The 144,179-nt window shown below is 39.0% G+C and overlaps 1 protein-coding gene across 3 annotated transcripts; it reads left to right on the top strand.

Moving 5' to 3' along the window:
* The first annotated feature begins 31,313 nt into the window (after window positions 1–31,313).
* PLPP4 (phospholipid phosphatase 4) lies at window positions 31,314–104,029 on the top strand. Of its 3 annotated transcripts, none has more exons than XM_061364202.1 (8): window positions 31,314–31,399; window positions 33,948–34,109; window positions 64,381–64,489; window positions 68,525–68,615; window positions 72,670–72,733; window positions 73,965–74,089; window positions 98,336–98,506; window positions 100,951–104,029. In XM_061364202.1, the coding sequence occupies exons 3-8, from the start codon at window positions 64,484–64,486 to the stop codon at window positions 101,148–101,150; spliced, it is 657 nt and encodes a 218-aa protein (XP_061220186.1). In that variant the 5' UTR covers window positions 31,314–31,399; window positions 33,948–34,109; window positions 64,381–64,483; the 3' UTR covers window positions 101,151–104,029. The 3 variants fall into 3 exon arrangements, 2 of the variants coding, with proteins under 2 accessions (XP_061220186.1, XP_061220185.1); XR_009727048.1 differs by lacking the exons at window positions 31,314–31,399; window positions 33,948–34,109 and adding an exon at window positions 43,392–43,647 and having other exon boundaries at window positions 100,951–101,229; window positions 102,508–104,029; XM_061364201.1 differs by lacking the exons at window positions 31,314–31,399; window positions 33,948–34,109 and adding an exon at window positions 43,392–43,647 and having other exon boundaries at window positions 100,951–101,139; window positions 102,508–104,029.
* Window positions 104,030–144,179: the final 40,150 nt, after the last annotated feature.

The raw sequence follows: 144,179 nt of genomic DNA, 5'->3' as shown, positions 1-144,179 counted from the left end.
AGCAAACCTGTCAAAATTTCTTCCACGTTTCCAGCTGAAGAAGTAAGCCACATTAGACCTATTGTCCTGTGTAGAAGTGAAGAGAATCCACTGTTTTGAAGAGTGGTTTTGAAAAGCAGTACCTGCAGGTAAATAAAGCTGTAGAGCTCTGTATGTATGAAAGGAAAGAGGATAACAAAATATGGCCTTTGGGTTGGCATTCAACAGCATAAGTTCCCTAATGCAAGCGATAATACAGGTTAATATTAACGCTGTTTAAAGAAACTCTCAGTATGATGGAATATTCACCTCGTTTGTGATTTTCAATGGAGTTTCCCAGTACAACTTCATATTCTAGTTCAATTGGGTTTGTCAACTTGAGAAGTTTAATTGACAAATAGTAGATGAGAATTTAAAAGACTTGCAGTTAAATAAACTGTGATTCTGATAACTCAGCTCATTTTAGATGCAAGGAACAGAATTAATGATATTTCAGACGTCTCTGGAAAATTGCATTTGCTAAGGCCTTTGACCCCTTGATGGAAAACCCATCATTGCCATTAAGTTTTGAAAAGGCAACGTCTGGAGATGATATGCTAAAAATTCAGAAATTTTATTACCTCTATTAAAATGTCCTTAAACAATTAAAGCTCAAATATTATATGTCTGTTAATGAACTTCGTAAATATTTATAAGGTGCTGTTAAAGTGTACTGTCTAAAATGGGTAAGGAAAGACTTCATTTGCTTTCTGCTTAATTTGAAAGGATTGTGTCATAACTTGGAAATTACCTAGCTGTCTGTTCCTTACAATTCTGTATGCTTTTACCATAGTACATCAGAGCTAATTGCATTAATGTCAAGGAAATAATACCAGTGTGAAAGTAGTAAATATGAAATATCTTACTGTTGCAAAATGCTTTTATTGGCTCCACTCAGTCTGTGCTTTGGTACCAGAATTGCTGGTGTAGACACAAGGATAGAGAGAAAGAAATTAAGAAAGAAATTCTTTACTGTGAGACATGAGGCGCTGGCACAGGGTGCCCAGAGAAGCTGTGGCTGCCCCATCCCTGTCAGTGTTCAAGTTCAGGTTGGACACAGGGGCTTGGAGCAAGCTGCTCTAGTGGAAGGTGTCCCTTCCAACCTAAACCGTTCAGTGATGCTATGATACAACAGGAGCAGAGAATGAGCAGACTGTAATGGCAAGTTTAAATCACTACTTTTTCATGGGCAGGAGGGTACTAGGATTTTGAAATGTTTATAGTTGTGGTGCTGCATTTACGAGATGCACAGTGAAATCTTTTCAGTGCAGTGTGTCTTCTATTTAAATGCCAAGAAACCCTTGTTCCACTTAAATCAGGGCCAGTAATTTTAATGAAGCTTTACTCATGTAAAACTGATATACCTGGGGGAAGTGATATGGCACAGTGGTTGTAGCTTGGGTTATGGCTTTAGACTCTATTAAATGTTCTATTTGTTAAAAAGCCTTATTGTAATAACCCTCTCTCTGCAGTTGGGTAGCCATAAATACCTAGATTGGATAGCTGGGATACATGCCTGGGTAGCTGGAATGTGGATGGTGGCTGGGTGTTTCATTTCTCCTCTGTTAAACCAATGAACCCAATTATATTGGGCATTTCTGACTATTTATGACCATTGAGGCATTCCTGTTTTTAGGAGGCTGTGGAAGTTGCTGACTAAGATGATTTGAAAAAATACTCTTGTAAACAAGTTAGTTTAGCCATGGGATCACTGCACACAAAGGTGAGTTTTGAAACACTGTCTTTATTCTGTTTATTCCCTTTTGTCTCCATCTTAGTATTTTCCTACAGGCTTTAATAAATTCCCTTCAAAACAGTTCATTCCAGCTCTTAGATTAAGACTGGAAGACAGAAAACAACTGCAGTGTATGTGTGTCTGTAGGAGACTCATCTCCAGGCATTGCCAGCGTGATGGCCCATCTCAATCCACTGCCTCAAGTTATTTGTTCTCCTTTTGATATCTCTCTTGGAAAACTTGGTTGGGATCACACAACTGCAATCTCACATTAAGGAGTTTTCATATCTTTAAATACTTTTGATATTCACTCAAAACCTGTTTTTTTAGTTCTGCTTTTTTATTTCCCACTAAAAGCAGCAGATCTTAATTGCTTTGTCTTATAGTTTTGTGTTTCCTTACCATAGCTGCTGGGTAGCAGATGACTTGATAGATAAGTCTCTGTTTTTTGCTGTCGATAACTAGCTGCATCACTGCTGTTAAAGAGTGGATCACATCCCCTTAGTAATTTCTTCCCAAATGAAAGTGAAATGTCTATAATAATTGCTCAGAAACACGTAGGAAATGAGCATAAGCAGTCCCCTTTCTGACAGCACTCTGGTGTTATTCACAAATTACAAGTCCTCTTCTAGACTGACAACAGATGGAGTTTTTTGAGAAGTGTGTTTCCTATTCAATTCTTTAGGCCTTGCTCTGGCTGCCACAGTTTCATCTTTGGAACTGATAGGGTTTTAGATAATGCAGAAAATACTCCCTTTACTAGAGAAAGCAGAACAGATTTGCTGACATGAGAAAGGTTCCACTTTAATTACATGAGAGATCAATAATGAGACAATTTTGTTTGTTTAATCAAAGTTACTGCTGTAGCTTCCTGGCATATTTACACAAGGAGAAAAGTCCACTGCATGGTTTTGGACACAGTGCCAATGAGCACTGCATCTGTAAGAAAACTCATATAAAAGTTTCACATGCTGTACTATAATTAAAACTTTACAGATGCTGAGGTTTAAATCAGAGCTGACCGATGATGTTTAACTTAAATGTCTTAATGGCTGTGTTTTGACTAGAACAAGGGTACATTATCTAACCCAGGTTTATTTCATGCACAGAGATGTCAAAATTTCTAAGACTTTGCTCCAAAAAAAGCACATAAACTCACAGATCAATTCGGGCAGCTAACAATTCCACTGAAGTCAGTGATAATGCTACTTGCTTGAAGTTCTGTTTGTATTGAAAGGGTTGATATATCAAGAGCTTAATCTTGCAATATCTTTTCTTTTGCACCAGAAGAAATACATTTTGATGGAACATGAATATTCCCCTTTAGCCTCTGATTCTTAGGGGACCCAATAACAATCTGCCTTTTACTTTTGAATCTGGCACAGTATATTCAAAGATCACTTCCCAGGATGTGTAGTTCTGTTCAGAGCGAAGTAGGACATTAATTGCACCAGTGGGGATAATGAAACGACTGATGTATTTAAATCATAGTAAACAGGGGTAATTTTTGGCATGAATTTTGGATTTCATCTAAGAGAGTTTGCTTCCTTAGTCCCCAGAATACAAAAGTACCCAGACTTTAACAAGGTCTTTTTTTAACAAGGCACGCAATAAGCACCAAGCAGTTTGTGGGATAATTTTAAGGCAAGAATAATCACAAAGTACTTTGAATTGTGAAATTATTCATCTTCTCTCTGCTTTGCCAAATCACCATTTTTGAGAAGGAAAAGAAATATGTTGAAAAATCGTGAAAGTGCTTTAGTTTGAAGCCTCTTGCCAAGTTGGTTCTCTTTCCTATAATTCCCCAGTGAATGGAAAACTGGGATGAAGCTTGTGAAATTGTAGGTGTGTAAAAATACATTTAAAGTTTGATACTCTATCTACTTTTTAAATCATTCTTAGATTTAACAGTTTCTCTTCAAAGATGTTAGTCCAGAGCTGTTATTGAAAAAGATAATGACTGCGTAGCCATCCTTACAGGGCACATACATATTTATGGCACCTCATTTAGCTCAGTTATGATATACTGGTTCAAAACTCACTGCATTTTATGGCTAGTTTTTAAATTCCTGAGCAAACAAGATTTTTAATTGAGGTTTTTGGGTTTTGTGGGGGTTTTTTATAATCACTACCAAACAGCAGTGGAATGAGTCTCATCTATATAATGATCAGGGCTGTTAAACCCTAACTTATGTTGCTTTTCTGACTGGACTATACTGAAAGATCATGGGCTTCCATCATTTGGAAATGTAACACCACTGAAATATAGACAGAAAAATAGGTAAAGAATCACTATTAAATATATAGAGGGAGGAAAGCATGAAACCCAATTTGCTTTTATAACCTCTAAGTCATATCTTTGGCTCCAGACCTCCCAAATAATAAGGTAATAAATCCATATGAAAAGTGTGCTTGCTTTGTCTGTGCTGTCCTCCAGCTAGGCTCTTTTCCTGTACTTAAGGCAACTGCTGCTCTCAGCTTCTTCTTCATGAAAACATTTGGCAGTATCCATTTGCAATCACAGGGAAAAGTCGATCTATCCAAATTTCTGTTTCCTATGACTTCACAGATCTCTAAATACAGAAAGAGAAATAACTGCACTTAATTCCTCTCATCTATCTGCAAATGTTGACTATATTAATAAGATTAATTAGTCATTTAGAGGTTAAACAGATTAATTAGGTGTTATTTTAATTTTATGTATGTGAATAAATATTTATATTCTACATTAATATGCAGTTATTATGATTTTATGCATGCTCTCTTCTTGATGCTTCTGTTTAAAATAATATTAAAAGCTCACACACTCCAGGCAATATTTCCTGAATTCAGTTCCTTATCATGTTATGAATGTCTTTTAATCAACTGTTTTGCATGGAGCCCTTTTCTCCTCCTCCATCTGCTAAATCATATTCAGACAAACTTCTTCCAGACATCAAGAAATATTATGGGGCTCTATCTATAACTTTGCTTCAGTAAACTCAGTTTTATTTGGAGAAGCACTGCATTTGTTTGGTTCTAATCCCTGCTCACAGGGGCCACAGACTCCTGCCCTGTTTTCTCATATGAGCTTTGTTAGATCTTTGTTTTGAAGATGTCCTTCCTCTTCAAAATGTTTAGTACCTCTGACTTAAAGTTGCATTCAAGCACAGCAAACATTCAAGCATGTATTACTAGCTGAAAACATAGTTAAAGGTGTTAACCTCCCCGCAAAACAATAGGAACTGCATAGGGTCTGTAGAATGTGAGTAACCTCTGAAATATTTAGATGATCTGAGAAACATGGCAAAAGCATGGTTGTGAAGGGAGAGTTTAAAAGTTAATGTTCCCTTTTCTTACTGTTAGGACACAAATTACTGAGCTGTCACTGCTTTTATATTGAGAGAAGCCTAGAGCCTTTATCTGCAATATAGTAAATTTTACCAAGTCAGCCCATTTCCAGCAATGCACAACACTCATTACCTGAGTCCTGCCACTCTATTTTTATTATTAATAAAGCACATTTACAAAATAGCTTAATTACTTGTTTGACAGATATATAAAATATTGAAGAGAATGCTAGCTGTTCTCCAAATGTCAGCATTTCCTTCCCTTGTGTTCCCCAAAGCAAGGCGTGCTGATGAATGTGTTTCATTATTCAGTGTGGCAGCGTGACAGAAGCACCTCCAGCACCTTGTCCTTACATTACTCACAACCAGATCCTATTCTTTACTTCACAGGTACAAAGTCAAATCCAGTGGCACACTTTTACTTTTCTTTATATCTGATGCCTTTGTTTCTAAGTTCTGCATCATGGGTAATAACCATGATACTCAGGATCATAATGATTTTCCAAAGAGAGGAGTATCCATAGTGAGAGGTGTGAAATTAGATGGAAGTCCTGGTGAGGATCTCCAGCTGTAGGGTTCTCCCTGCTCAGACCCTCAAGCTTTGTATTTATATGAAGAATCCACTGAGTCTTTGTGTCAGATTCAAGAGAACCCAGGGCAGAGATATTGCATTGATCTGAATGTACTATTTATTGACAAGTAAAGCCTCATTTCAGGACCCTGCCCTATTGCAATAATATGTGTTTGGACAGGTTTTTATAGGAACAGGTCATCAGAGTTTATGTTCTTGCTAGAGCCACTCCTGCTTGTTGAGGAAGAATAAAGTCAGAAGCAGTTCCATTGAATTCTAGTACCTAGAATTACCTGCAGTATTTAGTGATGCCCAGCTCGTGTAAAATCCTAGCCCTTTTTTTGTTGTGTTAAGCATGGGAAAGTCATCACAATTTCACATAGTGGTTGTGGACCTCTTCCTTCCAGCTGACAGTCCTGTCTGAGGAAATCTCAGTACCTCACATTCTTGTATGACACCTGACAGGCTCAGGCTGTGCACCAGCAGCCCCGATGCCTGCAGCATTGCCTATAGTCACACTGAAAGAACTTGCCTGGAAGCTTATTTCATTTAAATTCTGGGTGCACCTTGTAGACAGTGATGTTACTGTACATAGCAAACTGGGGACTAGTCCTAGCACTGTGGCTTTGGCAGCTGGGAGATGGTCCAGTCTCTCTCTTTCCACTGGTACTGGTTAAACCACAAAAGATTCCAGATGAGGATGATACTTCTGGATCTTTTTTTTGTTGTTGTTTTATTATTAGGTGTTTTCTAGCCATATAGCAACCTATTTGAACAAGTGCTACAGCAAGGTAGCTGCAGTGCACATGTAAGTTATGTCTGCCAGCAAGAACTTAGTATAATTCAGTTCTATCTTGTGACCCGATGTATGTGCAGCCCCAGGCAGTAGTAACAGTGAATGACCTTTGATGCCCTGATTTTAAGTAAATCCTTCCCTGGACAAGGATGCATGTGTCACACTCATGTTTGGATTTCACTTAGAGCTTCACTGGCTTTTGTGGGGAAAAGCATGCAGAAAGTGGGTATTGAATTCTTTCACTTTACTTAGAGGCTGCTGGAGGCAGAGAAACAAATGTGGAGATAAATCTGAAAGGAAATCTGAAGTTGTCTCTATTTGGGAAAGGTCAAAATTACTCCATTTTGTTTTCCATTAAATCTTTTGTAGAATCTAATTAACATTTTAATAAAAAAGTTATTTGTAATTAATGTAATCAAATGTAATTATTAATAGATTTTATCACCAAATTATCAAAATTGTCACTGGACTGGTTTTTGCTTTTTTATTTTTAACTAAAAAACCCATAAGATTTTCAGTGCATGATGTATTTCTACTGAAAACTGCTTTAATTTACACTTTAGTATCAAGAAAATATTTGTTTTTGACATAAAAATACTCTGTTTTTTCTAGTAAGAAAGTGAAAATTTTCCCCGTCAGCAAGTACATTTCAACCTTTTCAATTGTACTTTTTTATAATTATGATGAAACATCTCTGATTTATTAGGAAACACCATTGAAGTTCACAGTTGGGTTCAAACTTAAACAGGGGAAGTTTAGGTTGGATATAAGGAAGAAGTTCCTTCCTGTGAGGGTGGTGAGGCACTGGAATGGGTTGCCCAGGGAAGCTGTGAATGCTCCATCCCTGGCGGTGTCTAAGGCCTGGCTGGACCAGCCTTAGGTGAGATGGTTTAGTGTGAGGTGTCCCTGCCCATGGCAGGGCGGTTGGAACTGGATGATCTTAAGGTCCTTTCCAACCCAAACCATTCTGGTATTCTATGTAATTCTTTAAAAGGCTGTATATGTGTGCCACCTATTTCCAGTAACTTTTACCGTCTTTTTTGAGCTGATAATAGATATGTCTACCTAAATGCAATTTTTCTGGAAAGGTTTTCTGTTTAACGAACTCTTCCTGAATTCAAAAATGGGTCTAAAAGATTCATCTTTAAATGCATCAGGGCAGAGTTTTTAAGCCAGACTGCAGTGGGAGTATTTTGTAGAAATCCCTAGAAATCCGTTGCACGTACCCAATTAAATGAATGCTTTCGAATGTCATGGTTGCTGAGAAGCTGCAGGTTTTGGGGACATTTCTAACTCAAACTATTGGTTTAGATTCTGAAAAAAAATAAATATATATGTTCTATTCTGGTAATGGTATTTTCACTAAAGATGGAAACTGTGCTTTTTGACCAGCTTAAGCTCCTAACCTTGAACTGATGCTCCAGCAGAATTCCTTCCAATTAGTTTAGATTAAATTAATAAGCAAGCAAAACCCCAAGAGAGTAATGAGGTTTGCAGTTTTCCTGGCTGTGAAACAGCAATACACAAACATTAGAAGCAGACAGATACAGAAAAACTGTGCTGTGTAAGGTGAAAAATGAGATCAGATAGGTAACAGAAAAGGAAATCAAACCCATGTATTTTATGTTTTCTAACATTTGCAATTGATTTGGTACTTTCTTCTATGTAATTGCAATGAATTTGTTCGGGATTAAAAGCAATACCATATCATATTGTCTCATTGTAGAGCTCTTGGCATTCAATTCTAACATATTAACATCAGGATAAAATCATGAGTATAGCTTTTGCCAAGAACGGGAAAGTAAAGACTGTCCCTAGGGAAAACAGAGATGAGGTATAGCTGCAGGCAAAAGGAGCTCGATGGACTGAACAGGGTATTTGCATTATTTCTGTTTCTGTTGCTCCATCCTAGTCTTTTGCTCTTTGCCTTTAATCATGTTTTGCTTTTACTTAATTGGTGTCTGTGATGAATATGAGTTCAATCACCTCTTAACAGAGGCTTGCTGGTCCAAAGCCAGAGATGTCTGTAAATGCGGGCAAGTTGTGCATCGCTAAGTAAAAGCTGAAAAAGCAGAGGTGACCCAAAAGATGATAATCACAGTCAGACTGAACTGTACTTCTCAGTCTTTTCAGAGCAAGGAAGACATCCAGATTTGTCTCTAGTTATTGAACTGGGATTTTTTGCATGTTCCAGATACCTGTATTCAACACTGGATTTTGAAATGTCAGAGCACAGTCAGGAGAGCTTGCTGTGAAACCTCTCTTTCCACAGTCATTTTTGAATGTCAGAAGATATTTATGACCCGGTGTGTCATGGATTTTCACATTGTGATGAGTAAATAAACAGGAAACTAGGGGGGCATCTACTGATAACCAGACAGACGGGAACATTCTTTCTGAAGGTTTCCACCCAGCCTTGAACGCAGCAGGTAGAACAGCATTTCAGCAGGATTCCTGCTGCAGGATGTGCACATGGTAAAACAAATAGGTCCATGTGATAGGAATCAGCACAGGAGCTTGAGACTTGGCTAAAAGATTTAACAGGCTCCAGTGGAAGATGAAGAAAAGACCAGGATGGAGGGGAGGAATTAATCACAGATATCTCATTTGAGATTAAAGTGTACTCCTTTTGTGTTACAAACCACATGGTAGCACCTTTTTGGCTATAATCAGGTCAGGTTGTCTCACTCATTTGCCTTGTGGAATAAAAAAAGGCATTTTGAAATACATACTTGATTTCCTGAGTCTCATATTCGCTCATAGATACTATATGCAGCTAAATCACCAGCTAGAGCACATGGGCTGATCATGTCTCTCTCTATGTGTGATTGTAATGGGTAGAAAGTCATCATCGATACTTGATGGAAATGGTATAATTGGAGAGGAGGTATGTCACAAGGAGGATAGGTAGGGGATATAAAAATGTATTACTGGATCCTGTTGCACTTAGGAAAGGCAGTAAGATCCTCCTTGAAGATGGGAAAATATGAGTTAAAGACAGATGGCAAGTTCAGATGTGTCAAAGAAGAGCTGAGGATTGATTCCTGAGTTAGGTTGATTTACAGGTTTAATGTGAGCCTATCTGTAAGATGTAAATTGCAGTAATTTCCTGAATTCAAACCGTGAACACTTAGGTAATTTTTTTTTGTAGTTTACTCATTAAGTATTGTAAAAGGGCATCAGACCCTTTGCCTTTTCTTATGTGGCATACTTGTTAAAACACCTCTTTGAGGTGTGACAGAAGGTCTTCCTTCTGTCATGTGAAAATAAGCTCTAAAGCACGTTCCTTGCCTCCCAAGAAAGTGCTCTCAGAGGGCTATAGGTAGTCTTTGCAGGTGACTAAATCTGACATAGCTCTGGGGTTTTGTAAAATTAATTGAGTACTCACTGTTTTGGAATGAAATAAAGTTATCCACAATTGAGTTTACAGCCTATGGGTTGGAGTGCTCTCAGAGCATGGCAGAGATTCAAGTCTGATGCAGGGAATATTGAATTAGATAAGCTATGGAATAGCCCCTGTAGAAAACACTGGGATATACTTAGATTAATCTACTCTTAACCCACAGTTTCCTGATCTCAGAGAGTTTGGGACAGGTGAGGTAAAAGAGATGAGCCAAAGAGTTCTACCCATTTATGGCCAGGTTGGACAGAGACTAGGGCGACATGGTCTAGTGTGAGGTGCCCCTGCCCATGGCAGGAGTTTGGAACTGGATGATCATAAGGTCCTTTCCAACCCAAACCATTCTATGATTCTGTGATTGCTGAAGCAGTTGCAAAGACACAGTCATAGAAAATCCTCGCAGATACTACCTGTATACTCACAGCTGTACCGTGCATTTGTTATATGCCATTATCCACCAACATTCAGGTTTGTTTGTGGAGCTGGATTTTGTGCAAAGCCTGAAGTTAGTAGGCTAATTTTTGTCGCTGCTATTAGTCTGATGAATTAATCTTAAAGCAAAATACAATAATATTCTCAGTCCAGTTCTGATGGCAGATTTGTCATTACAGAAAGGAACATAAATAAATGGCAGTTTTGACGCCTGCTTCAAAAGAAATGTGAAGGCTGATCATCCCCTGCCTCCTTCCTCATTTTTGGAGTCAAATCAGACTCTATAGGTCTAGAGAGCAAAGACCATCCATTTCAGAATAGAAATATTTACAGCGATCCAATCCATATCATGGCCAAATGGAGACTTGAAGCATGCCAGACTTACTGTGTTCCTCAGGACTCCCATGGCACTGACCAAGAGGACTCTCCATCAGTCCAGGAGAAAGAAGTTCAACAGGTCAGATTTGCTTTCTGTTATGTGTTTCTTTCTTACCTTGTTTCCATAGTTTGAATTCCTCTGGGAGGCAATGAACTCTTCCATAAAGCAAAGAGGTTTTGCTGCTAATGCTTGTTTTCTCCCGATACAGCCATATATTTTTTGGGAGTTTCTACCCATATATACTCAGGATCGTAAGTTGTAGTTGCTCACCAAGGTGGAAAAAACCTTTTCCAAGGTTTCTTTTTTAAAGGGAAAACCCCCAAAAGAAAAATAAAGAAGTCCATGTACTGGAAACTTGTGCCAACTTAAGAAAAATACTAAGGTCTCCTTCACCCACCATAAAAATAGTCAGCTAAAGTGGCATATTAGCTATGTTTTATGTATAGTATATGTATTTATATACTAGAAAATTGATAAACTGACTGCCTGTGTAAACAGGTATATACTGTCCCTATGATGGATGCAAAGGAGTTAAACATTGTTATTATAAGTGGTTGAATCTCTCTGGACTATTATCCATTAGCAGTAATATCACAAAGTTCAAAAAAACCAAGCCTGTCTTCAAACTGATGCACCACTGAATACATATCCTCACACCTTCTGCTACTTAAGATGACTGGACACACACACTAAATAGTGTTCAAGTTAAGGTAGTTCATCTGTTTCAGCAGTTTTAGGAACATGTCAGATAATGAGACACTGATCATATTCAAAATAGTCCCAGCATCTAAAAGATGTTTTAGAAAGCAGAGTTAGAACCTAATTACAAGAGACACTAATGAAGGCACCTCCTCAATTTCCCAGTGGTCCTTACTAAGAAGTTAAATCAAGTTTGCACTGGACAAGCATGACTGAACAGTTAGAAATGAGGAGAAGGAAAGGTTAAAGTGTTATCTTCTAAACAATAAATACATAATGAGCAGAAAATAAAAAAGAAAGCCACTACAATGACAAGAAAAGAGAAATTCAATGGATTGTGTAAGACTCAGCAGTTAGAATTGGTACTAGAAAGGCTCAGTCAAGAGTTTATTCTGCAGGAATAACTCCCATATTTTGGAACTTATTTCCCTGATGTTTCAAGAGACTGTTTGTTGAGCCACCATCTGCCAGAAGAGAAATATGAGATGTCTCTATGCATAGGTAAGAGATGCAATATAATACCTGTCAAAATCAAATTAAACCTTTTCATTAGTGCCATTAGGATCTGCATGAGACCTTAGCAAAACAGGTCCCCTCTGATTTTGGGATGAATTTCATGTGAAATCTCAGCTCAGATTTCTGGAAGCCACAGGAGAACAGAACTGTAAAGCCAAATGTAGCTGGTGGAATAGCAATAATATGTTTTGCACAGCTGGGAGATCCGCAGTGATTCAAAAAGCTGAACACCAACAACCTTTGCGCTCCAAAATTGTCCTGCTTGTACAGGGACTGAGGAGAAGGCAGAGAGCTAAAAATATAATGCAGAAATTCTGCCCATAAAGAAAAAAATATATGTTTCAATGAAGAAAGGACAGAATCTAATTTTCAGAGTGAACAACTGAGATGATGTCAGTTGTTTTAGCTTACCACAGCTGCTTGGAATGATACCAGTGCGTGAGTGCATTGAGTGCAGACAGCTTCTGCCATCATGACATGGGTTAGCATCATGATTGAGTGACATGGTTTACTGTGAGGTGTTCCTGCCCATGGCAGGGGAGTTAGAACTGGATGATCTTAAGGTCCTTTCCAACCCAAACTATTCTATGATTCTATGATTCTGTCATCAGGTTATCTCTATGACCTTGTTGACTTAGCAGAGCAGGACATGAGCCAAATTTAAGGGTGTCGATGAAGGCTTTACAAGTACTAGCTAGTCAACTTTTCCTGTATATAGTTCAGTGAGGGTTTGCATACTATCTGTAATTTCTGCTAAAGATCAATCCCATGGCAGGAGGTTGGAACTAGATGACCTTTAAAGATCCTTCCAACCCAAACTGTTCTGATTCTATAAATTTTATTGCACAAAATGTTCATATTTGCTCTGTCTTGCAAGATTTTTGTTGCATTTATTTTATTTACTCATTAAAAAAAAAAAATAATATCAAAACCAAAACCAGTTCAGAACTTCGAAAATGCCTTCATTTTCCAAGAAGCAAAAGCTGAACAGCACAGACAAGGAGTTTTTATCCTGAGGAATATTTATTCCCTGTTTTTTCTGAGTAATTGATCACCAGAATAACATGTTATTCTTTCTGATTCTTTCTTTCTTGGGTAACAGAAACCTTTTAAGTTATGAACTTGAGAATTGAAAACAATAAGCAGTTAATTCTTCTGTCTGCTTCTGAAATTGTAATTCACATTAAAATAAGGATGTTTGTATCGATATTTATTCCCTGTTTTCTACTGAAAACACGAAGCAGCATACAGATGTTTGAGCAAAGGAATGGAAAGTAAGTCTTGCTGACACTTTTTTAGCATCATTTCAGGTCCCAAGAGCTTGTTTTCCTGCAATCTCAGTCTCCCTCACTCTGTTTACCTAAATCAATTCACTTTCCAAATACAATGATTTTCAGCACTCAGGTTACCTCTATTTCTGCAATAAAAAGAGAAATCAGCACTCAATTTGTGGAACTTTTGCAAGTATGCTTAGAGGGCCCTCTTTAAAAGAGTATGAATCTTTGGCAAGCAACTTGTTGTTGCATTAATTAATGCTACAGACACTTGCTACACAAAATCAGAGGGAAGGAATGTCATAGTTGTAGCAGATATCTTTTTTTAACAGATTGGGTCCCTATTTATATTGTGGGCTGCTGGAACTCCACAAACTTAACTAGTAAAGCCATTTTCCTCTTACATCCTTTGCTTAATTTAGTAGTCTGAGAATGTGTTTCCTTTTTCCTACACAACTTTTACAACCCTCTTATAACAGCAGAGCTACATCTCTTTTTTTTCTTTTTCCTTGCGGGCACTTTTTGATGTATTTTTTTTCCTGAAAGCTTAAAATTTTCTCTCTATAACTACTGTCCAATTCCTGTTTTGGAATGTTCTCTGCCTTTGATAACAAGTTATGAATATTAATATTCCAACATTTATCACAAGTTACGGAAGAAAAGCCTTTAATCAAAGACACTTGGGCATGTATGTGAAGGTTACCCAGTACATTATGATAGATGACCCTCCACAGATTTCACAGCTCACCTATTTTACTAATTTCACATCATGAGAAGCCTGCCCATCTTATAAAGATATGAATAAATTAACCTGCCTCATTACAGTTAATATCTCTCTGCGACATGTGCCTGTTGGGGAAAAATGATACACTTGTGAACTTGCTGAAACAATAAAATTGATCCATCTTTGAGCCAGCTTTTCCTGTGAAACTAATCCCCGAGTAATTTATTTTCACTGATTAAATCTCCTGTCAGAAAGTAGGAGTTATCAGATCTACGCAGGAAAACACAATCAGCCTCATTTGCAGATGGTGCCCAAACTCTTTGTAGAATCTAATATAATTTGTATTGAATGAGTTAAATAGTATATATGTTAGTATTTGCTAGAGGAAAACAGGGTATCAGTCTAATATGTAAGGAGTTCTTTGCGTTAATAACCATATTCTTCTGATGCATCACAGAAAACAGCCTTTCATAATCACAAGAATATGATAATCAGTGAAATTATGATTGTAATGATTTTCCTGGTTCAGCTGGAGAAGGAAAGATACTGCTCTTTCTGGGATGAAAAGAGAAAGCATTTCCACTATGAAAAACAAGTACACTAGACATAAGCTTAGACTCAATCTGTACCTAGCATTTGTCCAGTGCTCTGTAGCTAACTCATTCAGACCTTATAAGTTAAACATCTTAGATTCTACTGAACAGGAAAGGTAGATGAAAGAAATAGCCGCAGCAGTATACAGACATGAAAATAGCATGCCTATAGTTAGAAACACCACTTCTGAAGTGGTTTCTGAATATGATCACAAAGGATGGGCGATCCTTTTGGACAAGATGAAAAGACACAGACATGGAAATCACTGAATAATTAGTGACAGTAAAGGAAGATTATCCTGACATACTTTGGGTGGAAGGGAATCTTCTCAGGACAGTAGCACCTATGGCATTGCTCTGTGCAGATACACTCCAACTGCATTCTGCCAGTCCCTGGTTGTCAATGCAACCCCTCAGAAATGGCAGATGTCTTTTAGAGTTAGGGCAAATTTTTAAACTTATTTTAACTTGTAATTATGGTACAAACTCCACAGTGGTTCCTGACAAGATCTAGGGATGGAAAATAGATATGATTTAAAGCTATTTTTGCTTTATCTTGCTTGCTTGTATGAAGATGAACTGTAAATCATGACAGAATAGGACAGCGCCTTGATTTCTACTAATGAAGTTCTGTTTTACTGCCATAACCCTGAATAAATCATTGAGGAAGCAGAAGTCTTTAAGCTGATAACATTTATGCATGCAGCGATATGCACATCCATGGTGCACAGCCGTGCTTTATCTCATTTACAGTGCCCTTGGTGGGCTGAGTGTTGAGAAGCGGTAATGTGCATTTCAGGAGGTGCTCTGCAGGCAACAGTCTCATAATTACAGGGTAGAAACATCAAATCTTACCCTGCAACATTTATATGCTGTTTTAAGGAGGGCTATTTGCTTCCAGGCCCCTTTCCTCTTTTCAGAAACAGAGCAGATTTGCCTTGATTTGACTTCAAGCAGGACCTTAGGATGACACTCCCTGTATTTACAAGCTATTTCTCTGTTTCTTCTTGTTACCCTAACAAAATGTTATGGAATAGAAACCAAGAGCTAAAATAACATTCAGCCTATATGCCTCATTTTCACACTGAAGATTTATATGTGAGGTTAACTACACTATTATCCTGCATAAAGGTATTGCTGGCTTTCTAAATTAAGATTGATGGCATAGATGAACAAGTTAAGGTCATTCCTCGGTGCATTAGTCCTTTGTTGATGGACAATTTAACACAAAACCACCTTGTATTTAGACGGAAACCTCTTTCATGAAAATCACATCCTACTGCCCGTCTTCATAAATATTAATTCACAAAATACATGTACTTTGTGTAGATCCTGACAGTTTCTGTGATGGAACTGACAAACTAGTTGAAAAGATAGAAGTGCTGAAGAAAAAAAAGGCTGTAAAATATACTCCAAGGTGTCAGAGGGCATAAAGATACATATTTTAATATAGCATTCTACTGAGTTGCAGAGCACAATGATCAAGTTGAAGACACTGAGACAGATGCAAATGGAACAGTCAGCACTATAGTCAGATCTTATTCACACTGATCCTCCCAAAAGGGCTATGCGAAAACAAAACTGCATACAAGGAATGAAAGTCAGAATCATCAAATCAAAGCAAACAAAATCCTCAAGCCCAAAAGCAAACAATGGTTAGACAGTTTCTGAAGAAGAACAGGGGCTACATGTCAAACAATGCTCTGCCTTTGAAATGAGAAAGTGCAGGGACTGGCAAAGGGGTATACCCAGAGGTATTAACAGAGTAATGGAAACTGAGATAGGAAGAAGGCATGTGTACCTAAGCACGCAATCAAGAGATATTTTTGAGCAGTTGACCTAATTATTGATTATTAACTTACTAATTGTTCTAAATCAATAATTATGGACTTACTGAGTGTTCTAAATCGATACTGTGTCAGATGGAATTCAAAGGGGTGAAGGTGCTAGGAAGAACAAACTGCAGAGCTGCAGGAACTGCCAGGGAAGCCTGAGGAAACAACTGAACTGATAAAGAGAACCAGCTCTGCTTTCAGGTATAGCCCATAGCGAAGCTGTGGTTCCTGCAGACAGGAGGTGAGAGGTTATGAGTACACAGGAATTCACAGGTTGTGCTGGTGAAGATTCAGCACAAGGATGTCTTGAGCCTTGATAAAATATTGTCTTTAAGGGAAAATATTCCTCTAAATCCCATGAAAAAGAACAAGAATTTGCATTTACCCTGCTAGCACCATGCTGAAAAGCTGGTGTGTGTTTATCAGTATACTGGCCCCTTCTTTCCTACCTGCACTGCTCATTCTATTACCCTTTCTATATGTAGATCTGAAACTGCGTATGTTGTGAAGAGGCAGGGGTTTGGTTTCTTCTGCCCATGAAGATAATCTATCACTGTCTGTCCATTGGAGTCCAGCACAGCTGATCTTGAATTCCAGCATCCAGTTAGTCCAAGCAGTAAATAATTCAAATGAGTAATCTTTACCAAAATACTCTTTGTATGACTCCTTGTTGAATGAGGTGACTTACGGTGTATCACAGTGATAGCAGCATCTCTTGAATTGCTAACTTAGGGGTTTTGCCTTTATACTGGAAAGAGAGAAACATGCAGATCTCATTTCAGTGATTATTTGCCCTCTCAGCTTAGCTAAAGTCTAGATTCCTGCCACCTCTCAAAAGAATCTGCACCTTGGAAACAGATGCTATAAGACATTCATCCTGATTCAAGGAGATAGATCTACATCTACTCTACTAGTGCATGTTACAAGAAAATCTTTACAGAGCTGGATCATTAATTTCAGCAGAAGAGAAAATTTATCAGAAGGTATAGAAGGATTTTTCATAATGGAAGCGGGCAAATATCCACACCACTACCAGAGGGCACATATTTTACAAGGACTTAGTTAAACTCTTAAACATAATGTTGGGATTCTTTTGCTACCACTGTTAAAACAATACGATGAGTTCCCATTTGAAACATCTAAAACGTTTTGTTTAATTTACCTTTTAAAACCCCTTTTCTGCTAGTGCTATCACATTGCTGTGTGGCAATACAGAAAAGCTATGGCCAGATTTGTTGCAGTCTGCTTTTGATTTGATCTCATTAATAAGAAATTTCTTATTTTGGGTCTAAGCTCTTACTTTTTACAGTTTGACCACTTGACAAGGCTTACAAGAGACTAAAGGGGTAATGGGTTAAAACTTAAACAGGAGAAGTTTAGACTGGATATAAGGAGGAAATTCTTTCCTGTGGGGGTGGTGAGGCACTGAAATAGGTGACCCAGGGAGGTTGTGAATGCTCCATCCCTGGCAGTGTTCAAGGCCAGGTTGGACAGAGCCTTGGGTGATATGGTTTAGAGTGAGGTGTCCCTGCCCACAGCAGGGGTGTTGGAACTAGATGATCTTAAGGTCCTTTCCAACCCTAACTATTCTATGATTCTATAAATCTGCATTCTAAAAGTGTATTAGTCTGTGTGTAAAATAATAAGGTTTTGCATGTATGTTAAATTATAATAGTTTATGAAACTATATATATAGTTTGCTAAGAAATAAATTTCCAGTTAATTTACTTGTATTCTTATATGTGGTTCTACTCTTACCTGTTATATAAGCTCTCCATACAGAATATAGAATATTCTCCTGGAATCTAAGCAGTGAACTTTAGCTATGGGATTCACTTTCCATTTCAGCATTACTACAAACCAACTTCCCTATCTCAGTGTCAAAATGGTGTATATACACTGTCATCTTTTCTTCACAATACTCAGTCCACATTACTTGTGTTTATTGTAGAGGTAACTGCTTAGATTTAGAGAGCATTGATGTCCAATAGCTCAAACAGTAATGTCATTTTATATATATTGAGGGCTAAGTTGGCCACATAAATTTAACCAGTTTCATCTGAGCAACAGAAAAGTGGACCAGCCTACAACACCATGGTGTTGAATTTATTGATTATTTTTAGGTTCACCATTACACCACAGGAAGCAAGTGAGTAACTTTAGCATTTTATAATTTAGATACTTAAGAAAAAACAAGAGACAAACCCAAAGTTAGCTTGCTACTAAGAAGGGGTGGGGGGAGCGGCAAGGGAAGGAGCATTTTGTGATTACATTAAGTTACCATTACATTAACTTACCATTAAATTGCAAGAAAAGGTTACTTTAAGCATCTTTGATAGTAGAAAAGTGATATTTCAAAGCCGCTTTCAGCCTACAGAAACCTTGGGGATGCTGAAGCATTTATTCACAGCACAGTTAGGGCTCTGAGAAAAAGATTTTACTTGAAATATTATGTGTATTTTTTCACTGCACTTTCACTGTATTTATTTATTTTGATCATCCTACAGGGACTCTGCACAGTCATTATGCAAGCAAATCAGCCAGTATATCCATCAAGCATTACCCGTTTTCAGTGTTTTTTAACACCAGTCATGCTGCATGAAGGTTGAAATTGGAATATGCGGTATGTGGTATGTGTTATGGCTGGCTCTGCTGTGAGGTGATACAGGGCAGACTCTCTTACCACTTCCTTAATGAAAGATGCAATGATTTAATCTCTGTGTTAAAGTCTCATTCTTTAGCAATTGTTTAGTTGAATTTTTCTGTGGACATGAAATAGTTACGTATTATCCACGGTATTTCAAAACCTTATTATTCAGAAAAAGGGCTTTTTGAGAATGTCAGGGTACAGTTTCATAACTGGGTTCATTGTCTCAAGGGGTTATCGAGCTTGACCTCTTCCAGCTGCGAGTTCCCTCCTGATCCTTTGAGCAAGCATTAGTATTCATAGAGTTCTGTGTGAACCATCAGACCGAAAATGTAACCTCCAAAAATGAAATGGTTCGTTTTCATTTGAATAGCGGAATGACTGAATTTACCCTGTAGGTAAACTTAAAGGTAATTATGTGGAAGCAGGATCAAGAGGAAGGGTGAAATGGTTCCTTTTGGTAACAGAGAGGCTTAAATTGGCTTCTTGTTGTTTTCTGAGACAATTTTGGGACAGACTTTGCATGCTGATTACTTTAGAAAAGTGGATTTGTGTTTCACAGATCTGTGGTGGTCACAGTTTATGAGAATATCTAGATATCAGAAGGTAGAATAAACATTTTATTGCACTAAATCCAGTCATGAAATTGTAAAACTATAGAATGATTTGGGTTTGAAGAGACCTTTAAAGATTATCTAATCCAGCCCCCAGCTCTGGGCATGGATCTCTTTCACTAGATCAGGTTGCTCAAAGTCCCATGTAACCTAACTTTGACAACCTGTGTCCCAAGTACCTTTCAAATCTCTATCCTTGAGAAACCTTGTCAGCTAGAATCACAGAATAGTTAGGGTTGGAAAGGACATTGAGATCATCCAGTTCCAACCCCCTGCCATGGACAGGGACACCTCACACTAAACCATCTCACCCAAGGCTTCGTCCAACCTGGCCTTGAACACTGCCAGGGATGGAGCATTCACAACTTCCCTGGGCAACCCATTCCAGTGCCTCACCACCCTAACAGGAAAGAATTTTTTCATTCCTTAAAATAAAAATGTTTAAATTTCTATTTTTGATGAAAACATAGCTCTTTCCTGTTTTTAGTTTACTACACTCCAGAAACACCCACCATAACTAGATTTGGCCTCTGTTATGTTCCAACCTGAAGTACCTGAGAAGTTTCACATCCAAAATGAAAAATACCTTGCACCACCTCTGCCCTTTCTGTAACCATGCTGCTGTTCTATGGAGTGACAATCACAGATTCTAGGTTGATGTGCATGTAATAATTTGATCATTTTTGGTTTGTCGTCTTCTAGACAACTACAGCTGCGCTACAAAATGTAGTCCAGTTCTTGAAAATAGATGCTCTAACGTCATGTGAAGGAAAAAGACTAATACAAGTGTATATTCTTATGTGACAACTTCTTCCCTGCCCTGCCCTACCAGCACATACAGTTCTAAAAATGTGCTTTCTTATCTGCTGATTCAATACCTACATAATTTAGTCACTTAGCAAAATTTCTTTCCTGGAATCCTTGCCAAAAGTTTAAATCCAGAATGATGATAGTTTTTAGGAGAGGATTATATCTCCATGAAGAGCCAAAAAGACTGCACTGGGAAGCTGTCATGTAGTCATGCTTCTAGAGCTGATTATGACAAAGCAAAAAGCTTTAATGTCACTATTAATAAATGTACTATCACTCAGCCTTATAATCTCCTGACATCCTGTGACTGCCTCTTTCTATCTTCTCTTTATCCTCAGGTATGTATCACCACAATAGCATTTGCTGCACACCAAAAAAGAATTTAGATTGACTATTATAGCTAATCTTCCATTGCTTTTTATGTTCCAAATATAATGTTTTTCAAATCATAGAATCATAGAATGGTTTGGGTTAGAAGGGACCTTAAAGCTCATCCAGTTCAGAGCTGAACACAGTACTCTGTGTATGGTCTCACCAGAGCAGAGCAGAGGGGGGAAATCCCATCTCTCTACCTGCTGCTCACGTTCTGGGGATGCAGCCCAGCACACGGATGGGTTCTGGGTTCAAGTGCACCCTGATGGGTTATTTTGATCTTGTCACCCAAAACTCCCAAATTCCTCTCCTCAGGGCTGCTCTCAATCCAGTCTCTTCCCAACCTGTACTTGTACTTGCAATTACCCCAACCCAGGTGCAGTACCTTGCAGTTGGCCTCACTGAACTTCATGAGGTTCTCATAGACCCACCCCTCAAGGTCCTTCTGGATGGCATCCCTCTGTCTAAAACTTCAGGAATGTCCAAAACCCATCTGTAGTCCACCAGGAAAAATAATATCTCCTCCTACAGTGATTCCATGGAGCTAATTTGAAGTATCAAAACAGAGTAAACATTTAGATTTGGGAAAATACTCTTTAGTTGATGGTAATGTAGATTGCATTTAGATTTGGGAAAGTACTCTTTAGCTGATGGTAATGTAGATTGCACGAGTGTAATTTCACATGCAAAGAGCAATCAGTCAAGTTACAAAATAGGTTTGAAAGCTAATGAGTCTTTGCCTCAACATGTATTATTAATTCTGTAGATATTAATATTTGTCTTCAATAATTCGTGACTTGCATTAATTTTCATGGGATCCCAATGTTTTCTGACACAATCTTGCTCCCTAACAAGGGAGGGATGAGCAAAACAGCAGGTCACATATGGAAAATTACTGATTTTTGTAACCCTGCAGACCTGAGCTGCTCCTGGTGAAACCATTATGTGAGGAGCAAGTGTTTCTCAGGAAAAAGCCATTTGGAGCCTCTAGACAGTTCAATATGTAATTCTGGGAATAGTATAGAGTTTTTTAACAACAGTTTCTGTAATGATTTATCAGAGCAAAGAGATAATAGTAATAGGTCTAGTATGACTATTTTTCTTCACAGCTATGTCCTTAATTGCATTTTACACAGTATATTCTTGTCTTTTGTAAGCAAAGCTGGCTTTTACTATGTGAATACAGTTTGTCAGGGTGCTGAGAGGGCTGTTGCGGTGCAGCACGAGCTGTAGATCAAGCCTGGTCTCAGCATCAAGCAGCTGTCTAGAGGAGGGGCTGGCTCCAGGAGAGTCTGGGAGCTCTCCCATTGGGAAGAGGCATCCCTCTGCTGTGCTGTCCTGGAGCTGGCCCCAGGTGTCCTCCCCATTGGAGGGGAAGGGATACGCTTGGGACCCTCTCCCATTTCACCAGAAAAAGTTTTATTTTAATTAGAAGTCAAATATTGAGCATTAGGGCTCAAGAATTAATATTTTAGTATCAAGATAACTTTCTTTCCTCTTTCCTTGTTCATATCCCTCCCTACCCCCTCAGTGCACCATGCTGGACTATTCCATTCTAGGGCAGAATCTATAACCTCTGCTTGTAACTAAGAATGCCTGTGGTGTGAATACAAAAAGGATCCAAGCTTCTATGTTAAAAGTTGCATTATTTTTAAAACAGTGGCATCATTTTTAGTAGCTGTGGGACAGGGTAGTGAATTTCAGCGTTACTCTTGTGAAAGATGGATACGGTTCATTCTACCCATTCATATTTTTGAATGTTGCTCCATTGGCTCATTTTACCCATTTGCTTTGATGCTGTCAGGATTAAGGGAAAAATTTCTATTCTAGAAAAGTAGAATTGAAGGGAATTAGATAACTTGTAGGCACTGCCAGGTTGGAATGAAGGGCTTTTCAAGGTCCATCATCATATGAATAGGATTACCTTGGATGCACTGATGACCAGACATATTTTTAGCATTTGGCAGACAAGAACGGAACCTCTGAAAACAGCATGACTGCCATTCAGAATGTAAGAATTAATATGTCAGGAAACTAGGGAAACCTTTTCAAAATTACAGAAGGGGAGTTGAAACTTTTGGAGAAGGGGACAAGGAGATGGGTAGTGTCAAAAGCAAAGACGTTTTTTTTCCCCTTCTGATTTAAAGGATCTTAACATGTTCCCAATGAGTAATAAAAGTGAGGCTGGTTGCATAAGTCTGCCTGGTTCCACTGCACATTTATGCTGTAGTGATCTTGAAAGAAAGAGTTCCTAAATAGAGGCTTGCTTTCATTTGAAGCAAGCTGGGGGTCCTGGTGAGAAACAGGGGCTGTGAACTTAGCAACAAGTTATGAGAAGCAGTGATTGCCTAAGGTTTAAAACTGCAGTTGTGCCCCTGCCAGAGGAGGGATTGGTTGATGTCAAAAAGCACAATCCTCAAAGAGAATTTTAGCTGTCTTAAAATTCTACCTCCTTTTACAGCAACATTTAACCACCACTGTTGACTTGTGAGCTAGCATTTGTACTCTTGTAGCTAGTAACGTCTGGGATCTGCTGAAATCTGTGATAAAGCAGAAGTCTCTAGGCTTGATAGCATTCTCTCTCAAGAGGTTATAAGTTAGTTTGAAATAACTCTTCCAAATACTCTGTCACTCTTAGTGTCAAGCTCACGAGACTTGGTAGCATATAATAGCTTGTACATGTAAATAGGTGATTAGAGTTTGATGATCTTATGGTTTAGATGACTTCATTGAATAAAATCCACGTTTTAAATGTTGTTCGTAGTGATATTATTTTTAAGCTTGACTAACAAGTGCTGTCACACTGGCTTGAAGCAAAAGTGAAAACACAAAAAATTACAGTAGAAAGCATTTTAACCCCTGTGAGAACTAAACTCTTAAAATATTTTAATTAGTTTCTGTTCATCTGCCTTTATTTTTATATTCCTGAAGAGCATTATACTCGACTGTATCACCAGATACAGATATCTCATAAAGAAATTAATCCCGTCATCTAATCTGTAACAAAAATAGACAAGATAACCTCCTTTCTGAAGATGCTACTTTCTCTATGTTGACTGCAAAGGGAGTGTAAATAAGTATCTTAAATTACACAACCTATGAGATGACAGATTGAGGTGGCACGATATCTATGCCATGTTGAATTCAGATTCTTGGATAAACATTCAGAGTTAGGTGTTTTTTAGGAGCCAGATTCCTAGAAAGGTCAACAGATTGTTTCTTATCATATTAACACCATATAAGACAACAACACTGATTTGATTTTATTCTCTAAAAGCTGTTTTTAATAGGATTGATAATGCTAACAATAGAATATATCACATATTTTCATGTTATATTTATTGGCTTATTGGGTGCTGTAAAATCCCCAGTCTAACGCAGTATGGAAATGCCGAAAGCTGAATGAGGACTTTAGGGTTGGTTTTACTCTGGAATTGTGTATCGTAGAAATGGAATAGGTACATACAAAGATTATTTATAAAGTAGCAAAATATGCCAAGGGATGCCAAGGGATGAGTCTCCACAGAATTTCCTGTGAAATTCACCTTGTAAAATAGCACAAAAAGAACATAATTTTCTGTTACATGGGTGCTGGCTTTTCCACAAAGACCATTAAAATATGTGTGGGTTAGTGCAGGAGGAGACAAAAGAAACAATTCAGTAACTGTTAAAGCATTTGAGGTAGGTTGCTTTATTTACTAGTGAATTTTCAAACATGTTAAACGTTAGAAACGCCACAGAGAAAGACGCCTACAAAACTTCTTCCTTGCATTCTCACCAAGTCCTATGAACATGAAATGAAAGCATTCGTCAGTGGTTTTAAATAATATGTTCTTATTTGAAAAGTTAAAGACCTTTTTCAAAACAGTAACACCTTAAGAAACCATTCACTGACACAGACCTGAGTGGTCTCAGGAAGTAAGTTATGAGTAGAGGCAAGAGGCTTTACTCTGACAGCCCTGAACCAAGATGCACAGAGCAGATATTAAAAATGTGTTTACTATAATCTATAACTTCTATTATCACAAGAAAGAGGCATTTCCAAGTTTAGTCTTGCAGCCACACTAGGTATGAATCAGCTGAGTAACAGGGCTTGTTTGTGCTCCTTTTGGTAGCAGTGACTGATGTTTTATATCGTGCTGATGATTAAGCATAAGGTACCAGAGGGGGATCTCATAAAAAGAAGTAATAAGGATGCATTTTTTCTGTGTGGAAAAAATCAAGGTAATTTTAAAACCCCACAGGTTGCTTGCAGCCGTCATGCATAGTTTCATGACGGAGTACAAGATGCAATTAATAATTGGCATTATAACTCACTAGAGCACCATTTGCTCCAAATCTTATTTCAGGGATTTAGGCTCTGAATCCCAGGACTTTAGATAAAACTCTCAGAGAGATTCCCATTTGTCTCCCAAGACATTTTTGACCTTTCACTTTAACCTCTCTGTAATCAAATGCGTTTTCTCTTTCGCTAAAGAGATATTTTTAGCGGTTGCTGCATATTTCATTCTCTACAGGTGTCTGACCATCACAAAAGAAAGATACCTGAGATTATTTTGTTTTATTAATTACTAGATTATATAAAAAAAAAAGTAGTTTTCTGTTGCAAGCCACTTTTAAATTGCGTTTGTTGTCTCTTTGTGATCTTACACCCTTCTTGTGAGACCAGCTTGGGCCTGGATGCTGCCAATAGAAGACACAAAAGTAGATAGGAGATGAGGCCCTTATTTAGTTATGTTTCTGCGCTTAGAGATTTGTGTTGTGTTCTATTTCTAACTAAGCTTTTGTGCTGGTCCATGTAAACAGTTGCACATGGTGTATTTGCTTCCCTGCTGGACTCCAGAACTGACGGTTTACAGCTGATTTGACAGTAATGCACTGCAGGATCTTCCAGGTTGGTTCCCTCTCAACCAGTGAATTCTTGCCAGCTTATGCTACAGAAGTTTCTATCAGGCAGAGGTATTTTGTTCAATAGACCTGGGTGTCTTTTTCTTTTCTTAGATTGTATAGGTCCTGCTCATCTGTAGGTTCTAAATTCTAAATAGAATTGACCAACACATTGATCAACAGGATATCTAAATAAATCCTTATGAACTTCTTTCTTTTTTGTTATTTAGCTCAGCTTTTGGTGCAGTTACAAGGCTACACACTAACCAGGTTGTCTGCATAAAGTCAGATGGAAAATAGGAATTGTCTCACATATAGCACTGGAACTTATTTGCCGTTTCCTGGTCTATTTCTAGGCTCTTCTTCACCTCCTTTCAGAAGTGAACCACTACAGAAACAGAGCATAGGATGCACAAATGTAAATGAGCAGAAATATTTAGTTTATACACTCTTCAAATAGTCACTCCAGCTGTATCAGACATCTGTTTTAGCATTCACATTCTCATTTGGTCCATTTGTCCATAGATAAATGCAGGAATAGGGATTCAGGGAAGTAGAACGAATGGTAGCCATTAGCCTGGTAACTGGACAAACAGCTCTGTTGGACTGTCTGTGATATCCCTGTCTAGTACCTTGCACGGTTTTTGTGGAAGAGTGGATAGACTCAGCAAAAGATTGTGTCATAGCAAAAGGGTCTGAAATGTATCCAAGCCAGCTGCAGTGAATCACCTACTAGAAACTCCAGTGGAGTGATGAATCATTTCTGAAGTTTGGGAAACTGGAAGCCTGAATTGATACATAAGCATTTACTGGTCTCATTATTGGTGTCTGAAGTTGAGTCTTTATTATTAGCACCAGGAGTGTGCTCTTTGAGAGAATCTCCAGATCATTTACATTTATTACATTGTGGTTAATGCCTTTGCGTCTCAGGGCACAGAAACTGGATTTATTTGGATGACACTAATGAGGAAGATCCATCTAATCTGGAAACTGGAAACTCATCTAATGAGTTCTTTAATATAAACTCATCTAATGAATTTGTCCTCAGAGGCATTCAGTTCAGGGCACCAGCCTAGATACAGTCTGGAACAACCTCCTAAACACACAAAACAGACACCAAATGCTCATCAGCATTTCACAGTACAATCCCATTCCTAACAGGCTGTGTTACGTGTTAACATACATACATATGCAACGCATACTAGTAAGGATTAGGATACTGCCCTGTTTACAAAACATTCCCCCAGGCATTCCTCATGAAAAGAACTCCAGAACATCTAAAAGGTAAACACAGATGCTACAGTAAGATTTTGCTCACATAACTTAGTTTTCTTTTTCAGAGGCTCCATTGGTGTAATCACATCTGAAAGCTCAACACCTTAGTGCTAATTCTTTCCAGTTCTGACCAGTCCAGAAATAAATACTTTAGGAGTTTTTAAACTTCTCTTTTTTTGCTCAAGAAATGTTATAGGAACTATAAAATTGTTTCAGCGTCCCCTAAAGTTCTCATGCCCCTTTCGTTTCTGAAGTGATCCCTACATTTAGCTGCACAGTCTCTAAGGTAAAATGTGGCTTGTGCAACTTCCTTGCTCTGTGGGACATTATTCTACTCCTTTGATGACAGCCTTCAGTGTTTTTAGCACTATGCTATGACTTCAAATCTGCTTGTTGTAGGGGCAGTCTCCCATCAACTTTGCTATTGGCACGCAAATTCAACTTACTACAGAACCAACGGCTGGGGATGCTCGAAAAGGAAAGGAGAACTGAATGTTTCACTGCAATCCCCCTTTCATTAGGTGTGAGTGCATTTGCTCAAGCAGCAAAGCTGTCTCTATTCTCCATGTGTTTGCCAAGATCTGCCAACTTGGTAAGAAGCTGGTAGTTATACAGAAATCACCATTTCAATAAAGCTGATTGGACACTCTATGGCTCGATGTAAAATAATGTCATTTTTTTTTTTTTCTGAGAATAAAAAGGTTTCTGCTCTTTGGCCTTGCAGGAAAAATAAAAATAGATTTCCTAAAAATTCAATCCTTTCAAAGAAGAAATTCATTGAATCTGAACCCTGCATTTTCCAGTTTTGATAAGAGATGTTTGGGACTTCTGAGAGAGAACGAAGTACCCAGGATTTTAATCATAAGTTCCAATAACACTGACTGTCATTGCTGTGTTTGTCCTAATAATGTCAAGTCAAAATGCAAGCTTTTAGGAGTAGGCATCGCAGTGTTCATTATGGCAGATATTTTTTTTACATATATATTGCAGGAAATAGATTTAAAATGATGCAGTAAATAACAGCAAATGAATTCATAGATAGCTTTTCCATGTGGCGTGGCATGGCAAGGTTTGATTCATTCAAAAATTTGAGCTATTGCTTTCATAGTAAGTATATATGCAGAGTATATTCTCTAATATCACGTAAAGTATGTTATTTAATAGTTACATATTTAAGAATTGCATATTGAATGTAATTCTTTTATGGATTACAAGTATTTCTTACAAGACTAAGAACTCCAGAGGCTATGGTGCTTTAGTTAGGAACTGGCAGCTTCATCTCAATTTAGGCTGTGATGGCTTTTTGTGCCTTTGGAATTGATATTCTCTACAAAGAAAGAAAGAGTTTTAAATGGTTTTGGGTTGGGTTTTTTTTGTCTCTCAGCTTGGAGCTGTTTTGAAACAAACTCGATTTTGAGTAGAGTGTGCTAAATTTTACAATGTTAATAGAAACATTGCAGAGTGTTGGTGTAAAGTAGGTACCCACCATGCACAGGACTGTGGTTTTGTTTCTGTCTGATCCCTTGAACATCAAAAGTTTCAGATTGTTGTGGAAGTTGCTTTGTAAAAGGGAGCTGGATGACTCAATTAAAATTGCAAAGCATAATGGCAATGTACGATTCCATTTCAGGAGCTGAACTTGAGTCTTTTTTCTCTCTCACTCTCATTTTGATCTGCATGTATCATTATCATCTGTACAGAGCTACAATTTTTTACAGAAATGCCTGATTTTTGATGCCTCTATTTCTTTTTATTTCTTTGTTCAAGGCACTTTACATTTCAGAGAGTGAATCAGGCACTTGAAACACCCAGACCGGCTGCTCATATGTTTTCAGAGCCTTATTTTCTGTCTCTGGATACAAAATAAGTTACCGTAATGGCTTTATTGGCAAGAAGGAAAATTCACAAAGCTTTAACCTCACTTTTCTATTCTCTTTACAAGAATTTAGTGTTGCTCTGATTTTGTGAAGAGCATGAAAGATGTGGAAAATTCCAAAGAACTGCAACTCTGCCACAATTAAGAAACATGGATTTCTGCCTTGCAGAAACTTATGCTGTGGACTCTTTTCCATCATGTGTCTGAGGCAAAGACTTATGCCTGTCTTGTGACCTACTGTTGTAGGACAAAAGGAAGACTGATGCCTTTAGAGCTGAAAGCAGTGAACACTTTATTTCTTTCCTGCTCTGTGTGACTTTTTCAAAGGGCGTTGGATACACACTGAAATTGGGCTAACTTGGATTATTGTTACTGCAGTGTCCGCCTAGAGAGCAGGTAGCACAGTTTCAGTTTTTTCAAGGACTAAATGCTCCAGCACAGCATTTTCTCCTCAAATTATCCCTGGTAAAACAAAGTTGCAAATTTATCCTTCTGCCAGGTCTATAAAGCTCAAAGAGCTGCCGAAACCTATTGTGCCCTCATTCACTGAAAGGAAAATCATGAGCAAACATCCAGTGTTCATGACCTTCAAGTACTTGCAGATGACAAAGTCATAGAATCATAGAATAGTTAGGGTTGGAAAGGACCTTAAGATCATCCAGTTCCAACCCCCCTGACATGGGCAGGGACATCTCACACTAAACCATGTCACCCAAGGCTCTGTCCAACCTGGCCTTAAACACCGCCAGGGATGGAGCATTCACAACCTCCTCGGCAACCCATTCCAGTGCCTCACCACCCTAACAGTAAAGAACTTCTTCCTTATATCCAATCTAAACTTCCCCTGTTTCAGTTTTAACCCGTTACCCCTTGTCCTGTCACTAGAGTCCCTAATGAAGAGTCCCTCCTCAGCATCCCTATAGCCCACCTTCAGATACTGGAAGGCTGCTATGAGGTCTCCACACAGCCTTCTCTTCTCCAGGCTAAACAGCCCCAACTTTCTCAGCCTAGCTCCATACAGGAGGTGCTCCAGCCCCTGATCATCCTTGTGGCCTCCTCTGGACTTGTTCCAACAGTTCCATGTCCTTTTTATGTTAAGGACACCAGAACTGTACACGATACTTTAAGTGAGGTATCAAAACTCCAAATGAGGTCTCCAGGTGAGGTGGCGATTACACATTTTAATGCTCTTCACACCCACAGCTAAGATTTGAGGTATTTGTCTTTAATACCACTTTATCAATGACATTAATTGAAGCTGGTATAGAAAGTCTCCTCAGAAACGCATAACGTTCAAGATTTTTGTGAACTCAAACATTCTCCATGACAAGTAGTGTAATACATTACTTCTTTACCTGTAAGTGGTTGTATTTGTTCTATAATATTTGTGGTTGTATTTGTTCTATAATATTTGATACACCAATGCCCTTCTCAAAAAGTCACTAATCAGATTACCACAATGTGGGAACTGCAAGCACTCCTGTTCCCGCTATGTGGGTAATTAAAGGAGAAGAATTGCTGATAGCACCTGGGTCTTGATTAAGCCAGGGAATATTTGGGTCCAAGGTTGGGCTGGGAAGCAGCCTTGGAAGTGATTGTTTATAGAATGGAATTTATAGTGACTGAAAACAGTCACTGGGAATGACGTAGTTGCCGCTTGGCTTCATAGCTCGGACGCGTATCTATATGCTGTATATTGCTACGCTTGAATGAATGAACTGGAACTAGTTGTGAAAGCAGTGTGTGTGTGTGTGTGTTTAGCCTCTTTCTTTACAGACACCACATCACAATAATTGCACAGTTATGTCTTAAAAGCACAAGTGGGAACATTGACAGCGCTTCAGAGACCACTGAAGAGTCAGTGGCTTTCCAATGAATAGCTTGTCAAATTGCAGCTAATGTCTTCTCATTAAAAATAAGTGTCTATACCCTTACACCACATCAAATAAACCATGAAATATTAACTTCATGGTATACACGAGTGCTTCCTTTAAAAGCAAGGAAATAATAAACCCAATGTTTTCTGGAGTAGGATCGATAGGACCTAGTCCTGAAAGAAGTGATGGGAATTTTCAGCCCAAATCTGTGGAGTGAAAACAGCACTGAAACAAAAAACCACAACCTGAATGCCTTGTTAAAAGCAGCCTTCTCCACTACACTGCTAAACCCTTTGCTTGCTACTGTAAATCTAAAGAACTTCTTTTTTCACTGCCTCCAGCAGGAATTAAAGACCTACCTTTTCAACTGCTCTTTACACTTGAGAAAGTTACAAAGGAGGGCAAGTCATAGTCACATCAGAAGTAATGAGAATTTGAGGTTATTTTTGGATTACATTGATGTAAGAAGGCTTTGATATTTTTGTACCACTGTAGACCTAAGCTTCTCTTAGTTCCAGTTCTTAAGTATGTTGATTTCAGCACTAAAACAGCAGCTGGTAACTTATCCCCTTTCTCCATCAAGACCTGTGCTGCAGTCCAGTAAATATGTTTGGATTATCTGGAGCAAGAAAATGGGGCTGGGAGGAAAAGAAACTGAAAGGATTGGGGAAGAATAAGAAAAGGGAAGAATCAGAAGAAACATGGAAAAAGAGCATCAGAAAATCACAAATGACTGAAAAGTAAGCGTAAGTGAACTCATTTGGCTCCAAGAATTGATTTCCACCCAAGGGTAGGAAACTTGGATAGAATGCCAGTATCCAAAAAAACTGTGTCCAAATTTCAGGAATGATGGGAAAAATGGGGTTTTGGAATCACCTAAAAAAAAAAAAAAGAAGTACTTTTTCATTATTATTACTAAAGTTAGCTTTCTATTTTGGTACATACAAATAATGTACATACATACAATGCCAGGTTGGACGAGGCCTTGGGTGATATGGTTTAGAGCGAGATGTCCCTGCCCATGGCAGGGGGGTTGGAACTTGATCTTAAGGTCCTTTCCAACCCTAACTATTCTATGATTCTATGATTATTTCATGTCCAGTATTTAGAAAATACTCTGTATTTTTTACTAGCAAAAAACAAGACAAGGTGATATGAGTTCTAATTATCAGCTAGTAAGAGAATTACAAGGTCTGAAGACAAAATAAGATTGAGAATCCCGAGAAAAGGAAATTCTGTAAAGAATTTTAATGATTAGTAAGCAGTCTGATGTATTTGTTCTGTGTTGCCATATTCAACACAAATCTAGCATAACTAATTACTTACCACATTCATATGTTACCTTTAACAAATGTGGGGGAAGAGATTTGAATTATTCAAGTAAAAATTGCATAAACAGACACTTGAAGACACTGTTTTTTCATCTCTTTCTCTAGAAGTAACAATTCTCTTTTATTCTACTCTTAAATAAATATTCAGTAGGAAAAGGAAAAAACTATCAGAATAATCAGTGAAGTCAACCTAGTGGAAGGAAAAAGAAGAGCTTTATTGCTTACACAGGAATTTTCCAGTGTACTTTGTTAAATGCACTCCGAAAGATTTTAAAGCATTTTAGCTAATGTGTATATTTGCAATTTTAAAGTGCCAGCCTGGTGAAAGAGCCTCTAACTTAACTCCAGTAAGTACCTACTGCTTTCTTGTACCCATTTCCAATGAAGTTAAATGCTCCCTCTAGAACAAATCAGAGCACAGAACATGTCAAGACTTCCACTGAAAGCCTTGGAAACCTTAACAGAAAGCCTGTTATATTAGAGGGCTGTGTTGCTAACAAAGATGCTCTGTTCTTTTTTGTTCACAGACTAAAGATTCAGAGGAATATTAGGTTATTTCCTAAAACCCACAGTAAGTAGCTAGTCATTATTACTCCCGCTGTACAACACTGATTATGATAAATACAGAGAACTAAATTCAATGGATATGGAAGTTGGTAGGAATCCCACAATTTCATTTAGTTCAAATGTATATCCTTTTCAAAGCCATGTGATTTGTGGTTGAATCTACAATAGGATCCTTTTGTGTGTACTTGCACAGCAGAAAGAGATCCTTCTGCCAGAAACAGTTCTGCAGTTCAATATTTACACACAGCAGTATTGGTATAATGTAATGTTAACAGATTTCTACCATCAAACAGTATAAAAACTTATTCTTTAAAACTAGTGGATTAAAATCTGTCTGCAATTGTAGTAAGTAAAGAGGTATGAACTGATCATTACAAATCAATACACAAAATTTCATCATATGTTTTAGAAGTCAAATAAATATTTAATATTTGCCTTTGGCTGTCACAGGGAAAAATTCCCAGCAAGATAATATCTTATTTCTACTTCTAAAAGGAGACACAGTTGCCTCATAAATGAAAGCTAAATATTGCTTAAGTACCTAGAGTGGCCAGCATCCACATTGCTGTAGCTTGGGATGGCGCTAAGCTTGCTGGAGCTAATTTAAATCATCTGCTTATCACTTATCACTTAGAATCATAGAATCACAGAATGGTTTGGGTTGGAAGGGACCTTAAAGCTCATCCAGCTCCAGCCCCCTGCCATGAGGGGGTAGTCTTACACTATAACCATAGGATTATTACATAAATGGTGTATACTTTCCCTGATAGTCAACATTAGTGGCTGTTGATTGAACTTGCTTGGAACACAGGCTGCTTTATGTCGTAAGCTGGGGTTCTGTCACTGTGTTTAAGCAATTATCAATCTTTACTTTGAGGAAGTGCAGCGAGACATGCAATATTAGCAGTAACACACACATACATGCCCAATTCGCTCCTTAGCCTGCAGAGCTGATGGGTTTTTAAATATAGATAACATAGATGAGAAAGAAAATGAAAGACAGTACTGAGACTGTCATAGTGCAGCTTAGGTGAAAAGAAGCTTTCTCAGCCTACCTTGCAGAAAACAGTGAAGTTAGGAATACATTTTCTAGGCATCTAAAAGGTAGCAGTCCTTGACACTTGCTCTATCCTTCCTCTTCCTGACTACTGGCAAAATGTATCTTTTACTATAGATTGGAAAAGACACAGATTAAACCTCGTATCTTCATTTGGCAGAAATCTATATCATGTTAGGCCAGACAGCAGTAACTTCTTTATTTAAATAAGCACAGAAATTATAACTAAGTACGATGAAGCATGAATTCCAGGGTTCAAGTTAGGAAACAAAGTTTTGCCACCGTGATCACAAGTACATGAAGTGTTCAAATCTAATTTAACTCTGCCCTCAGTGCTATTCATGGAAGCTGGTCCTAAATCAGGATGTTTCTGCTCTCCTCTGGCCTGTGTTATGTGTCTGACAAAACATCATTCATGTATCATGATTAGCCATGGAATTAGAGCGCTGCTTCTACTTCTGCAGCTATTGACTGGACAGTTCAGCAACCAGTAAGGTAAGATGTTGATGTGAGGATAAAGTAAATTGCTCCTTCTGCTGCAATGTGGGTGAATACATCCAATTTCACAACATCAAGGAATTTAAAGAGGAATGAAGTCCCTGGTGTTGTTTCCTAGTCCCAGGTTTAGAAATTGCTTTTGCAGTAGCTCACAGCTACAGTTTAGAAAATGGTTTCATTCTCATCTAGCAGAAAAACACGTTTCTCCTCCTACTTATCACTGACATGATTGGTGGCTGAGGTAGCCCACAGAACAGCAATAAAACGTGATTCCTGCTGGGAAACCCCTGGCACATTGCTCTTGAAACTCTCTGGTATCACTGCAGTGAACACAGCCACCAGAACACACTGTTTGCACGGTGCTGGGAATGCAGATCCCTATGCACTCAAGTGTGCCATTACCGAATCCAGTTCCTAAGGCTATGCAACACATGGCATGCTTAAAGGGAAGTCTAGTCTGAAGCCTTATTAATAAACTCGTCCAACTTTGCTGCTCCCAGGGCTATTTCTAATAGAATTGGGCTAGAACAAAATCATGCTGAGCAGCTTCAATATTCTGACTTATTACACAAAATCCAGATGAAATGGCTAGTAGTTTCAAAAAATCCACGCAAAACATGAACAAACAGTCCATCAGTGTTCCTGAGTACTAAACCATTAGGCCACATTTGAACTTCAGAGTGTTTCTTTTGCAACTTCTGTCCAAGTGGTCATTTTGTTCTGCACTACTCATGTTGTTTGTGCTTGTTCTTCCATTTACCTCGTATATTTAATTGTCCCACTTTATTATGTTCCCTTTTGGGTCAAGAGTAATTTGAAATGTGGCAAGTGTTGGCAAGTTTCTACTACACTGACAAACAAAATAAAAGGAGAAAAGTAATTACACAGACATTTCACTGAATGCAATAAGGCCGTTCTTGGCATGAAGTGTTACTTAGGATTATAGATAGTAGATGCCTGCTTTAAGTCACAGTCTCCTACTAAATACTAAACAAGAATACTAATTATTGTAAATTTAGGCTTGAATTTATCACAGGTTTATTATGGGAACATGAATACTTTCACAACTGTAAACACACAACAGTATACAAGGTATATTAAGTACTAGAGCTAACAATGTTGCACGTCAATTGGTTCTTAGATAATACACATTGACGTTATATACATGAATTTCATTATTTAGACTTACCAAAGTTCACTGAGCTGCTGATTACAGAAGTAACAGTGTAGTTCTGGACCACAAGATGGCTCTAAGCACATACATTCAAGCCTAATAAATTTTCAGACTCTATACTTGACATAATTTCATTAAATGGCAACTACTGAAATCTGCTGATAGTGATGTTTCAAAGAACTGTTTAATTAGACACAATCATGAGCCAGTTGTAGGCACTTGTATAGTAACGAAACACAGACAACAATTTCCTTTTATAAGAGTTAAAATATGATATCTAAGACAATTAAGATGCGCTTGGTTACATCAAGCTGATTGAGGTTTGTAATTCCTTTGAGCTTTGTTCTCTGATGTTACTTTTGTCCATTTGAGTACCAAGTTACTTAGGAAAGAAACCATCAGCAGTATGTATGGAACAGCAGACAAATCCACTGATGATGGGGAATTCCCAGCTGCTGTATGCATCTGTGCAGACATGTACAGAATAAGTAAAATGTTCTCAGTCTTTAGCAAAATACTCCACCTCTTTGGAGATACTTAAATGCTAAATCTACTACAGCCAAGGGCTGTGTGCTGCATCTGGGTGTGCAATATGGACCAAACTATCCAGTAAGACCAGCAGCGCTACTTATGCTATGATCAGGACACTTCTTTCCCTAGTCAATCCTTGTGAAGTTGTTGAAGGTTAGGACTACAACAAAGTCTGTCTTTTCATTGACATGTACTGATGTCTGAACCTTTGGCCCTTGAAAACATTTGTCCTATGAAGACAAAGGCAAAGATTGCTGCTACATCCAGGAAACAGGTTTTGTTGGTGCACATTAAATTTTGACAGGTCATACAAGATTAACTTCCCAGAATTAGAAAGCTAACCTGTAATAGATTAATACTGTGTAATAGGCAAAATCGCCTCAATTAAACTACTCTGTGCTGGCACTTTTCCATGACTCCAAGTCTAACCAATACAGAAAGCTAAAATTGACTGACATAAACTGGCAAAAGATAGTTTAAAGTTCAAGCTCTTGGCTGCTGCTCCCCTAGAAGAGAGCTCTGCCTGTACTTCAGTCTTGATTGCTCCATACGTCAATCACAGCACACAGCAGTTACATCAGGGTAACTTTGTGAGTACGCATAGGGAATCTGGGTACGTGGGATGCAGAAGAAGAAGAGAAAATGCGGGATTCTCCCCACTGTGACCTAGATTTAATTAGTCAAGCAGACATGAAGAAGAATAAGAGAAGCAGTAAAAGGTAAAAGAAAAAAAATACTGACAAATACAGATGATATAAGAGCATAAATAGCCTTCCATTTCTATCATTAAAGGAATAAGTCGATTTTTAAAATATATTTTCATCTTTGGAGAATTCAAATGTACTCAACTGTCATACCAGCTTGGATTTTAGTGATTGTTTTCCCAGCTATTTTTGCTAAGTCATAGAATCATGGAAAGGTTTGGGTTGGAAGGGACCTTAATATTATCCTGTTCCAACCCCCTGCCATGAGCGGGGACACCTTCCACTAGAGGAGGTTGCTCCAAGTCCTGTCCAACCTGGCCTTGAACACTGCCAGGGATGGGGCAGCCACAGCTTCTCTGGTTGTCTACAGATCTAATGAATGGGAACTCTTGTTCATGCAGACATGACTTACTGTACGATCTGAATGGATGTGAACCCATGTCAGTTTTATGTCCTGTGACAAATCTGAGTGTAAATAACTCCAGAAATTAAAGCTGGCTTCTAAGCTGAACCTGATTTTCCATCAGAAATATGACAAAATTGCCAAGCTTAGTCAAAACCACTTGAATAATTCTTAAAACTTACAACATTATTTCACATATATCTGTTAGGATGAGACTTTTGCCTCCTTTCAGGGCTCATTCCAAACTTCGTACAGTTGGATTTACAAAGAATCAATGCTTTGCCTTCTCTGTCTTCTGAAAAATCTGTTTCACTTTGAGGTAGAACTAAATTTGAGCTGCATAGTAAATCCTATTTAATATTTGCACAAGATATTATTACATGTTGGACACATAATTCTTACTTTCTGAAAGGCTTTTTCTGAAAGGGGGAAACAGTAGAGGAGTCATTGTAAAGAAATATAAGCTCAAGTTTTCTGCTTTCAGATACTCCTTTTTATATATAAGGTAATATATATATATATATAAGGTAATAACCAGTGATTTCATGGATACAGCAGTGGGGCATTAAATTAGGAAAAATCCTCAGTAAAGTTATAAAGGGTAAGAGTGAGAGTATTTGGTCCATAGACAGCATACTTTTTCAAGTATTCTAGAGAAATTGTATAATATCTTAAAATTCTAGGTTTGGCTTTCTCTTCTGGGGAATCATTTAAATTTCAATGAATCCTGTTTTCATTAGTAATAACAGCAATTACTGGTAATAACTGTAATTTGGTAATATAGCAAAATAATGGCCATTTCTCACTGCTATACAATATGGGTTTGAAGTATTTGTGTACTACAGTGATTACAACCCTGTCACATAATCATTCTCTGTGCATTCTGTAGATGTGGTTTTTACCATAGAAATTAAACCCCAAAATATAGACTAGTTGTTTATGGAGTGAGCTCTAGTAGTTAAGAAATGACTTATGCAGATTTAAGAGTTTCCCACGAGGTACTTGTACATATACATAGACATTCTTTCAGAAACGTATTACGTGCTTATATGTGTTCCAGATTTCTTAGTCTCTTTGTTCCTCAACATTTTGGTTTAGGTTAAGTAGCGTAAAAGTGAATGACAGGCAGAGGAGGGCTATGGAACTACAACGTTTTGGAGAAAGAAAAGAACTGTGGCTTTTGTTCATTGACTTATATGAATCGGTTGCACCAGTTCAACTTACTGGAAGAGTTTCTCATGGTTAATAATGTCACCTCGGAATCAATGAGACTGACTTGAGCAGCTGTCTCAATCTATACAAAGCCTTCTGGTTTACATTAGGTATTCAGGCACACAAAGGGGCCTGTCTGCACAGGATTAAGTCCTCAGGTTGTGCATGTGTCCTTGGGTTGCCCGTGGCCATCAGTCTCACTTCCTCAGCAGGAATACAGCATCGCTCTAACTCACAGGGACACCACTTTAAGTACATTAGTTGAGTAGCACGGGGACACTGATACTGTCATTTCCCATTTGCTACCTCGTTCGGGTAAAGAGCTGACTGTACACATATGCCACTTAAAGCCATGTGTAAGGTATACTCAGAGTGCAGCTCAATCCAATTCCACTGCATTCTGCTAAGCCAGAGTTAGAAAGTCTGAGAACCTTTACTTGAGAAAGGGGCTGGTTTTACCGTGCAGATGGAACCCAAGCTTGCATGTGCTGACCCTTACAATGAAAACTTCAACCTCTCAACAGCTCCTAAATCCACAAAATGCATCTTTTGAGAGAAGAAAAACAGGAAAAAAAAGTAAGTGTCACAATTGAAAATAAAAAAGATATTCCATTTTGAGATATCTTCAGCGAACTTCCCCCCACTTAGGGGGATTTAAGTGCCTCTTCCATTTGAAATGTATTTTAATATCTCATATTGATGTGATTTTGTAAAAAATACACCAAAGTATCTGTATTTATATTCATAGATTAGGCACGAATTGAAAGTAAAGAAAACCCTGTACTTTGCCTCAAAAAATTTAAAACCAGAGAGAACATGATGGCTATTTCAAATGATTCAAGAATGAGCAATGATAAAAGTCCTAATACTAAACACCCTTTGTTTTCTATCAGTGATCATAATCGCCTGTTTTGTGAAATTCAGTTTGAACTTCTTGAGTGAGAACAATTATAGGAATTTTTCGGGATAATTTTGCTATGTCTCACTTTAGACATCTATGACAAATTTTAACATCCTGACCCAGCAGAAAGATCCCTCTTGGCTTTGATGGTGGTTAAATATGACTCGATCTTCTACTTTTTTGCAGCGATATGACAAACAGAGGTTGTTTAAGAGTATTTACCTGAATTCTGACATAACTGAACAACTGCTATTGCTTCCCCCCCTGAAACCTGTGAATTCTCCAGCTAAGGTTGCATTCCTTAGGACCAAAGTGTTTTCCTTCAACTTTTGAAACCCTGCTGGTGACTCTTCACCTGTGCAGCCTGAGAATGCTTGATTTATGGATATTTATAGGCAATATTTGTCTTATACAAAAACATAAAAAACCACGTAGATGGAGATGGTGGAGTTGTCTAACAAACATTTTGGGCAGGACCTGATATTTTTCTGTGACTGACCAGTGCATGTGGTTGCATACAACTAAAAAAGACTCTCATGTAACCTTTTTAAGAATCCTTTATATGGAATAAAAGCCATCATCAGCCCATGAAACTCTATGGACTTTAGAAATTCTGCAGCTAAAAGACCTAAGAATTGGCCATACAATGTTATTTCTAGGAAGGGGTTTTGCCCTTAGGATCATAAAGATTTACAAGCTCCTAGGAAACAGAAAAAAACCCAGCTTCTGCAGTTTTCATTATTACTATAATTTAGTTTTTTATCATGTGCCTTTTGCTGCAGGTTTGTTACTTTCCACAGCTTTCTGGTAGGATAAAGTTTATGTGCTTTAATGGAAAAATCAGCCTCTTTAAACTCAGTTTACCTGAGCTGCAAGAACTTGCCCCAGGGCAGACAAGAAGCACATGTACATCCTGCTGCATTGGCAACGAGCTGTAACCTCCAGAAAAGCCCTACCAGCTGTGCAGCTGTTTCTGCCTGTGAACATCTCTGTGTGGACTGAAAGTAGGTTGCAGGTGGCTCAAATAGAGACTAATCCTTGTGAGAGGAAAATACCAAGAACACTAGAAGTCAACCTAAAAGGCTTGATAGTTGCCTCCATCACAGTGGGATCAGTTCTTTCTCCTTCCCAGTCACACCTAAGAAAATTGATAGCATCAAGAGCACCTGCTCTGCCTGTACAACTACGGCGATGGGAGGAATAAGAAATGGGGTTGTTCCCAGGGTCACTGTGGTTTGCTCTGAGCATCTGCTGCAGCACAGTGGCTCTGCATGGCTCCTGCGGCAGGGTTGTAGCTTAATGCCACAATGCAGCCTGAAATCTGTTCCTCACCAATTATCCCTATAACTCATAATGGGTTTGAAAGTCAAAGCAAGGTTTGCTCAGCAGCCAGCTGCAAGCTGGGTCAAGTTTTGATAAAAATCAATTTGAAGCATTTATGCTTCATAAATCACTATCAGCTGATGTATTCTGGAGAATCAGAACAGTGCAAGCAGAGAGCTGCAGCAGGATAAATTTTGTTTAGTTTTAAATTTATAACTAGCTTTGTTTCTTAGCTCTGCCGATAACAGTTGAATGATTCCAAACACTAATACAAACTGTGAGGAAAATCCCCTCTTCTGCAGCAGGATAATTGCAAAGGTACTGTAGCAAAGCCAGAGGCTGAAGGATCTACAGGCTAAGACAACACAATTGAAGAGATATATGTGATTCCAGGACAAAAAAGAAAAGAGGAAAAGATGTGTTGAGTGGCAACTGTTTCCTTTAAACACTGTATGCATGGCTGTAGATGCTCAAGCAGAGCAGACATAGTTTACCCACTTCTGTCATCTGCTTCCTCCACAGTTTGTGTGGAACTGATAACGGCAGCACAAACTGCTAGTATTACCCAACAGTCCTGCAGGTCCTCATTTCATGACTGGCTTGATTCATACAAATTATGAGGCTTTTTCTGTAAGGAAGGACTATTCATGAAGACAAAGGCTTTTCTTGTGCATCCCTATCAACAGTGTAGACACACGTTCAGCCATAGGGTCACAAACTAGAGGAAGCATAAATATTTGACCATAGAAGACAAACCAACCAAGTGTCCTTTGAGGAAAGGGACATGTCCTTTACCACCAGCAGCTTAACATGGAGGCTTCACAATTTAGCTTTGTTTCCTGAAACAGAATCACTTTATTTTTTTTTTTAATCCAGAATATAAGTAGTTTAGAACAAGCTCTGTCCTAAAAATTGGTGAAATAAGGCATGCAAGAAAGATGTCACTAACAATTGGGGGTGCTGGTCAATGAGAAAATGAACATGAGCCAGCAGTGTGCGCTTGCAGCCCAGAAAGCCAACCGTATCCTGGGCTGCATCAAAAGGAGCGTGACCAGCAGGTCGAAGGAGGTGATCCTGCCCCTTTATTCTGCTCTCGTGAGACCTCACTTGGAGTATTGTGTGCAGTTCTGGTGTCCTCAACATAAAAAGGACATGGATCTGTTGGAACAAGTCCAGAGGAGGCCACGAGGATGAGCAGGGGCTGGAGCACCTCCTGTATGAAGATAGGCTGAGAAAGTTGGGGCTGTTTAGCCTGGAGAAGAGAAGGCTGTGTGGAGACCTCATAGCAGCCTTCCAGTATCTGAAGGGGGCCTATAGGGATGCTGGGGATGGACTCTTCATTAGGGACTGTAGTGATAGGACAAGGGGTAATGGGTTAAAACTGAAACAGGGGAAGTTTAGATTGGATATAAGGAGGAAATTCTTTCCTGTTAGGGTGGTGAGGCACTGGAATGGGTTGCCCAAGGAGGTTGTGAATGCTCCATCCCTGGCAGTGTTCAAGGCCATGTTGGACGAGGCCTTGGGTAATATGGTTTAGAGCGAGGTGTCCCTGCCCATGGCAAGGGGGTTGGAACTGGATGATCTTAAGGTCCTTTCCAACCCTAACTATTCTATGATTCTATGAATTTAAGTGCTTTCTCCCCAGTGCCAGTTCTAGACTTGTGTGTTCTGGGCTTCAGTCACCTTCCTTTCAACAAACCTAGCACTGGTGTAGTTACCTATGGGTGAAGTTAGTATATAAGTTTCTGCCTCTTCTTCCACAAACAATGGTGAATAAATGATTTACTCCATGGTGGCTAATTCAGAGTTCAAATCTTCCATTTGATGCAAAGCGGATATACTAAGCAGATAGGTTTAAGAAAGTGTCTCCAGCATTAATTCTCTAGCAATTATCACGTAGTAAAGTGAAATTGGATCCCTCCTGCAATAGTGATGGTTTTGTAACTATGTGCAGTATTAATAGCTAGGAACACTTTCCTGAAGGACATGCTTTCAAAGGCTGCAAGAAAGCAGATAATTAAATACATTTAACTGTGAATTAGTTTGCTGCATTTCATGGCTTAAGGCTGAAGCTCTCTTACAATAAAGATGCTCAGGATTCAATCCCTCCATGCAAAGAAGTTTAATGAACTCTGCTAAAGCAATACAAGGATTAGGGCTGCTCGGAGCTTGCCACTGCATGAGTGAAGCAAGGCTAAGGTTTTGCTGCCTTTCTCCCATGCCAGCAATTTACAGCCCCACATAGCTACCTCCTCTGCCTGTTTATTGAGCTAAACTCAGCACTGAGAATGAACAGACACTGGACTAAGCACACATTTTAGCCTATAATATTCCATAATAGGTAGAATCTGATCAAGTGAAGCAGGAGTGTCATGCAGGAGTGTCATTTGCATTAGCAGTAAGTTTCAAGTGGCACGAAGGTCTAAACGGGTGGATAGCCTGTTACACACGGACTGCAGAAAGTACCCAAACGGAATTCCAAGTCCTTCGTACAAAGACTAAAGTGCCCACCTCGGTGTCAGCACGGGTGGTCTGGTCTGTAATTGTCCATTGCTCGACCAACCAGCTCTTTATGAACAGCTAATGCCAGTTGTGCCTATGGTGGTCCTGCCTCTCCCCCACACCGCAGATATTTTTTAGCTCAATCTTTTCGGGAGCGAACCGATAAACACCGAGACGCCAGCGCGGCTCCTCACCGCAGCTGTACTGTATCCACGAGGTCTGGTCGGCTAGCCCTTCCCACTGATGGGCAACGGGTTCATTTCTTCCCAGCCGAGGGCAGGGATCGATGTATTAAATAGGCCATGAAAAAGCGCTTTTTCAGGCGGGGGCACCAACCCAGGCTCCCTCCTACACAGGGCTGCCCGGGTCGGAGGGACTCAGGCGGAGCGGCGCATGGATGCCCCGGGAGGGGCGGGCGGCAGCGGCTCGACAGCGCGGCAGGGGCGGGGAGAGGAGGGAAGGAGGGGAAAGGAAAGGAAATCCCCAGGATCCCCCGTCCCCCGCGCTGGGAGACACCGCGTTACTCACCGGGACCCTCCCCCGCGCCGCCTCCGTGAGGCTGAAGAGGGATGGGGGGGCCCGGGCTGTTTCTCCCGGGGCTCCGCACGGCTCCGGGCAGCGGGGCGGGCTGCGGCCGGGCGGCGTGAAGCGGCTGGAGCGGCCCCGCGTGCCCCCGCCCCGAGCGGGGAATGAGAGGCGGCAGCGCGGGGCTGCCCGCCGGGACACACCATGCGGGAGCTGGCGATCGAGATCGGCATCCGTGCCCTGCTCTTCGGGGTCTTCGTGTGAGTACCGGCGGGGACACGGGGTGGAGGGACCGGGGGCCGCAGCCGGAGTGGTACCCGCGGGAGCCTCCGAGGATGCCTCAACTTTCGGCACCCGAGTCCTTCCTCGCACCCGGTAGCGGTGTCGGATCCCCGGGCCGGGGAAGTGCGGGTGGGGACGCGGGGTTGGCCGGTCCCCGGCGCTTAATGGCCCCGTATCCCTAATGGAGAGACCCCGCCGGCAGCGGCCCCGTCGGCTGGCATGAGGCGGCGGGAGATGCCGCCTTTCGGGTGCGGGAATCTCTCCCCTGGGGAATCATTGTGGGAGCAGCGGGGAGCACTCCCCGAGCTTAGATTTTGCTGGAGACTTGAGGGCAATTTTTTTGTCGGAGAAACCGCTGTTTGTGGGAGAAGTGTGCAAAAAGCATCCAACCGAAAGGGCATCCTAAGCCTGCTGCTGGTTTCGTTTGAACCGGTGTAGTTTTGTGCTGTACGGCCTCATTTGCTAAGGCTGTTGGTGCTCCTCGGCAGCGGGAGCCTGCAGTGAGCCGGGGCAGGCACCCTTTGCTGGAGAACCTCCGTACTGCGAGCTGGGGAAGTATCTGGGACTGAACGGGAGATGCGGAGGATCTCAGCTGGGTTTGAGAAGCATATCGTACCCTGGTATGCAGGAAGGAAAGTGAAGGGAATCTGGTTGCTGAAAGACGTGCAGCTGTTGCCTTTTGTAGGAGAAAGCAGCTATGTATTGTTTAGTTCTGTGTATTTTAGGCAGGCTTCCTCTTTCTTTTCAGGGCTGTACCTGCTGCTTCTTTCTGGCAGTTTATGGTTGAACAAAGAAAAGTTCCACTCTTCCTATAAGTTTGTATTTCAGCTACTTAATGCTTGAGTAATCTCAGTCTTTGTGATCTCTCAGACGTATTGCAGAAACCAGATCAGGTTCTGCTCCCGTTTGATTGCTCAAGGATAGATGCTGTTGGTCACAGGTGCAGGCAGTAATAGTATGGGGCATCCATTAGCTGTGACACTGACTTACAGCCAGTGATACTGCAATGCTTTGGTATGATTCCTTTCTGAATCTCTCATAGTTATTGAGTAACATGCCCAATTTGCTGGTGTTTGAGTTTTTCCTCAGTGCTCCTCTCACTCGAATATTGATGCAAGTCTTTTGATTTGTAACATGTTTGGTAAGTGTAACCCGCTTCATTTTGGGACAAACTTTGATACCTTCAACAACCTGTAAGGTACATTTCATACCTTCCAGCTCAGTTGCATCTTGCTTTGGAAATAGACCTGTTCCTCTCAACAGAACTCTTTTGAATATGTGAAATTACAGGGTGAGCAAAGACCTCAGAATCTGATGCTACATCAGAACCTTGCTCCTTATAATAAACTCATGTATCACTTACACCATCTAGTAAGAGGGGGTCTTCTTGTGGATTATTACCATGATATGTAAATAATGACCTGTTATAAGCAGTAATTTCTTGGTTATGCTTATGTCTTAATTTTCTCTCCAAATATTTCTGTAATTATCACTGTTCTGCATGCTGTGGTTCTAAAATCAACAGGAAGGAAAAGCTTTTTGGTAGAGTCACCATGATGGCAAACGCCTCTGCAAGCACTTTTCATGTTTTCACATAACTCGGCTCCTGCCTTTTTGGAATTCTGGGGAATAACTGTGACATTGCAATAAGTCATTTAAAGAATTAATTGCCACCTGAAAGTACTGAACACCATAGTATTCTAAATTCAGGTTGGGATTTAGTTTCAGGAAGAATTGCACTTCATTTGCCTGTAAGGGTTGCAAGAATATAATCTTTAGGTAGGCTTAAAGAATAGCTTTTATATTCAGATAATCTTAACATCAATCTTTTGCCATTGAAATAGTATTCAGCATTTCTCTCAGTTTTTCTAAAGAGGGAGTAACTCATATTTTGAAACTTTTATGCTAGAGAGGTTTAAATACTGTCTTTTCTGTGGTTTTGTGGGCACTCAGGGCAAGGATTTCTATGGAGTGTTAACTGAAATATCTTTTCAATAATGAACAACTGCTGTTCAATTTGGAAGCCCTGGGACTGGAATCCAGGCAGCAGCAATGTAGGCTCTATAGCTTTATTGCAGAGCCTATTTCTAGGAGTGAAAAGGCTGTAAAGTTTCCACCTTCCTTGGAAAGGAATGTTATTAACAGCAATGAGTTGGGGCTAGGTCTAAGATTATCTCTGTTATGAATGCCAGCTGAGATGTAGGTGTTTGTCCACAAGGAGCTGGACTGAAAAGGTGTTGTTGACTTTGGGTCACTACTAACCTTTGTGGTGTTAAAAGTCTGACCTTGAAGATAATGGCTCCAGAGCTATTAGCCAATCCTGAACCATCTGTGCCTCCCAGATGTCTTTTTAGCTGTGACCTACTGATTAATACAACTCAGAATAATATAGTGGCATATTTTGTACCATAAAATGCAAAAGTAAAAAGGGTGCATATTCCATGTTGTAGTTTTCCTTGGTGCTAAATGCCATTTCATAAAAATGGAGGTGTGAGAACTTATGTCGATGATTGCTGAAATTAAAGGTATTGCCACTTTGAATGTGTTTTACCTCAACAACAGTCATATTGTCTGTACTTAAGAAGGGCAACCTTTTTTTGTTTTTTTTTCCTCCAGTTGCTATAATTATCAACTTTAGTCATTACACCAAAAGCAAAAATCTACAATTATTATTTAAGATTTCTTCTATCATGCAAACATACACCATTATAAGTAACACACATTTTCAATGGTTGATCATTGGTTTGGATAAATTCAACAGATTCAGGGAGGATAATGATAATAACTGACTCTAGATGTTCTAGGTGATGTGCTCTTAAATGCTAAGTGCTTACTTCCCAATTAAAGACCAGTTTAGCTACTGAAATCCAGCAACTCAAGCTTCTGTGCATTTACAAACACCTGTGCTAAAGGGCATGGTAGCTTTCAGGATATAGTAGTATTGAAGGAGGGATTAGTTAGGAGAGTTTTATTAGAAGAGCTAAAGCTGCCCCTGAAAGTCAGAAACAAGAGTTAAAAAAAACCCCAAACCACCAAATAACAGCCAAAAGATAATTGCAACAGGTTGCCCTCAAAACCACACTTAATGCAGACTTTAGTGGGAAGATAAATAGATATTCTTTGAGTGCTTCAGCACAATAGCTCTCAAGGCACACATTACAAACTGTAAAGAAGATAGATATATTTCTGTTTTGCTCCTACAGTTTTTCCCAGTTCATTAATGTTAACAAATTCCTTTTTAGTTATCCTTTGGAATTTGGAAACATGGTATTTCCTGTACTAGCTGAAGCTCAAATGCTTGCTGGCTGTAATAATTTCACATATGCATTCTACTTGTAGCCTCATTTGTAGCTGTGCCACTGCTAAGTTTTGGTATCAATCCTGAAGGCACTAAATAGCCTACCAAAACCTGAACCTTGGGACAAACATGTAGAGGTCTGGTAGAGCTGAGGATAGTAAAAACAGCTCTTGAAGTTCCAGTTTGCCACTTGGCAAGGAATGCTAACCAACTATCTACCTTTAGCCTTACACCTTTTGACTGAGCTGAAGTAATCCTAGTGAGCATAGGTGGTTTGCTGCCCACTAGGCAAAGAAAATTCTCATGCTATAATTTGATCATTAAAGTCTTACTACATTGTCAAATATATTTTTGTTTGCTTAGGTTTTTACTTATTAAGAAATATCTGTGAATACAGAACTGGATTTTTCTTAACGTGAAGTTTTTCATGTAAGGTCTCAGAAGTAGAAATTGTCTATTTAATAAGCCAACTGTGGGCATGTACTCTGTTTATAGGAAAAAATCAAACACTACTTTGAAGAATGATTGTATTAAGGTCTTGCATCTGTGTTTTCTTCATTTTGTACTTATCCCTATGACCAGGAGCATCCTAAGATACCCAATTAATGCTAAAACATGTTAAACATGGCCAGTCTTTCATCTGGTCCATGTGGACAGTGGCATTTGTCACTAACTGAATCCTTGATGAAAGCAAATTGCTTCGGGTGACTTGGTTTTATACATTTAAGACAATTCTTTTGTGAGCAAGTCTGGTATTTTTACACAGGAGTGATGCCCTCAAAACAGTGTTCTTCATCTGTCCTAGAAACAATTCATTGAGCAGTAGCTCTGAGTGAGCCTGTAATTACCAGCAGGGGTATCTTAGTTTCTTACCTTAAATGGAACATATATTTTGTTATCTCCTACAAGGAAAACATTATCTTCTGTTTCAGAAGTTTTAGAAGACCACATTGTTTTCTTGGTAGGAAAACAGAAGAATCTGCATGTGTTGCATATTTAGCCCAATGACTTGTCAACAGCCTGTCCTTGATGTTTCTAGAGCTGTCTTAATTGATTAAAAAGACAGTCTTTCAAGGATCACTTCAGCAAACCTGGAGTTCTTCAGTGAGTGTGATGTGATTCAAATATAAATGTCATTCAGGGTAATTGGCAGAGTCTCATTAGCGGCCTCCCTTGGGAATAAATGTTTATCTGCAGGCTAACATACATATATATTACACACATGTGAGCGCACAATATTGACTAATTCTTGCATCTTGTATGTGCCCTATTCAGACTCTGCTTTAAGTGACTGAAAGCTGAATCTGTGCATATTTGGTTTCTAATAAGTTTACAAGTTTAAGACTTTAATCAAGTTATGAATATGCATGAAATGACTTAGCGTGAAAAGCTCTTTCAAGTAGTCATGGGTGATGATCTTCTGGATATCCTGCATATGTTGCCTTCATAAATGATAGTATAAATTATAGTCTTGTTAACACAGACAGAAAATCAATTAGCTAAGGAAATTCCACAATGCTGCTTTACTTTTCTCACAGTTTGCACTTGCCTTTCCTCTGTTACATCTATTGGATTTTTGGAGGATAGACTGAGTTGAGAGTCATGAGCAGTCAGAGATGTGTAGGTAATAGAAACAAAATGGTATTGAGAAGAAGAAATCACCAGTCTGAGACACTAAGATTTATTTTCTCATGCTGACAAAAATGCTGCCAAATGACACAAATCAGTTGAACCAAGATTTCAAAGCACCTTTAAAGCCTAGGCTTTCCAGCTGAATGTTTCAAAGCGAAGCAGGTATTTGGCTACATGAGCTTCTTAATCTTTTCGTGTCCTTCATTCTCAATTTGATTATCCCAGAATTCTGACTTTTTGGAACTGTTTTTTGGCTTCTGAGCTTAAAAGTCTTGGACTTCATTTCTGTGCCCCCTAATTTCTCATCAGGAAAAGGAGACCAATACTTCTTTGTCTCACCCGTTATTCATTGATAAATTCTTTATTGTGAGGTATGTGGACGGTAGCCAAACCCATTCAGTATGCTTGGAGATTTTTTCGGTGTTAGTTTCACAAACAGTAATGTTAATAGGAAGTGAGAACGTCAACATGTTTGCTTACTGACCTGTTTAAAAATAAGTACTGTACTGCAAACCATAGTTTACATGGTACTGAGAGAAAGATTTAGTTTGGTGGCCCAGGCTGAAGTCTAGTTCACTGAGTTGGGTTAATGAACAGTTAAGGGGAAGACCTGCTATAAAAAAGACCGTAGTCTTTCTGGTGCTTAGGATCTGAGAACATATATCAAAGGTTGCATATTGAGCTTCACTGGCAAGCAACAGATTTGTTCTAGTGCTCAGCAGAGTCTGTTTTACCTCTGAAGTGGTGGGTGAATTAGAATGCCATGGAGCTTCTGTAATACACTGAATGTAGCTGATAGATCACAAAGTAACCCAAATTTTAACTTTGCTTATTTCTGTGTCTTTGAAAGGTTACTGTAAAAACAAAAGGCCATAAATACCTGTTATACCTAGTGTGATATGAAGTCCACGTGCCTATCCTAATGTCTATGAAATATTACCGAGCTAACAGAGACACTTGGTATTCCGTTGGGTTTGTGTGGGAAAGTTTCAGTAGCAGGGGGTCCACAGGAGTGTCTCCTATGAGAAGCTGTTAGAAGCTTCCCCCATGTCCAATGGAACCAGTGCCAGTGGCCAAGATGGATACGCTACCAAAGGCTGAGCCCATCAGCTGCAGTGGTGGCACCTCTGGGATAATGTGTTTAAGAATGGGGTAAAGTTGTTGCGGCCACAGATAAGAGTGAGAATGTGTGATAGAAACAGCTCTGGAGACCACAAGCACAGTGAAGGAGAAGGGAGGAGGTGCTCCAGGTGCAGGAGCAGAGATTCCCCTGCAGCCTGTGATGCAGACCATGGTGAGGCTGGTTGTGGAGATCCACAGTGGAGCAAATATCCACCTGCAGCCCATGGAGAGCCCCATGTGAGAGGAGCGATATGCATGAAGGAAGATGTGATCCTGTGGGAAGGCTGTGCCGGAGCAGGTTCCTGGCAGGTCCTGTGGCCCTGTGGAGAGAGGAGCCCATTAATGCTGCAGTGGGTTTGCTGGCAGGAACTGACTCGCAATGGATCTGTCTGTTCCTGTAGGGCTGCAGCCCATGGAAGGGACCCACGCTGCAGCAGTTCATGAAAAACTGCAGCTTGTGGGAAGGACTCACACTGGAGAAGTCCATGGACACTGTCTGCTGTGGGAGGGATCCCACAGTGCAAAGAGTGTGAAGAGTCCTCCTCTGAGGAGGAAGGAGCGGCAGAGACATCGTGTGATGAACTGACTGCAGGCCCCGTCCCTCATCACCCTGCACCACTTGTGGGGAGGAGGTAGAGAATTTGGGAGTGAAGTTGAGCCCAGGAAGAAGTGATGGGTGGGCAAAAATGTTTTAAGATTTGATGTTCTTTCTCATGACCCTGATCAGATTTGATTGGTAATAAATTAAACTGATTCCCCAAGTCAAGTCTGTTTTGCCTGTGACTGCAATTGGCGAGTGATCTCTCAGTTTCCTTCTCTCAACCCATGAGCCTTTTGTTATATTTTCTTTCCCCTGTCCAGTTGAGGAGCAGTGACAGAGCAGCTTTGGTGAGCACCTAGAATACAGCCCAGGTCAACCCACCACGGTTGCTCAGCATTTCACCGAGCTGAAGCTTCTGTGTCCATTGTTTTCTTATTTATTGAAACTGGAACAGGATTTTACTGACTCTGATAACGGCTGGTCAGGAGAAAGTATTCCTGTCTCTTTGTGCAGGCTTTGGTGTGTGCGGAAGACAAACTGCCTCTTACAGACTGTTGTATCAGTACTTTTAGATTGTGGAACTGAGTTTATTTCATTTGTCTTTGCCAAGTCCCAGATGGGAAAAAAAAAGGGGATTTAATGGCAGGGATTCTAAATGTCCTCTTAATAGGATTGGATTAACAGTTGATGTTCATGGCTAAACTCAGGGCTGAATACATACTAAAAAAGGATGTTGTTGTAAATGCCAAAGCATCTGCTCCAGACTTCTTGAGGAGTAAATGGTGACTTTGTGTCTCTTCTTGTTGAATCCTATTTACTCAGTGACTTTGGCACTTTGTATTTCTTTGCTCCCAGCTCTGATTGCGGATGTTTTATAGTGAGGATGCTACTAAGATTGATAGGGTTTCTGTAAGGGAAATTTTTCTTTTAAAAAATTGATTTTGATCTAAGCACAGTCAAGCTGTGGAACAAGTGCGTTGCTTAGGGCAAGGATGTTAATAAAAAGCACAGTCCAACTGCTGACAATGCACTCATACCTGGCGCAGTAAAGGGGGATCTTTATAGTCTCGTAATCTGTTGGAGATGGAAAAGTGAGTACTTGGAAATACTTGACAGAATTATTGACACTAAGAGTGGATTAAGGATAACAGTGCATTTTGTAACTTTTTTCTGTAGTAAGCACTGTACAGATACTGAACAGAGAATGCTTGAGTGCTGCATCTATATCGGCAAGGATTAGTGGACAAAAAGAGAAAGCTAAAGACAGTACGTATGTCCCTAGTTAAAGTATTAGTCGTGATCCACTAAGGAACAGCAGGGGCTTACACTTGAATGATTAAGGAAAGCTTCAGTGGTTTCTGAATCAGGATAACTGCTTTACAGATGATCCAATTAGTTTGTCAAAGAGAAAAGTTATCAGATGTGGCACATGAACATACCTTTTCATACCTATATGGCTTTTAAAGGTACTTTCCTTGCATGTGCTTCCCTTGCCTTGTAAATGGTAAATGTGTGATCATTGGACCAGAAGTTGTTGCTATGCAAGAAAATCCGTGACTGATCTATATGATTCTGAAGAAAACTAGATTAGGAATGTTTCTTTGTTGTAAATCGGATTGCTACAGTCACTGTGTATTGTATTTGTTTATTTCTCTGCATTGCAAAACATCTTAAGCATTTCCTATCCAAATAGCTAAATGTTTTCCTTGTTGAAATACCACTGAATTTTAATTGAAACTGCTCATAGATAAAATGCAGTAAGTGGGAATTGTTTCACTGTAGGCTAGAGTAACGGGTTTACACGGGGTGGTGTAATAATAAGTGGCTGAGTAAGATAACTTATGCAGGTGAATTTCAGAGAATGGGGTGAGGGAGTGAGAAAGGTGGCAACAGGGGTATAGAAACACCTTTTCTGGGAACAGATAGAAATAACTGAGCTGTTTAATTGAGAAATCTGCAGAGACATGGCAGTAATTTTCACATGTAAGCAGCTGCCATAAAGATGCATGAAGAAGGCAAACTGCTCTTCATGTCCTTCGGGAATTGCATAGAAAGGAAAGATCTTTAAGCATGTAACAAGGGAAATTTAGGCTGAATGTGGGGATTATAAGGACTCAGTGCTGTGATAGATTGCCAGAGGCATATTGCCTCAGGTATGGTTTCCTTCAATGGTAATTTTAAAAAGCAAGTTACACTGTAGTATCTTGGGAGTATTTTACACAAAGCTTTGCTTTGCTGTATTGCTGCCAGGAGACAGACAAGGTGGCCCTGTAAGCTGGCATGAGTCAATTGAGTGGATTTAGTCCACTTGGTAGTTTACGCTGCCTGAGAGCATCCTAATGTGTGGGGGAAGGTTGAAAGACATTAAAGCAAAATCTCTTGTATGAGATTTTTGGCTCGTGTTGATGGGCAGCAAGGAAAACTGTTACCTGGAGAGCACTTTAGCAAAGGCTGAGCATAAGCTGACAATCCCTTTTGGCTGGAGGGCAGCACCACACCAGATATCATGTTCTAGGTATTCTGCACTGATGAGGTTGTGGGGGAAAGGAAATCCTACATTAGGTGAAATGTTTCACTCTGCAATCTTGTGGTTCAGCATCTTACTCTATTTTGGGTGAAAAGTCTTACTACTACTTTAGAATCTATAATGAATACGCAAATGTCAGCTCAGAAATCTTTCAACTCTGAAGGATTTGTGGCACCCTGCCAGTGTTGTGAAGCCTTGCAAATCGAAAACAACAGAGGAGACTATCATTTGATATAAAGTGTTATATTTTCATTAGCTGCCAATTTTCACTAATGGGAGAACAGATCTAACAGCCTGAACTGTACCATAGCCTGCAGAGAGGCCATTAATAAATTCACTCATCTAGTGCCCAAGGTGCTTTACTATTGATGTTGGACTTCAGTCGGTGCTACAAAATGCTAAAAGTGATGTTCCTATTCTTCATTACTATATCTTTATATCTTTTTTTTTTTTCTTAAACATTAATGCTCTGGAATGTGTAGTTATTCATACAAGTGGTTTTGGATTGAGTGATTTTAATATAGTTGGATATCATTGTGAATAGCATTAGGCAGGTCTCTTTTTTTTTTCCCCAGAGAGTAATGAAGTCATTGCATACAGCAGCTGTGAAGGAAAAACTGGAACAAAACAACTTGTAAATCTGTATTACATTTAGTAAATAACTTGGCCAGAAAAGTGCCTCTTTATTAATCACAAAGTATTTTACTTAAAAAGTAGTCTGAGAATGTGTTTTGTCACTTAGCTCTAGTTGTGGACAGTTTGTTTGATATTACTTAGTCCTCACATTTATTCAGCCTATGCCCCTTGAGTATATAACATTATGTGACGATAAGCTTCACTGCCATACAGGTCCTCTTTCAAGGTCATGTCTCTCTCTGTCCATCATATAGTTAAGGGGAACAGTGGTGCATAGCGAGTGGGATATGAATCATAAATGTTCATGTAATATGCATATTATAGAGGAAAAATAACTTGGCAGCAAATTGTCAAGACATGTTCATGTTATTAAAACTCAGGTTCTAGTGAAAAGCTGAGTGAGAAAGAAAAAATCTTGTGCACAAGTGGTAGGTTTTTGATACGGGGCTTTTGATGGGATTGGGGAGCAGTGGGTGGCGAAGATGAGATACTGCAGCATGGAGGAACATCTTAGTGTGTTTTGGAGATTGCTTCTGAATAAGTTGCTAGGGCTAAGTTATCACTTCTTAAAAGAGCTATTGCAGGAGGGAGAGGAGTGAGTAGCATTGAAGTTAACAGTGAGATACAAAGGAACTTTTGGAGAAGGAGTGAGCGATGGAGGGACTGAAATAACTGAGAGGGAAAGCTTTGGTCACTATGAGAAACTTGGCGTTTTTCTGTGTTTTAACTCCTGACTTGCATTTCAGATCCAAGCCTACAGTCAATAGGAGTGTGGCAGACACATATGGAAGTAGAAGAAACTATCAGACTACTCAGCTCTGCCAAATTGCTGTGAAGCTAGGATTGTTGTCCAGGGAACGGTTGAGTTGTTTGGCTGAAAATAGTTTCAGATGTAATAAAAATGAGCATTAAAAAACATCAAAAGCAAAGTTTGGACTGTCTGTAGTGTGTTTTGGTTCATTATAGAATCATAGGATCATAGAATAGTTTGGGTTGGAAAGCACCTTAAGATCATCCAGTTCCAACCCCCCTGCCATGGGCAGGGACACCTCAGACTAAACCAAGGCCTGTTTCAACCTTGCCTTGAACACTGCCAGGGATGGAGCATTCACAACCTCCTTGGGCAACCCATTCCAGTGCCTCACCACCCTCACAGGAAAGAACTTCCTCCTTATGTCCGATCTAAACTTCACCTGTTTAAGTTTTAACCCATTACCCCTTGTCCTATCACTGCAGTCCCTAATGAAGAGCCCCTCCCCATCATCCCTATAGGCCCCCTTCAGATTCAGGTGTGTGCCTAGGTGATTTAAGCCTGTAATAGGACTTCTATTTTTCACATAAGATTCATGTACAACTGCCAGATTTGGAACTTATAAAGGCTCCAGCAATGTTCATATACTGATCCTTTCATTTCTCCTTTCTCCCCAGACACAGACACATTAAAATAGCTTTTGTGAAATAGTTTACAACACAGGGTCTATTTAATAGAAGTAGAGCACAGAGATAATAATACCATAAATCATGCTTTTTCTTAACTAAAAAGAGATCATACATGAAAACGGGAGCCAATAGTTTCCCTTTTGTTGGCATGTGTTATTTCTGTAAGAGTACAACTGTTAATTATCTCTGTAGTAGTGCAGCTGTACTGCATTGCCTGAAGTATTGTACAGAATAAGTAGCAGCTCAGACCTGCTTGTCTTGTGCTTGAAGTGTACCCCTGCTCCTCCTGAGCAGGGAGCACAAGAACTGAACTGCTTTTACAGCTCAGGAGCTGCTAAATGGCAAAACAAAAATGGTTTTGTCTCAGCATGGTTTATTTTATATCCTGCTGACCGGAAAGCAAAAGATGCAAAAATCACTTTTTAGGTCAAAGAAAAGGAAAAAAAAAAAAAGAAAAAAAAAAGTAAGCCAAGCCAAAATATGCCAATTTGACTTATTTTGCAGTGGTTTTTTTCTTGTTTCGGTATACTCACTCATGTCTCCTGCTCTTCTGTTCAAAGCTGCAGTGTAGCATGACCAACTGCTCCCTCTTTCTTCCTTTCACTTTGCTCATTTCCACGTCTCCTCATTTTGTAAGGAAGAAATGATGGTGAAAATATTGTATCTAAGCTAGTTAAGCACAATAATGCCTGGATGCTCATTTTTATTCCTCTCGAGTGGGAGTTTTCTATATTCAATCACTTCACAGTGGCAATAATGATACTCAGTGATATTTAGTGTTACTTGCATTCAGAGTGCTCAGTCCATGAGCAAGGAGAATATATTAACTGTAAGGTTTTGTATTAGGTGTGCAAGAACAAGAGGCTGGTGATGTTAATTGATTGTTATTGTGCTATTCATGCATGCTCAGATAATCCTTTCCCTTTCCTCTTAGGTTTAGTACAACTCACATAATGTCACAGGAAGGAAACTGTTTACCCAGAGAGAGTTCAAATGCCAGGGATTGAGAAAGCAGCACAGGTATAATTTAGGTACTAAGGAAGCTAACACTAGGTTTAGAACTCCAGCTATCCTCTCATTTTCAGCACTGTGAAAAGATTGGTGGTTCACTATTTCATATTGGGTATTTTAAGAACATTTGCATATCATTTATATATTATTTTGTAAGATGCAGGATTTATTTTCAATCTCCTGTTATGAATCTATATTGTTGCTAGCTCCAGATCTGAGCTTTTAACTGAGCCCAGACTCCCCAGCTGTTGCCTCCTTGCTGATTCACTTAATTCATATTGTATCTTGAATGTGGACCAAACAATACAGAGGGGTTGTGTCTGGTTTCAACCTCTTTCTGTGCTTATATAATGTCAGTGTAGGTAAAGTGGCTCAAGTCACGCACTGTAGCAGACTTGAGCCTAATCTCAGGCATAGCTGATAAAGCCTTTATAAATGCAGCCCCAGATGCTCTATCAGAGAAGGGTACAATGGCTCGATAGCCATTCAGTGTGGTGCAGGCTCCATCATCTGGTTAGACATGTTCTGGTTGAAGAACCTGTACCACATTGTAGTTGGCTTTGTTATCCCTGGAGTAGTACCTTTGCTATTCCAGGAATAGCTCACCTTGACTGGGGTGCAATGCTAGCTGAAAGGAGGAGAGTAGAGAGGGTGGCCATTTGCCTTTGGAAGAAGTCATACCCCCATGGCTGTTAAGTCAGTGGATATGAGGCAAATCTTGGAAACCTGTTTGTAAAACTGAACTAAAATCCTGGAAGGTGTCTTCTTTGCAGCACGTCTGGGGAATATGACAGCCATGGCAATGTGCTTATTTTTAAAACTGCATCAGAATTTATTTTCAATCCCTTCTTAATCAAAATGATTTCTCATCTATCTGAAGGGCTGATGTGGGCATATGTGCTAATTGAATGTCACGCTGCAATTGCTAGCTAATTTAAAACAATCACAAATATTCTCCATTAAGTGAGACTGACTCATCTGAAGCCTAGCTACCTTTGAGAACCAGTTCTCTACTTGTCTTCCCCCCAGAATATTGTCTTTTGTCCTTATCAGCCCAGGATTTCATTCCATTGACTTTGTGCTCCTCTCTACATAAAAGTTTACCTACAGAACTAAAAGGGGGAAAGCTGTATACATTCAGATTAGAATGTCAAGTGTCATCTGGAAGTGTACGAAGGCTTTGTTTTAGCTTCTCAAAACCAGCGAATTTATAAAAAATGGATCCAACTTGCACTATTCCCAGAGCTGCATTCGGCATTGAATAACAATGGAATTAACAAAGCTTTTTTGCAACATATTTCTTACCATTTACTTTCTGCCAGGGCTCCTTGTGCCTACAAACAGAAGGTTAGTGCAGATGAAGAGAGGCATCAGATCTTCTAATTTCTGAAGCAATAAAACTAGCTTCTGAATTATCTTTGTAGGGCGTTCCTTGTGAATATTAACTACCCTGTGTTCCTGCAGGACACTCAAACCCAGTAAAGCTCTGCATTAGGAATAGACTGTTCATCAGAAGTGGTAGGTGTATATGCTGCATGGCGTTGTATTGGGAAATAAAAGGTTTTAGCTGTTAAAAGGTAGAGATAATTTGTTGGTACAGCTGCTTCTGTATCTTAATGTGAATGTAAATTATTTGGTTTTAGGGAAGTTATAAGGTGGTGTTTCTAATAACACGTTTCCATCAAAGCAATGAAGAACCAATAAACATTAATTTCATATTCAACTAATATATGCATCTTATACAATCAGTATCTATTGCAATATAAAATCTATTATATTTTAAACTTAACTCTACTTTTAATTTCCATGATGAAGTTAAAGCTGTTGCATTCCCCCTTGAATTTTTGTCAGAAATCCAGTGCAGTTAATCACCACACTAGGCGTCTTGCTTTGCTACTGGTATTGCCACTTCTTGCTGGAATGAATAATCCTACCTTGCTTTGTAAAACAGTGGCAGAAAGCATCAAATCTCTTGATACCCAGTGTTGTGCCTTAACCATAGGGAAAGTATCTCTATCAAAATTAAGAGTTATATTTTTAGTTTATGTCAGCTCCTTCCTGGGTGAAATTGCAGTTCCTCATTAATAATTGATTCTTGGTCATTTATTTTTGTAACCCAATACCTAATTCCCTTCTTGATGGCTGAGGAATTGTGGATTTCCCAGATTTAGAAATGAAATGGCTCAGATCTCTTTCCTTGTGATAACCTCTATGCAAACACAAAGCTATCTCATCATGCTAATACTCATGGAAGAAACTGAACTGCTCCAACTCTGTGGAGACCAGAATGATGGTGATAAACCACAGGCATTGTTTTTTATATCACCTCGTCACTATCCTGTTCCCTTCTGTTCTGTTAATTTTGCATTCCAGCCACACACCATTTCAAGCTTTTCATGTTTTGCCTGACTTTGCAGGAGTTCCCAAAATAACCACTAAAAGTTACATTTTTTTTTTTCCTTAATATTATCTGTAGGGAATAAAGAAGACCAGGTTTTTTCATGGAATGAGAGTAAGTTTTCTCTCCAGGTATACCAAATAACATGACATGAATGCTTTCCCCACTGTTAATATGTTCCAGAAGAGATAAGTTGATGTCTTAGATTCAAATGTGAGCAGAGGTGATGAGAATAAGGAGTGTTCAGTGCGGCGTAGTATCAACACGAGGGTCTTTCTGTTTAGCCTAAGTCACTTGTTGGAAACGCATAAAGCAAATCCTGTCTTTCAGAAGGTAATTTTCTCTCCACAGCTGTTATGCCCTATGATGTGTTCTGCTTTATGGCTTTTCATTCAAAATGTTGGTGCTGTGAATCTGTTGTGTGAGTACCACCCATTGAGTTATGTATTGTGTGTATATTCTGTAATGAGGCCAACCTATATGGGGCCTTACCAACTTCAGCATCACTGATGCTACTCAGAACTGCACTACAAGTGTCAGGACAACTGATTGCACAATTTAACGTAGCAGGTATATTATAAAAGCTTTTACTATGAGGTTTGGGACCTAGTTTGGGGAATACTCAAGGAAATATCCCCGTAAGTAAGTTCATGATAGAGTTCCAGCAGCAGATGTGCAGCTAACCTGTTTCTGTGGGAGAGGCAGCAGTTGGTTTGCCCACACAGAGTTCTGCAACCAGGGAATGGTGGTTGGAGCCAGACTTTTCTTGCACAAGCCCTCGGAGGTGATTTATGTGGGTCGTGAACATCTGCTGTCTCTTCAGTACTTGCTCCAATGAGGAGTTGCATCCAAAGCTACTTTAGGACCCAATCTGCTTACAAACAGCGTAGAAAATAGGAGGTCATTAGGTATCTGGTATAAAACTCTAACACAATCACAAGTTCATGTTCATGCCATATGTAATTCTTTGTCCTCTTTTAGTTACTGTCATTTGTTAATTGGGACAAACCTTATCTGCAAGAGACAAGGCTAATGTCCCCTTTCCCCCCCACAAACAAAACCCCCCTTGTACGTCCCTTAGTTGAAAATCCCCTTGTACATCCTTTACTTGATGCTCAAAACAAGGGAGCAGTCTTTAACTTTCCAGTGTGCTAGGAACTCTTCCAACAAAGCAGATATCCAAGTCCCCAAGTTTGCCAGGATCTACACATTACACAGAGCCCCTGTGTAATTTCACGTTGTTACTCTGAAAATGAAGCTGTTGGCCAGTGGCAGTCCTTGTAAGCACTGGAAAGTGCTTCTAAGGTGAGTGCTAGACATGATTGCATTGCTGGTAGCTTCTATCTTGCTTTAACAGGATACAAAAATACAGTCCTAATGGGACCATCTATCCTATTCCTTTTGTTGTTGCTAGATTGGGAAAGTACTTCTCTACTCTAACATTGAAAGTTTTCTACCTTACCAACTTTGCCTGTGCAGTAGTGCTTATTGCTTTTTCTCTGATGTTACTGATTTCCAAATGTCATTGCTGCTTGATTTCATGCTGCTGAATGCCAGGGAATGGTAGCTACTGTAAGCAGTGTTTGAAACAGTAAGGTGAGGTACCAAACAATACCCTGCTGTTACCTGTGTGAGCTTAAACCACAACAGAAACATGATGGAAGCACAGATCAAAGACTCCATGAGGACAGTTACACAACATTTGATTCATTCACTACCAGTAAATGGTTTCAGAAAATCCCTCATTTTTTTACCTCGATCAGTTTGTGATGTGGTGCTTGTATAGAGACTATCTCCCATGGCTGCATGCTGTTAAATGAAAATTAAGTTAATGTACCTTGGAAGTGCTTGTGTCCTCAGAAAAGAACATTTTTTTCCAGTGTAATATTTTAGGTAGAATGTTGGAATATCTAAAGCAACCTTAGGCACTTGGGTACCTATTCCTCACTGATGTTTTTAAGGGAATATTAGGGTTGCCATTTCCCTTAGATTGCTTTGAATTTCACTGTTAAAGGCTCTTGAAGTTAAAGTTTTGTACCTTATTATATGTTATTAGGCTGAAGTGTTCAAAATCTTGCTTGTTAAAGTGTTGAAAATGTCGCATGGATATCTCAACATGCAGAAAAAGTAAGGCTAAAAAGCTAATACTAAAATTTAATGTATTAATATGAAGTAAGCATCCTAAGTTGCTCACCTTCTACCAGGGGATGTTATATGATGAAGCTTGTATTTTAGAATCATAGAATCATAGAATAGTTAGGGTTGGAAAGAACCTCAAGATCATCAAGCTCCAACCCCCCTGCCATGGGCAGGGACACCTCGCTCTAAACCATATTACCCAAGGCCTCATCCAACCTGGCCTTGAACACTGCCAGGGATGAAGCATTCACAACCTCCCTGGACATTTTCAGACAGAATAGAAAATGTCTAGAAACCAGTTTTCTTTACCAAAGGACTACATTCATTTCCAGTAACATCTACTCATTTAAACAAGCTTGTGCTGGCTTATGAATAGTTATAGACTGTACTTTTGGTTAGAACGAAGGAACATAGATCACTAAGTGTCAGGCTGCTTAGAAACCACTGTGTCCTCATGATTGTTTAATAGGGTACAGAGGGAATTGCCTTTAAGGTAGTGAAATGTTGTATTCAGTTGCCCATCAGTGATGCTTCAAAAAAGAGAAGAGAACTGTTCTCTTATGAGTCTTAGCATAAAAATTTAATTAGCATCTGAACTATTTCTGAAGATGGAAAAAAAGTGATTTCTTTTTAGATAGTCGCTTCCCTTTAACTGTTTATTTTGTATTGCTCTATTGTTCATGCAGGCAGGATCTGCTGCCTTTTGCGTCTCTTCTTTTTTCTCTTTCAGTAATGACTTTAAAATGATTTTGCCTCTGTGGTGGGTATCAGCCAGATACCAGCCCCACGTAAGCTGGTTTCAGCATTTTAACCTATTTTTTGCTGTATGTTTCAGCACATTTGAACACTATTCTTGAATGACATTCAGAACGCAAATCATAGGAAGAAATGGATGCATAGGCTGAACTAATATGCAAATCTGCTGTTATTAAACACAATAGCAACTATAATAATTATTAGTTTCATCAATCGATAAGTTGAAATAAGTCTTTCTTTAGAAGAGTACAAAGACAGTAAGTATGTACTAATCAGAAAATCAGTCCTTAATTGGAATCAAATACTATTTATGTTATTTATTATAGTTTCATCTCTGCATGTGCTTTTTTGCTCTTAAAGGAATGAAATCTTATGACTTAGCATGTATTTGTGGTGTCATATTCTGATGTCTGTGAGAACTATACATTTGACTTTAGCTTCATTTCTCAGATTTAAACAACTATACTTTAGTTTTCTTACATTAGAAGGAGACAGGAAACAAAAGAACAAGAACAGCCCCAAACCTTTAACTCTGTTGACATTCATAATGTCAAATATCTTTATGTCAAATTATTTAAATCTCTGGTCTAATGTGACACATTCTCCAGAAGTACACTGGTGCATTGATACACTGTGATCACCTTGAAGCATAAATGTTTGTCTGTTGGTTGGTTTTTGCAATTAGAAACGCTTCAAGGCCTGGATATGTCAAAGAATGCGTCTGTTCTTCAAGGCATTCCTTAGCATATCCAGGAGTCCTAGTTCTTTGAGAACTGCCTCAGAACAGCCAGAGCTGCAGGTACCTGAGGGAGTATGTCAGAAAGGATGTGACTGGGTAAAAGGCTTGGTTATTGAAACCTAACTGTCATCTTTCACTTCTTGTGTATGCCCAGGCATGCATGTGCTTATCTATTTATTCATGTTCACACTGGTGAAGTACATCCTGGCCATAGGTCCTACATATCTCTCTGCAACAAATGTTAGGTCTGGATGGTATAGCTGTAGACTTTGCTGTTCAGCTCTCCCAGATGGCATGTGTAGGATGTCATACCCAGGCCCATGACTTTACTTGGCCACTGAATCCTTTCAAACAGCAGTAAATTGCTTCTAGCTGCTGTCAATATCTTTAAAGACTGAAATTAAAAATAATACACTTTAGGACTCACAGTTGAAATTTGGAAACAAAGTTGCTTGCATTGGCCAGAAATCAACCTTTATTTTTCTAGTGAAAAAGAAAAATTATAAAATGAATTTTTCCTAGACGATGTGTTTTATTTCCCGGAAATGTTCTCTTTATATAAATGTTTCCCTTCTTCATGTTTTGCACAAGCCAATGTTTTTTAAACATAAAAAGGATTAAAGTTTTCAACTTGAAAACACTGAAACAAAGTGTTTGACACTTCTGAAATTCACTTTGCGCCTGCGTTGGGGGGCAGGGCCAGTCTGTGGTTTTGAAGAAGCTGAGTATAATAGTAAATATTCTGCTTGCACTACTAGACTCCTTAACTTTCTAGAAGAATCTGGTTGTCCATGTAGGTCAGTAAGGGAAACATAACTATTGGTACAAGTGGCGAGACTGTGTGATTGCTGATTATGTTGGTTTTGTTTAGGAAGAAGAGGGTGGTTGGGCTCTTTGGAGTAGACAGAGTTGTGCACCTTCTGTCCAGTGGGAGTCTGAGCATGTTCCAGGAAAAGGGGTCAGTAGCAGTGTGTGCTGGGGATGTGGAAGACTGTAGCTGGTCCAGAGATTATACTCTATGGTAAGAAAATGAAGAAGAGCTGGTCATTGCTCAGAAAAGTTAAAAAGAAAGATTTCCTAAGACCCAGAAGATTGGATAAGATTTGTCTGGGACATCGCTGACCTGGCTAGATTTTCAGACTTGTCTTCACAAAGGGACAGCATATGTATGGCTTAATTTTACTCTGTTTTACAAATTGCTTTGAGCTTTTTCTATTTACAGAGTCAATTGTAGCTGTTACCTGTATAAAACCTTTTTTGTTTTGGGGGGGGGAAGTTTAAAGCTCTTGGCTTTGGGAAATGTACAGTAAAGACAGATTTGGGCCACTGCACCTCTGTGTTCTGGCTCCATGGGCTCATTAGGTAAGACCAATCTGGAGAAAGTTGCTTCCTGTGTCTGCTTTCCACAGCCATTCTTTCAGTCCTACTAAACTAGCCCTGAAATGGGTAATGTAAAGTAAAGGCAAAACTTCCCATAAAGGCTGATATGTCTTCAGAGCTAAGAAGAGTTCCGGGACAGTGAAGGACTCCAAGGAAAAAACAGTGCATGGTTTCGATGAATAGAGGCAATTTATGGAATCCTAAAAAGCTTTTGAAACTTCTTACTGCAGTCAAAGATCACAGTTACTGCTGCTTCTTTCAGTGCTGGATCAGATACCCACACAAATAATTTACTTTCTACATAACAATGTCAGTTCAACCTCTTTGTTTTGATGATCTTCCTTTCAAAATAATATAATTACAAAACAGTGGGTCGTTTTGGTTCTTTCGTTCATTGGTTTCATTTCTTGTTTTATGGTTTGTTTTTTAAGAGAGCTGAATGACAGGAGAATGGAAATTGAAACAGTCAGGTCTGATAAAATGAGACATGTCTGGTAGAGTTAGATCCCTCTTAAGCCTGATAGCCAAATCAAAACAGTGGCAATCTGAATGTGTTTCTGTGAGCCCATCCTGTTTTAGGAGTAAGTCTCTTTCAGCGATATTCTCTGAAGTTATCTGTCCTTCCTATCAGTAGAAGGAATTGTCTGGGCTGCTTCTTTCTCCCTGCTTTGTGATCCTGCAAATACAACTGTCGTGCTTCAAAGTCTGGATCTTGACATTTGAAAAGCACATTTTGGATCTGATATTTTGTACATGGTTTCTTTGGTATAAAACATCTGCTATGTGATTTTTCTAATCCCACAATATTCTTTGCACACTTCTCCCACCAAAACAAAAAAAGACAATTTATTCTCCACACTGAAGTTTATGGGCCTGTCATGAAGTTGTAGAACATAGACTTCTAAAAGGTACATTTATGGAGGTTATATTACTAAAAGAAGTGAGGTAGGATAGAAATGTATTATAAGAATTCATGCGTGCTATACCATAATTAACCTTGGGGAAGTTTTAAATCAGCAGGACTCTTCTGTGGTTTTTACTTATCATTGTTAATTGTGAGCAAAAAATTGTATCTTTAATTATTCTTTTCAGTTTTACAGAATTTTTGGATCCATTCCAACGAGTTATCCAGCCAGAAGAGATCTGGCTGTATAAAAATCCTTTGGTGCAATCAGACAACATACCTACGCGTCTTATGTTTGTAAGTACTAAAGGTTTATTGGGCATTTGATGGCTGTAAGCTAAGTACAATTAAGGATAACCAGTAGGAAATCTTTCGGGATGATAGGATGTTTCTGTAATTCTGATGGCAATTATTTTCCAAACCAGGGATGTGCAAAGTGTCAAAATGTAGGGAATTGTGGGGAGTTTATAGAAAGCAGAATTGCAGGTGATTGGATTTATGAATATTGATTTTACAGGTTAAGATTTAAGATTGTGTTAACTTAGAGGAATTCTAGAGAAATGATTAGAGAAGCTTTCCAAATTAGATGGTTGGGTGATCTAACAAAACCTTGCCATGCTCTTATTAGGTTAAGTGCTTAAATTTTGTGTTTTAGGCATGATAGGCACTGAGATATTTGGCTGTTTTACTCCAAATGCTTTTTTTTTCCATGTAGACAAAACTTTGCCTTAACTTCTGCCAACAAGTGTACTAAATATATCATTGGGATGCTCTGTTGTCACTGTTGTTCTGCTCTCCCCATCACAGTTTATGGTGACATGCAAACTGGCTGATTTTGATGGTTTATCGGATTATCAAAATTCGAGGTTTTGATAAAACCTGCACTAGCAATGATTAACAGTCATAATAATTTGCATATATAACTATAAGAGTGTGGTAAGAGTGCTGCAGAGATGCTAAGAAATTACAGCTGTAGTTCAGGCTATTAAAACATGTCGGTCAGTCTTTGTGAAAGTGTCATCAGTGGGGATGGTGGATGAGGTCAAATCATAGTACCCTTATATCAAAACATCCTTTCCTGTGTCTTTAGTGAAGTGAGGATTTTACTTTTCAGATTAAAGCTTGAATTCAGGCTAACTGCAAATCAGCTATGTCATTTATCTTCATATTTTTTCTTTTAAAGGGTCAGGCTTTCAGTTACAGAACCTTTTTAATTGAGGAACAACTTGTAGGTGTTTCCTATTTATGAAGTGCCAGTATATCTGAACTTTCTAAGACATAGGCTGAAGACCTGGTTTTAAGTTCGTAACATATTGTTTATATTGCATCAAGGAGAACCTTTTTTAAGGCTTTTTTGACATGGATGAGTGGAAACATACGTCCTTCCTGAAATAGTATATAACTGTCTAAAACACAGAGAAACCCCCAAACTCACAAACCTAAACATGAAATTGTTTTACTAGGAAAGACTCTTAGTTTAATTCTGCCATTTTTCTTTATGCTGAGCATTACCTTGCTACCTTGCTTTCTCTGATCTGTATTTATAACTGAAGAGTTCAAGAGATAATAGTCAATCATTGTGCAGGGGATTGCTGCAGTGGTTAAACTGTTTTTTAAACCATTTGGGATAATCATTAGTTCATCCTCTGCTCTCTAGTCAATGGCCACTGGGAAGGTTTGGGTGTGTGTTTTTTTGTTGTTTTGGTGGGTTTTGTTTTTGTGGTGGTTGGGGTTGGTGTTGTTTGTGTTGGTTTTTTTGGTGTTTGTGTGTGTTTTTGTGTTTTTGTGTTTTTTTTTGTTGTGTGTTGGTTTTGGTGTTTTGTGTGGTTTTTGGTTGGTGTGGTTTGGTTTTGTGTGTTTTTTCTGAGAGATTTGAATCCAAGAGAAATGTTGTGAATATTCCAAACCCAGATCCAAATTAGACAAAGCCGACTTCTGCATGGGTAGGACTGAAAAGACTTGAGTCTTGTTCTGTCTGTCTGTGAGTGAATATTCCTTGTCTTGGAAAGTATAAGGTACTGTCAACTTCTCTTGAATGCGCGGAAGTATGTGGGAGTCCCTGTAACTTTAACATATCTCTCCCTTGCCAGGATGAATAATGAATAGAGAGATTTTGCCCATGCTTCGCAAAAGCAAGGCAATTTTGGAATATTTCACTGCTGGAAAAGAAAACATTACTGAGATGCATCTGAAGAGAGTATTGCTCATTAGACTGATGCCAAATCTGTTATGGATATGAGCCATACAGAATCTTTCTGCAAAATAAAGAAAAAAAGAGTCCTTAGCCAGCCAAACTTTCTTTATATGTCCATTTTGCTGCAGAATAAAAGTAAAATAGAATAATATCCACCTTCCATCTAATGCTTTTGTGTAAGGAACAGCAGCGTGCGACAAACTTGAATAATTCTTCATCTCTCTCAAAAATCTATATGCTTGTGAAATATGAAGAAATATGCAGTTTTACCAGATTTCTGAGGTTTGATTGTAAAATGGTTGGGAACGAGCTGCTACTTGAATTCTATTCTTAATATTTTCTTCTGCTTGTGCAAAAGAGCCTGGCATCTGGCTATATTTCTACATCTTCTTCAACAATGGCATGCAGATATCTTTCTTCTTTTCTTTCCTGGTGGCAATTCTTACCTTTTAGAGTGAAACTAATAATTCAAGGGTTTGCTTTAAACTTTTCTTTTATTTCACTCTTTGTCTCTGAAAGCAGAAATTAAACTGTTGCTGAGGATGGAGAGAAGTGAACGTTATTGGAGCAGTAACATGAGACTGGCATCCAAACTTAAATAAATCTCACTCAGACTACAGACAGAAGGGAGGTGGAAATGGTGCATCTTTGTCACAGAAAACCTGGTGCCTGCTTTTCTAAATGAAAAAAGGGGAGCAGACTCCAGACTGTGTTTTAATTTGCATGGCTCAGTGAGTTAGATAATGATTTGCAGATGCAGGTGAGGGGAATCTGGTCCATGGTGCGCTACCAAAATAACAAATACAGTGCATTTTCACGTTGTTGCCTATTCAGAGAGTCTAAAAGCATAAAATGAGGACTGGACTTAATCTCTATTATAAAAAGAAGAGAGTTGCATGTGTTTTTCATAACCTGTTTGTCCTGTCTAGCTCTTATTTCAGTGAGAGTGTTTAAGAAGTAAAGCACTGTTCAGCATCAGTAGAGATAGCATAATCTTACCTAAGCCCTGGCACCCCTTGTGCCATGTACAGTGTAATTTTCACCTTGTTTAAAGGCCCATTTTCACTTCAAGAGAATAAATGCTTTCAAATGATTTTGAATGCTTGACTCATTTTTGAAGAAATGCATTTGTGAAGAGGTTTGTAGGTTCCAGAAAGGAATTGGTTAACTTAGACCAGAACCAACACGAAGCATAACTGGATTACAAGTTGCCTTTTGTCTCTGCAATTGAAAGTCTGAGGCAGAAGGGATGATGGAAGGATCAGTTAGGAACAAAATCATAGTTTTCATGGCAGGCTACTAATGGAAAGCTCCCTTGTATTGTTCTTGGTAGAAACTGATATATCTCTCTGGCAAGACAATCAGTCCCTGCTCTGGGAGGACAGACTGCAGTATACAGGCACTGCAAGAAATAGGCTGCTTTTCAGGTACATGGCACATTTACAGTGCATTTTTAACATATTCATTGCCATGTACTTGCAAAGAAAAGTCATCCTGCATCCAGCTCTGGGGCCCCCAGTGCACAAAGGATGTGGACTTGCTCAAGTGAGCTCAGAGGAGGCCATGGAGATGCTGCGAGGGCTGGAGCAGCTCTGCTCTGGAGCCAGGCTGAGAGAACTGGGCTGGGTCAGCCTGGAGAAGAGAAGGCTCCTGAAGGGGAGACCTTAGAGCAGCTCCAGTGCCTAAAGGGGCTGCAGGAAACCTGGAGAGGGGCTTGGGACAAGGGCCTGTAGGGACAGGCCAAGGGGAATGGCTTGAACCTGCCAGAGGGGAGACTGAGATGAGCTGTTAGGCAGAAGCTCTTCCCTGTGAGGGTGCTGAGGCGCTGGCACAGGGTGCCCAGAGAAGCTGTGGCTGCCCCATCCCTGGCAGTGTTCAAGGCCAGGTTGGACACAGGGGCTTGGAGCAAGCTGCTCTAGTGGAAGGTGTCCCTGCCTGTGGCAGGGGTTGGGACTGGATGAGCTTTAAGGTCCCTTCCAACACAAACCATTCTGGGATGCCACTTTTCTTAAGGTCAGGAGTTTGATAAAGACCGTTCAGTTTTCCAGTTTAAATGGAGCTAACTGAAACCGATTGTTTATCAGTTGGACTGAAAAGGAATTGATGCTCTCACACATGCTGTTTGTTATCTTTTACAGGCAATTTCCTTCCTTACGCCACTAGCAGTCATTTTTGTGGTCAAAATAATCCGGCGAACAGACAAGACTGAAATCAAAGAGGCTTTCTTAGGTAATGTATGTGATTCTTCAAGATGAAAAATGTGTGAAACCTCTCAGAGATTGATTCCAATTGTAGTCTAAACCTCAAAGAAATCCTGTCTCCATTACAGTTGTTTTCAGTGCAGGTGTAGTTGCAAGCCATCTCAGAAAAGCCCTTTCTTAAATGCATATGTCTAAAGGTACAAATTCTATGCACAGTATAGCTATCGAGAGCCAGAATTCAATTAGCAAAGATAAGACCATCTGAGACACTCTTCAGATGTATACTTTTCTGTTACAGGCAATGTATTACCTCCTATTTATAGTTGTAATGATATAATTTATAATTATATATATTATATAATTATATATTATAATTGTAATTATGTAATTTAGCTGTTCTAAATTAGTGGTAACACTGGAAAGCTGTGTGAGATTCAGCTGCTTAGTGTAGGAAATTACTTCTCCCATTGTTCTCTCTGATCTTCTGGAATTTCCTGTTCCCCATTGCAAAATGCGTGCTCATGGCTCAGTTTTTGTAACCACGAGGTGATGTTTCATTTTAAAGTGCCGGCGGAGTCAGATGTGCTCTTCATGCTGGACTGTGAACCGCTATGGCTGTGTTATGGATGAGCTCTAATTACATTTGTAGGCAGCAACTTTGAGCAGAGGAGCAGGTAGACAATGGGGATGGTCAATCTGAAACTGTTCCAGCTGATTCTGGCTGTGTCTATCTCTTGAAATCTTTTAGTGATATGTGCCCAGATCCTGCTTACATACACAGTGCCAGAGACCAAAACTGACTAAAGCACTTTCACTGGCAGAGAACGCTTCGAAGCACTAAGAACTGTAAATGTTTCTGTTGGCAGCGTGTTTGAAACATGCCTAATTCTGAATATCTCCTTTACTGCTTATTTTACACTTGAATTTATTGGCCCTTAGATTGTGAGGTCAAACAATACTCACCCTTGCCTTAGCTAGAAAGGATGTAAATGCCACTGTGTATCTGCCTTTGGAGTTTTCTTAGAGAAAACTGGGTTCCTATAAGCTTGTTCTTTCTCCAGTTGCTCCAACACAAGTGCGAAAAGATTGAGGTTTGTTTTGGCTGCTGCCAGTCATTTGTAGTAAGCTCCGAAATGCCTTGCAGTGATATTTTACTGTGAAGTCCATTCAAGTAAAAATAACTCTGATTCATAAAATGCATACAGTCACAGTTCTGAGTTTCATTTTCTGTTGTGTAAGAAGGAAAGGAGCTTTGATTAGTTTCTCCGTCACGTATTATCACTTTCTTGTTCTAAAAAGACATTCATTTTTTTCTGCTGTTCTTACCTTCTGTTATGATTCCCTCTAAAATGGCCAGGAGAAAAAATTGCCAGCTTCCCCAGTATTCTCCTTGCTGGCCAGTCTTTAAGGATACCCCAGCCTTGATGTTCTGTTTTGCAGGGTATCCCTGTTCAGTATTCCCCTGTCCATACATGTGGAACTTCTTGTGGCTTATTTAAGTGTACTGTACATTACTATGATTCAGTATGTTGATGTGTCTTGTGACGTGAAGCTGATTGTGAAGATTCATTAACGATGGTGGAGCTTTGCTGATTTGCTGAGATCTGGAATATAACGTTCTTAATGGTGAGGATGTCCCCCAAAGGTGAATTTCTTTAGGCATCATACATAGAATAAATCAAAGATTAAAACCCCAGGTTCCAGTATAGATTGGGGAACGACCTGTTAGAGAGCAGTGTAGGGGAGAGGGACCTGGGGGTCCTGGTGGATGACAGGATGACCATGAGCCGACACTGTGCCCTTGTGGCCAAGAAGGCCAATGGCATCCTGGGGTGTATTAGAAGGGGGGTGGTTAGTAGGTCGAGAGAGGTTCTCCTTCCCCTCTACTCAGCCCTGGTGAGACCTCATCTGGAATATTGTGTCCAGTTCTGGGCCCCTCAGTTTAAGAAGGACAGGGACCTGCTGGAGAGAGTCCAGCGCAGGGCAACTAAGATGATTAAGGGAGTGGAGCATCTCCCTTATGAGGAGAGGCTGAGGGAGCTGGGTCTCTATAGTTTGGAGAAGAGGAGATTGAGGGGTGACCTTATTAGTGTATATAAATATATAAAGGGGGAGTGTCACGAGGATGGAGCCAGGCTCTTCTCAGTGGCAAACAATGAAAGGACAAGGGGAAATGGGTATAAACTGGGACACAAGAGGTTCCACTTAAACCTGAGAAGAAACTTCTTCTCAGTGAGGGTGACGGAACACTGGAACAGGCTGCCCAGGGAGGTTGTGGAATCTCCTTCTTTGGAGACATTCAAGGCCCACCTGGACACGTTCCTGTGTAACCTTATCTAGGTGTTCCTGTTCCGGCAGGGGGATTGGACTAGATGATCTTTTGAGGTCCCTTCCAATCTCTAACATACTGTGAAAGTGCTTTGTCTCTCATGTAGCCATTAACATAAAGAAGGTGAGTTTGTGTGTCTAGGGTAAGGAGTAGTTAACTTCTATTGTAGGTGCCCTTAATCCTTCCACTGGAAGGACCTAGATCTCGCTGTTGGCTTGATTATATGACTTTTGATGTGCACTATGAATCTTTCCTAAAGGGAACAAAATGATAGCAGTTGCAATTTGTTTATCAGCTTACATTCACACTGTCATTAGAAGCTTGGCTTGCATTATAAGGAATATGCATCAGTGGAAGCAGGTTCAGTCAGGTAGGCAACAAACAATCAAGACAAAGCACTATGAAATGATTAAACCTTACTGCATGTCTCAAAAATCAGATATCTACATCTCCCATTTTTTAACATTGCTGGTCACATGCATTTGACTTTGTGGAAAATCTCAATTCACCATGCAGCCACCATAAATATCTGAGAGAAAACAACTGAGAGGATAAAGAGAGCATGGGATTGATTGGTCACTCTGAACATAGGTATTGAAAGTAGATGACTTCTTTGAGCAGTATCAGTGTCTCTGACTTGTTCCTTCATTTCTGCTGGCAGCTATTGCTAGAGTCAGAGAAAACCCTTGGTTTTGCTTTGATGGAGAGCCTCCTTTATTTAACTTGAAGAAAAATAGATCCTATAATGCACATTTTTTTGATCTATAATATCCTCTGGCAAAGATTTTATAGACACAGGATGAGTGCCACTGAAGTGTAGCATCTGGGGCTGCAGTCCAATGAGAAAATAGCTCATGTAGCTGTCACTATATTACTGTAACTGTTCTGCTGGAAATCAGAGATTTGCCTGATAGGGTTTTTTTTTTTCTGATGGGAAATAAAATCCAGTGGCACTTGTGTTGTAACAGGGAGCTAAGGTGTGGACTGCAATGCTGAATCTCAGTTTTAACCTAAAAGGAGTGCATGCAGGAGGCTGTAGATGAGATTCTCCAGGAACTCTAGGGACTCAGCACACAAGTACAAATAAAAAAGAGGATTCAGTCATACCTCGTATGACAGTTCATGTTTATTACTCCAAACTGATTAGGAAAAGTGGTTAATCATGGGAGTAAATATAAGGGGAAAATATCAAGAGTTTTACTCAAAAATCCACATCCTTTTGAAAGAAGAATTAAAAACAATCATCAAAGTCTAGCTTTAACCAAAAGGCAGTCCTTTAGCCTGAAAGTGGACTGTGTACCTGTTGTATGTAATATCCATGCATAAACACACACACGCGTATATATGTATATACTTATATGCATATAGCTTATGTATACGTCTATATAAGAGCTCATTTTGATGCCAAGAACTTAAGATTTTGATCTAGTAAATCACAAAACTGATAAACACAATACTTGATTCTCTAATAATAGTTTCCATCTGTTGATTTATGTCTGTGCAAATGGCATGATAGATGGCTTTGTAGGAGAAAATCAGATTTCTCAAGAGTAAAAGCAGCTCAAAGTTATGATTATGATGATGCTCTGGGGTCTCTCCTTAGTCTGGGTAAAAAGAAAAACAGTAGGCTGTGAAGGCCATTCGGTTTTCAGTCCAGAAAAGGTTTTGCTCTGTGAATGAAATGCTGTAATGCTGCTATTTTTTGCCTGGTATTTAGGTTATTATTGCTCTGTTTGTTCATTCTGTTTTATAGCTGTTTCCTTGGCTCTAGCTCTGAATGGCGTCTGCACAAATACTATCAAATTAATAGTGGGAAGGTAAGTTTTGTCATGTTATAAATGGTAGCTTTACCTGTTAAGAGAAACGAAGGCAGATTGACAAGTGCAATGCATCTTAATAAAAATAAAATGATAGCTATTGCTCTGAATTGGAATGGGCCCCTGTTGAAGCTGTCCTTTTCCTGGTGGAAATGTTGTACAACTTCATTCTGTGACATCCAACTGTGGTGGGAGTCTATGCCCTTGTGCTTTGTTATTTGTTTGGCCAGTTGGCAGATCCAGACAAATGAGGAGTTTGAAAGGAAAGGTGTGAGGTAGAATTGGTTCATTAAATTGGCAAAACAGCATGTGGGAGTTCAGATGACAGTGCCACTAGTCTGATTAAAGAGGAATTGAGTCTCAGTTATAACCCAGCGCACGCATTTCATGTGAAGCATATTACTGCATGCAGTATTTCCAGGTAACATCAAGATCCATGGCAGATCAAAACTCAGAGCTAAGCAGGAGATGGACTCTAGGTAGGACATTATTTTAGGAAACCATAAATTTGAATGAAGGACTCAAAAAAGAAAAATTAGCAAAAATACCCTCTGGAAATTAACTTCTGTTTTTTTTAGGTACTATTTGGCTCTTCATCAGAATTTTAAATAATTTCATCTGAAATTGTATATTTGACTTTAATACATTATTTAATAGAGTACAATGTTGCAATTTTTGTTCACCTTTTTTGCATTGAGGAAGCAGTATTTTTGCTTGGTTTCTGATGAAACCTCTCTGCTACAAATGCCCTGACAATAATGATACTTGGCACTTTTCTTTTAAGAGTGCTTTTGAAACACAATTAAGAAGGTCTGCACTCGCTTCTTCAGGCAGACATGAGCTCATTTTGCCTGCACTTCAAGCCAACTAGTTGCTCTGTCAGCTTGTCTCTGGACTTGCTTCTCTACATGGTTTATTAGCTCAGGATCAGTCTGACAGCATGATTTCCCAAGACAACTCCCACTTGTATGCTTCACTGGTAGCTTCCCTGAGATAGCCTGCCTGCAAAGAAAGTGACTGAATTGAGGGACATGGCTTAGGGTGGACTTGCCAGTGTTAGGTTTACTGTTGGTCTCTCTCATCTTAAAGGTCTTTTCCAGCCTAAAAGATGTTGCTGTGTTAAGGGAGGGAATGAACTCTGTATGTAATGAGCACTAAATGTAATAACCACTTTGAGGTTTATTTGCTACTACAGCTTTTATATTTTTAATATCCATGGTGTTTTTTGTAGACCGCGTCCCGATTTCTTTTACCGCTGCTTTCCAGATGGAGTAATGAACTCTGAAATGCACTGCACAGGTGATCCAGATCTGGTGTCTGAAGGCAGAAAAAGCTTTCCGAGTATCCACTCTTCCTGTAAGTTCATTTAGATGCAGTGCCTCTTTTATAAGAAGCTGTCCTATCTGTGTTTTGGAACTGCTCTTTTTTTGTTAGATTGTGAACCTGATTTTTGCTGGAGGGGCTTGGACTTCTGTCTTAGGTCACCACTGCCAAAAGTAAAGTTCTGAGCCTGTTCTTATCTTGAGAACCACCTGACATCACTGAGAGCCACAGCAGGACCATCAGTAGAGTGAAGCACTATTCAAGGTTAAAGAACATGTGTGTGTTTCTGAGGGGGTATGTGTTCCCTGATGCAGACCTCTGTATGCAACTTTTGTCTTTATAGTACTTACTTATTTTGTTGTATTCCATTGAAGTATGAAATGTGACAAGGCATGTCTCACCTGCATAGTTCTAACAAGAGCTAGTTGATATCTTTCAAGTACTACATCTATTAAACCAAACTTCCAGTCACAAAGACAGTTCAACTGCTTTTAACATTAAGGATTCTTCATAGGAAGTTTTATGCTCGAAGGTGGAAGGGGTAGAAAGGAATGAACAAAGACCATGTTGCGTCATTTTGGTGCTATCCATCCTAATGACCTGGATACAAAGTGAGGTTCAAGAAGTCCCTATAGGCACTACAAGCTAAGGTAATCTGCCAGTAGAAGGGTGTTTTTTTCATTCCCGGTTTTCTTACTCTTCTGACAGTACCCACTGCTGGCTAAAGAAGGGATCCTTCTCTGTGTGGGCCTTGATTCTGAGGGAGTTTTATACTTCCATGTTCAGGTGTCTACGGCCAATGGACTGCTTTGCCTGGTCACAGGCAAGGGTAAATGGTAGCTCAGTGCAAGCAAGCAGAGGAGAATAGGTGGGATGTCCTGACTTTTCTTTCAGCCTGACAGCACAGAGGCAGTATGTAGTGGGGGAACAGATCTATAAATAGTATTTTATTTAGAGGAGCAGATAGGCAGGAAAGAGAGGCTAATTTGAATCACAGAATTATAGAATGGTTTGGGTTGGAAAGGACCTTAAGACCTGTTAGTTCCAACAGCCCTGCCATGGGCAGGGACACCACAACCGCACACAGTGCTCCAGGTTCCTTTCTCTGTCTTGAGGAGCTGACTTCTAGAGTGTTTTATGTCAAGTGTCTAATAAGACTTGTTTTCATCTGTAAAATAACTTGATTACTGTCAGCTTTTTGAATTTTTTTGGCCAATATTTTTGTTGCTTGGCTGTTCTGTTTCTGAGAAATACCAATTAAGTACCAGTAAGTAATACCTATGGAACTTGTTCTGATCTTTGTTTAAAGAGCTTCAAATTGCCTAATTGCACAGAATTATATACTGCAAACAAGTTGTGTAATGAGATGAATGAAATTGTTAGCTGGTCTTGCACCCTTTTTCTTGTTTGAGTCCCAGAAACAGATAAGGCAGCAGTAGATGTTTGTGTGTATGTTATAAGCTTTATAATCCTAAACAATAAGCTTTATAATCCTAAACAATAAATCAATTTAGCGGCTTCAGCTTTTGTTTATAAGCTTCAATTTCATTAAAGAAACAATAGCAGAATATATCATATGCTGTTTAGAACAAATAGTATTTATTGCTAATTATAGTCTCTTCAGATCTGGTTGTCTCAATTGTAATCCCGTTGGCTCAGTATTCTGTCAGTGTAGTAACAACAAAGGGTTAAAATAAGTGCATGTCTACACTGATGTACTAGAACTTCTAATTAGCCCTCAGCAAGTGCTATAGTTCATCAGGTTCCTAAACTGCAACAGTTTACTTGGAGGCTGCAAAGTGCGAGGTGCAGAACATACCCAATGTGCTTTTGCACGGACTAGAAACGCAGTAGTTGTAGCATGGTCTGCTTACTCCTGGCACACATACTAGCTCTCTTACCAAGACTGCTTGTCACACAGTGAAGTGCTTTGTTCCTGTGCCAGCTGGGCAGCCACAGATTGTATACTGGGGTTTTGCTTTGGACTGGTTTTGGTTTTATAAACTCTGAGTTATGTTACTGCAGCTTACACAAAATTGAATTGGAGCAGAATGCTGGCCCAGTGTATTTTGAGCAAAATTATATGAGAACAGGTTTCTCCATCGCTGACTAGTGTTACATTAGCATGTGGCTGAGTTGACTGTATTTCCTGCTACAAAGCCTTTTATTACAATGTGATAAGAATGGAAGGATATTACGTATGCAGTAATTTTTATCTGTTGGTAAGCATATGCTGAAGTGAGGCAATTCTGCAGCTGCTTGAAGTACTCAGCTGTTTGAAGACAGATCTTCTAATATTTAAGTCTCTGACAAGACTGTGTGTTTTGAAGCCTTAAAATCCACATGTATCTTAGCCTCAGAATGGAGAAAGAATCCATTTAAATTTGATACCCTTAAAATGATAACCTCTGCTCCTCGTGTGTAGCAAAATAATCTAGCTAACCAGGATTGACAGTATTATTTTACCAACAATAGTTTATAATAGTGATGATAAATTTAGTTTCTTGCTGTTACTTCATCCCCCATTAAACTGACGAATGAAAAGCAAAACATAAGATGGGAAACACAATGTTATACTACCTTCCTGGACCTGTAAAGCAATGAGGATGTTGAGAGCATAATAGTTCACGTTTGGAAATTTTACTGTAATTCTCCATTTTCAGTGTTTTGGTATGTGTAATGGAGGAACTTTACCTCCTCTACCTCCCACTCCCCGTGGAAAATCATCCTCTTACCTTCAAAAGCCTCTTCTTCCTGCCCTCTTAGCATGTAGGTAACTGCAATCTTTCTTCCCATAAACTCAGTCCAAACTTTTTCTCTTGGCTCCTTTCTCCCTTTCTGCAGCATAAGATTGCTACTAAGTAAAATGAAGGAGTTCCGTTCTTAGTTTTCTGTCATCCTTTATCTGTTTGGCTTGGAATTCATAAGGCAGTACCAAAAAAGGTGGTTTTTTTGTTACTGTTTGTGTTTTCTTGCGGGCTTTTTTGTCTATTTTCATGGCCTGCAGAAGCATCGATGTGGAGGACGGAAGTTGCCATAAACTACAGTACCCGTCTTTCGAATGATAGGTACAAGTAGCCCACTAGAGTTTGGCATTTTCTACTTCACTTGAACACATGAAGAAAATAAATCACACATAAAAGCTGCCAGGCAGCTCACAAAGAGAGGTTAGCAGCTTCAGTTAAGAGCCATTTTCATCTTCAGAAGAGTTTTTCTTAGAGCATCCTTGGACAGGCTGTCAATCAAAGGCTTTGTTATACCAGGATCTAAAACCTCATCTGTGAAAAATGAAGCCTTTAACACAAAAATCTGTGGTGCTGTGAATGTTGTGCTGTAAGGATGTAGTGCAGAGATGTATAACAAGAGTGATGGTACCGACACCCCAGATGGCCTGACCTGACCTGGAGTACTCAATAAAAATGCTGTGAACTACCTGTCTTCCACTTTGAGAGTCAGCTTGTGCCCAGGAGGAAAGTGTGTTCTCCTTATTAAAGCACAGATGATTTTCTTGGCTTAAATTACCATGTCTTTCATCTCCCTCTGCCAAGGAGTATATGTAATACGGATAAGAGAAATGTATGGAGCACAGACTGTTCTGTAAAGTCAAAGAGTGACTTGCAGTTAAATGCAAGCTATGGTTTCCTGACACAAATGAGGCATTTTGTACCTAATGAGAACAGGCTGCTGACCCACAACCAGTTGTGTTACTATTACTTTCTCTGAACAAGGAGCAGGACTCTACCTGCAGTGGCTACTGAAAATGTACCTTGAGCTGGCATACCTCATTCAAGGCTGCTGCCTCCTAGCTCTGTCTTTTGCTGTCCTTTTTTCTTGGAAAGACTGTTGAAGTTGGGAGTCTCCTCTTGGTAACTTCTTGCAACAGTGACTTGAATTGAGAACCTACACAAGCACAGCCCCAAAGTCCAATGACTCCATTGAAATTCACAAAGGGGGTGTTTTCATGGATCAGAGAAGTCCTTGAACCTTCTGGATTGTTTAGAGCACTTTTTTGCTTCTTTTCCAGTTGAACTGCCACTATATCTTGTTTGAGAGAACCAGCAACTTTGGGTAGGGAGCCAAGGCTCGTGCCTGGGTGCAGTAGCTCAAAGGTGTTCCTGAGTGTCAGGCTTACATGTAGCTATTCTAACTACACCGCTTCCAAAATGTAGGTCTATGGTTTTTTTAGCATTTCCATGGTTTTATAATCCGTTGGCAATTTTATGCTATTTAAAGCTACTAACTCTGGAGATACCTTGCAGCTTCTATATGTCCATACCTGATGGAAAGAATTATGTTTATGAAGATCATAACTGAAGATCATTCCTGTTAGGGTGGTGAGGCACTGGAATGGGTTGCCCAGGGAGGTTGTGAATGCTCCATCCCTGGCAGTGTTCAAGACCAGGTTGGACGAGGCCTTGGGTGGTATGGTTTAGAGCGAGGTGTCCCTGCCCATGGCAGGGGGGTTGGAACTTGATGATCATAAGGTTCTTTTCAATCCTAACTATTCTATGATTCTATAAATGCAGAATTTCTTCCTCCTGCTTGTGTCCTTCCTGTGTGTCTTCTGTAGAGAACCTTGAGGCAGCCTACCTTGGACATACAGCATCCTAACCTCTCAAGATATGTGGAGCAAGAACTTATACTCCTCAGGGTTTGTTTTAGCTGTACTTTGCATGGTTGTTATCCAGATAAGAAGCAAGGCTCTCTCAAACATAGTTCTGACCATAGTGGAAATTTCTGCATACCAAAGCCAGTTACACCATAGTAAGGAATTGGAGGAATTCAGCCTTTTCTGTAGTGAGCTGCTGAAGAAACTTTGTCTTGTGTTTGGTGGAGTATGATGGCAACTGTCCTTTGCTGTTTTGCTTGGAGGGGTTTTCTTGGCATAGTCTCCCTCCTTCAGCCTCCCGATGTGCAGCACAACATGCTGTTTCTTCAGATCACTCCTTGCAATGCTGAAAAGTACATAATGCAACTGCTGATAGACTGATACAAGACCCTTCACCATTTTTCTCTCTTTGCAGAAGGATTCAAACAGCAGCAGCAAGCAACAGATTAAAAAATGCCATAAGCAGCCAAACAGATGGACATACAAACAAGGATGAGTTAGTGTATTTAAGGAAACAAACAGAACATATTATGCAGAAATCAACATAAACCTTTTATTTACTGGAATTAAGAAGTGTTATGATTACCCAGCATACCAGCTGCTGAAAAACGCGATGTACGAATAAAGAGTATTTAACTGAATGTAACACATGAAAACTCATTGATAAGAGGAAATAAAATGGTGAATGAACACAAACCAGTTAATTGGATAAGCCACATGCATAGCTGATAGCTGAAAAGATCACTGAATTTGCAGGCATACGTTATACTAATGGGATTTCTAGTCCCTGAATTAGTCTTAAATTGCCATTGCTATAATCAGGTAAATATCTTTGTTTAGATAATGTATTGAAATTTCTTCAGGGAACATGCTCACCCTACAAACCATCAGGGTTTTTTTTCATGCACTAGGCAGACTGATTCTATTTGTGAATCGAAAACTATATATCAAGGATGTTTAATTAAGCTGACAGAAATCCTGAGCATGTTTTCTATATGAGAGCTCATATTTCCATAAAGGACCTAGGGTTAATGAGTGGCAGCTTACAGTTGTCACAAAGGGTGATGGGTCCACTAGAGAGCTCTGGGAGAGGTGCGCACAGAGGCAGTACCAGATGTAGCTGTTCTCCCTAAATGTCATACATTATAGCTTTAAGAGATTATGACAAGTCCAGATTTCAGTTGCATGCCAGTCAAAATTCAGTTCTTTCCTTAAGCACAGGGGAATGTTTTAAAAAACTATGGGTTGTTTTGGGGTTTTTTACCCTGTTCTGAACAGTAGGGCTCAGTTAAACTCTTGAACCCTTAATATGCAAAGAACATTAGAGTTTGGAGTTAGAGTATCTTCTATCCTCTGTCTGGTTTGGGAAGGTTTGACCAGGAAGCCATGGATGCTGCAATCTTACAGAATTCAGTCTGGAAGCAGATTTTGCCTTTCAGGTATACACATACATTCATATGCACTAAAGATGGAGCAGCTTTCTTGTATCATTATGATATATCAGTTTATTGCTGTGTACAGATGATTCCTGATTTTTTTTTTATTCCTGACAAATTTTCATATGTTAGTTTTCAGCATCTTGCATAGTAGGATTTTTCTGCAGCTCAGAATTAGGCTGGTTATTACATGGTTTGTGAGTTCAGTCTAGGATAAATACCTTTCTCCAAACTAACCTTGAGCCATCTAATTGGACATTTCCTTTCTGAGCTTGGTGCCTCATTTCAAATTACCCTGAATTCCTCATGTCAGTTGATTCTCCTTTATTAAGCTACACTTCAGTGTTGCAGTTTATTATGTGTTCCAATAATTTGCTGCACAATTTATTTTTTTGCTGTCATTCTAACACCATTTTCTGTGTTTGTGCATATCATTGGTAGCACATCTGCTTGTTTTTCTCACCAAGTATGCTAATAAGAAGTTCAGGAGCTACTTCTTTGGGCAACTGCACTGTGGAACTCCCCAGGTATCAAAACCATTGTAAAACGTCTGATCGTGTCTGACAGAATTATGTGGCAGAACTAGATATGATGGGGAGGAGAAGGGAGGGATGCATGTTGTGCTGGAATGAGGTGAGGCTTTATGTCTCTCTTGGTTCTTACGATGTTTGTGGGGACTGATGCAAAAAGAGCTGGCTACCAGCTTATACAAGGATGAGATGATGCTTTAGTAGCTTGTCAGAGTATCACTGATATTCTGTCTTAAACCCTGTTTATATAATTCTTGACAAGTGATACAGAGTGTTCATCTGTGTGATATAATTGTACATGCTGTAAGTTGCCTGTGTTAAGGGTAAGTTTAGATGCAGATTTCTTGTCAGATAGTATCGCTGTCATCATAGATGCCCTTTAAAATAGATGCTATCATGATGTATGCTCCAGTCTTCTTAAAATCCCTTAAGGCACTCTAAAATGCAAACCAAGGAAATTAATTTCAGGGTGGATTTAAAATCAAGCAATTTGGAAAAGGAACACATCAATGGAAGCAGATTTCCATTCTTTAGGTCTGAAATCTTTAAAAGGCTGGCCTTAGTATCTTAATAGGACCAAGAATGAACACCTATCTACTTAATGTATGGTGTTAGACAATTTGTATGCTGACTGGCTATTGATTTAAGACACCTTTAACAAGACTGCACATAGATTTTTGCAAGTGGAGGAGGAGTTGAACATACTTTGTGTGAGTGATGTAGAAAGCCAGTGTAGGGAATGAAGAGTTAGAGACTGAGGGATGCTATGAAAGACAGGATAAACAGCTATCAACGAAAGCATGTTTTCGAAGCAAAAATTCATAGAAATCCAAGTCTTGTTCTAGTTGTGCTGAAGATTTTGACTTAAAATACAAATCCAGATCATCTTCCAAGTTGGTGGCACCAGGTTTTGGGTAGAGATTTGGCTAAGTCACAGGGAGAAACACCTGGTCCATGGTGTTTTAACTGAGTCTTTGCCCAAGCATACATCTGTATGAAGGAGGATAAGCCACCACTAGCAAGCTAAAAGGTACTGCAAAAGGATTATGTGTTTATGTTAATATAGTTTAATGAATGAGTCTTGATCCATTGCCAAAACTGGGTCAACTTCCTCATTAGATCTGACCTTAAACGTTTGCTCATGTTCAAGTGTTACTTACCGGGTAGTAAGTGGATAGACAAAGGAAAGGAACTAGACATCACTGAGCTGCCAGTCAGGAACATTGCTGCAGCCACAGAATGGTCTTGGGTTCTTGTGTCTGGTTATGAATGTTGTGAAGTGTGATGGCAGGGAGGCTTGAGGGGAGCATAGCACAGCGATCTTAGAGTGTGAGTCTCTTATTGCTGTAACCTGCCTTCTCTTTCACATTTGCTGACTGTTTGTTGGGTAGTCATACATTAATATTCTATTTTTAGTTTATTATTAAACTGCTAAAGGAAAGTCCAGAGCCATACCGTGTACAGAGAAAGGCTGTGTCCACAGATCTGTTTCATGTCTGAGCTCAACAAGCAATAGAGCATTCTGATATAAATGGAGCTTGCAGAAGCAGCAAACCCCATAGCATTATATTCTGGTCTGCTTGTTATAGAAAGGACTTCTGAATGGATTCTCTCCTGAAACTTTCTTAAAAAACAGCAGCAACTGAGCATACAGGCTTGCTTCAAATAGTAGTCAGTAAAACAGGTTGTTTAGGAGAAAGAAGAAAAATTCCTAGAGTCAGATATCTGATATACTGACATGGAAGTGCTTGTACAAGCAACGATGGGTAAATAATAGTAACATAACACATTTTATTTAGAAACAGCAAAAATCCTGTGTGAATGAAATGCCAATTCTTGACTGTATGTGCTTTCTTAGAGGACGTGATTAATCATGATATAACTCCCCTAAAGCTCTTATTCTACTCACAACATTTGCAAGCAGATTGCAGTTACCAGAGTTTTAGCCTTAGCTTTATTTAGTGACTATTTATTTGAAAATGTGTTGGTTTTGAGTTGGTCAGAGCTATTTAAGCTATGTGTTTCAGCTAAGGGATTGCTGGCATAGATTTGAGGAGATTGCATGAAACTGGGTTTGATACCTTTGTGCTGAAGGAAGAAAGAATGGCTTGGTAAAAGTTTAATTTAACCTCCTAGGAGCCTGTGCTGCTTAGTATTGGCAGATTGAGGCCATGGTTCTCATGGATATCCACATACACATATTGAAATTGATGTTTGCTGTGAATAAATGAATAATCACATACTAGTTGGGTTTGTATCCGCTTATTGCTTCATCCCCAGACTTGTTAGGTTGTAGGTACCTTTGGAAATCCTCAAATCCCAACCCATGGCCAAAGAAGGGTCAGGGAGAGTAGGTATTTCAGATGGTGTCCGGTTGAAATTTGCATGTAATTGAAGATGGGCATTTCACAACCTTTCTCATAGGGAAACCTGTTCCAGTGTTTGGTCACCCTCACAGTGAAAATGTTGTGTTTAAATGCAATTTCCTGTCCTTCCATTTGTGCCCATTGTCTCTTCTCCTTTTACTGGCTCCTGCAGAGAGGAGCCTGGCTTTTCTTTCCCTGATACAGGACTTTGTTGTTCCCTGTGTTGAGCTTCAGGGCGTTGATATTGGCTGTTGATCCCAGAGAGGAAGGTCCCAATTTACACTAGTGGATTTCATGTCAACTGACTGAAAACCAAATGTGATAAAAATTAGTCAATTGAATAACTTGGTGGCTGCAGAGGGAATTAAACTTAAAATCTGATGGTGGATGTTATAGATTCATGGGAATAAAATCATTAAAAAGAAGTCTGTATAAAAGCTGTGCACTAGCAGCAAAATAAATAAAATACCTCTGTGATTTTATTTTTGTAGCTGCAATGTAATAATGAACTTGGATAGTTGACTTTTGGTTAAAGTGTGCCATTGGTTTTAGCTTTATTTTTTAATAGAATTCTGTATTGATTCCTGAGGCTCCTTTTTGCAAGGAAAAATCAAGATTTGAAGGAACCGTTTCCCAATAACATCTCAGTTTGATTTCAGCTTCCAGAGTGAATGTTAACATATAGTGCAGCACAAGAGCTCTTATTTCTTGTGTTTGTGGTTTTTAGGGTGTGGGGTTTTTTTCTGCTTTGTATTATATTAAAGAGAGTTATAGTGGTTATTTTTTAATACAGCTGAAAAGATATGAGAATTTAATCAGAAATCTGAAATTAAGCGTGTAATCAGTGTGTTTGTGGGGACAATAACAGTGACTGTTATGTCATATATTTCTTAATTACCTCCTTGATGAATGACGGTGTCTTGATACACTTGATATGGCCTTTTAAAAGTGAAGAAGGAAATTATTTTCTTTGCCTTTCAAGCTATATTTTATACTCACATCACAGTTTTTGTAGACAAGATGGTCAATAGCACGTAATCACTCAAATTTTATATATTGGTTGACCCCATTTTTACAAGGAATTCATGTTTTTCAGAGAAACAGTTCCTTTCACAGTTTATTTATTTATTTATTTATTTACATTTATTTATTTATTCATTTATTTTTAGCAAGTTGCACTTTTTATCCAAATAAAACCTAGGTAGTAATGCGTCACTGCTAATGCAACTTGTTTGCAGTGGCCAGCTTTGCAGGGTTGTAACCAGTTGTACCATGAAGAACTGATTTTTCACAGTTTCGTTATTTAGGATGAGCCTTTGCAGGTATAAACTTATTATAGAGCATAATCTTGCTCTGATCAAAGTCAGTGGCAGAACTGAACTGCCTGGAGAATTGTAATCTATTAGGAGTCATCATTACTAAAGCTAAGTTTTCAACAAACAGTGTTAATGAGAGGAGTAGCCAAGGAATTAGGATCTTAATGCCTACTATGCACTCAACATACTGCATTAAGAAAACATTGTCAGTGGAACATGTTACACACTGTGGGATCTGGTTATATTAAAATTAGGTTATGCTCATTATAAGAGTATGGGTTATGAGGTCATCTGTGATTATTTGTTGGGAGAAAGAACAGTCTCTAAGAAAGGAAGTACAAATAGCAATGCAAAGTAATTGGTTACTGCTGGTGTAATTTGAGATTACGTCTTCAGACCAGTCCTGAATAACAGTTTCCTTCTTTAAGAGCCAGATTCCATTATGAATGAAAGCAGTAATTGCTCAGCCTGTTGTAACAAGCTTAAGAATATATAAGAAAAATTCTTCTGCAGAGGTCCCCCAGCCCTATCCTTGCATAAGGAGGGAGGAATCCCAGCTGACTCCTTTTTTTTCACCACATCAACATTTCTTCCTTTGCATATCCTACAGATACTCGGAATATGCACGCCTTTCCCTCCAGCACTGAGGTATTTCCCAGAAGCGGAGTTTCTGTTTTAACTTCTTAGGACTGCTTTTTAGTAAGACCCTCACAGAAAGAAAGAGTCGCTACTGGAAAGCTAATGCTACTGTTGGAATTTGCATTTGATGGTTGTTACTGAAGGCAGGTGGCTATAAGGGAAATGATCATGTACGTCACCAACCTTATCCCTTACAGAGCATCCTGTCTTGTCCAGGAATGGCAGCATATCCAGCTTTGGAGGCAGTACATGGGAGATAGTTCTCTTATGCAGAATAGAGAAGGTGAATGCTCCACCCTTTTTCCAGGAAGAATCAATAGCTGATTTTCACAAGCTATCAAGAGTGGCTCAGGTGCCAGTTTATCAAGCAGCTATAATGCATATTATTGGGATAAACAAGGTGCTTATTTATCTGCCTCTTTTCTCTATGAAAAGATGTAGCTATTCATCTTTGTCAATGCTTACTACTTCTCTGTCTGAAAATATATCAAATCTTCAGATGAAAGCAAAGGTCCTTATCTTTCCATCAGCTTCTCTGAAGGCAGTAGGCTTGCTTCCAAGACATGTAAGAGCTCTTTGCTTCTTACAAGCACCTAGCCTTTTTCATTAAAATGACTAAAGAACTGAAGCGTGAGGAGTTACATCTCTCTGCTATCTAGGAAAACTCAACAGATCTTCTTGAAGAAAAGCTGGAAGTAATGTGATTCTCCATGGTAACATGCTATTGAGAAATTCCAAGGTCTGCATGAAGAATCAGAAATTGTACCAAATGAGCCTGTTGTTTCTTTATCTCAGGACTGTGGTTTGCTGACTTGCAGTCCACTGTAATTTGTGATTCATACAGGATGCCAAAGAGAGAGGAGGGAGGACATTTATATTTGGTTTTGCTTTTCCTAATCTGGTGACCAGATCATGCAGGGGACTCAAAAGTAGAGTGAGACTTCAGAAGACAGTAAGCACAAGGATGGAACCATCTTGAATCCTGTGTCGTTAAAGAGGAATAAAATGAATGACTCTCAAGAGAGCTGAAGTTGAAAAGTCCGCTGGAAGTCTACATAAATCTCTAAGTTTAAGCTTTGATAACCCCGTTTTTCCAGCATCTATTGCTGTTTCTTGTTTATTATAGCTGTTCAGTTTGCTTTCTTTTGTGTAGGAAAGAAGCTTAATTACTTCTCAGTCTATTTCTCTTTTTTCTCTTGCTTAACTTTAACTTTTGAAAAAAAATTTTAAGCTAACTTTAAGGTATATGCTTGATTTCATAGCCTGCAGAAGGCCTCATTGTGATGTTATTGGCTTTAGCTCTATGTAGGACTAAGACTATTGTTGTTCTGACTGACCTTTTCAATTAAAAGGACTTTGAGTTACACTAAAGATCTAAAGATCAGTTTACATCTATGAACAGCAGTGACAGCTCTTCTCTGGAGTGAAATGGGTCAGAAAACTCAAGACTAATTTGAAAGTGGATGGCTATCAACTCAACTCAGACAGAGGAGGCTGGTGCATCAGTTTCTGAGCATCTTTAAGGAAGAAGTCTCATTACAGCACTTGCAAACACTGAGATTCCTTGAAATAGCACTGACATCACACTCCCAAATCCATTCAGTATAGTTTTATATAGCATTTCTGTGCAAAACCAAACCAAATGTCAAGTTTTTTCTAAACGAGATGCGTATTAGCTCTTTCTTAGTAATATGTCCTTCAGTGTGGCGTTTTCTTCAAGGTAGGTGAGCTTAACAGTGGGCTGTTTTAGGCAACACTTTGGAGATAAGAGAAGCTTGGCTACTGCACTGTATATGAGAAGCAAGTAAATAGCCCAAGCAGAACAGTGTGTTGGTTACCTGTTCATTGTATACAAGCATAAACATGTTCCTTTGCTCTCTTCTATTTCAGGTCAAAGCCTGGCCTCATGAAGGGTGTCCCTTCATCCTCCTCTGCAAAGAGGAAAATAGAGAATCATTTGTCTAGCCAGAATTCCTGTTCTGAGAAGTAGAAGCTGATATTTGTGTGTGAATTTGCCCTCAGTCCCACCAGCTGTGAAACATTTTGATCAGGTTTGATCAGAAATGACTGCTAGAAGCTGTCCTTGCTCTTCATCTTGGTAGGGTAATTTTCTGCATCTCTAAGACTTTCTGTGGCAGCATTTTCATTCTAATCAATCACATGCTGTTGAAGACAGTGTTATGACAGTCCCTTCTTATAGCACTGTATTTTCACATCATGGTGTGGTCTTCAAGCCCATGATAAGAATAAACCAGAATGTGTATAGAGTATTCTGCCTAGACTAGAGCTACTTGGAAGTAAACCCAACCATTCTGTTTCCATGGGGACTTTAAATCTGCCTACAGAGTGGTCACTTTCATGAGTTGGGGGTCTGCATTTTCCATTCTACAAAAGCTAGTTGTGATCAGTCTCCAAATGCTGCTGGTTGATTCAAACCCATTTTGAGCAGCAAGAGTGATAGAGCTGACTCACGTAAGGACATGTTCTTGTAATGCAAATAATCCTGACTCAATCAGAATTATTTCAATGAAGAGTATCAACTACAGCTTTGCTGTAAGCAAAAGAGAAATCAATAAAATGCTTGAAATGGAATTGTATAGTTAAAATGCTAGACATCTTCCTTTAAGGATAGCTGATTGATTTATCAAATTGCAGAAATCCTAGTCATAAAGACATAAACATTGATTTAGGTCTCTTATAAACAAGGGGATATTAAAAGTCTCTTGAGATAACAGCTTTGAGATAAACGCAGGAAATCAAGCATATTATTTATATCAGAAAGAGAAAAGTACAGAACATCTACAGAAAGCCTTATTTAGATTTTGCTGTTACTGTCAGCTCTGTGTAGAAACCATCAGCTATTACAGAGAAGTAAGTAGGTAATTTATTTCCTCCTCAGAGGACTGTGCAAATACTGAAGCCAGTATTTATCCAAGGAAACCTGCACAATAAATGTTAATGGAAAATATTTTTAATACTGCTTTGCAATCAGCTGGTCTCCATGGGGATTTTCTCTTGAGACTTTTAGTTTTAGCTTTTTTCGGTCTAAACTAAGACAGTGGTTTTGGAAGTCTCTCTGTCTGGGGTTCCTCCATCCTGTTTAAAACCCCAGAAACTCATGGAGAATGCTTATGTTAGAAGTTTCCGAGTGTTGGAAGGCAGTGTGTGTTGGGCTCAGTGGGTGATAGCACAGGAGGTCTTTAAAAAAGTGTGTGTGTATTTTTCATTTACAGGGGAGAAGGGAGAGAAGAAAAACATCTTTGGATGATTTTACTGAGCATATAAATCAGAAAACAGAAATCAAAATGGTTGGTCAGATGTTTTCGATATAATAGCATTTAGACAGACACTTGGGACTAAATACGTTTTGAACTGGTGAGGAGTGGTCAGTGATTCAAGAAATTCTTTGTCATGATTAGCCATTTTATTCTTCAGTGTATTAGCCTGTCTTCTTTGCTCATCTCATCCAGTTATAGCATGTATGCAAATGGTTCACAGTTGCACTGGGGAAGGTTTAGATTGGATGTGAGGAAGCATTTTACTGAGAAGGTGATTGAATTCTGGAACAGGGTTCTAAGAGAGGTGGTCGCTGCCCCATCCCTGTCAATATTTAATAGGCATTTGGACAATGCCCATAATAATTCTCTTTAACTTTTGGTCAGCCCTGAAATGGTCAGGCAGTCAGACTAGATAATACTTATTGGTCCCTTCCAACTGCACATATTCTATTCTGGTCTGGTCTCTCTCTTCCCCGCTTTGGCTTTCTTCCTTCATTACATGCTCGAAATCAGTGAGTTTGTGTGAATGAACACAGAAAGATCCTGCCTAGAAAAATGGAATTACTAGTTGCTGTAAATAACAAAAGTCTAAAGGCGATGCTTAAAAGATATTTATGCTATTAAGCAATAGAATAGTGTATCACTTTCTGGTATTGTTTAGTATGTCAAGGTGGCCTGAGTCAGAATGAAAAAGAGTATCACTATTTCCAGAAAATACCTCTTGCAGTAGGATAGTAATGGGTAGGAGTTAAATATGAGGAGCAGGGGTATAATTTGGATGTGCCTATGGTTTGGCCTTGATTCTGTTACCAGAAAATGTTATATAGCATACCTTGGAAACACTATTTATCACTAGCAACTATAGTCTTGATAACTGTGTCCCATTTCTCCTAGCTAAACTGCTGATTTGAGCAGAAATCATTCTCAAGATTACTCCAAAGTGACTTTGCTGTCTGTCCAATCTGCTCGTTGGTTTTGGAGAGAGAGAAATTTCTTGGGTTTTTAACTTCCCTAGAACAGTTATAGTCTCTGATGTTCAGATGAGGAGTTTCCTTGATGCGAGTTGTCGTCTTGGACAGGTAAGGACTATCAGAACAGTTCTGAGCTACTACAGCAGTTCCCTTTTGCTATTGTCTAGCTGATTGGCTAATGTTTTATTTTCTCTTTATCTCCACCATTAACTGTTCCACTGTTGTTTGTCACTTTATAGTGGATTGCCTTTGTATTACCACTGAGAAGTTGCCTTCTCTGATGATATCAAAGCTGCTTGCTGTTCATGCTTGCACTTGATTTGCTTGATGAAGTGCTAATTAAATGAATGTGTCTGTGGTATGTCTTGCTGTGTCACTAAATAGAAGACAGGAGACTGGAAAATGTTGTCTTTTGAGTGAAAGGACAGCTAACTCCTCCTTTTTTTTCACTATATAATTGAAATCAGTCAGTTTTAAAAATGAAAAGATTTTTACATTCTAAAAGCCATTAATTCATTTGAAAAATTAAAATTATTTATGTGCGTCAAAGTGAGGACATTATTGAATTTCAATAGAATTGTTTGCTGCCCTGTGATAATTTATATAAAATATTACTGCAGCACATGTAATTATAGTTGGGTATCTAAATTTGAACTGTTAATTATCTTGAGCTAGCAATTTTATGGAGGATAATCATATTTCCTTCAGTTGAAAGTGAACACTTTAAGTAACAGATGAGCTACCAGCTACAGGTTTTTGGCAGTAATTGCTGCTATTTCCTATTTTCAAGATAAATCTCTTAATTAACAGCTGTATGGCAGTGTCTCTCTGAAATATTTCATCCTCTTAAAGAAAAAAATCAGGGAAAAAAGGAATTTATTGGGGTTTATTGGCTTCTTAATTCAAGTGTAAGTATACTCAGAAACGGTTGTGTTTAACGCTTTTACCTCTTCCCTGACATATTTACCTCTCAGTATTTAATAGCTAAGGCCATTTGAATTTATGAGGGGTTCGTGAGAAGTACTCTTTAAAGTTGCTTTCCAGCTCTAATAATAAATCAACTCTTGCTAGTATGTTTGAGGTTCAGATTATGTATGTCTTAAGCATATTGCCAAAAGACTTTCTATTTTTTCCTGAATTTAGAAAAATATGTGTGTTTTTAATATGATGTTGGTCCTCACTGATATTTATGTGACCTAGTAAAAATGTTCTATGCATTGTCTTTCACACCGTAGCCTTTAGCACACTAACTTTTTTATTGGTAGTAATCACAATGTATTTTTGCATTTTCTCTGCATGACAATGGACAACAGCTTTATTTTTGCTATCCTCGGGGGATCTAGGCTGAATCACAAGTGAAGGTACCCACTTTCCATTCCCTGATTCTCTCAGGAGTTATTTAAAAGTTTCTCTAAAGAAAGAGAAACTTTAGAAAGTTAGCTACAAGTTTGGATCCCAGAACTGAATTCAGTGCTGGTATAATGTAGCTGTGCAGCCGCTCTCCTGCTGGTGTCCTGGTTCACTTTGCTACTTAAAGTGTGGTTGAACAAAGCTTCAGTTTGCTTGCCCTTTCCCTCCCTGCAAACTCTTATTTACATAAAACTTTAGTATTATTATTTTTTTTAGCATTAGAACTTTATTTCATGAAGTGATCTACATGTGGTTTAAGGAAAAGACCAAACAATTCACTCAACGCTTGGTATTCCTGATGCCTCTCAGGAGAAGAATGTATTAGCCAGGGACTGCACTAGTGCAGCAGCATCACGGGGTGTTCAAGGACCAGTTGCATCCTGATGTCATTCCGTCCTAGGTTTAAATCTGATAACAAGTTTATTAGATGGACCTAATTTCACCAAGTGTAATTGAGAAGAGTGGAGATCTTGGCAGTGAATGAAGAGTAAAATACATAACATGTAGAAAAAGATGACCCTCTAGTCTGATGCAGTTGTATTATTAGGGGTGAGCTTACAAGACAGTCTCTCGTAGTTTATCTTAATGCTAAGGCTGCTTTGACCAGGGCATGAGTGCTGCCCTTCTCTTCAAAGTAATTCCAGAATCTGAGCCCTTTTAAGCTTGTCTTTACTGTGTCCTCAGATAAAGAGGATTTGTTCAAGGTTTCTGTCAAAAGAAATGGCAAAGCAGGCTATGGAACAGGTTCACTTTTAGGACTCTTTGTAAATGCCATCATTAACTGAACAAATTGGAACTTAGTTATCATTTTTGGTAGCAAAGAGATGCGCCCTGAGACTTCTTTAGATATTTCAGGTGTAAGAAGATATCGTCAAAGGTGTATTGAAAATAAAATGTCAGAAACAAACACACAAAAAATTCACAAGAACTCACTCTGACAGTCCTACAAAGACAATCTAATGACTAACACTCTAGTTACGTGCTTTTCAGATAGCATAGGTTTATGTTTTATTCTCACGTCTCTGTCCAATAACTCCTTTTTGTTTCCCAGGTCCCTGCATACGTTTGTATTTTGTGATGTGGTTTTCATGCTGGTTCTGCTGAAGTCTCTTTCTTTTTAAAAAGAAATTAATAAAGCTAAGCCAAAGGGAAGGTGATTGACTGTCCCACTTGCAAAAAAAAAAACCCCAAAATATTTTGCCTGTGATAATATGCTCAAAAGGTTCTCTGGGAATTGTACTTCTATAGAATGCTCTTTGAATTGAATTTCAGCATTAAAATTTATGTGTTAAAATTTCCTTCAGGAAAGATAAATATTTTAGTCTTTGAACAGTGTGAAAATGAAAACATTCACCAGCAGCCCTAGCTAAAATTGCAGTAGGCTGCTGTGCAATTCCAGTGATGAATAGTGTGTGTTTGCATTTGGAAAATATACGGTAATCACTGCAACTATGAAGTATTACAGACAAAGAGATGGATCATTTTCTGTGGTTGTTGCATAGGCTGTTTGAATGGTTGTTTTTCAGTTTCATAATTTGTTGCCACTTAAGCTGAGGATTTTTTCTTCAGCTCAAAAACCGCTTACTCTAAAGAAGATGTGTATTGTGTGCTTAGCAAAGCATCCATTAGAGCTTGAGAAGCTAAAGATCCTCACGGGGTAGTTTAATTTCCAGAAAACACCCACAAAAGCAATTACATTTTTAATGAATAATTTATTTGGGGTTCTTTAGATCAGATTCTTGTTAACAGTTTCTCAGTTTATCCATTTCAACTTGGTAATTGGTTCGGGCCATACAGATGGAGTTTTAAACTCACCTAAATCCCCTGTCTGGAGAGAATCAGATGTCAAGATGGGGTCTGCAATGTCTCCAGATGCTGTCATTCTCCTTATTTCTTCTGTGAACTTTTAGTTTTTGTTTAAAGAAGGTGATCAAAACAATCTGAAAGTCAGTCTAATGTAGTTTAATTCATTCCAATAATCATAATGCCCAAGAAGAAACTGTTCTGTGCCATTCTCCAGGTACCACTATGGTACAGTCTTAAAATGTGCCTTCCAATAGCAGTTCCAGATATCCCACCTACACAAAACACATTGAAATAAACACTCTTAAGTTGTTAATTCCTATACCACTAAGATGTAAAGGTCAGAACACTTGTCTTCACACAGAAGTCTGCAGCTGTCGTCCAGTTAGTTCTATTCAATTGGGGTTTTTTTTTGACTGGTTGCTCATTTGTCAGATCTGCAAGGCTTACACCTAGTGCCTTTAGAGAGTATCATTACCTCATTCAAAGTATTCCATGATGGCGAGGTTCTGCATCGTTTGATGCAATTACAGGATGAAGGCTTAGTACATGTACTCCTTGGGCAGAAGGCATGCCAGGTTTTCAGGAGTTTTTATGAAGTATTTTGCTCATGTCATTCTTGTAGCAGTAACTAAACATACTCTGATCCTTCCTTTCACTTCTACCCTTATATGTGCTTGCAGTGGAATGTTTGAATCAATTCTGCATGTACTTGATTACTGTGAAGTGGAAGCAGCGGTTCTTGTAGGAAGGCTATTGGACAGCCTTAGTGATGTTTAGCTTATGTAGCAGTTTTTATATTTGTTTCTATTGTGTTTTACTGAATCAGATTCTCAGATGAAAATGGCCTTTGATGATGGCAGTTTACAATTCGCTTGTGGTTTTGTCAGTAAGAACTTCACCAGGTGTTGGCACTATAAGCTGATTTTCCTCCTTTGTCTTCAGATTATTTCTCTGGAAATTGTGCACTTTATCCAAGTTCCCATTCTGGTGCTAGATCATACTCAACAGTGTGATATATAGGAGGTCAACAAAAAGACCAGCTCATCCCTTCTGACTGCCAGCTCTGTGAACTTTTGAACAGTCCTTAACCAGCAACCAAAATAGGCGGTGTTATCTGCAGAGAGAAACCCCAGTACACTGCGAGAACTGGACTGACTTGTAGTGCTGACTTCAAGTTGATGGATCCCATGTGTAACTGGTATTCAGAAATCTCATTCTGAGAGTGGGAATAGGGAATTCAATTTGATGAGCAGAGAAAGACCTCTACCACCTCGCTAGCTGGAATCATATGACAGAACTTACAGTACAGTCTCTGAATGGTTTGTAGCCCTGTTGCAAACAAAATCAGACACCTTTGGTTGTCAGGTCTACACAACCAGTATATGTTATGGTCTAAATAGTTACAACAGGTAAAAAAAGGAAATTAAAGTGATTTCATTCTACATAAACTAATGTTTATTCATGACTGAGACTCTCTAGGTACCATGAATATAATCTGGAGACTGCATATGCATTATTAAAGATCCCTTGTAGATAAGAATTTGAAATAAAGCCATATAAGTAGAGCAAAAGTGTGATACACATGAATTCCAGTTATTCCTTTAAAGAAACTGAAAACACAAGTAAGATGCACTCTGAATCAACTCCCTTCAGAGTCTGGTCAGAAAGGTACAGATTTGCAAATCCAGGATTTTTACTGGTGTTTGAATTGCCTCCCTGGCTTTAAACCAAATACCTGGTGCTATCAGCAGATCAGGAAATACAAGCAAAGAATAAGGGGACAAATCATATATTCCTTAATGTGTTTTCCTCTCATTTATTTTATCCCCTTTAAGTTAGCTCATTGCACTTATTCCTGGTGTCTGTAATTTGCATCAATATCTGTCTTAAATTAACATCATTTTATACTAATCAGACTGGTTTTCTTATTTCCGTTCATGTCAATGTCTCCAAAGAGGGCTGGTAGGTATTGTGCTGGTAGGCACATTGATCTTGCCTTTTTATATAAACAGTATTAACTTTTCATGATCTAAGGAGAAACCAACTTAGCAGAAGTATTTCTGAGATGAGGAGCATTGTCTTCTTATTCAGAATGATCATTTTTCTTATAACATTAGGCTGTACATAATATGTTAGGGCATGTGATATGTGTATGTGTGTTTTTGTATTTGCTTTGTAATACAGTGAACTATTGTCTCTGTCTGGTGCAGAAAAATACCACTCAACTATATTCTACAGATTGAGCAGTTTTGCAGTGCAAATATCACCTATATGCCCAGGATTCCTATACAGTGAATAGTTATTCTTAATTTTATTGATTGACAACGTCTTCAAAATACAGGCATAAACCAAAGTTGCTTTCATGGGGTGCATAGGAATCAAGCTGTCTTGAAATATATAATTACCTTTATGATGAGTACTCCCACATCCCAGAGCGTTTCACTAGTAATTCCATGTTTTTTGCTGCTGACTCTGCACACACTGGGACTATTGGGTCAAGCAGCGCTTTCTGGATGTGCACGCTCCAGGGTAAGGGAAGTCAATTTTACAACATTGCAATATAAAGCCGCTTTGCAGAATATTAGTTTCATAGCCACAAGCTAGAGCATCATTATAGTACTTTTCCATCTTGCATTAGGATAAGGTCCCCTGAAGGAGTGTTTGTGAGTCTCTTTTCTTCCTGACCTTTAGTTTAGAGGAAGGCAAAAATCTGCCTTTGGGTCTAGTGCAGATATAGCTCCTGCTGAACTTCTGTATTCATTCATGAGCACCACCTTCTGAATTGGGACAGATCCTGAAAAAAACACAAATTCTGGGAATTATTCTTAAATATCACAGGGTTTGCTCTAAAGCTCATTTGTCTAAATTTTACTGCCCACCACACTGACAACTGCTGGTTAAATTGCCTGGGAAAGGCTACTGATTCTGAATATGAGTATGTGCGAACTGAACACCTACTCTATTGTTTGGGCAGTATTTCTTTAAGCCCCCTAAATTGCTAGGCATTGTAGATTGCCTGAGAATAAAACCATAAAGCACTTGCTGTTTCTATGGGAATACTGTCTTCAGATTTCCGTTCATCTTCTAAAGATCTACAAAAAATAAATAACCTGAGAAGGAAAATGGAAATACAGAAGTAAAGAAAAAACCAGAAAGTAGTATTTTTGAGAGGAAGTATTTGAAAGTATTCAATCCAGGATTGCACTTGGTATTGAATATTCAACATAGATTGAGTTTTGTTCACTCCATTTACTCAACTGGAAGATGGAATGGTGCAGATGAGTCCTGTTCTTGCAGTCTCAGGTAAGTTTAGACACGAATCTAGTTCCAAAGGTCTGCAGAACGGACAACCCTATGTCTGCTCACAGATGTGGATGTGTGTCATTAGCCTACAAAGAGTTACAGGTCTTTGATACAAAAGACTATGCCACATATGGACGAAGCCTTGGGTGAGATGGCATAGTGTGAGGTGTCCCTGCCCATGGCAGGGGGTTGGAACTGGATGATCTTAAGGTCCTTTCCAACCCTAACTATTCTATAATTCTGTGATATAGCCTTTTGATACATAAGACTTTTTTATAGCCTTTTGATACAAAAGACTATGCCACAGTTCCAGTGCAACTGGAAGAGCAAAAGAGAGGTGAGTGTTTTATTTTGTCATATTGCAGTGGCTATTCTAGGGAATGTGAGAGGCACAGGAGCATGTCTACACTGGAAAGAAGCAGCAATGTTTAGTTGGTTTTTTGTGTGTCAGGCCATGTTGAGTACTGAGAGTTGGAGAGGATATTTAAAAAAGGGGAGAGTGTATTCCAGTTTTATGAGACATTGTCAGGATCATAGATGTACTTTCATCATTGTGGCTATAGCCTCGTGCTCTGACTATACAGCTCACAGCCTGTTTCTGCATAAGACGTTACTCTAAGGAAAAGAAATTCATTTCAGAAATACGATGATGTAGAAATGTCAGAAGAAATTATTTCTTATCTGATAGATAGTCTTAAAGGCAAGTTTATACGACACATAAGAAGGTAAGCCAGTCTGCAAGAAACTTTTCTTTATTCAGGATTGTTTGTTATATTGTTTGCCTCCCACTGTCTTCTGACAAGTACAGAATCAGCAGTGGTTGAAAAAGCATGTAGAAAACAATGTAGTTTGTATAGTGGCTTGATGATAAATCAGCATTCTGTCTTGCTCTGTCTGTCTAAAGAAGTGATTTATCTGTGTGTTTGAAACCAAATTTTCAGTAATTGCATCCAAACAGTTATTCAGTATAATCTTATGAAACTACTCCATTGTACTGTCAGCTAAAATTGACCATCCTGTGGATTCATCAGCAGAACACAAAGCAATGACTTTATCACATCTAGCATTTGGGAACATGAAGAGGAGGGCATTTGAAAAGCCCTAGCAAGAGATTAGGAAAGAAGATGCATGCCTAACTATTCTGTGATTCTATGAGATAGTGATTTTGCCATTAAATTCACTGGATGCACAACCAGAACAGGCATATGTATTGTGAATGTGACCCGTTAGTTCTGATGGAGGCACTTGTATATCATAAAGATAAAAAATATAAAGGCAGCCAGGAAAAGAATTTCAAATGCTTGGATAAATATTTATAATTTCACTATCTGTGCTTTATGTGCTCGTGTTCTATTTTGATCTCTGCAGTCAGGAGCAAAGTTGAGTATGACATTTATGGAGAAAATAGAAAACGTATTTCACAGAGCTACCTGTTCAAGTGTAACGCTACTTTTCCTGCAGTAAAAAAGAGAGAAATGTTCAAAAGCTTTTGTAAAAACCATTTAAAATGTATATTAAAAATATAAATCCATCTGGTATTCCTCTGGGAGGTGAAAAGTAACAAGACGAAAAATGTTCATTACAGAAACTTGGTGCCTGAGTTCTGTCACCACTGCCAGTTGTGTATTTCTATAGAACAAGGTTAATGGAACCTAAGATTCTCGTTTAAATGTAATTCCATTGCAGTAAAATCTGACTGAATCTTTTTCTGCTTTGAACTGTAACTGCTTAGAATAAGTCTAAAGTCGGGAAAGATGTACCGAAAGTTAAGCATGAAAGAGCTTTTGTGATTCCAGTTTTAAAAATTGCCTAAATGTTTAATTTCATGTGCAAATAAAATCGGGAATTCTTTCCACAGGCAATGTCTGCCCCAGAGGAAAAAGCTAAATTGCTAATGGAAAAAAATCTAAATTGCTGTTGGATAGATGAATGTCTAGAGGTACCACAGTATTTGCAGACTTGTCAGATTATGTGAAAGCTAAGTATCTAAGAGAGGGAAGTTGATTTGCTTTTCAGTGTTCACTTGCCTGATTGCTTGCATTGCTACATAGATAACACTATTACTGTGGAGAACATACATACGTCATGGATCTTGTGGGAGAATACTTTTTTCCCATTCATCCCCATAAGAATTGTGATTATGTAAAGTTTGTGAGATCATTGTTGCTTTATGAAAAAAAAGACAAAGCAAGAAAACTCTCTACCTAGGCAATTTGCTACATCCTTTTAAAATATTGAGTTATAACAGCATCACTTATATGGTTGCATAGGAATCACCATTCAAACTATGAAACCCCCTCAGTTATTTGCAGATCTTAGAATTCCAGACTGGTTTGTGTTGGAAGGGACCTTACAGCTCATCCAGTTCCAAACCCCTGCATGGGCAGGGACACCCTTCTCTGGTCAAGGTTGTTCAAAGCCCCAACCAACTCGACCTTGGACACTCCTAGGGATGGTTCATCTCAATGTAACTTAGCTCCTAGTAGCACCCTAGAAAGTCCAAGGCTTCTGTCCAGTAGAAGAATCCTGCTGTCAATTCTTAAAGGATCTTAAGGGACAGTATTGTTACAATGATAATGACAGAATTACTGTAATCCTGTGTTTTTCTTTATCAGTTGCATTTTCAGGCCTTGGCTTTACCACCTTCTACTTAGCTGGAAAGTTGCATTGCTTCACGGAAAATGGCCGGGGGAAGAGCTGGCGGCTTTGTGCAGCAATCCTCCCACTCTACTGTGCCATGATGATTGCCCTGTCACGTATGTGTGATTACAAACATCACTGGCAAGGTGAGCCATGGAGACACCTTTTTTGTGCTATCTTTTATTAGTCTTACATTTCTTTAATTATTTTAAGTAAATCACGAGTTAAAACTCATCGTAGTATGCTATAGGTTTTCCTTGCTCCTGGATTGATGCTGAGGGTTTCAGTGTCTGAAATTTTACTGCAGGGGTTCTTTACTATTCTGTGTCTTTACATACACAATGTACATCATCGTAGTTACATACAAATCTAGATCAGTGTTTTTATATCATCCTTTTTATATGTGTACAAATGTGCCACAGCTCTCCTGGATGGATCCAGCTGTAGGCTGCATCTGGCCCATTAGAAGCTCTGCCTAGTCCATGCCTACTGCTTCTCCATGTATCTGCAAGGTTCCTGTTGGGTCCGTGAGGGACTGCTAATATAGGGACACATGTGCATTAGACTAGACTGATGCCTCTGTGTGTACCTAGTCATTGCAAAGATGCACTCAATCATTTGTATTCTGGTGATTGGATGCACATGATGTAATACACTGCTTTTCATTCATATCAAAGTATATTTGGCATGAGGTGGGTTCGTGTTCCCTCCTTAAGAAATATAGAAACATTGCATACCAAGCTATATAGCATAGATTGCAACAGATTCTGCCCACACTGAAAAACTTGCTGCAGTTTGATGCTTTCTGTTCTCTTAACTTTTTTCAGACAAGGTTCTAATTGCTCCCAAGGTGTCACTTCTACACTTTCCAAAGTCATGTCCTACTTAAGGAAGCAAAATATTTTATTTTCTTGTTATGTCTTGTTAAAAATGATTTTCCATAGCTTTGGGCTGCACCTATTTTTATGTCGATACTTTGTTATATTGACTAGTTGTTAGTACTGGATTCAGCATGGCACCATACACATGGTTCCTGTGAATATTCAACAGACTGCAACTGCAAATAAATGTTGAATGTATTCAATATGGATGAGGAGGTTATTGAAGCAGCATGCAGTGTCTTTCATGATCATAAAGTATATTCACAGACCTAAAGAAACATGCCACACGATGTTAAAGCTTACCTTTGTGAAGGAGTGACAGTTATTGACAGAATGGGAGATGGCGCTTAAGTCTTCAACAGCAGCATCTGGTATATGAGTGAATTATATAAAAGGTCTGCTTGTAGATAAACCTGCATTCTTAAAAGTCTACCTATAATCAACCACAAGGGATATGCTTAAGTGAAGCATCAGGAATCTGAAGGATGCTTAATCCTAAGCTTTTATATATGCAGATGATACGGTCTTTGGTACATCTTATTAAAAGACTGTGTCAAGCTGTATTCTATATACTTTTTTATAAGTATATATACAGCTATAGGTATATATACAGCTTATGTCAAGCTGTATTCTATACCTTTTACCTCACTTCTATTATTGTTTGTGTTCAAATCTGAGGATTTCGAAGTCAGTGTGTATTTTCAGTGATATTTTGCTCTGGTTGCTTGAAAATGAAACATAAGATCTGGAGAGTATATTAGTAAGACAGAGGGAGAATCTGACAACTGAACAAATCCTCTTACATTTCCAGTGCTGTGTGGTTCCGATGGAAAACTTGTAATTGCCCATTTGTGAAAGCTGCAAATATGTCACACACTGCCCTTATTTTATCCTATTTTATTTTCTGGTAGGAGTATGGGATAGCAAAGAGCATCAAAAAAATTCAAAAGATGTCAAATCAGTTATCAGGCATGCCTAGTTTTTGACCTCTCAGGTTCCTTTAGGAAGAATTCACCCAGCTTGAAATGGTCCTTGACAGCTGTCTTTCTCAGGAGTTACGAGCAAAATTAATTGTTCTAGCTAGAGTGGCCCACTTCTGAAGGAAGATAATTTTCCATCTTACATTCTACTTGCTCTTTGTCTGTATTGGAAATGCCTTCTGGAATACAAAACAAGAGTAGATCTCTTGTAGCTGTCATTCTGGGGGGGTATTCAGACAGAGACAAGGAGCAGACTACACACAGTGCAATAGTTTGTGGTATAGCTCAGTGGGAGAGCTCTGGATGCTGTGAACAGCATAGTTCTGCTGTATTGTTCATAAACAGAAAACCTGGTAGTGGTCATTGTAAATCATGGCACAGTAGAAGAGGATACATGGGTTGCTTATTCACAAATGTTGGTCAGAGGAGATCTGCAACATCATGGAGGCTCCATGGAGGCTGTTCTATTCCCCTTGTTCATGTCCTGAAACACAGACAGTTATCTAGATTTTGGATATTTAAACTCTTGGAGATGTCCCCAACAAAATACTGATTTTGTGTCCTGTGTGATTGTGCTGTTGGGCTCCAAATTCTTTATGAAAATTTAAAGTTCACAGTTTCTGGGTTAAACACTTCCAGGTCAACCAAATGTCTTTTGTTTGCAATTGTTACCACTGCCTAACCTTTCCATAGTAACATGCTTCTGGTTTTGTTGCTTTTCTTCTCTAGATGCTTTTGTTGGAGGGATCATTGGCCTCATTTTTGCTTATATTTGCTACAGACAACACTACCCTCCTTTGGGTAATACAGCGTGTCATAAATCTTATGTCAGCCTGCTAGATCAGAACTCTGTGAAGAAAGAAGAGAGACCCACAGCAGATAATGCTACTGGCCTGCCTCTAGAGGGAATAACTGAAGGTCCTGTATGACTTTAAGAAATGTGCAGAATGAACTTTTAGACTTCTCACATTTCCTCCAAACTGGTCTCTTAACACAGTGTTTCTTACTGTACGTTGTTTTTCTTTTGTTTCTTTCCTTTTTATAAAGAGAAAATAAATATTTTGGTTTTAATGGCATAATAGCATCATACTTCAAAAGTTAAATTTTCAGTTCATATTGACTTGCTGAGTTATCTGTTTTCAGTCTACTGCAAACAGATAAGCTACTTGAGGGAAGGGGAAAGAACATGAATAAAAACAATCTTGTATGGAGAAATGGCTAAGAAAGTAATTTTAAGAAGATGTGGTTGAGGACAGGGTAGATCTGGAAACAAATTTTCTAAAGTACTGAGTATCTCCTAGCAAGTTCTGGTCATCTTCAGCACTCATTGATTTTGATGGGTGGTGAATACACAAGGCACTTTCCACCAGATGCTCAGCATCTGTTGTGTCTAGACATTTCTCTATATAACTTAGGGCATCATCTTTATGTTTAGCTTGTTGCCTTCTAACATAAAAAAAATCTCCACATGCTGATAGAACTTTGAATTAATTGTCAAGTTTTGACAAGGTCGTTCTAGTTCCTACTAGAGCTACTAATGGTCAAGCAGCCAAAAGGTGTGAATGGGTGTTTGTAAGAACCAAGCTTCATGCATTAGTGGTTTCACAGGATGATTCTGACAGTCAAGAGATTCCACACTGTTAAAATTATTATATAGCTTACAGAAACATATGTTCATAGGAAGGATTAGAAACTTGGTGTTTAAAGAAAATCTGCAATTTTTTTGAGGGCAATCATGGTAATTACTGCCAAAACAAAATGAAATAAAACCCATGACATTCAGCAAGCTGAAGTATTTGAAATAAGTTAAAAAACATCCTAAAACTGTGAGGATAAAGAATCACAATGTTTTCTGTGAATCTCGGTGTGCCACGTTCATTCTTGTGTGGTGACCCACTGCAGCACTGGCGATCTAAAGAAATGCAAAGATCCTCATTTGTGACTTTGGGCACACAACCATGAATGCTTGTGATGGTCTCCAGCACTGTACCATATCCATAGGAATGCTTGAGACAGTTTTCCACTAGACCCATTCCACATTTTCAGCTCATCATGTTCTTGAGCATGGTGTTTGCGAGGGTTGGCTTGGTACCTGGATTGAAAGTCACCAGAATCAAAACACTGTTGGTATGGAGAAGATTACGAAGTGTATGATTTTAGTTAATTTATTGTGGGTAGGTCCCTGTTTTATTATGTATGCACTATGCAGTATGCATCCCATTCCTGTGAAATGATGTACCTTTGGGTGGCAGAATGTCAGATTCCAGATTTTTTTTTTCCCCTTAGGTATCCTGTGAAAATGCAGGCAAATGTTCCAGACCACATCTTGGCAGCTGAACATTTCTTATCTGGAGCTGCTGGTTAAATCGATCAAGATAGCGCTGATCAACGACCATTATTACGGTGCTTTAGACTGGAGGATACTGCTGCCATAATTATAATTTCTGTGTTACTGTTGGAATATGTGTTGGCCTTGTAGGCATTCTGTGATTCAAACAGCTCAGTGTCTTCATGTAAAGCTTGTCACTTACTTTTCTCAAAGGTAAGCTTTGTAGATTTTTCTGAGAAGAGCTACTTCCTTGTTGGCAACACTTGAACTTTTATAAAAAGCAAGTAAATTAGAAGCCCTTTAAAAATAAATGTAGTAATTGTGTACAAGAGGATGCAACCTTACTATGTATAAACTGACATGATATTTGGAAATAACTATAAATAGGAAATGACATTAAGGAACAGAATGTAAAAGGCATGAACCCAGGAGGGTTCTGCAGAAATTAGGCCTGATTTACTTGTAAAACTGATACCAGTTTGAGCGCATCAGTTAGAGACAGGGTTGTTTTTTCTGACAGTTACAGTATTCTGAGCTCTAGAAGAGAGACAGTTACCCAAATGTAACTGGGGTTGCTGATGTATATATGCTGGTTCACAAAACTGGCATCAGCAAAGCAAAATTATTCCAGCATTCATTTGCACTGGATTTGACAAAGCACTCCTCTAGTGTAATCAAGGTCTTATTCTAGAAATCCACACAATTTAGTGGAGGTTTAATCTTTCTGCAAAGTTTTTAAACCATCCTACAGAATTCTGTAACAGGGACATCATTTTGTATTCTTTCATAGGGGAGGATTAACAAAAGCCCTGCAGTAAGGGTATCATGTCTTTACATTATACAGGGCTTAGCCATTAGCTTTTTCTTTCAGCAGGAACCCTAGTCTTCCAGGTTATATGCAAATGTTCAAAGAAAATAAATCTTACATGAAAATTAGAAGTTTAATACTGATGCATAGAGCATTTTGCATGTTTTTATATAGATCTGGTTTATTCTCAAAAATGAGTGGGGCCTCCTAAATGTGCTGTACACATTCCTAGTATTTTAATGGCTTTTGATACAAACGAGCTATCTTCGGCATGAGGAAATCTTATGCAGCCCTCAAATGAGTAGTGGCTGTTTAAAGATTGGAATATGAAGTGTAATGCAGCGTAAATGCTTATATTGCAAGAGTAATTGGTGAACTTTGCCAAGCAGTAAAGAATAACATATTTTAATGAGAATAATTAAATTGAAAGTCATCAAATAGACAATGTAAAAGCTTTGATTAGAATGTGATTAGAATGTAATTAGAATTATGAAAGACTTAATGAAATGAAACTTGTGGAGGGATCTGTGGGCACTGTAATTACCAGTGCAGAGTCAGCATAAGGAAGGCATTTTTGTGGATCAGTGTATTTTAATCTCATGCTTTCTCAGTGTGAAGGAAACGTAGCGTTGTAACACACCAATAAAACAACACATGAATGTGGGTTTATACATCTGTGTCTTATCATTTTTCTGCGAAGAATAAAAGTTACCAAGTTTCATTAATAAACCGCATGGCGTATTTCAACAAAACAAGCCCTAATGTGACTGCATTATTAGCAACCAACGGCAGTTCCAAAAGCCATTACTGATATCACTAAACGGGAGCAGCCTTCCTCCTGCTGGTCAACTTGTATCCGGGAAAATGGACCGTGTAAGTCTGTGAGGTTTGAAATCATTAAATATTTAACCAGCTAACCTGCAACAGGTTCCTTTCATCTGTCAAGTTCCATATGTCAAATAGCACTAGGAGTGCCATATTTAATAACAAATGCGGTCGGACTAGAAAAGGAGGACAGCATCTTATTGAACACAGCAGAAATATCCTGAATCCAGGAGAGGCATGAGGTTGTGAACCAGTCAGCAAAACGTCCCTCAGCGAATGCATGTCTCAGACAATGTGTTAGAATACAACTGGAGCATATACACTGATTCGCTCTCACATTTTCATGTATGCAGTTTAGTATGATTTGTCCCTCTATTCTTTTCCCTATGGATCCATCAAGTTCTTTCTATTTAATATGAACAGAGAACCTCATTTTCATTCTTTCCATGGCAAAAAAATACTGTACTATGGATTGGGGAAAAAAATAACAAAAACCAAACAAAATTTTAGAAACAGAGAGGCTGAAATTGCTGTAAGATGATGTTGCAGTTAGATAACTGTGCCACATGTAAAAGTCTGGAACTAAGATATAACTAAATGGGCACAGGAAGGCTGCAGCCATGTCCCTTTTATATGGAGAAAACCTAAAGACATCTGAATTCAGTCAGAGGATAACAAAACTTGTAATTAATCATCTTGTAAATGAAGATGATTAAATCCCAACATAATGGTGACTTTCTCTTAGGCTTTGCATCCCATTCAAAGCCTGATTCAGCCTGACTTCCTAGAGGAATGTTTCTAGTTTTAAAAAATCTTTGCGAAAGTGAACATGACACTTGACAACTTGTGGTTGCAACAGTGCAGTTCTTGAAGAGGTAAACATTAGTTGGACTAGATGATCTTTTGAGGTCCCTTCCAATGCTTGGGATTCTGTGTTTCTGTGTTTTCTGGTACTACAATTCCATTGACTTTAGTGGAACTGCTCTGGATCACTAAGCACATCCCATCCAGTAAGTGCAATAAAGCCTTCACACAGTTATTGCTCAGGTTCTTACATTTTTAGGTTCATAATTAGCAAAATATTGCAACTATTTTGTCTTCAATTTTGCTTTCTTATGCTAACATATATCTCTCCCAAGTTAGAAAACTGTTGACTTGTTCTGACCTAACAGAAGGGGAAAAATCTTCAATACAGCAGCATCAGGATGATGGAAATGGGAAGGTCAGACACACATTTCTGTTGCTTTTGAAGTTCAGAATGTGTTCAGAATTGCTACAAGCAATACATAATAATCATTATGAAATTAATGTATTACCTATTCATCAGTGTTGCTGCTTACAACAGTGCTGTGCCAGCTGGGACAAGCACAATGCGGGTCCTCTGTGGAAGAGATGCACTATGTTTCTGTCTATCCATGGAAAGAAAACAGGAATTCTGCTCTTCATTACACCACTGTAGCTACTGCTGGATTGTGTGGAGTTACTCCACAATAGTACTCCTACCAAAACAAAACTTCAGATTTTGGTCTTTCATCACTGCAGGCTGGATCTTGCTTCCAGTAAACTCTCAACAACTTAAATGTGAAAAGGAGAGTGTATAGTTCCTTTCCAAACATACAGTGTTATATTGCAGGAGTCATCCTATCGTGGGTGTGCATTAAACATCAAATAGTTTCAGGACTTGTGTGCCTACACACATCTTAGGAGGGGCATTCTAGGAATGCACAGCTATCATTTCAACAGGGCAGGAAAACCTTTCATGTCAATCTGTGTAACAGAGAGGTTTAAAGCTGCATGAACATCTGTCTAATGGAAAATTTTTTTCTTGCAAGAGACAATGCTGAATACTTGTCATTTTTGTCCAGAATTCTCATGATCAAAGAGTTTAAGCATCCCCTCAGGGGACTGGAGCACCTCCCGTATGAAGATAGGCTGAGAAAGTTGGGGCTGTTCAGCCCGGAGAAGGCTGCATGGAGACCTCATAGCAGCTGTCCAGTATTTGAAGGGGGCCTATAGGGATGCTGGGGAGGGACTCTTCATTAGGGACTGTAGTGACAGGACAAGGGATAATGGGTTAAAACTTAAACAGGGGAAGTTTAGATTGGATATAAGGAAGAAGTTCTTTACTGTGAGGGTGGTGAGGCACTGGAACGGGTTGCCCAGGGAAATTGTGAAAGCTCCATCCCTGTCAGTGTTCAAGGCCAGGTTGGACAAAGCCTCAGGTGACATGGTTTACTGTGAGGTGTCCCTGCCCATGCATGGCAGGGGGTTGGAACTGGATGATCTTAAGGTCCTTTCCAACCCTGACTATTGTATGATTCTGTGATTCTCTCCAGATGTTCCAGTGTTTTTCTCTAATTCTTTTCTCTATTCTCTTAGAAAGAAAACCATATAAATAGGCAGCTCCCTTTATTAGGACCACATAAAAAGAAAAATAGGAAAAGCATAAATGAAATAAAAAAGTAAAACACATTCAAAATTAACAAACTGTGCAAAAATCAGTATTATGCAGAGAAAGCAAAACAATATCATATTGCTCAAATGGTGTTTGTAACTATGCGGTTAATAGGATTGGTAATCTTTAGGTAATGCTATAAATTAGAATTCAAGGCCATGTTAATATGCTTTGAACCTCAAAAGAAAAAAAATCTATAAATAAACAACAGTATATCTAGTGGATGAGACACGATGCAAAGATCAGTTAGAAATAGTTCCAAATGATTTCATTTAGTTGGCTCTGTTTTAATACAAAATGAAGGCATCCACTAGGGTTTTATTCCCAATGTGTAAAGTGTATCTTAAAATTGCTAAGCAGAACCAAATTGTCAGAGTGAGGATTAACACCCATAGGTATAAACTGTAGGCGTGTTTTCCATATTACTCTTTTGCATCTTTACAAGCAAGCTGAATTTCTACATTGCTCTCCTAAAAGGCTAAAACTAAATTAGAAGTTTCCAGTAGGATGCACCCAGTTTCATACAGTTTATTGCAGAGAGAACTCCTGTTCCATAGGAGTACATAGCACTCCTTGCTCAGGCAACATCCTCTGAACTGAGAGAAAACATTATCGTTTTGCCATGAAGTCAAAACTTGCTCCACATGAATAAAATGAAAATGACAAGACTGGGAGGATATTTTGTAATACTCGGAATTGAACTGGAATTCCTTTTACAGATGCTTGGCACAATAACAGAATGCTACAGGTTTCTTTGCTTAAACCTGCAGAGATAGCCAAGAGATCAGCATCCAGACTATTCAGGCCAGATTCTGAACCCAAGTTACTATAGTAAAAACATCTGAGATGCAATAGATGTATCCTGAAGCTCCATAGGAAAGACCTGCCCAGTATTATTTTGCTGCCAGATTCTAAGAAACCTTTCCAAAGGGAAAACCAAGAGGCATTTGGGGCAGTCCACTTTATGTAGGAACGCATAAATGGGGCATGAAATAGAAAATCCTTGCTCAGTGCTTTGACTTGATCAAAAAAATACAGCGATGCATTCGACCAGTTCATGGGTATTGCAGAACGTCAAGCGTGAACCACAATTCAACCAGGTCTGTAAACCTGAAACCTTTGGACTGAGTTTCTCTGTTAGTTTACAAAAAAAGACTCTTAATTTCACTGGCAGCTTTATAGCTGTCATCACTTGTTCTGTCTACCTACTACAATTTAACACTTGGTATGAAGACTCAATCCACATGGTCTGAAACAAGTTTATTTCCAGGGGTAGATGGGGTTGGACACAAGGATTCTGTTTTTTATTCTGGTGTTTGCTTTTATCTGGCCTGTTGTTCACATGTATAACTGTGCTTTTTAATTCGCCTCCCATGTCCTCTGAGCTCCTTCAACTCCCTTCTTTTCATCTCCAGAGCAGCTACTCAACTGATGAAAGGAAGGGGAAGAGAAGTGTTTCCTGACATCTACACATACCTCCTCCTGGATGGTGTCTGTCTCACTCCTCTCCCTGTTCAACCCTCTCTACATGCATTAGAGGATTTTAAAGTGGTCTTCTCTGTCATTTTGCTGTATATTCCCTTGTTCCTATTTGAAGACTGCCTCTTTCTGGTCACAGCTTTAGTCAGATTGATATACAATCAGCCCTCCTTTGGGGCACTGGTTTGATTCGCAGCCTGGACTGGTTTGACATAGCATTTGCAACTCTGTATTTCCATGCTCAGGGAAAGCATCCAGCAGTTACTTTGGGATCAGCTGCTTGGGTTAACTTTCTCTCTTTGATGTAAATAAAATATATAGGCTGCCACTAAGAACTCAGCACAGGTAGATTCGATTGACATCAGTGAGGCAGCTCACAGGACTATAAGCACTGCATCTGAAGCCTGCCCTGCACATCCCTGCCCCTTTTGGGTTAAGCAACGCAGTGCAACAGCACTCCAGGCATCAGCATGCAGAATGGAAATATCTGCCCAAGCTGCATGAATGGACAAATCATAGAATCATAAAATGGTTTGTGTTGGAAGGGACCTTAAATCTCACCCAGTTCCAACCCCTGCCACGGGCAGGAACACCTTCCACTAGAGCAGCTTGCTCCAAGCCCCTGTGTCCAACCTGGCCTTGAACACTGCCAGGGATGGGGCAGCCACAGCTTCTCTGGGCACCCTGTGCCAGTGTCTCACTACTCCCACAAAAAAGAACTACTTCCTAATATCTAAACAAGGGAATGTTTGATTTACTCGTCTCAACAGCCTTGTCCATTGATCCTAGCTGGACACACACAGTAGGTGATGCTCTCAGTAGTCATATTATTGCCAAAAATCTCCTTTAGCTTTGTATTCAATTTTTTGTATCAGGGTTATTAGGAGAAAGGAGTCCACACTTTACTGAGGGTGACACTTGCAAATCATTTATTGTTACTCAACAGACTGTCAAATAACTATCATCTCCTTTACCAGACAGACTTAATGTACAATACTAATGTATTAGTCTGTATTCCGTGCACGTCACTTCTTATCATCATTACAGAGCATTTGTGTATACAAAACCGCATTTCATCTCCATTTCCAGGCCAACAGATTGAAGCCACAATAAGAGATTCAAATGTGAGTTCTTAACTGAAACCAATATAACACTGTATAAGAGAAGGAGAAAAGAACATTATGGCAATGTCACAATGTCACTCTAATCTGGGAAGTGTAAGCTTGTCTATGGAGTGAATGTGCTGGATTTCATATCTGCAGCACTGTCCAACAAAGATAAAGCAACTTAAATCATTCTCTGTATCAGTGAGTGTGAAAAAGACTGGAGCTGGCTTCTTCACACAAACAATTTAATGAAACAAAAGGCTAGAAATCGTGTTTCTGAGGCTTGTTTTGAAAACAGGAATTCCATTTCACAAGCATGTAACTGGTTAGAAAATGGGTTTAATTCCATATGCACATAAACCTCAGAATTTTAGGAATACTTTAATTAAAAAACTCTTTAAACCTCTCCATACAGCTCATTGAATAAAGCTCACTGAATAAAGCATGTGGAGAGAATGATTTCCACCCATGCTTCTTCAAGGCTTCCAACCCACTCATGTCAAGCAAATGCCCACAATAACAGGGCATTATTATATTGAGTAGGTTCCTTTCCTAATTCTACCCCAGGCTGAACCCCCCCCCCTCCCCCATCAATTTGACCCTTCTGTTCCTGTGAATTGTTCTGAGGGGAAATAGTTTCATTTTCATTTTTAACCAGTTTAGTTTTAGCATCAGCTAGAGTTCCCTCTTTTTTAATACCGAAAGAAAACTCCTGTGCTATTAACCCCAAAAAGAGATGAGCACAGCTGATCTGAGCACTTCAGGCTAATGGAGAACAAGCACTGTCACAGGCAAAACCAATGTCCTGCATCAAGGCTTCTGATGAGAGCTGGCAAGTTTAGAAGGCAGAGAGGTGGTGGTTTATGGTGCAAGAAGAGGTGTTATAAGAGCTTGTGATTAGTAAGTGGCTTTACGTTTCAGTGAAGAGATGAGAACAGCCTCTGTTCTATTTAGGAGTTCCCAAGATAAATGGATAAAAGCTAGTTGTGAGTGCATCTCAGCTGTGAATTTGTGAAGTTTAAGCATTGAATGGTTTAAAGTAGTGAAACTTTTGAAGGGATTTGTGTTATGGATAAAGGGGGGGACAGAAGAATTGGCTTTAATTCTTGATGTCCCCTAGTTTTTGGAAGGTTTCTGCAGGAGGGTGAATTGATCACATAGTGAGCTTTTTCTTAGCTTTGTATTGTTTTCATAGCTTTTAACAGATGGTGGCATGGTGGGGTTTGTGTTAGTTTCTAAGGACTTGCACATATCTATGGGGTAAGTAAATGTATATTTTGCCATTATCTTGTCCTTGCTAATAATAGAAGGAAAAGTTGCACTACTTCTACTGCTGTCCTCCTGTGAAACTGTAGTCATGAGAGGAGGGTTTATGGAGTTTAATGGTGTTGGTAATGGCTGTACAATAAGAAGCATTTATAAAGCAGTGAAGACAGATATGAAGAAAGGTGCTTACAAGTTAAATCATAGAAAGACTCCCTCATTATGTTGTGATAATCCATTAAATAGCTGGAGTCACTGCTGTAATTAGTATCACCATTCAGAATCTTAGGTGATGTGTAACAACCTCAGAACCTACTCAAGTAAATCATACATGAAGGACTGTAAGCTTGCTGTTCCTCTGCTAAATCTTTGCTGGTAGCACTGCTGACATTCACCTAGGTACATCAATATTGTGATGAATTTGTTTAAACTCCAGAACTAATGGGCACAATACGATCTAAAACAATGCTGTGAGCTGATTTTCAATGGCTTTGCTAGGGGAGACCAGGACTGAAATGCATCTTGTTGGCAGCTTAACTCGACTAAAAGCTTTTCTGTCACTTCCCCATCATACTTAATTTTCACTTAAGGAAGGCAAGAGGTATAATTTACCCATCTAAATGTGTTAAAGGAATAAAGGTTAGGTTGAAAGGGGGATGCTAATCATACAATGTTCAGATAAGGAAAGATTCACAGTTACTCTCCACTTCTAGCCCTGCCAGAGGATTGTCACAACTGATATTTTAAGGTTCAGGGTTGTGCTTTCAAGGCTTTTTTTTGTTTTGTTTGTGGGGTGGTTTGTGTTTTTTTTTTTTTGGTTTTTTTTTGTGGGTTGTTTTTTGGGGTGTTGGGTTTAAGGCTTGAAGCCTTTCTTCAGGCTAAATAATGTGTTTATAGTTTGGGTCATTTCTACATGGTGCTCCCACAAACTTTTCTGATCTAATGTTACTACACAGGGGAAAAGTTGAGATTTTTAGGTTCAAGGGTGTTTTTTTTAATGGGATTTCAGTACCTTTTGTGTGTGGTGATTGCTCACTATTGCTAAACAGTGATTCCCAAAGGTGATTATTTAAGAAACAGATTCTCCTGCAAAACACTGGCTCTTACTATTTCAGTTAAATGACTCTTTTGCTTTCTGTAGTGTAGGGTACACAGCTGAGCAGTTCAGACTTTATTCAGAGAAGCTGGAACAGGCTGATACAAGTGGGGTCTGAGCCAGTTTCCACCCAACTTTGGCCCTTTAAAATATGGCTTAGTGGCTCTGAGCTTTCTTTATAGTCAACAGGCCATTCTGTACTTGAACTGCTCTAATGGAGGTTTTAAACCTCCAGCTCCAAGTGAATCCCTGACTCTGCTTAGGACAAATACAGATATCAGGCCTGATAAGGAGAGGTTTATACCAAAACTAACGTCATTTCTGGTCATTAAGAAACACAACTTTCATCACTGCTTGAACTAAAGGAAGCCAAATATAGTTGGGGGTATACTAGCATTATACTATGCATTACTTTCTATAAATTTTGTGGTAGGCGTGCTTATGCTCTTAAATAAGTCATCATAAAGTCAAAATAGTTCTTTATATAAGATAAACATCCCTGAACTCTAAAAGTGGGTCAGTCAAACTGTTTTAATTCAACAAATCTTAATATCAATTATTCACATTGCTACTCGAGCTCTGATACAGTCTTTCTTTCCTGGTACACGGTAAATGCAGATAATGGGATGATGAATGTCTGCGGTACCCATGGTTTGAATTGCTTCTCAACACCTATAAAGGTTTGGGGGTTTTGTGGCAGTTATTGACTTAATAAAAATTACCCACTTTTCAAGTCTGTAACTGCTGTCCGTGATCAAGCTTTGCCTTGGCTATGGGAGAACATGATTGAAATGCCCCTTCCAGGGCTTCCCCAGGATGCATTTCAGTGCATGTTTTTGGTAGCCAAGCTAGTAACTGCTTGAAAGGGCAAGTAAATGCAAAGAGTAAACTTAAAGACACAACAATTCAAATTCCTCCGCAGCCTTGGAAAGCTGTGAATTTTATACAAGTCCTGTGTTTATATAGGCAATGGGTCTGGAATATTTCAAGTCATTAAGTATTAATGTTGACTTACAGTGAGTCATTCAAAATTGTGTGTGCTAAGTGTTTAATGATTTTAAGTACCTGAAAAATGGTTTGAGTAGGTTTAATTATTGATCATGCCTATTATGCATATTTCCTCTTGGATTCTGTGCTAAGTAAAAATCTGAATTTGGGCATGAAACATGGGGTTACTCCTGCTTTGCTTGTGAATTGTTTTATCCGTGGGCTGTGTTGTTTGTGTTTGTTTTGTTTTCCCTTATTTATTGGACATCTGAGAGCTTGTTATTGTTAGATGACTGCTTACTGTGACCCTACTGCTCCCTAAGTCTGCCTGGCCTCAGGGTCATTTCTGATTGGATTGAAATGGGATCATAACAGTGGGTTGGGCTAGAGGAATAAAGTCAGCAGCTGCCTGAGGTGCTTTAAGCTGAACGTTTTGCTTTTGTGCAGGTAGTGGCTGCCTTCATTTTGACTGCCTTATCTCCTTTGCTAAGTAGAAAAGGGAGATTCAGGCAATCAAAGATAAAGGTTTATCTTTTTTGGAAACTTGAACTGGGGAATGGCTGGAGTAAGCCCTGGAAGCTTCCTCAATGAAGGGCTATTTTATCCCTTGTGCACGCTCAAACAGCCTCTCCCTGAAGCAGATGGAGATTAATACCATTCACCTGACAGAGCACAGACAAATTATACTGCTAGGAATATAGTAGAAATGGTTTGCCTCAACTCCTTTGTTCATTCCAGTTCTTGTGACTCATGAGATTGTAATGTGGAGGGAGGTCTGTTTTACTTTCTAAAGTTCAGTGACTGTACTTTGCTTGCCAAGTAGTCATTTGTCACGGACTTTTTATGGCCATATGCAGTAACTCATTTCTGCAATGGTCCTTCATTTCTTTTTTAATGAAGGGAGTCATGGAGTATGGAAAAGAGTTATATGCTGTGCAATATAAACCTTGAGCCTGGGACTACGTAAGAGTTGTTCCATCTCACAGGAAAAGAAACAAAGACAACTTGCACTTGAGCATACAAGTTATACAAGAAATAACTGGAAACATTTCCTCTGCAGTGTAAGCAATCACTAATGACCTACTGCATTTCTGTATGGTCCAATTTAACACCAGCCCTTTGCTTTACAATTTAGTGAGTTGGGAAATTTTTTACCTGTGAGTAAAGATGACTGATTTGCTACAAGGCTACATTGAACTCAAGTGGCTAGTTGCTTGGATTTGTCCATTACACAGGCTGTGTTTTAAATGTAAGACTAAATTTGTTCCATTCAGCGTTGAAAATTGAAAGTGAAATCCATAGAAATGTGGCTTCGTGCACAAAGATGATATACTGCAAGCATTAGCAACCTGTATGAGATCACCAGCGTCTCAGCTGAGGTGGCAGTTCCTGGATGGGTATTCATGGAGTGCATGTTCGTTAAATAGGTGAAGTACAGCAGTGATAAAATGATTAGGCTCCAGGGCTATTAAACAAAGTCCTGCTGCAAATGGAAGCTGTGAGACAATGTGTTATCAACATGGTATGTATGACTGAGAAACAGGTGTCTTCCTGGGATGTTGGCTGGGCATTCATGGAGGCATCCATTATTCCATGGGAAAGCTTCTATAATTCCTTTACATACAATAATGACTACTACTCTGCCTTGATGTAAGCAGGAAGTATTGTAGTGATATTTTTCCTTACCTCTGTCCTTGATCCAAAGCCGTTCATTAATGTAATGCACTTATGAGAAACACCTTTAATTTTTCAGGCTTCATGTCTCCTAGTAGAAAAACGTCTAAACGTCTCAGACCCATTTTATTTGGTATGTTCCAGGACAAGAACATCTGGAAAGCTGCAGACAATGGCACTGATAGATTATCCTGCAAACTTTTTCAAACCCTTAAACCATGCAATCTGAATTTGGGTCAGTCATTTGCAAATGAATCTGTCTATCCTTGGTTAGATAGATGTACTGTTATGAGTCCCTGGCACCTAGCTGCAGGCAGGCCATTTAGAATATGGTTAAGCTGGCTTCTTTCTGTGTCTGTTGGTCAAAATGAAAATCAGAGCACTTTGTAAGGTGCAGGAGTGCTATACAATGCAACTGCAGCTACAGATCAGACCCTGGACCTTTAAAATATTTAACAAAGTCTACTACAGAGAGAATAACAGTCTATTATAGAGAGAAAATACAAAACCAGAAACCAAGGCAGGGCAGTGTGGACTTCCTGTCAGTGTACATATGTGCCAGCAAAGTGGTGGTTTCCTTTGGATCCCCAGTCTAATTTTCTAGAAATAGCCTGAAATTTGCATGCTCTTGTCTAAAAATATAAAAGCACGTACTGAAAAAATAAACAGTGAAGATTTCTGTCAGGCATGACCTGAAAGAAAATTTCAGGGACTTCCACTAAATTCAGTTGGTAATCTTCAGCAGAATCAAGATGAACATGTGGGATGGATTATATTTACTATAAGCATAACTTTAAGATCTTCAAGGTAATGAAGAGTCATTGTGGAACGTTTTATTTCTCAAACAGTAGGCCAAATCCATCATTACTGTATGACCTTTTGATCCTAAAAAAGCTATTTTACTTTTACTTGCATACTAATAAGCCGCGGTTCTAGAGCTTTACTTCAGGTTAGTACAAGCTCTTAAAAACGAGGGACAAGAAGTTTTGCAAGGAGCAAAGCTCCTTTGTTGTGCCTTATAAGTATATTTTATATATATATAATATATACTATATACTTATACTTGTGCCAAGTAAATCAGTTCTTTTTAGTCCTGTATCCAAAGGTTCAAAGCAATATTCAAGGTGTTCAGAAGATGCCCTTGCACATCTTGAAAAAGTCTACTGCAATTCAACAGCAAGTTTGCGGTCCTTAGGTGACCATCCAATTCAGTAGTAATTCATTCTGGGAAGTATCTATCCTTTTGACCTTTCTATGATGCTTGTCTGTAATAACCTTACATATGTATTATTATTCTACATCTATATCCTATTATGTCCTATAAAGAATTACATTAATCCATATTTAGTCATGATAGAAAACGCTGCATTGACTCATAAGCTACATTGTTTCTCCAAGGTAAATCGCTGTTTACCTTGTGCTTAAGGGTTGGAAGATATTATCAATAGATAAGAAAATAACTATTTGCATCGGCAAATAACTATTAAAGATGAGAACATTTATCAGCTAATGTTAATCGTAAAATAGGGTTTGGGTTTCCTGGGAAGAAGTATTTGCTTCCTCAGCTCATCACTTTATGCCTTTGATATTCTACTCGGGAAACCTCTCTAGGTAGTTTTATAAAGATCTACTGCTTGTAGCTTATGCATCTCCAATTTATTTTTAGCTTGTATATTAAATGTCATAGAACCTTGCATGTTCCATTCTTCCAGCTAACCCTACTAGTTAACATCAATAGTTCTTTGCACATGTCCATCAGAGCAGCTTGTTTTAAAGAGAATGTTGCTCCATAAACGCAAAGAAGTTATTCATTAACCAACAGATATCCACGTGGCAGCAAATTTTGTAGGCTGCTTATGCAAGTTCTAATATTCAGTAAAAACTTTTTTTTTTTTTTTGGTAAAAAAGGTTTTTGGTAAAAACCACATTCCTGTGTCTCTGTAGAAAAAAGAGTTTGCAAAACCAAAACCCCTGCAGAACATACAGTTGAAGAGCTGCATTGCCTGCACCCCCAGCCCTCAGCGCTGCAGATGTCCTCTGTGTGCAAGGGTTCTGTCTCTTGATCAACAAATAGCATCAGATGAGCCTTGGCAGGAGCTCTAAAATCTGGCTTCCTGAATGGTACTTCTGTACCATGTGAGTTTTTAACAGCAGTTTATGTATGAATGTCTTATTTTCTCTACATTAATTTGCCACGAATTATCCATTATAAATGATATAATTAATTTTAAGTCCACCAAGGGATAAATCTGGAAATACCCCAGGAAGACCATGGATCAGCTACAGGGAAAGTTGGCTAAATAACCTATGTTTATCTTTACTAATGAATTTTAATCATCGATTGCATATCAATCACTGTAATAGTGCAGCTCTTGCATTCCAGAGCATATTAAGTGACATCTTAGCTGCAGTTATGTACCTTTGCAGAAAGCTGATAGGAAAAGCTTTCTTACTGGAGGTAGTATGAATTTAGCACACCTCATATTGACACCTACCTCCGTGTTGTGAGAAATAGATTTACATGACCACAAGCTTAAAAAAATGAGGTCAGGGACAGTATTTAGCCCCTGACTGAAGGTCCTAAAACCTATCACACTGAAGGTAGCATCTCTAAAGTGAAATCAAAGCTTGGAACAAGAACTGGTGCCTGGAAGTCTGAGACAGTAATAATCAAACTGAAAATAAGATACGGCTTTCCTAAGTGAAGAGATGTATTCCTAATCCTTTCTTATTATTACATACAAGTAGCAGTAGCATCACTAGGTGAAGACCATACATCAGGTCTCATACATTTATGCTCTAATTAAATCTCAGATTAATGGGAAAGTCATAATTTTTACCTATTTGAAATCTATTCATCTATATAAGTGGGTGATTAAACTTGCAACCAAGAGACAACCTCTGCATTTAGAATTTGGACTCTGGCTATGACAGGTAAAAAGGTCCAAAAGAGACATTTCAGAGAAGTTCCTTAGCTTGGAATTATTTCTTTTTCATCAGTTTGCAATAGAAGTAAGGTTAGGTCTTCAAGATTTACTGGAAAAAAAAACAAGGATAATGAGTACAGTTCATGGATTTATTATTGCAGGCTTAAACTTTTCACCCCTTTCCTCCCCCTCAGCCACACTATTTTCTGACTGACAAATACACATTTTATATTCCAAACATCTGCTGCCAAAGCTATCAGGAAGAATTTTTATTGTAACTTTTCCTACGTATTTTTACCTACTAAGAGAGAATGGATTTTTTGGGTCTTTTTTCTTTATAAATCAGCAGTATTAGCACAGAAACACACATAAAATATGTACATATATTTTAGGTAGTAAAAGCAAAAAGAAATTAAGTGGGGTTTGGCTCTTGAGCTATGGTAAGAAAAGTCATTTCCAATGTGGCATGTGTCCTCATCCCATCAGTTCTCTGGCACTGAAGACTTCCTAAAGTTTTGAGCATCTCTTAAGCTGATCAACAGTCAACTTGTTAATGCACTGTGCAAGTTGTCACTGATCACTGTTTCCCAGCAAAAATCCCTCTAGGAGTTGCCAGCTCTCCTTCATCTGGCTTAGGGCACAACCCTTTAAGGATTTATCTTTATTGCTGCAATTTTGCTGAAAATAGCCTTCACAAAACCCAAGGTTCATGAAATATAGAAAGTTGGTGCCTATAAGTGTTAATATCACCTCATTTTGTACTGATCTGTGGGTTTTTTGTATTGGGAACACTGCAGTTAGGTAACAGACTGATATGGTTATGATGCCTGCAGTGCAGCTGTACCTGCTTCCTGAAGTCTGTGTTTCTCAGACATAACTGAATTGAAAAACCCAACTTAGCATTTTCTATGTTCACGTTGGTGACTGCAATTGACATAGAATCATAGTCATAGAATAGTTAAAGTTGGAAAGGACCTTACGATCATCTAGTTCCACCCCCCTTGACATCACTTACTGTACTAGATGTGTGTTTGGACAAGCAACTTCACGCAGCCATTGGACAACTTTGGATAAACTATCCTACTACCACTTATGAACACAAGTCACACAGTTTTTGATGTATCCTCAGTCCTTCAATGCTGCGACTCCCAAACCAAACTGTGCATGTTCCCTCTGTCAGCTCCATTGATCCCAACATCCATTCTGTAAGAGCCCTTCCAGCTCCCAGGACCTTTCCCAGCCCAACCAGTGCCTGCAGGACAGTGCTCCTGGCTCAGCCCAGGTATTCTGCAAGGCTCACCCCTGCCATATCTGCTGGGAGAGCTGTGCTGCTGGGGACTTCCCAAACAACTGGCTGAACTAAATATATATGACAGTCACATCTATCATTGTTGTTTCTATGTGCTTAGGTCAATGACAGTGAGCTATTAGCACAAACACCCAGCTTACCATTGAAGCATTGAGACAGGTGTCAGTTCCGATGCCAGTAGCTGCTGTATTTCTGGTTCAAGAGCATTTTGACATCAGCCAAGATTTTCCATTGCTGTTGAATCTTAACTGCTCAGGCCTTTTCCAAAGCTGCTTGTCCTAACCTTATGTTAGTGGCATATTTGTCTCCTCCTTATTGCTACACTACTTGGTATGCTTCTTTCTGGGGTGACATGTGCTGCTCAAACAGCTACTACAATTTTATATTTTTAAAAAATTATATTTCAGGATGCTATCCATGACCCGAGTGATGTGCAGCATCTAATTTTATTGGTTTCCTCTAAAACAAGTGCCCCCAACCCTAATCTCACTTTCTACACTTTCATAGAACCCTAGAATGGTTTGGGTTGGAAGGGACCTTAAAGCTCATCTAGTTCCAATGGGCAGGGACACCTTCCACAAGACCAGATTGCTTAAAGTCCCATCCTCTTTCTTTCCATTCTTCCAAAGCTCTAACTACCTTTGTGCTACTTTGACTATCTTCAGCTCAAGGTGTCTTTTTTAGTTTGCTTCTGCTAGCTGTTATTTGGGAATCAACGGACACTGACAAAGTTTTCCATGCTAACAACCTAAATTCCAGCTGCTGTGCTGGGATGAGGAAAATCAGGTGCTTTCCATAAGGCATTTGCCTTCTAACTCTTGCTTGTCAAGGTGGTTATTCAGAGAAATCAGGATTTTTACCCTGAGTATTGACTATCTCATCACCTCTAGAAAGATAAAGGGTTAGCTGAATCCCTACGAAACAAACCTTACGTGGACATCATACCTTGGAGAACTCTGCTGTAGCAAGAGATAATTTGGCCATTTGTTAGAGTCCTATTTCTTCCTGATTAATATCAACTTGAGCTTTGTAGTTGCCTCAGAAAATGTTTGTACTCCATCAATACTGTGCCTGGCGTTTCTGACTGCATCCGACTGCAAGAATATATTTGCATTTCCTGATGGTTGAGTGAGGTTTAATAGATATCATTACTGTGCCACTCAATAAGGAAATGAGCAGAAAGGCTTACTGCAAATCGTGTGTTTGAGGAGAGTCAACTCATTAATCTAATTACTTACAAGCTCTAAAAATGTCTCATTGACTGTTGCTTGTTGAAGCAGCAACACTGAACTAACAAACCCCCCCTCCACTCAGGCAGCACAGGCCTGTTGCAAACGCCTGTTCTCTGCTAAGCAGTGTTGAGCAAAGGGGATGTGCTGCCCCTTGGTGCTCTGTGTGTGAACAGAACAGCAGTTCACAGTAATGTGTTAATGACGCAGATAATTGGGTAAAGAAAGCATCCACTCCAAAGAAAAGTTGGTTTAAGGGAAAATCTTGGTTTAACAGTCTGCATGCAAGAGAATTGCTGATGGTGTTAGCCTAATACAGTCAGAAGTTTGCCTATTGAGCATTGTGTGTGTGGCTTCATCTCACTAAAATATAAAATATTCTAAGAAAACAAATAGGATTTGTTCTGCTTCATAGTGATGAAACTTGGATGGGGCAATCTTAAGGTCCATAAGGCAAGCCTACTGTTTTTTAAGCTACGAAGTTGTCCTATTTCTGCTTGGGTGGAGTTATTTTCTTTCCCAGTAGCTGGTGCAGTGCTGTGTTTTGGCTTAGGTGTGAGAGCAATGCTGATAACACAGTGAAGGTTTAGTTGTTGCTCAGTAGCACTTACCCTGACCAAGGAGTTTTCAGTCTTTCATGTTCTTCCGTTCAGGAGGAGCACAGGAAGCTGAAAGGAAGCAAAGAAAGGACAGCTGACCTAAACTAGAAAAGGGGTATTCCATACCACAGCACATCATGCTCACTATAGAAACTGGGGTGAATTACCTGGAAGGCCCAAATCACTGTTTGGTTCAGGCTGGGTATTGGTTAGTGGGTGGTGAGCGGTTGTGTTGTGCATCATTTGTGTTTCCTGATTCATTTTATTATTTTTAATTCCCTCTTATTACTATTTTTGTTGTTATTTCTATTATATTCATTTTAATTATTAAACTGTTCTTATTTCAACCTGTGGTTTTGCCTTTTCCTGATGTTCCTACCCATCCCAACAGGGCAGGACAGGGAGTGGGCAAGTGGCTGTGTGGTATGTAATTGCTGGCAGGGCTTAAACCATGACATCAGTGTACCAGGCTCCCTTTACAGTCTCTGTTGTCCTTTGTGGAGGACTTACAGTGGCAGAGGAGGGCAGAAATGACCTTGATTAAGGATGAAGTCTGGAGTAGCTCCTGGAGACAAGCAGACAACAGCCAACATTTGATTTCAATCAGCCTAAGCCCTGAGGCTGCTTTGAACTTAAAAATGCATCACAATATTGGCTCTAGCTCCATGCATAGCTGAGGAAAAGCAAGAGGGCAAACCACAGTGAGAAATGTCAGGTTTGCTGGCAGACAGTCTGATTGCTCATCACCCGGGAGGTTCCTTTAAAGCAAGTTTTGCTGAAGTTTTCAGTGCCAACAAGGCTCAATAAAGAATTGCCACAGAACAGACAAAAGCAGTTGCCCACGTGAAAATACATGGCTTTCAATATTAGGATTTAAATGTAACCCCAATAAGGATGGGTATTTCTTCCCTCTAGAGAGGAAAGGACAACAATAAGTTATTAGCTTACTGGGAATTCTATAAAAGGAACTAAACATGAATGTGAAATTAAAATTTTATGTAAATGCACTGGATTAATACTTTTATACTGACTTAATTAGAACAAGTCCTTTCCCCTTGACAACAATGGTAAAGATCTTGATGCTTTAGTAAATACACTTGGTAAGGAGAAATTGTACTTAAGGAATATTGAACTACTATAAGATGATGAAACAATTTTATGGGGAACAGGGTGTTAGGGAGAGCCCTAAACCATCATAATGATAAGAGGAACTTGCAGAGCTTTACTCTAGACACCAATGAGTTCCCCAAAATCAAATCACATCTTGTTTTTTTCCACATTCATGCACCTTCTTGAAGTATAAAGGGTTGTGGTTATGAGCAGTTGCAGTGTAGTTGCAGTGTAGCTCTTGAAGTGATTGCCAAGGATGTGTATACCACGGCCCAAACTCTGTGATTAGATCATTCTGTGTTGACAGATCCATTGCTAAAGGCATTGAGGCTTGATGTCCACTGGAGTTTAATTTCCAAGATCTGGGTTGTTCTAAAAGAGACCATAACAAGAATTCTGAGATCAGAACCTGATGGCCAGGGCTTATATCCAAACTACCCTGAGCTTTTGAAATATGTTTGGACTTGTGTTTCCATCTAGGCCATGGCAGCTGCTAAGGGTCAATCAACAACAATCTTCATCAGCTCCAATACAGACTTGCTTGGTAAACATGTTACTTTAGGGGGCCTACAAGGATGCTGGAGAGGGACTCTTCATTAGGGACTGTAGTGATAGGACAAGGGGTAATGGGTTCAAACTTAAACAGGGGAAGTTTAGATTGGATATGAGGAGGAAATTCTTTCCTGTTAGGGTGGTGAGGCACTGGAATGGGTTGCCCAGGGAAGTTGTGAATGCTCCATCCCTGGCAGTGTTCAAGTTGGTTGGACAGAGCCTCAGGTAGCATGGTTTAGTGTGAGGTGTCCCTGCCCATGGTAGGGGGCTGGAACTGGATGATCTTAAGGTCCTTTCCAACGCAAACTATTCTGTGATTCTATGAAACTAGAAAAAGATGGAGTTGACAGTATTTAATGCACCAAATTCATGCAGGAGAATGGGGGCTGTCACAGCTGGGTACCACAGCATTCACCACAGGTTCAGTTTTGGCACCGCAGTGAGTCTGATGGGAACATCCTTGGCCTGGTCCTTCTGCCAGGGTTAAACTTCTGCAGCAAATGTCCCTGCACAAACATTTTCTAACACTGAAAACCACCCAGGCGCACAGATATACTTGTCTGGATACCAGTATTTCTTTCTGAAAACACAAATATAAACTCTTTTTCCAAGTGACTGGAAAGGAGTGCATTTCTGTCTCGCCGGCAGTTTTGTATCATGGACTTACCAGCAGTTTTGTATCATGGAAGGTTAATGAAAGGGAAAATGGAAAGCATTCAGATAATGGTACCACATCTTTTTGCTCTGAAAGTGCTTCTGTTTATACTGTCATTATCTTGGCCTCCAAACAGACTAAGAAAAAAATAGTCTTATAACAAGTTTATGGAGTAGGAAGCTAACCAGTGAATGGGAAGCAGGTGTTATGAATATTTATGTAACGTGTAATGAAAACCACATGCAAAAAATGACCTTACTGATTTAGATTGTGGAGGAGGAAGGGACTTGTTAATAACTTAGTAAACTGACAAGATGAAGGATGAAATTTAGGTACAGAAAAGCAGACAGGCTCACCTGAGGGCATACAGTGAGTCTGTGGTTGCAGGTGGAAAACCACCCACAGCTCCTCATCCTGCAGGTGCCTGGTACTCTATAAAGAATAACCATAGGCAGCAACACTCAGTAAATGGACAGGCAGTTACATGCTCCAGGCTGGGATTCCTCAGACCATTTGCATTTATCACTTGCAATTTGTTGTACTAATTCCACCAACTCAGCACAAAACCTTGAGATTTATCACTGGACTAATGCTATTGTTCATCTCATGATCTCTCCAGGTGGAGCTGACACCAACTTAATTGCACTGCAAGGAGCTGATGATGAAAAATTACAATGTGCAGAGAATGGACAGGTTAATACCAAAACTTTGAGTGATTTCATTTTGTATAAACATCATAAGGAGCCTTTTAATTCTGAACAGCTGCAAGACTGTAGAAACAAACGTTCTTCAATTTCTGTGAGTTTTTTGCTATAAACCTTTAGATCCCAAACTATGGAGAGAGCAAAAGATGCAGATAGGTAAATTACCCTGTTGTGTAGTTGTATTGAATTTCTCACTTCAATGGGATCAACAGTCCCCATGAATCTAGTTTGATGGTATTTTTCAGTATGTTCTGAAATCTCCAGCCAGGTTTACAAATCAGCTTCCAAACAGTGATGATTTGTCATCATTTTTTTCATTTTTGATAATTGTTTGGCTGCATTCAAAGTTTCACAGTTCTGGATAGCTCATTCTTTAACTTAGGTCCGCATCTTCTCTTGTGTATGCACAAACTATATCGCTGTGTCCTTAAGATCTCTGATTCTGTGACTTTCAGGTGTTATCTAAACATATTACTTGTAGCAGCAGTTCTGTAGTTTGTCTGGATTTGAGGGACCTGACAGAAGTAGGTGGACATCTCTAGTAAGTAAGAACTAAATTTAGTTCTCTTGGTAGGGAGAAGTAGCTGTGGTCTTAACATGCATTGCTGACAGCCTTCTTTCATGTGCTTTCTTCTAGTCCTTGAGAGAACAAAGCTGGATTTTGGAACTAGATGCTCTTTAAGGTCCTTTCCAACCCAAACCGTTCTATGAGTCCATGTTTTTGTTAGTGGATTCCAAGTCCTCCCTGGTTGCCAGGTCTACAGATTTTATTTGTCCACAGCAGTACCTCAGCTGTCTTGACTGTCAATGTACCTTTCTGATTCAGTGTTGCATGACTATCCATCTATGTGAATGACTTTTCACAAGTTGCATTGGTTTTGCACAGCATCTTGGCTCCATCAATTTATTAAATTGGTTGATTTCATTTTGCTATTGGCAAAGCGCTCCTGGGCTTTGAGTTTCCAGCTCTACATGGGTTATCTCAAATTTCTCTGCAATACATACTGGGCAAAAAAAAAAAACCCACTTGAAACTAAATTGTTATCAGAATGGCTTTTGAATAAAAAGATTTTTCAGCCAAAATTCTTCCATTTTTATTAAAATATTTACAAGAGTTCAAAGATCAAAAGCTATAAATAAAAAGACCTGAACAGACATACATATTTTTGATCTTGGTTATATATTTCATTGAATAAACTTAATTCTCAGCACTGATACACACATCAACAATATTCTTCCACTTGAATTTGAAAGCATCACAGCATCTCTAAATATTACATGACCTAAACTTCCAGTCTAATTTGCCTTAGGCAAGTCTCCCTTCAATGAAACCTTGGGACTATCTATAACTTATATCGTGATCAGGCCAGTTCTAATACCTTTGGAGTTCCCACCTGCTCAACACATCCTATGACAATGGAGACTTATACTGTGTCTATTCCTCCTTCCCACTGAATGCCATTGCCCCTTCTGATGGCCAATACATCAACTTCTTTTATAAACGGCAGTGTTTCATAACTGTTTTTTTAACAGTGAGTGATACATACATGTTCTGAGCTTTTGTTGCTGAATGTTACATACATTTGATGAGACATTTCTCAGCATATTCTGTGTTCACATGGTACACATTCCTGGACTTGCATTAAATATAGATGGTGGTTCTGATACATACAGTTAAATGCTGAAGGTGAAAGCTCACATAAGCTGATGAAAGAGGGAATTGCTGCTTTGATTTAACAGATACTGATTAGCCTTAAAATATTCACTTAGGATAAAACTACAAGTAAATGGGAGGAAGATTGGGTAATCGTGACCTCATAGTACTGCAGGATGTGCATGGACTGAATAACAAGTTTGCTAGTCTCTGCAAAAGTGTAGAAAAATTGGCTATTCGGTGAATGGTTAATAATTAGGTGTGATAATATAGCCTTTACAGTGCAGAAAATGAAGACACCAGAGATTATGGCCACATGACATAATTTTATTAAATCCCTATTTGTGAAGGGTCAGATTTTCCTTGTGTGTTTCTGTGCTTTTCAAGGAATATTTATTTCTCATCTCGTACAGTAACTCCCACAGTAACTGGATGCAAACACTTCAAGTAAGCTATTTGAAAAGATAAAAAGTATTTTACAAGTGAAAAGAGTGACATAAATGAATGGAGTGGAAAGTTTTGTTACAGTCCAATAATTTAATCATGATACCAAAGATGTGTAGATCAGAGAGAGGCATCAAAAGGAATAGTATTTCTATACGGATATGTGATCTATAATAAAAACAGTACTCTTTGGCCTACTTTGTTAAAGTTTAATTTTCTTTTCTTCCAAGTTTGCTAATAATGAAACTCCATTTTATTCTCAGCATCTTTTATATTAAGCTGTAGATGGGTAAAATTCCTGATTTCTTATTTTTTTATGTGATTTTGAACCTGATGTTCTGTAACAAGGAGGATTCTGTGCTCATTAGCTAGGCAGTGATTCATGCTAAGGCTGTCTCATGTCTTACAATAAAGACTAGAGTAGTTCTAAATGTTGAAAATGAAAGCGGATTTTTTGTTGGAAAAGCTGTTCATGATCCATAATCTTGGAATTTAATCTTATTTAACTTCTGCTATTCCAAATTTCCCAAATGGATCTATTCTGACCATTTATCTCCATTACTCTTTTCTAGGAAAAAAGTACAAGTAAAGCAAAAGGACTATTCTTCCTCAGTTCAGCCTTACAGTCTCTCACCCTTCACTTCACCCTGCTTCTTTAGAGCTAAGTGGAATTGGTTGAATTTGGGTGTAGGGTTTTGAAGGTGCTCAAGCGTGTAACAAAACCCAAGCAGGAACTGGAGGGTATCATACGTATATTCATTAATGTGTGCAAAATCCTGACAGTGGCAAATGAACAAAGTAGAAACACCTTTACAGTGCAGAGGGAGTTAGTAATTAGTCTTCCTATTTGGTCTTTCTTTCTGGAGCATTTGTGTGTTCATTGAATGACACAGACCGTGCAACCAGCAGTCAGAGGAGAGAAATGGATGGGGAAAACACTGACAGACATCAAAAACAGAACAAGATGAATGGGATGTGCAAGATTTGGGTGCATTTATTTTACTATGCTTTTATAGCTGTCTTCTGGTATGCCACTAGATAGGAGAGGGCAGTGACTACTGAAATGGAGGAGACACGGGCTGTGTCCTTTGACCTTACCCCAAGGCTAAAAGTAATTTTCACAATCACACACTTATATTTCATCTTTATCCTTTTTATATTCTTCCTGAAGGCTGCTTTGCAATCTTCACCCCTTCACCTGAATCCGATCACAATTGTGTTGAGCTCCCAGAGTTCAAGTGATTACTTTGAGAGGTTTTTTCTCTAGGCTGCCATAGTTATCTGTTAATTTGTCTTTTCCTCCAGTTCTGGTCCTGCCATCCTGCTCATCAGCTCATCAGTGTTTTCCCTTTCATCTGCTTCTTCCTACTCTTTCAATGTTAAAGCTAAAAGCTTTGACTAAACCCCCGATTACTCTTGCAAAGACTCCCTGTAGCAGTTAGCTCTTTCGGGACATCCTTTTTTACTTATAAAAGCTGTAGTTAGTCACTTTTTATTGCTGCTGTTCCTTTTCTATTTTTATTTTTATTTTTATTTAACAGGCTAATTCTAGGCCTATCAGTCTTAGTGCTAATTATAATCCTTTTCTTGCAAAGAATTTATGGCAGTTTCCTTTTCTTCTGGTCAGGATCTGGTTGCCACAGAAGAAAAGTATGTATGCTTTTGTTCCTTACATTTCCTTCAGGCAGGTATGCTGTATCACTCATATAAGAAAATGCACGTAAAGTATGTGTAAAATGCTAACATATAAATGCAAACTAAATCCGTTACTGGCTTCAGCATCTGTAATATGAAATGGTTTGTGGGCACTTTCAAAGGTGACACCATGTCCTGTCTGAATTCAGTCACAGAGCTTTCACACTGTCTGAACAGAAGGGTGTGTGGGCACGTGTGGACTGTCATACCAAATAGGTACAGTGGAGGGGGTTATCAAAACAGGTCTCTGAGTGATCACCCTCAAGGTGCATGAGGATGTAAATCAAGGTACAGGGTTTAAGACTGATTATTACAAGTTTCAAATTAGTCTACCGTACCCTCTCCCTTTGTAGAAGACGCTTGGTTCACATACATAGCTGACACATATGGCAAAAGAAATTTTTTATGATAATTAATTAATAGCAAAATACTATTAATAAAAATGCTATTATGAAGGAAAACTCCATTAATTTTCCCAGACATGTAGACAATTGTATAACTTTGCCTTTTCTTTCAAATACAATAGAAGTTGCTTGCTTTTATCCCTGAATTATAGCCTGGTCTCTGGGTTAAACTTACTTTGATTAAGTGGTTTTATGGAAGTTGAAGTAAATTTGGTGCATAAGAAAACAGATCACTGCCATTACACGAGCCATATGTTCAAACAAAGATACTGCAAAAGAAGTAAAGAAGCAATTTACTCCCTGAAGCTCACTGCCTAATTGTTGGTAATTGAATAAAAAGTGGAAGGACCAGGTGCATGTAGTCAACACAAAGATGCTCATGAAGCCTTTTTCAGGAGTAAGCTTCCGTAAGAAAAAATCATGAAATGAAACACTGTTTTGACTGAAGCTATTAAGAAAGTGAAGTGCTTTGAAGGTAAACCCGTTTTTCTTTTATTGCACTGTAGCACATTAGCTGTATTTCCACCCTTAAATTTAAAAGTATGCCATTGAGGGTGAAGGTGTTCATTGCTATGGCAGGAGAGGGTGAATATCTTTTCGTTATGAAAAACTACTTCAATGGATTATTGCAAAAATACCAAATGCACTGACTTTGGCATATAAACTGAACTGTACCGCAGAATGATAGGTTAGGTCATGCCCAGAACACAAGAAATAAGACTGGAAACTTTAACAGGAGACAGTGGGATCCCAAAATAAAGTAGAAAATACTCTATAAGCAGTGCCATGGATTCCAATATTTGTAAAAGCCTACCTGAATGTCTTGGATTACCCTCACAGCTGTTGTCTACCTCTTCTGTATGTACCTTCTGCAGCAATCAATACCCCTATTCTCAATATGAAGGTGGTAACCTGCATATGATGGCTATTATGGTGGCAGGGTTGTGGTATCACTTTTACCCTCTAATGTACTGTAAAGGCAGATTTACTGCTGGATTAGAGCAGATCTGTCACATCCTCAGCACAGAGGATGTTTGAAGTATTGATTCAACTCGGTTGCCCACCTGCTCTGGCAACCTGTGAAACACTGGATAGGAAATACTACATTGCTCAATTTTATCTGTTTGATTTGCATCTGAAAAACATTAGGCCTTTGTACTTGTCAGTTTTAATCATTTCTGCTGTATAGCACCTGATTCCATGACAGCATGGATTTTATTTGTGCAAAGACAGCTGAGAAGCAAGGTAGCCTTGAGTGATTTCAGACTCTACTTGGCAAGTGAGCTGTTATTATACTTCTGTTTGGATAATCAGATAATGAGCCAAAGACTATGGGGGGAAAAATATTCAATTCTACTTCATTTAAAAAAATAAGATACTTAAAACTATAGCTGAGTTTCTCTGCATCTTGGGTATCTCCATTGATTTATGCATGACAATTACTCCTTCAAGGAATGCTTTTGTCACTGTGTGCAGATTTGTTTTATCCAAAGCCTTTCATGCATACTTCAACTCAGAATACTTGATAGAACTGGATGATATAGTTGAAGAGCAATAATAATTGCTTTTTCTTTGATATTTTTTGTGCTCGTACAAGGAAGAGATGGCAATTTAAATCTGTGGGTTTAAAACAACAGCACAGAAAGCAAAGTAAGGTGGAGATTCTAGTGGGATTCCCTCAGGTTCAATCTCACTGATGTAGAAGCTTCTAGCTGCAGGGGCTGCTTGCTATAGAGGGTAATGGTAAATGAACAGGCTGGGTGCTGCCCCTGGGGTGGAGGGAGAAGGAATTTCAGGGGTGGAGTGGCAAATGCCAGAAATGACTTGTAAGAAGTGCACTTGTAAATGCCTTCCTCTGGTAACATTTCCTCTGTGCCCTTTCCAGCCACAGAAAGCTGGCTTCTGGAGCTTATATAATACCCTGTTCTCGCTGATACATAACTTCTAGGAACCTGGAAAATTGAACATTCAGTAGCATAATCCTAATTTATATATTACAATTTAAGGTAAACTTTCCTTTAAGCAAACTGGGTTAGCCTCAGTTGTTATTTGCTTTTTAATAAATCACTTTGAACTCTACTGGTGCAAAACATTGCAGAGGAGCTAGGTATTACCATTATTTATGATAAGAAAAAAAATATGTATTCAGGACTCAGGCACAATGTATTGCACAGTAATGATATGGTTTAGAGTTAGCCCTCTTTATTTCTGATCCACTAGTTGTTGTCCTTCAGCGTGCTTAAAGAGGGAGAAAATGACATATTGACGGATTAAAACAAAGTGAGCCAAATCATTCTTACTTAGTGCAGACTCCATGGAGTTGGATTTATGGTAACAATAGCCAAAAGTTAACTTTCTGCACTTAGTTATCCTTTACTAATAACAGCTGTGTTGCTAAGTATTAAGCTGATTATTTGTGATTATGAGAGGTGTGAAAGGAAGAAACTACAGGTGGGTTGTGATGGGGAGGGCAGGTCATGGTCAATTCAGAGTTCATTTAAGAAGCTGATAATCTGATGAAAGAACACCTCTAGAAGGTTTTTGGTTTGGTTTGTAGGGTTTTTTGTTTCTGTTAAGTGAAATTTTTCTTCTACTACAGTAATATTTACTTGGAATAATTCTTTTTGAGGGGAAAAAAAAAATCTGCTCTTCATGGAAATCTGGACTTTTTGTTTCATAAATGGTGAAATCCTGCCCAAAACAGGAGATACGGTTGCTTTTAATGGTTGCAAAGAATTTGGTGAGCTTAAGAACTGTTTGGTTGACTTATGTCTCTTTTATTTTTCTCTGTTATATTAAGGATATATTCATATAGTTCACTCATCACCATAGTATCTACAGGTTACATGTACCCAGCAAGGACAATTACCACAGCTCACTTACTATGTGTTCCTCATTAAACTTCAGCTGGTTGCATGTACCCAAGGCCTCCAAACAGTTTTGGTACTGGGTGCATTAAATTCTCTTGTGGGTGTCTGAGTGGGCAATCTAAAGAACCACATCTTACACAATAATACAGCTAGCTTGAATGCAGAATAAAAACTTCCTAACTTTACTGGCAGTGCTGATGCAGATACTTCTAATCAGGTTTCTCCCTTATACTTCCTTTGAAGTAATGGATTCTGCTTCCTTTTACACACAGTCATGAACAATTACAAGATGGGGATACTAGTTTATGAGCACTTGCCAAATCATTAAAAATACATATATTGGGCTACCCAGTGCTATAAAACATAGATCAATGAGTCTCCATGCAGCTCATGAAATTACTTCTGAAGGCCATAAAAAAGTACCACTTTTTCCATTTTTAATTAGTTTCTTTTGTGCATAAGTGACTATTGCAATGAGAGGGTTAAGGTAGTACACTTTTTTGTAAGAGAGCAGAAAGAAATATAGAGAATTAATAAGATAGAGCCTATTTCCTAACCAGAGAGTGTTTTACTTTCAATTATAGAAGTCTCTTTAAGCTACCTGGGTGCTTAAGCAAAACAGACTCGTAAGCCTCCACTGTTAAAGGTGAAATGTAAATTAGAACATAAAAGAAAAGGTAACCGGTTGTTAGAGGCCCAAGTAAAATTGTTTTTCTGAAGAAAAATTGTAAGACTTTGTCTTCCTCATCATGTCAATGGGGAAGGAAAGATAAATCACTGCAGTACTCACAGCAGAATATCTCGGTTGCAGATGTACAAACACAGCCATAATCATGAGAAGAATACAAAATCAGCACCCAAGGTATCAGAAACCAGTAAAAGTAGTGATGGCAAAATGCTGTAATGTATCACCTTGTTTTTATATATTTGAATACAATCTATTATTTTAAAGCTCAGATGTGTATGTATCTGAAGGGGGCCTATAGGGATGATGGGGATGGACTCTTCATTAGGGACTGTAGTGATAGGACAAGGGGTAATGGGTTAAAACTTAAACAGGGGAAGTTTAGATTGGATATAAGGAGGAAATTCTTTCCTGTGAGGGTGGTGAGGCACTGGAATGGGTTGTCCAGGGAGGTTGTGAATGCTCCATCCCTGGCAGTGTTCAAGGCCAGGTTGGACGAGGCCTTGGGTGATATGGTTTAGAGCGAGGTGTCCCTGCCCATGGCAGGGGGGTTGGAACTTGATGATCTTAAGGTCCTTTCCAACCCTAACTATTCTATGATTCTATGATATCAGTTCCTGCATTTTTTTAATTGAAAAGGTGTTTCTATGACAAGTAAAAACATTAAAATTTGCTGAAGAGTTTAATAGATCTTTTAATTACAAATAGGCTGGCTATCTCTGGCCAGCTAGGCCAACCAAATTATCTGTTATACATCTGATAAATGTTCTTTCTAAAGAAATACAATAGAAATAAATAGAAAGAAAACCAGTCCATGTCAGTATTGTAAATGGTAATGTTTCTGTAGGATGTCAGAGGACTTGGGACCTGGTGCATCAATTTTGCAGGCAACTTTGATTCACCTGAATGTCCAGTATTCTGAGAAAATAGCAACTTGTTCCAGAATACTTGGACCACCTGAGATCATAAGCAGTGAGGGTGTGACTCTGCAGGGTGTTTAACAGTTCCTGTGCCTCCTGCTTCTACCTCACTACCTGGGTTTTGGATAAAGGGATTTATTAATTCTGGTGTTATTTTCTTCTTCTAACTTCCTCCACACTGTTTTTCCCACCTTTTGTCTCCCCTTTTGTATATAATATTTGGTTTATTTTTTTGCTGGAAATGCTCTTGAATGTCAAAGATTAAGAGCTGATGGGCTTTCTGAGGACTTCTGCATGCCCTAGTAAATACTAAGTACTGGTAAATATAATCTGTCTAGTAAATGTTTGCCTGTACCTTTATGAGGACTACAAAATTGTATTGCCAAATTATTTAGACAGGCCAATTAACTTTGCTTCAAGCATTTACTGAGGAAAATAACCAGATTATAACCCTCCAGCCTGTTTTAAATTACATATCCTCACAATGATTTCCATATTCCATATGGTGATATTTATATATCCCCACTCAAGCTTTCCATTCAACAGATTCAACTTGGACCAGATGCTTTGGGTTGCACCCCCATTGGTGACAGAACAGAGGGAAGTAGATTTGGTCCATTATCAGAAGCTCACTGCACTGAAATGTATGATGAAGAAGGGGGTAAATCATTCTGATATTAGTCAGTAAAGGCAAATAAAAAATGCAATGAAAGTGCAATTGGTGCAGTATTGCCTGTTACAAGCCTTGGGATACTGGGATTTAGAGGTATATTGCTTAGGACCATTTCCCTTTCTCATTGGTACCCTGATGAGAAGATCCAGACTGTGGAGGGAATTGCTTGATCCTTTACTCAGTGACAGTAAATCAGCTTACAGCAAAGCTGGGTTTTGTACTTTAGCAGAAGATGCAGTTGAGCTCAGACTTAGTATTTGGCATCCCTTGTAGTTATTGGTCATCAGATGTAATGTGTCAATGCTTTGGTCCTAAGAAGCATATTAAAAATCATTAAGAAATAAATGTCAGAGTAGCTGACAGAGAAACCTGTTCAAAGAGAGGCTAAGCAAGCATCCAGTTACTCATGCATAGCACCGAGTGCATGGCAAAAATACTCTGAAAAAACCACATGGGCTGACATCCTTATGCTTCCACAATCTTCTTTTAACTTAATATGGACAAAGGATAAAACGTTTACAATCAGAAAAAATCGATTTGGAGAGAAACTGCTTCCATTTTGCTTATTTTACTCACTGTCGCTAGTGGGAAGATGTGAGAAAGATGCTGGTATCAGTGGAGCAGTGCTTTGCTACACTGTTTTACAGAAAGTCACTTTTATGCAATGTAGAGGGAGGATGTACCAGTGAGTAAAACCTGGTCCTGCAAATCAGTGCCTAACATGGGTGTCCATGCCTTCCTGACTTTTAGGGGGCTTTCAACTCTGCCTGGCCTTTTAGTCTTACTATGAACATTTTATTCTGCTCTAATTTTAACTTCTTTCCTTTTCAGTGTTTCTGAGAGAAGCTCTTTCAAATACATCCCTGGAGGTTCCTTCCCTTGTGACATCATTCCGTTTTGCTCTCCTCAGAAATCAGGTTACCTCCTTCCTAATTAGATCTTGGCAACATTATTTCAATTTCTTTTCTTTCTTTAATGAATATAAAATGCTGAAAGGTTGGGCTTTTGCTAAAAGCCTGTTTTGAGAAACAGTCCCTCTGTACCCTTGTACAACTTTATCTCTCGGTTCATTACCTCTCCAGCTTTGCTGTCCTTCTCCTCACCATGGTATCAACATATCTGGGTACCATATAAAAATGTAAACATTTTCTGCACATTCCACTGTTTAAAGAAAACTGAAAAAAAACCCAAAGCCCATAATTCTAGGGTTGTTTTCCTGAATCTCTTGTAATTCTTGATCATTTCAGAAAGTCAGTGCATGCAAAACTTAAGACTAAGTGTTTTACTTGATACAAGTGAAGTAAAATTTGGATGTACTGCTATACAGAGCTATTCGAATGGGTAGAAAACCTACTGGAATGTTACTGTTCATTAGGAGGAAGATGGAAATAATTTTTTCTGGTTTCTATTTATATTTCTCTTAGGATAGTTTTCAGTAACTAAATACATCACTGAGTTCCAATAATAACATAACCATAGAAAGATGAAAATTGGTGGAAATGTGTAAAAAAATCACCTGTATCATGAAGAAGAATGAAATTTTTAGCCACATCTCTGCTAGGAAGGGGTTGTAAATAGGTGAAAATAACATGTCATTCTTCTGAGTTTTCCTAGAACTGATGTTTCTTGTCCTTGTGCTGTCAGCTGATATTGAAAGTACATCAAATCACAGGCAGAAACTTGGATGGGTGTTAAAGGTTTCTATTTTATCAGTAAAAGGTTTTATAACCCCATGGTGAAGACCATCACTTTTATATTAATTAATGACTTGAGAAAAATGAACTTTTGGGAACAGGTCAGTTAGATCCTCTCTATTCTTGATCTAGTATGAAGATCAAAGAGGTTCAGGCAGAAGTGGCATTGCTTTAGTACAGGAAGACTTGCCACATGGGAGAAATGTTCCCAGACTGCATTTCCATTTGGAAATGTGATGCCTGTGACAGATGACTGTTCTAAATCTCCTTTGCTTTAATGAATCCTCAACTGACTTGTACTCTTCTTACACTAGTCTCCTTGGTAGGTGAAAAAAAATGTATTTTAAATACCTGGAACTAGCTCAAAGCCTGGCAATGAATAATTTCAAATCACTCTTTCTAAAAGGATTATAAATCTAAATATCTGAAAGGATGGACATGTAGCAATATAAAAGCTTAAGCTAGCTGCTGGACTGCTGAAATGCACTTCAAAGCATGGAGACTTTGTATAGGTCAATACATTTAAGCATGTTATAGACTCTGCATCTGTAGCCACCACTGACACATCAGACTCATTGAAGTCATCTGGGTACTGGCTTCTTTTTAAAGACTTTAAAAAGTCTTTGATCAGAAAGGCGGTGGTTCTTGATATTTCCAGCCTTGTTGTTATAAAATCCAGGGAAATAACATAGAATCATAGAAAAGATATGGTTGGAAAGGACCTTAAGATCATCCAGTTCCAACCCCTCTGCATGGGCAGGGACACCTCACACTAAACCATATCACCCAAGGCTTCATCCAACCCGGCCTTGAACACCGCCAGGGATGGAACATTCACAATTTCCCTGGGCAACCTATTCCAGTGCCTCACCACCCTCACAGGAAAGAACTTCTTCCTTATATCCAGTCTAAACTTCCCCTGTTTAAGTTTTAACCCATTACCCCTTGTCCTATCACTACAGTCCCTAATGAAGAGTCCATCCCCAGCATCCCTATAGGCCCCCTTCAGATACTGGAAGGTTGCTATGAGGTCTCCATGCAGCCTTCTCCAGGCTGAACAGCCCCAACTTTCTCAGCCTATCTCCATACAGGAGGTTCTCCAGTACCCTGATCATCCTTGTGTCGTCCTCTGGACTTGTTCCAACAGTTCCATGTCCTTTGTATGTTGAGGACCCCAGAACTGCACACAATACTGCAAGTGAGGTCTCACGAGAGCAGAGTAGAGGGGCAAACACAGGAGCAGATTCTCAATTACACTTATTCCTTGGTGGCATCCATATGAATTCAGTGTTCTTGCTAACTGCTGGGTGGGTGCCTGGCAGATGGACACAAAAATGCAACTCGGCTCCTTGTTCAGTTGTATTTGAAAACATCATCCTTATTTGAAAAACGTCATATTATTTATTCTGGAATTTCAAAGTTCAAATGCAGCAAAGTTTTCTGAGATTTATTGCGATTTAGGCTCCTGTTTGAAAATCTCAATTTTTAAGTGTTATTTCTGCACAGAAGTTTTATTTTTTAGTGGGAAAAAAAGAATTAGATAAATGGAACAACGTTGTACATGGATTTAACATTTACTCTGAGGTGACAGATTGAATTGGTTTATATTCTCTCTTCTCAGCAACAGATACAAAGCTGAGAGCTGATCAAAAGTCACCTTTATTCAACATTTGAATACATACAGACATCTCAAGAAGCAAAAAAAGTAACACATTTCTCTGTCTTTCCAAAGTTCTTTCCAAGCTGAATATAGTAACCACAGCTTGGGGAAGACACTAGGAGCAGCCTAAGTAATGAAAAAGTCTTTGGCCATTATAAACACTTGATCCCAATGTGGGAAATAAAATTGACCAAAAGAGCAGTAGTGAAGTGTATGGTTCTAACAGGACTATAACCACCTTCCATTTTATGTAGCTTTTAGTTTTGCTGGTGCACAAATGGCAAATAAAATGGAGTATGTGAGCCCTATTAGGAATTGTAGATGCTTCGAGTTTAAATGGCAGGGGCTGTAATTTTCCACAATATCATTAATTTAGATGTGGTAAAGAAAGTAACAAAACAGAAGTAGTAAATCCAGCTTGCATCAATAGCATTTACAGCTACACAGATTTGATTATTCATTATGGGAGCTGGGCTTCCTCAATACTCAGACTAGAACAAGTATTACTCATGTTAATTGCATTTGCTGAAATTACCTCACTAACCAAACCAATTATTCCATTTTGGATAGGAAAATTCTTGTACCCATGGGCAACAATAGTATCAGGGATGTATTTACCAAAGTCAAGCTCTGATGAACAACCTGGACCTAGCAGCATAAAGAAGGAATAAGGAGCCCTTCAGAATGCCTTCATTTTGTTGTCAGTTTTATCTATCACCTGCCACAAAGGAACTCTACTTCTGCCTTCATCACTGTGTGATTCATAGGGTCATTTTACTGTTTGAGTTACTCTGAACTGGCCAGTTTGCGTAGAGTGGATTTCAAGGGAACAGTCTGGATTTTATGGTGGGGAACTTTGCAGGGAGAAGGCAATATTACTCATTTCAAAAGCACTCTGCAGTCCTGGCCTGCCTAGTGCAGTATTTATCCATAAAACCAGAAGAAGGCAAGAGACAGTTCACATATGAAATATCCTGTTGTAATGTAAAATAATGTTGAAAGCATCTTAATATTTTTATTCAGTAATATTAATCACTTTTGGCACCTTTTTGGTGTTTTATTTCTGCAAACACTTTGCTGCGTGACTTTGAGTTAGAAAAATGCACTGGGCAAGATGCTAAAAATTTTATGGTTTTGTTGCCCAAAAGAACAAGATAAAATGACCACTTTCTTTGTAATATTCAAAAGCCTTGGTACAGTACATCAGGATGCAAACTAAGAAAAAGCTTTAGCTGTGCTCGACAATACTTATTACATGTCAGATGACCCTCCCTACTCCATCTTTCTACCCGTCTTAAGGTGGGATCTTAAAAAGTGATATGTATTTGAGCTCTGATACAGTATATGTTGCTGCCACTGGTATGAGCAAAAGTAGAGGTCAGTAAAATTGCCTTCAAAACCTCTTTCCTTTTTCTATTATAGAAGCATCTGGTGTCTCATCTGGTAGAGGAGAGTTCCAACTGCACAGACCAAACGAAATGCAAGGTCCAGATTATGGCTGTGTTGTCTCATCTCTACTCAAGCTTTTCTCAGAGCTGTCCTTCCTCCTCAGCTGCTTCTATTAATTCTTGGAGAGAATAGACATTGCTCGTGGATAGCAATTATTTTGCTAAAAGCTTTTTCTTACAATAACTTGCAACTTTCAAGTAAATAATGTGCAAATTTAGAGATGTACAGCATGTTTTGTCTAACACATATAGGATCTTTTTGGTTTTAAGGCGTGTTGGTGTGAACATGTATGAGGATTCTATTCAGTGGTTTGATTATTTTCATTTATCCTACCTTTGTGAAACACTGTGATGTTTCATCATCAATGAAAGCAATTGGATTTTAGGGTTCTTAATGCAGTGTATCTGGTGCTTAAGGTAGAGCTAAGAAGCTGGCATGTTACAGCCAGGACAATATCTTGGCTTAGCTTTGAGCTGCTTCCTTCCTTTTCAGCTTCCATTTCTGTATAGCTCAAGCAGTGACTGGCTTTGTTGTTAGAGAGCCCTTGTATTCAGTTTTATAATACAAGTAGACACATCCCCCAGTTTCAGTGCAGTAACTTCAGATCTGTGTCACAGAATGACAGGAAAATTTAGGTTGGCATGAACATCCAGAGGACATCTGCTCCAGTCCCCCCAACCCAAGACAGAGCCAGCTTTGAAGTAAGATTCATGTCCAAGCTTGATCCTGTAGCTCAGATCCTTGTCCAGATGTCCAGACAAGTGCTCAGCATTTCAAAGGCTGCAGATTTCACAGTCTCTCTGGGATCATTTCCATGCTAAACCTTTCACACACTGAAGAATTTTACCCGAGTGTCTGAAGCAATTTTCCTTGCTTTAATACATGTCCATTGACTCAGTCATTTTACTGTAACCTCTGAGAGCAGTCAGCCCCCTGCACAGATTTCCTCTTGACCCCCATTGCTCCAATGCTTCTCAGACTTAGGTCTCCATCGCCGCCAGACCTTGTTTAAGGCTTATTACCTTAGCTGCCATGCTGGCAAAGATGATCTTGCCCCACTTTGTCACATGTTTTGTCCTCTATCTAATTATTTATGGTTAAATAGCCATTTAAGATGTCTTCCTCTTCCTGGGAAATACCTAATATAATATAAGAATGATGGGGAGACACTTTTTATCGGGGCCTGTTGCAATAGGATAAGGGGTGATGGTTTTAATCTAAAAGACGTGGTAAAATCCTGGCACAGATTGCCCAGAGAGGTGATGGATGCTCCATCCCTGGAGACATTCCAGGCCAGGCTGGATGTGGTTCTGGGCAACTTGATCTAGTTGAAGGTGTCCCTGCTCACTGCAGGCGGTTGGACTGAATGAGCTTTGTAGGCGTCTTCCAAACAATTCTATGGTTTTCCAATTTTGCTTCCATTAGGGAGGAGAGGAACAGGTCCATTTACATTGCAACAGGGTCTGCACGAGAATAAGAAACTCTTCCAGGTGCACTGGTGAAATCTGGGACAAGCCTATGACCTAATTTCTCAGTTCAGCATAGAATGGTTCCTCTTTCTACTTCCCACCACATTGTACCTACAATCACTGGTATACGGGCACATATCATTGTGGGATTCTTATTGTGCAGACTTTATACAGGCAGAAGACAGGTTTAAGAAGTAGCAGGGCTTTCTTTCTAGGGCACAGTTTTTCCTTGTGGGGTGCTAGAGTAATAAAACATAATTAATCATGGGTCCTTATCAGCAAAATATTTGCTGTTAAAGTTCAGCAGCAATTGCTTGGTTTCCTTCCCATCTCTTCTCTTTAATAATCTGTACTGTTTTTGTTTACCATGAATCAAGTAGTCTCAGACTAAATTAAATAAGCCACTTGGACCTTAATTTACCAAGCATTACCTAAGGTATTTTTGTTTAATTAAAAATACTTGAATGATTCGAACTAGAAAGGACAGATAATATTAATCAAAGGAAACACTATCTAAAAAAGTAATTGTCCATTTGATGTGGGCAGTTCAGGTTAAATATCTCAAAGGAACACTCATGTTTTGAAATTTTGACATTTCAGCTAAACTGGTTTCTAAAAGGAAGAAGGATTTTTTCAGTAATTAGATTCACTAATATCTAAGTCTATTACACATATTGCTTTACCTGAGGTGCAATTAATACTCTGCTTTTCAATGTATTCAAGCTGATACCTAAGTATGCTTTAAGCTAAGACTGCACACAAATGTTTCCAGATTTATCTTTTGCAGTTGTGAATTTATTCTGCTGATAATTAAAAATCATATTTAAGGGAGAGTCTGAACATTATGAAGCTGTAGTTTATGGAGGGGCAAGCAATTAAAATGGATTATATCTACATCTACGTATCAAGTCTTCTTCCAGAAGTTTCCGAAATACTTAAGGAAATATTTAAGAGTATGTTTAAGGGCTCTGTGTCTGTGCATATTGTATAGCAATTACTTAATATAACCACTTCTGATGCTGAATAAGTTGCTTGTTTAACAACGGATATAACACCTTGCTGCAGTTTAGGACAGAACGTGAAGGAGACTGTCACTGAATCTGAAACTTCAGGGAGAGAGAAGAGGAGCTGTCATATCTAAACAGAATCAAAAGCAAAATGAATACTGACATGGATATTTGTGCAGATGAAGTTCTGTGATTTTGAAGAGTCTTTTTCCCATTTTTTAAACCTCTTTCAAAACAAGACCATGTCTACTAACTTAACAGCTCAAAGTATCAGCATTATTTAACAGAAACTCAAGGGGATGAACCAGCAAAAGGGGAAGTTAAATATCTATATCTTTTCTGTCCACTATTTTGTATATATCCTTAAAAAAAACAAGCTTCTGTTAAGCGCTCCACAGCTATTTATACTTAGCCTTTTATCTTTTTGTGTGTGTCTCATGTTCTCACACTTAAATACAACCCATTACTTTTTTAAAATGCCACATGTGAAAGTTAACAGAGAATAGAGTTCACTGCACAAACTGGAATTGCCCTGGCTTTATGGTTTTGCCTATATGAAATTCTTATAGCAAAAAAAAAGTGTGAGCATAACAAATAGCATGAAAACATTTATGTCACCAACCCCATGCCCCGCCCCTACTGATCCAGGTCAAATACTATGTCCCAAGGTAGCATTTTCTCCTAATCCAGCAGATGATGAGACAGCCATGCCAAGAGTGTGCAGGCTCAAATGCAGACTTTATCTGTATCTGTATTTCAAAGTAGACAGTGATCATACCCATTTTAGAATGAGCAGATAAAGCGTGGCATTCATTCTGCAAAGGTGTGCCTGCAGGAATCTGAAGCACGGATTCTGTTATAAGGAAGAAATGGAGTCCAGGTATGTGATAAAATCAGTTTTCAATATAGGGATTGTTTCCGCTTTATTTACTTCCAAAATTCTTATCTCCTAATTGGGCTATTAATAATTGCATGAGAAACACCACCACTGTGGGGAAAAGTCAAGGATCCACAGCAGATGGAATGAGCCATTTCCAAAGCAGGAAGATTAGCTGTAATATGGACTGCTTGGTAATTATGCTCTTAGAAACAAAAAGATACTTTCAGACAAACTAAACAGTTTGGTTATATAACTGTTTATCCATTCACCATGGTATATCACTGCACCTGGCTACAGGCCCTAGCCTGCATAATTTATTGTGGTCACCAAAATGTCTGTTACACTAGAGCTGGGGGGAAAGTTGAACTTCATATAAAGAAAAAAACCCTTTTGCAATTGTAACTTTGTTTAAAAGTACAGTTTTAATGAAGCTGTTATAGTTACAAATTCAGGATGATTGTTTTGGATTAACTGTAGGGAAGAATAGAAAATTCAGGAGGTTTTTACATTCTGTTTTAGCCTCTGTTTAACTAAACTAAAGTTTAACTAAACTGTTTAACTAACTGCCAACTCTATTTTTGTTTTATATGGAAAGCTTAACAATCCCCTTGGTGCCATTTCCCTTTCCACCTGCTCTATCTTCAGACGTTTCTTGTAACAGAAGAAGGTGTAGCCTCCTCCTGGTCATGAGCAATGGTATCAACAGGAACAATTTCTAAAGCAATAGGAGATTTCACTGAATAGCAGGTTTAATTGGATTTGTATGGGATCACTCCTTGAAAATAAGATATGGATTTGCAGATCAGTTGTGCTTGCTCGCTCTCAGTTTATATGACAGAATACAGTTCCTAAGTAATTGATATTTGCACATGTCTCCCTTTCAAATACCCAACCTTAGGCATGAAGAACCATGATATTCATGGGCTGCTAGGCATGATTTCCCTAATGAGGTGCTCTGAGTTGCTAATCACTTCTGAAAATGCTGGCCTATGTTTAATCAATTTTACCAGATATTGTAAGATGTCGGGACTAAATGCAACCAGATTTTTTTCCTTAAAAAGGGGCATTAAATCATTATCACTTGGCTTATAACCTATTAGATAATTTCATTTTTAATGGCAAATTCAATAAAAAACAATTTTAGCTTCAGATATGAAAACTGATATAAATAAGCACAAACAAAGATGATGTCACATATAATTAGTTACCATTAACTTCCTCAGTCCTCACGGAAAAGGCATAGGAAGACTATAGTTTCTTATAACTTCAGAGTTTCCAACCTTATCATTTGCACTCATATTTAGCATTAGAAACTTTTTCCATCTGATGGTGACTGCAGTATGATAGAAATTGTGAAATTGGATCTTTTTCTTTCAATAGTGTTTTATATATTTGAAAATCTATCATGTTTACCCTCACTCTCCTCTGAGGTAAGAAAAGAAAGTAATTCCAGTTTGACAGCCAGTGAGTAAAAACGTGTGATCGATCAGTTAACAGACTTCAGAGGAGAATTGCCCATAGTCAAGAATATGAACACCTGACTTTTATAGCCAATTATGCCAGGTCCAAATTCCCATTTGGAACTCCTGAGCTATTTTCTGTAGAAAAAAAGAGGACATTCTTAGGCACATCATAAATCTGATATTCGACAGTCTACATTTTGTAGTTTAAAAATAATGAATCTCACTACGAGTGTGGTGAGACACTGCAGCAGGTTGCCCAGAGAAGCTGTGACTGTCCCATCCCTGGAAAAGTTCAAGGCCAGGTTGGTCACCTTGAGCGGAAGTTTATAGAGTACCAAGAAGGTAGTTAAAGCCTTGGAAGCATGGAAGGAAAGAGGATGGGGCTTCGAGCAACCTAGTCTAGTAGAAGGTGTCCCTGCCTGTGGGAGGTGGGTTGGAACTAAAATATCTTCAAGGTCCCTTCCAACCCAAACCATCTGACATGTTGCTATGAAAAGGGACTGTTTTTTTTTTGTGCTTTCCTACATCCATGTGTCCACTAAAGCCAAAGGATTTGGTAGTTTCCTGTCAGGTTAATATAACACGTAATATATCACACTCCAGCTAAGTAATGATATCAAAACAGGACCATCAGCCCTGTGCATTAGACTTTACAATAGATTTCACAGTTGCCATACATACATCTGACAGACTTTAAAAGTCAAAGATAAACAGTTATCAAGTGGAAACAGAAAGTGGCTCGAATGTGTCATTACCTCAGCTGTGCACAGTGCTAAGCTCTGTTCAAAACAGCCATGCAGCTACATCTGTTGAACAAACTGGTACAGAGGAACATCTTGCTTGGCAAAGTAAATGAGAAAAAGGTAAACTACAGGGAAGATTATTCCCCCTGTAGATTCACTTTGATAACTATATTGAAGTATGATAAAAGAAACAAAACTTCAATTGTAGGAAGTGAATGGAAGAATCCAGCTTTGCCGTCTATATCTTCTCTGATCCGTTTCTATTACAGGCTTGGTGAGCACATAATCTCTCTGCAATCATTGCAGGACTGCATCTTGGTGATGTTAGGAGATTGACTTTTTGGCTTCTGTTTGTGCCTTCTCACAATACCAGTCTTATGATACCATCTATATTTAATGAAAAAGAATTATGGCAGAGAAAGGAGACTGCACAACCTCAGGTGAGTCAGGGTGAATGTGAACACATTCTTCATCAGCGTGTCTTATCTGTTAATCTGGAATAACAGGTTAACACTGCCATTCTGGCAGTGACAAAAGGTGCAGACTTATCTACTAGACGCTGAGAGTAGTGATTCATTTTACTTAGGTCTTCAAACAGATGTCAACGGGTTTAGGTCACTGAAGGTATATATAGCTTTGATGTATGACACTGTGTATAAATACCAATTATTCGAGTTTTCAGGTCTACAGAGAGAAAGACCAGCAAAAGGGCCTGTGGGGGAAGCTGAAGAGTAGGGGAAAACAGGAAAAAAGATCAAATTCTACTAAAACACAACCAGCCTTAGGCTGGTAACACCCTGGAAGAGCAGTTCTGTCCCTTGGTGGGAACAGAGACCAAGGTCCCTTTTAACACAGGTGCTTCTGCACTGTTACCTCCATGCTTCCTTCTGCAGCCTCTGCTTGCTCAGCTCTCATAAGGTCTGGCAATTCCCCACATCTCTAGACCTAGACAAGAGCTGGTCTGTGACTCGGTAAGTATTTACTGTGTTAAAAAATAGACTGTATGATTAATGCTCCTTGATTTTTCTTGTTCCCTGTCAGTGCCTTTTAAACATTATCATTTTAATAAAGAATCAACGATATGTCAGTGACTAAAATAGTATTTGAAGAAGCGAGGGCAATGTACTAATCAGAACTCCAT

This window comes from Neopsephotus bourkii, unplaced genomic scaffold, assembly GCF_033783945.1.
Source record: "Neopsephotus bourkii isolate Nb327-2 ecotype Australia unplaced genomic scaffold, CSIRO-AGI_Nbou_v1 NB_1189, whole genome shotgun sequence".
Classification (NCBI taxonomy): domain Eukaryota; kingdom Metazoa; phylum Chordata; class Aves; order Psittaciformes; family Psittacidae; genus Neopsephotus; species Neopsephotus bourkii.
Note: the sequence above shows the minus strand (reverse complement) of the source record. Positions and strands in the feature narration are given on the sequence as shown.

Excerpts from the sequence above, each read along its gene's own strand:
- PLPP4 (XM_061364201.1), top strand. The coding sequence starts at position 43,592 with ATGCGGGAGCTGGCGATCGAGATCGGCATCCGTGCCCTGCTCTTCGGG. Across the intron at positions 72,734-73,964 it reads ATCAAATTAATAGTGGGAAG|ACCGCGTCCCGATTTCTTTT; the intron begins GTAAGTTTTGTC and ends TGTTTTTTGTAG. Across the intron at positions 98,507-100,950 it reads TTACAAACATCACTGGCAAG|ATGCTTTTGTTGGAGGGATC; the intron begins GTGAGCCATGGA and ends TTTCTTCTCTAG.